Raw genomic sequence first — 108,543 nt, 5'->3', positions numbered from 1 at the left:
AGGACTTTGCTTATTGGTTTTTAACCTTTTTTTATTATTGATATTTTGATTCATATTCGTTGAATGTTTTTGAATTTCTTTATTGATACTAATTAAATTTAAAGGCTCAAAAATATATAATTACCACAAATTGCTAAACATTATTTCTCTCTGTGTGGTCTATGTTTGCGGTTTGAAAACACAGACACTTCTGAAGAGAATGCTGCGAAAGGCGGGTCGACATCCCCGGATGTTATTGTTTCCAATTGACAATATACATTACAAGGTCTGCAAGGTTGGGGTTGAAAGCTTGAACATATGTTGGCTGTGAGAGGGAAAGAAAGCTTTAGACTTCCAGGAAAAACTTATAGGAGTGTGGGTGGTTGAAAGGTAACCCCTGGAAGTCGCTGTTATCGATACCAACCACCCCATCAGCTGATAAGGAAAGCTCCAAGTTGCTAAGGGTGAAAAAGCTTAGAAAAGAAAGTTTCCAAATTTCCTGAACACTTTCCATTGGTTTATATTTCGCTAGCTATCCAGTTTGTCACATAAAATCAAAAAATATAGATATAATGCAAAATAATCACCAGAAATAATAAAAAACAGTGAAAAGTCATAAACTTATTATTATCGCGCCTTCAAGTGATAATCAAAGATACGTTTGCGGTTGCTATTTTGAGCAGTCCAAAGAAAAGACCAAAAATCAATAAGCGTGTAAAATTTGTAAACACGACAAGCCCTCGACCAGCCTCTCTTGGTTTCTCTCCGCGGAAACCACCCCAGCCACTCCCCCAGTGAACTGTGACCGCCAGCTGGCCAAAAAGAAAGGCCAAGCCGTGACCGTAAAACCGCAAATATAACCATTAGCCGCCGAAATGGCTACCAATATTGCGCTTTCTGTGCTGCTGATGATCGCGGGAGCAACAGCCACCGCGGAGCAGGTGGAGTACCTGGATCCACAGCTGTCTTCACCAGCAGATCATCGGCTAAACAAGCGGATGGATCTGGAGGTGTGCATAGGTGAGACTTCCTCGAATACCCGCGACTACATTATTGGATTCATTTGAAGTCAGATTCAAAATGATATATATTAGTTAACCGCAAGCGGTGACCTAAACGACCTCTTCTTACCATTATAATTATTTTCACTATGTCCACAGGTCACTTTGACGTGCATAAAAATACGATAATACGTACCGGGGAGTCCCAGGCGATTGGTGGCAAGTACCTTCAGGGTCTCGAGCTGGACACCATCGAGGAGTGCGAAAGGCTCTGTTGCGAGACGGAATCCTGCGACGTGTACATCTTCGAGCGAAAGGCAGGAGGCTATTGCTATCTTTTTGAGTGTGGCCCTCCGGAGGATTTCCGTTGCAAGTTCACGCGGCACGCCAACTATACGAGCGCCGTGTTAAACCCCCAACCCAAGCAGGCTAGCGAGTTGGTCAGCACTCCGCGACCGCAGTTGCCGCACATTCCCAGCAACAATGTTTCCCAGCAGGAATTGGAGCTGAGTAACCTAAAGCTAAAGCCGGAAGCGAGGGACAAGCCCACAGTTTCCACCGTCGCGCTGGTGGCTCCCACATCGGGAACGGGTGTGGGCCAGTCGGCCGTATACCAAGCTCAAAGTGGTGAGTTGTGGGCTTACTCTTAGAACACGAGGGTATATTCGACTTTAAAGTTTATGTGGAAATGTGAAAAAGTTTCTTTAAAATCTATCTTTGTTTTATTTAAGAATTTTTCAAAATGCTTGTTCGGCATTACAAAATTTCTATAATTACCTGGTACTTGTTATTCGATTCCATTTAATGAGAAATTATTTACCATATTTTAGTTCCCGCTGCGAATTGCGGACGCTTCCAGTTCACCTGCCACTCCGGAGAGTGTATAGCGGTTTACAATGCCTGCGATGGCATTCCCCAGTGCGAGGATGGGAGCGACGAGGGACCGGAAGTGAGTTGCCCTATCACCTCCATGCTTATCCCCTTTACAACCGTTAATTGCTAACACAATTTTTAGTGCATCACCGTATCGTCGACGGCCACAAAATCAGGCAGTAGCAGTATCAGCAGCAACATGGAGCCCGTGAAGCCCATTGTGCAGCAATATGTGCCAACTCAGAACGTGCAACAACAGTTGCAGGTCGTGGCCCAGCAACAACAGCAGCAGCAGCAACAGCAACCACCGCAACAGCCACAGCATGTCATTGTTTTGGGACCACCACCACCACCTCCGCCGCCACCGCCCATGGTGAACAATCGGGAAGATGCCGCCGCCTGGGCGAACCGCAAGATGATTGCCGAGGGACAGCAGCAGCAACAACCATTGCCACAACAGCAACTCCAACAGCAACAGCAACAATTGCAGCAGCAACAGTCGCCACAGCAAAAGGCAGAAATCACAAGTACAGGTAAATAGAAATAATTGGAAAATATATCTTTATAAGTGGGAAGGAAAGCCAAAGTCTTGAAAGCCAATTTATTTGCAAGTTGTTAGTTCATAAGGTGGCAATATCTTTGGAAAATCTCTTAAAATAAAAATTTCTTTCCCTCCTGTTTTAAATCTTAATTAAAGTCCCAGTACCAATTAGCTAGAGTCAGAAAGACCAGACAGTCTGACAAAACTAAAATAAAATATTTATAAGAAAAAAAAAGAAGGTCCCCGATGGGATCCCACTTCCATGACCATTTGCCTTTCTCCTCATCCCAAGGCTTTTCTTCTGGGAAAATCGCAAATTGCCCATCAGTTTTCATTGTGTGAAATGGGAGCTGCCCGACGCTCGAAATTGATTTACGGATGTTTGTGCAATGTGCGTGCTGAGCCTCTGTCTACCCGTAATTAATTCAATTAGCTGAGCGTTAACTGGGGGACACACTTCATACTTCCTTGTGACGCTTCCACTTTCTTGCAGATGAGCAGAGCCGCATCTTCAGCCACAAAGGCGGCCTCCAATTGCAGCCAGTGGTAAATGGACAGGGACAACTCCAGGTTCAGGGCCAGATCCAGGGATCAGCGCCGGTTCAGGTTCAGGGACAATCAACACCGCTCCAAATGACCAGCTACGACAACAATCAGGCTATATATGGCATGTCGCTGCCTCGCTCCGGAGTTTATCTGCCACAGCAGCAGCATCAGCAACAGCAGCAACTCCAGGTTGCCAATGGCCAGCAGCCAGTCCAATCGAATGTTGTGTGGCCACCACAGACTCCCTTGATCACGCAGCAACAGTCGCTGGTACAGCAGCAACAATCCTCGATACCGCAGCAGCAGCAGCCTGGTCATGGCTATGCAGCTCCTCCAGCCATACAGTCACCGTCAGTTCCGCAGCAAGCCATGTTGCCTGTCCTTAACTCAGCTCCCGCACTTGGAAAAAATCAGGGCCAATCGGTAGATGGGGACTACGATGATTATGATGAGGAAACATACACAGAGGCACCAAAAAAGGTGAGATCTGGAAAAAGTTAAGATCAAAATATTAGTCTTTAAATTCCAAATCCACAGAAGCAACACAAGCACAAGAAGGTGAAGGCGAAGACTGGCAAAGGATCCCATTGAACTAGCCCTGGAGCAAAATAAGCTACAACAGGAGGGAACACTTCCGGTCCTGCCTGTTCCCGTTTCTCCGGTGCACGAGCAGTACAAGATGATTCACGAGAATCTGGCGATGGAGTTCAGAGATCACGACGGTCACTCAGAACGTCCTGGTGGAGCAGTCCTCTCACTGACCCTGGGTCTATTGGTAACCGCAGCCTTGGCTATTCTTATAGGATGCAGGATGAGAACGGTAAGCCGGAGGGCACGACGACTGGGCGGCAAGACGCCCTATTCGCAGGAGGCGGACTTCCTGGTCAACGGCATGTACCTCTAAGCCAGATGCCAGCGGAGTAGGACGGGGGTTGCCAAGATTCTTTGTGTTGTTCCACGTGCGGGGGAACGTGCGTATATTTATGATTAATAATTAATAGTGTAATGAAAAACATATTTTATATAAACAAAGATATATCAAATAAAACTAAAACTTAAAGTAGCTAAATGGTATTTCTTTGGATGGATCATGATTACCATTAAACCGATCAAAAAGTCAAAATAATAATTTTGCAATATTTTTTATTTAAGTTCTTTTCCATCCTCGATTTCAGTTTTTGTTTTGGTTACGAAAAAAACTTACAATTATTTTGTTATGAAATCTTGTTTTCAGTTTTTTTCATTGATGTGACACTGTGACTGTGTTCAGTCATTAAAACTACAAAATAGTAGGAAGTTGGTTTTCTTAATTTTTTGTTTTTGTTTTGTTTTTCCTTTATATATCAGCTTTTTACTCGTAATTGCCTTTGTTCAATATAACAAATTTTGCTGTGGTGGAGCCTTTAAATTCTCAAGTCTAAAATCAATAATAATCAGTGATTACTAAAAAGTATTTGGCCAAAAAACAAATTTCAAACGCTTAAAAATATCACATTAAAAAATTAAACGTAATTTTATATATAAATAACACAAATTTATTTAATTTCGTTTTGGAATTTGGAATAGGTTGTCTTAAATTTTGTATACATAGATTTATTTCGCTTTTTTTTTATTATTTACCACTTTATATTTAGTCTTTTGTTGATGAGAATTTTCCTTGCTGTGGCCAGGATCTTTTGAATGAAAATCATCTTTTACGAAGTTTACTGCCCTGACATTGGTTGCATTAATATATATTACGCATTAAAATAGGCCTTTCTCTTTACTTGTTTAGCTCCATTTTCACTTAACACTGTACACATATAATGTAAACTAATTGTATTTATATTTATTTATGCAGTTTGAATAGTTTATACTTTAATATGTCAATGTGCAATTTATGCTGCAATTTTTCATCCCGTTTGACTCGTTCCAATGTTTTCGGTTGCTAAGCGATCTAAAAACAAAACTAGTTTCCGAAAAATACAACTCAAGAAATCTCCAAATGTTTTTACAACTTTCGTATTAACTCGATATAAATATAGGCTGAATTAATTGGATCGACTGGCTGTTGGCGGTTGCTGTTCATGTTATGGTAGTTTTTACTGTTAATTTATTAGTTATCGTACTTTAATGTATATTTATAAAATAGACTTTCTCCTTAGCAAGTTGCGAATTTTCGTTTCTGTTGTTGCAGTTTTCGGTTTGTGGTACATTTACGATGCCAACACTTACGCATCATGTTGCGTACCTAAATGAGTAATCGAAGGATGGGCATAATTATATGGCTTTTTGTTTTTTAAGACTTTGGTTACATACCTTTTTGTCCAAAGACGCGCAATTCGATCATGCTCCTCTCGATTCTGCAAATATTGCGTGGCAATGCTGCCCACCAGCGGGTCGGCTGTAAAGAGATTGTGTTTATATGAACGATTTAGTATTGACAAAGTGATTATTGACTCTGTGTGTATGTACAATCCATTACTAGGAATTAATCAAGTAAGGATATTCATTGCAAGCAATTCTCACCTGGATTACAGTCTGTGAGCAGGGAGCAAATTGACAGCAAGACCTTTGATATGGTCAGCGCCGGCGACCAGTTGTCCTTGAGTATATCCAGGCAGATGACACCCTGGCTGTTGATGTTGCAGTGATATATGCGCGTGCGGAACGTGACTTTGGGCGGCTTGAAAGGGTACTCCGGCGAGAAATGTATGTCGAGGAAGAAGACGCCTCCCTCGTATACGGATCCAGGTGGTCCCAGAATGGTCGAAACCCATTCGTACAGGTTGTCGCCCTTGGGCCCGGCACTGCAGTTGGGCGGTGGGTCCAGTGTGATTTCGGCAAGCTCCTTCTGGATGCGCTTAGCCGAGGTGCCCAAGGCCTTCGATATCCTGGGAGTGGGCTTTGTATCCTTGCGCGGCTCATCTCCGCCGGCTGCATTGCTGCCGGAAGCGCCTCCGTTGGCATTGCTGCCCCTGCCACCACGTGCCTGCGGCGTTCCGGCGGACGAGGGCTGGCTGGGGTTGCTTGCGTTACTGGTCGTGCTAGGCACGCTGGGGGCATTCGAGGTAGCGCTGGAGGTGGCCACCTCGGCGGCACTGCCCGCTGCTGGGGTTGAAGACATTTCTGGTCGGGGTTCTTCGAGCTGTAATGAGCAGGTGGAGAGTTTAGAGGTGACATATTTCCAAGTATTTTACGTGCTGAAATAGTATATCTAATGTAGGGGATAAGGCTAAGATTATGTTTCGAAGTATTATGACTAATTAGAATAATTTTTCTAAAAGCAGAATGATGTTAGTTTTAAAACGTTTAGTCTTTCTAGAGGCATTTATTACGGAAAACTTTAAATTTGAATTTCGTAGCAGGATATTTTTTGGGCACATTTTATCCTTGTGTAAGGATAAGCACATTTGGCAATGTGTAAGATAGGTGCCAGTGAAATCCGGCTATTAAACGCGGATTTTGGTCAGGGTTTCCCCAGGGTCCTTGACCTGGTTTTCCACCCAGTTTCTGCCTCTTTGTGATGGCAGGGGTTTGATTTTTTTTTGCACAAACGCACACAAGTCTATCGAGTATTGGCAGCGGCCATTTTGGCAAACCCTTGGATGAGAAAAGGGCGCTATTAAATGGTTTTAAGGACCCGCAATCGGGAATTTCTGCTCAGCGGATAAGGTGCTATATCCTCGTTATTTTGCAACCGACTTTCAACAGCATGTGCTGCACGCCGCAAAAAATCAATCAGCAGACATTTGCAAAATGCCGCCGCCGACTGAGCATGATGCTGCTGCTTCCGCTGCCTGCAGCTCGGTTGCACAATTTCGCGGAACTTAAACGCCGATAAAGAGGCTGCCTTCCTGAAGGCATGCCACTGATACACTATACACACCTCACTATCGCAGTTTCTTTCACTTTTTTCTATCACAACACTTGCGAAAATGATTCGCTCGCCTCTGCCTGTCGCCTGCTACCCTCTCACTCGCACTCGTGCGCTCACGGCCTTCTTAGTTGGTACAAGGCTGTTCTGTCGGCGTCCTCGGTGGGTGGGCAGTGTGGGCGATCGAACTCCTGCGGTTTTCACCTTTCCAGTCGCTTTTTTTTGGTAAAATTGCAGTTGCCAATTACGCGGAGACGCAGAGCCGTCTTTATCTTTGTTAGAAACTCGATAATTTGTATGTTTGTAGCTATTTATGGTATCGCTCCGGGTCCGTCTCTAGCTGCAGTCGAAACCGCTTATCCCATCCCTATGAATCCATCGATGGCCAGTTTCTGGCAGCACCTATTGCCCTTTATTGTCGTCTGGCAACTCTATTGTTACATTTAAATTTAATTTTTTTTTTTTCATTACAAAAGTAAAGTAAATTAAAAAATGTTGCTTGAGAAATGTTTTGAATATTGGCTGAAAACTGTAAATTAACCCGTGGATTTGATTAATTCAATAAATTGAATTGATAAATTAGATTCTGGTAGTGATATTTTGTTTCTCGTTACTAGATTTCAAAAAACTACTAAATAGTTCCATTCAATACATATATACTTTTAACTTTAAATCTATTTTGTATTTTTAAATTTACAAAATTTAGGATTATTTTGTCTCCATGTCTTCTGCTAACGCCTTGCGTGACTTGAAAACGCGTACCGTGTTGTCGGCACCTCCGGAGACAATATACTTGGGATTGGACCAGTCAATATCCAGAACCTTTTCGCCATGACCCAGAAGATCGTACAGTGGGGCCTTGGGACTCCTGCAGTCCCACAATTTGTTCTGATTATCGTATGCGCCGGAAACAAAGAGGAACTCCTCCGTGTTCGACCACATGACGCTCTGTACCCAAGCATTGTGTCCCAGATAAGTATTCCGCACAACAGATCCCTCTGAAAGAGAAAATTAATATTAATTAAGTGAAAGTTCGTTGATAACTTCGGAAAATGTGATCGTACGGTTTGTCCTGGCATCGTATAGCCTCAAATTCTTGTCCGCCGAGGCCGTCACTATCAGGCGGTTCAGCTTTGAGTAGCTGGCATCAAAGATAGACTTGTTGGTGGATATTTCGGTCTTGATGCCCTCAAGGCCCAGGTCCCAAACTTTAAGAGTGTGATCCCAACTGCCCGTAAGCAGAGTGGAGGCATCCATCCATTGCACGGCAGAGATACTTTCGCGATGTCCCTGCAGCGTCATTTTTGGGGTCTGTAGAGAAATCACAACTTAGTAAATATGTATTTTTTATTATATGAATTGCTACTTACCCTCACACCACTCTCCTTCATTCGCTTAGAGGCCCCTTCTGCCGCATCGTCCACCTCAGCAGACCACACCTTCAGCATGGTGTCCCAGGAGCCAGTGGCAAATCTCTGACCATCGGGACTTACGCTAACGCTATCAACGCCTCGCTCATGGCCCTTGCAAACGGAGACACACTCAACCGAATTGGAGGCCACGCTCCATTGCCACAGCATGGCGGTTTGATCCTGGGAGGTCGACACAAAACGACCGGTTTCCTCGTCCAGCGATATCCAGTCTACAGCCTTAATGGGCGCCGTGTGGCCGGGAATCGTGAGGATATGCTTGCCCTTGTTGGTCCACAGGTTCAGGGTGTTGTCATAGCAGCCGCTGAGGATCCACTTACCGCTGACCTTTACCGCCGACACCCAATCGTCGTGGAGCAGGCAATCCTGCGGTTCCGGCGCCGGAAACCGCTCCACATACTCGATCTCGATGGCATCCTCGAAACTAATGGCCTTTTCGCGTAAATGATCGCAAAGCCTGCCACGCAGATATTCATCGAACACCAAGAAATCAAAGTCGGTTTCAGATGAACCATCTTTTTGGCGGAGAAGAGCGTTTACGAATGTGTTTAACTCGGCGGTGGCGACTGTTCCATCGATGGCATAAGGCACATCTGGCACTGCATAGCTGAAGGTACGATTATATATTTATAAATTCAGAAGGTATTATCCATGGACCCTTACTGTTCCTGCTTGGTTTTAAGGTGCACTTGCACCTGTCCCTCGCCGTTTTCCACATCCATCTCCTGGCCCACGTGCGCTCTTCTAGGCACTTGTTTTTGCGTCAAATCGGGGTTTTCCCGCGGGTGTATATGGTGGTTATGAATGAACTCCTGTTGACTTGAGGAGCAGTTGAGCCCTCAATTAGTTAATCTATTCGCTGAAGTCCGTAGTATTTAATAATATAAAAAATAAGCGTGTTTTTAAAAGGTAAATGCAACAAATATTACAAAAAACGCTAAAAATGGCCAAAGCGCCAATCGGGGTGAGCACTTTTATCTTTGCTAGTAAATCGGTTTGTTATCGATAAATTACCGCGAAACTGTAAATTTAAAAAATTTGTTAAATATATTATTCGATCGAAGAAACTAAGTATGATTATTTTCTATGATTATCAACCTTTTTAAGTGCTTTTTAAATGTTATTATTAAAATGTTATATATAAATTCTTATTATGATGATTTTAAAGAAAATTAATGCAATGATATTTTTTGAGCGTCCCCTTCTGACATTGCCTCTGACTTTTATTTTTTATTTATTACATTAAGAAAAATTCGCAATGTTGATAATTAAATATTTTTGCAAGCAAATCAGGCGTTGATGATTGTCTGTAATGTAGCCTCTCAGTCTATCTCTCTCATTCACTCGTCTTACGCAAAACGGAAAAATAAGAAACGGCCAGCCGTTGAGGCAATTTGTAAATGACTCTTCAATCTTCAAAGACTGGTAATTGTTGATGTTTTTCGTACAGGCTATTAATATGAACTAGATAGCACCTGAAAACCACTTTGCGGCTGAGTGTGCACTGGAAGGTTAAATGCCTCTTGACATTTCTGAAGTGGCGCTTAACCTTCGCATTAAAATTGGACAAATGCCCAAGAAAATATTTCCAATAAAAAACTGTATTTACCTTAATGGGTCGATGGGGATATTAAGCTGGAAGTAATAACACTTTTTTTGTATTATTTTTACTGCAAAACTTTAGCTGCTAGTGGGGCTTCACGAAAACCAGAAACGAAGCGAAATGAAAGAGCTGAAGCTTTCCAGATTTTCGGGGCTTCCAGCGGGTGAGCTCAGCTTATAAAACGGGCTTGGCGCCTGCGCAGCCAAAACATTACAACAAACGTCGCGCGCAAGGTAAGACCACATCCAAATTCGATTTGTTTCGTTTAACGGGAGCATTACTGAATCCGGGAATCTTTTGCAGTTAAAAGCCACATCTCCACCAACTACAAAATGAAAGTGTTCGCGCTGTGCTCCATGCTCGCCCTTCTTCTGGCCGGCGCCCAATCCCTACCCCAGAATCGTGAGGGAGCTGCCTATACGAACGAGGCCATCCGACAGGCCCAGCAGACGCTCCTCATTCCCAAGGATGCCCAGATTCAGAATGTCCAGGAGGGCATCGAGTTGGGCGCCTACGAGCAGATCCCCGGCAACCAGCGCATCAACCTGTTCGAAATCCTGGGCGACCAAGGTTCCCTCTGAGGTGATAAATAACCTGCAGTCCCAGGTCGACCAGATTGGTCGCAACTAAGTCGTAGGACCAATCCCTTGGTTAGCTCATTGCATTTCGCCCTCATTTGTTAAGTTTCTCAGTAATAAAATGAAAACATTACCCATATTTAATCGAAGCGTTTCTGTTTTTTGCTCTTTTTCAAAAACCCATAAAAGCGAAAGTGATCCTCCCTCCGAAAACCTGTTGGTTCCTCTGCAAAACTCTTGATCGAAAAAAGTGATTTATTTGACTCTTTGTTGCTTTTTCCTAATGCTCTTCGGACACTTTCTCCTCGCTGATCCCGCTGCGCATACGAATTAACAATAAGAGTCGGCACATTACTATAAGCCATGGTATCCTCAACCTTGTTATGTAAGTCGGGGGATTGTGCATTACAGTTCAATATGATGGAGTCGGTGGTAACCCGAGTGGTTGCCCCGACGGCAACTTTTGTGTTGCCGTCGTGATGCAACAGTTGTCGTCGTGATTGTTTTCCTCAGACATTTTTGTTTTTTTTTTGCTGGGCTTCGGTTTGTTTATTTAATTTCTGGTAATTGCCGCCACATGCACTTGCATGTGTAATGAGGTATCCGAGTAAAGGCGTGGCATGCCCCTAGGGTGGCAGGCTTGCGTAACAATCTGGGTAGGAGCGATATCCGAAGGGCTTTCGGGCCTTATGTAAAGTCTATTATTATTATAAGTCGAACCTTAAGAATTGCCTAACTTATACCAATATCTGATCTACTTACCAGAATCTTTACCATTTAAAATCATGTGCTGTGTGTTTAGAATTACCTCATTTTTATTTCATAGTTCATACATTGTAAAATGAGCTTCAATCTAAATTTACACTAGTTAAAGTATTTTCATAATATAGTTTACTTTATCTCAAGAAATCTGTGTGGTTGTGTGTGATAGTGTGCACGATCATCGCCTAAATAAATTATGTTCATATGTTCATATAGGTAATTGTTTATATTATGGACTAACTAAAGAATGACTGCGTTTATATTTTGACACTTTTCTCATCTCGTTAGTTTTGCAATTCGGGCGAGTGTTCTTCACTTCGATGTCAAATTTAAATTAGTTTAATGTATATAAATTATGGTTAAAGTAGGAGTAATTGTAAATTGCTTTAAATTAAAACTTTGCCATATTCAGTCTAAACTTAAAAGCTTTTCAAATTAAAGAGGACTATATAGTTTGCCATTGCATTTTAAAATTAGCAACCGCTGGAGCGATAGGTTCACTTTTCACTTTTCACTTTTTCAAATCATTTCCATTCGTTATGAAATAAATTACAAATTAAATAAAATCATGATGAGATAAAACAAGTTAAAAATTTCTCCTTCTCGTATATGTTGCGACTTATTCGATGAATTCCGATTGTGGGCGTGGCAATGATTGGTTGAATGTTTTTCTTTTTATGTGCACTTAGGTCAATAGATATAAATAAGAAATATAACTAAGCAATAGGGATTGCCTTGGCTTGCGCAACGAGGGCGAACCGATAATGAAACATTTAGTTATTGCATTTGGGGAGCCCAGCTTTGCTAATCATAAGTTTATGATTACTTTCGTAAGATTGATAAATTCAAAAGGTCGTCGTATGCAGTCTATGGAAATGATACTCGTAAATCTTCTTCCCCTTTTTCTGGCTACTTAAACCTAACACTTTGCTCACTTGAATCGTTGGATTTTCATTGCTTTTCCAAGCTACTAGGCCTTACGGTGTATGTATATACAATAAAAGGTTTCATCTTCCAAGTAAACCAACTCCAGCCGGCGGTCTTCAGTAGATCCGCTGCAGGTATAGACGTCCCAGTGGTAGGGCTCTTTCCACAAAGCTCTTTTCAGCCCTCGCCGATGAGGAGGATTTGTCCAGTGAACTGGTCTTGGCCACAGTTTCTTGACTCTCGTCCAGTTTCAGGCTTTCGGCATCGGCTTTGGGATCAACACCACCGACCTGGCCCGCTCCCGATCCCAGCTCATCGATCTCCAAGGTAGACACTGAGTTGGTTTTGGGGGTGATGGGTTCCCTGACCTCCCCACTGCCCAGTTCCATTTCTTCGCCCTGATTGATCTTCTCCAGCTGCAAATCACTGCCATTTTGGATGCGGGTCTCCCCAGATATATCCTCGCCACTGTACATCAGCAGCGGTACCATTGCGCTCTTCTCCCGTATGGATGAGGCAGCCGCCATCATTCCTTCAGTGGTGGAGGACTTATCCTGGTAGAGATCTATGTCGCCACCACCACTTCCGCTGCCGCTGCCATCCAAGTTTGTTTCGGCAGTTCCTTTCACTCGCTTGTGGTTCACTTCAAAGGGACTGGGTATGCTTCTAGGCTCATCCTTCTCTGGTTCGAGTACATCCTCCAACTCGACGAGGGGAAAGTTAACATCTCGCAGACTAAAGTCGTCTTCTGGAAGGGAGGGATAGGCCGGATTGGACTCAACTTGGGGTACATCGTCATCCACTTCAATATTGTGGGTGGAGCTCGAAGGTGGCATTTCACTGCTTACTACAGGAGAATCTGTGCTGATTTCAATTGCAGTCTTGGTGGTGTTACGGTTGATGATGGATTGACTGGTGGTCGATACTTCTCGAAGTCTCAATGGATCAGCGGTGGTTACTTTGGCGTTGTTTCCAGGTCCCTCGGTTGTGGATATGATGTGGTAAATGTTGTCACTGCCCGCCGTATCAGGTTCCAGTTCCCCATCGGAAGACTCCACCAAGGAGGACTCCTTAAAACCATTCTGAAGGAATAAAGGCACAGAGTCCTCGTAGTTCTTGGTGCTCTGAGTAAGTCCCTTAGTAGTATACTCCCTCTTGATATTAACCTTGCTGGGATCGTTCTCCGCCAGCGGCTGCAGTCCATCGGAATGGTAGGTTATTAATGGTTTCACCTGTTGCTCCACGATGCTGCTCGGAGAATGCGGTCTTTCGATATAGCCCACCGAGGCGATGAGCTTTAAGCTTTCGCTGCTGCCTGGAAGTGCTTTCTGGTTGTTGTCTTGGCTGGGCGTTGGTGTTGCTGGCGTGTCCGTTGGTGTTGCTGCTGGCACTGGCGATGTTGCTGCTGCTGCAGGAGTGCTGCTGATGGATGGTGATGCTGTAGTGACTGCTGCTCCTGTTGCTCCAGCTGTGGTGCTATCTATCAAGCCTGTGGTCACTGATGGAGCAGGTCCCTCGGTTGTAGGCATCGAGGTGCTGGGCTTTCTTGTAGGAAACGATGGCTTAGCCTTGTTGTCATCGGTTATCCGGATCTCCGTCGGCTTTGTTATCTCCTTAATAGTGATGTTCCAGTTGAATCCAGCCGGCTGAGCTAAGGCCACCGGTTTCTGGGTTGGAGGTGGTGGAGCTGCTCACAGGTTCGCTGGCCAGCGGTGGATTGTTGTCGAGAACTGTGGATTGGTTCAATGAATTGGATTAGAGACCACCGGTCGATCAACTCGTTTAAACGAAGCACTCACTCGGACAGTTGTCGTACTCCGGACAGCAGCGGCCGGGCACATATTTGGGCATGCAATCGTCACGACGGAAACAGGTCACCGGGCTGCAAACAATCTCGCCGCCTGAAACAAATGGAGTGTGTTTAAGCAAAAGTGTTAGGCCAACAGTGAACAATTCAGCGGAAATATTTCCCAAGCGGGTGGAAAGTGGCATTCTAATATTTGCTTTTATCAAGCTTTCAGATATGTCGATGACATGACATTCAGAAGTATTAAAGAGAGTTCGTGGTTATAAACCTTATAGCTTAGTTTAAGTTTTATTTATTCCTCTTTTTATTTCTTTTGGATTTTAACAAACCTTAAAGAGAGTTTTAAAGATTGAGTTCTCTACTATATAGATTTATATACGTTTCCCCCAAACTTTACTATAGTTACCCCAATAATTACCCCTGTTTACAGCTAATTTGAGGCAAATGCATGCACTCACACTCACCTTTGCAGTAGCACACGGTGCACGGTGTGTCCGGGGCAACCAATTTATCACCATTGGCATAAGTCTTGCCATCCTTTTCGCAATCTAGAGAGGAAAGGAGGAGATTTGCATAAATGCATCCGAAAGTCGATTCCGATGGGGGTGTTCACTTACCGCATTTATAATCGGGACAGCAGTGGCCAGTTCGCTGGATGGCACGGCAGCTAGTCTGGTATTCGCATCGGGTCGCGGTTTCGGCCACCCAAAGTCCGTCCTGCAGGCATTGGCCTATAAACAATTTGAAGAGGCGGGCGGCATTGTTTGCCATTTAGTTTGGGAGTGGGTGGCTGGATTAGTTTTCGGGTCTTACCCTGGGGCTGCTGCTGTTCCGGGGAAGCCGAGGACTCCGTGGTGCTGCCTGCGAGGCCGTAGAATCCGGCACTTCCGCCGCTCGAGCTGCTGGCCGCGATGCTCGGCGTGACCGCGACCGTGACGACTGTGGAGGATGCGCTGCTGCTTTCTATGGCGGGCACTGCAAAAAGGAGAAAGCCCGAGTGTGAAATAAGAGAAAGCAGAAAGTCAACAAAGGCCATTGAACAGAATGTTGCACTGGAGGAAAAAAGAAGAAGCTAGAAAATCCCATGCCGCCCACTCCCATTTTCAAGGCTTCAAATTTTTTGCCATTTTCCTTTCAGCTTCCCAAATCTCTAAAGCCTGCAACTCCCCCATTTTTGATGGTTGAGAGAGTACAGTAGTACAGAGGTGTAAGGTTAATTTTACCTATTTACCTAAAATGTATTAAACTTGACCTTTTTTGAATACTTATTACTCTCTCAGGTGTCCCCAATTTGAAGTCTTGTGTCCCGATTATAGAGATTTTCTTGCTTAATGTATGGAATGGGAAACAGTCACTGGATATTTAAAATAAAATAATTTGACATTTGAAATGTTATTACTGACAGGCAATCAAAGTAAAGTTTAAAATGAGTTAAAGGCAATTAAATTTAAACCTTACGTAGTTGCTGACATCATTCCTTGAGATTATGAAATAACTAACTTAAATATTTATTATTATTAGTTTTTTAGTAATTTTCCTTCAGTTAAATTCTTTAAAATTCTTTTTTTTTTTTTAAATATTAAAGATAACAGTCTTCCTAGGCTAAGTGGCTTGAGCAAAGCTATCAGCAGCTTCCATTAATGAAATGAAAATGCAAATTGCCTTCATGTTTTAATTTACAAATGTAATTGGATTATGCTTTTTCGGATTTTTGCAGAGTGTATCCGGGGGCGAAAAGGAACGTGATGTAGCAAGGGAAGGGCAAATGCCCTTTGCCCCCTTGTCACTGGGTACATATTTGAATGAATGACATTTTGATAACAGTTGTTTGTTGTTCCTGTTGCTGGTAGTGCTAGTGCTGGTGATGCTTCTCTGCTTCTGCTGCTGTTGGCCAAGGTAAAATGCTATCAAAATACGGCAAAGTTAAATGAGTTTAGTTTTAGTTTGGCTTTTTTGTTTGCCCAGTTTGAGGCGACTCCCAATTGGGAAACCGAAACGAAGAGGAGCACAAGATGGAGTGGCAGCCGCTTTGTCTACGGTCGTTGATTGTCCAGTTGGCGTATAATTCCGATTGACAAGCCTTGTGCTCCCAGCACATTTTCCATTTCCCCTGAAATTGTCTCTTTTTCTTAAAGGTTTCCCCGGCAATACAATCTTTTGAGCTTGGGTCTTGTCATTTGCCATGAAAAATGATTAAATATGCTCGAGCATTAATCATGCGCCCAGTGCTTCAGTTTTATTGTGACTGAGTTGGCCATCCTTTATTTAGGGTTCCCCTTCATAAACTGAGACCTATCTATGTACATCCCACGCTGAAATGTTTTCCTTGCGCTCATTACGGGAACTGCATATGCTGCTCAGTTTCCCTTTTCCGTGCGGACAGAAAGGGGAAAATTGTTTAGATTTATTTTGGTGTCCAATTGGAAGGGGAAACTCTTAGAGTTGATTAAACTTAAACGGGACTTTAAGAGTATCTCAATTTAATACTTTTAGTAAGTAAACAATCCTTGTGTACTTTTTGCATTTTCAGCTATACTTCCAGCATTTTCTGCAAAAACGGAAAACCTAACCAGATGTGACCCATATCATCGCTTCTGCATCTTTCCTTGTGCATCGCACTTAGCTAAGTATTCTGAAATCATTTTTACCGTCTACGACTTTCATTTAGCCTTTTAAGCACTTTTGCTTGTTTCTCGTTTCGTTATGCAAGGCCCAGAAGCAGACACACATGGATGAAATCCGAAACGCTGCAATTAGTAGAACAGCTTCCCGTTTTGCGCTCTGTTTTCATTGTGGAACGCAGCGCTAATTCCGCGACTTTTCATTGTCTCACTGGGTACCCGAGTCTCCTCAGTGGCAGTGGATCCCAGTAATTTTTGGCTGGCCAACACGTTTCAAATGAGCAGAATTATTATTCACATTATGTGGAGAAGTCAGTTGGAGGGAAGGCTGACATTTGTCTGGTGCTCGAGTGACACGATTCGGTCAGATTACGTATACGCCACCGGGGAGATCTTATTTTAGATTTTCCCGTCAGCTTCTTCACTGTGTTTATCTCCCACTCTCTCGCCGTCTTTCGCTTTGGGTGCTTAAATTCTGTAAGTCGATGAATTTTTTTCGTTTGTCTCAGACGAGTGACAATAAATTGTTCGCTGCGAAATTGCATTGTAAATTAGCTTTTGATTGTTTTCCGCAAGGCAGAAAGTTATTATGCAAATGCCTGTAAATGTGACGCGATTTGCTGCTGCAATGGCTGCTGATTCATACCCATAAATGTCATTGATTCTAAATTAATGTTGGTTTTATTTTGTCGTGATAAATGATAAGCACAATTCCGGGCAATTGTTATAAACAAGCTGGCAAACAACCGAAATGCCGGGTGAGATGGAGTCTAGAATGGCTTTTAGCAGCGACAGGGGCGTAGAAGAAGTGACTTTCGTGGGGTATAGTAGGGTTACCCTACCCTTCAGGCTGAGTATTATCGGCTGGAATATCCATTAAAAACATTGCAAATTGAAGCGAATTTTTGACAGGGTACCCTGGGCAACCACACCACTGAACCACACTATTAATAATACTTAACACCATTGATAAATACGGCCGGCTATAAACGCCTAAGGCCGAAACCAACAGCAATAACAAATCATCCCAAAGTCGAGCCAAGGACCGTGGAAATTGCGGAAAATTGTCTGGCCCGCCGCCTACACTTCATAAACTACTCAACTTCAGCGCGGCCCAGAAAATGTTCTCCATCATTATTACATTTCCACCAAGTGGCTTTCCCGACGCTATCCTCGCTCCGCTCTTCCGGCGCATTTTGCTAAGCTGAATTTCCGCCGAGCGTTTAAGTCGTTAGGGGGGTTCATCTGGTCGCTCCTTCAGCTTTCTTAAGCAGTTTGCGGTTAGTTAGACAGAAAATGTGTTAGTTTGACATGACTTCTGCTCAGCCGAATGCAATAAAGAAATTCCTGGCCCATGGACTGTAAGTGTAATTGCAATTTTATAGGGGTAAAGTGTTTCAAGTCTGCGACCCATGAAATCGGGATATAATATCGGGGATGTAATAATAGGAATCATAAAATGGAAAAACCGATTTTGAGATACAAGTACCTCTTTGTGGGGTTTTAACCACAAATTGAATTGAATCTTGCATAACTTTTAAACTTGAATGACAAGTAATTTCTGTCTATTAAGTCTTGCAGTATTATTATATTGCCTCAAAATTCGGCTGACAATCCGATCTTTGCATGCATGTCAAGCTAAACTCAAAATTGGTAACAAGAATATGCCGTCATGCTTATAGACAGCATTATATACATGTGGCCCCATGATAATTTCATTGTTTCCATGGGGAATTTCAACGGAAACCGAGAAACCAGCGGCGCGTAAGTCAGGCAGTTGTGAATGCGATTTCAAATTGACGCTTAAATGGCATTCAAAACGAAAGCAAAAACAATGAAAAGCAATCAAAATACGGCGGACGAGTGACGGGGAGACCGACGGACGGACTGACAGACAGACGGACGGACAAATGAGCTTTTTGAGTGTTCTGAGCTCGTTGTTGCACTTGTCATCGTTCTGGACAAAGATGATAAATGAGGTGGGCCAAAAGGCGAAGACGAGACTTTTGTCTCAAAAGCCGCAGAAAACACAAACTCATCGCCCAACAACAAGAATAAAGAAAAAAAACCTGAGAAAACAAATTATACGGTTTAATGGCAGGTGATATGCGCGAAATATTTTGGTTGATAAAAAGAGGAGAGGAATTCACATGCCACATTGAACAAAGTTAAAATTGGAAGCAGTTGGTGTTACGGCGGAACCAATCAAAACTTTAACAAGCTTTAACAAGAAATATGTTTTGAATTTGTTAAGCAAATTGATTTGCCTTTAACTAACTCGCAAAAATACATTTGTTTTATTATTAAATTATCCATTACCTCTCATTGCAATGCAAAGGGCCCTACGGATTATCAAATTATCAGCGCAGACGTGTGAAATGCAACAGTAATTACCTGAGTGTTAACTAAACAATTTGGCCCACTCACAATATCAATTCAATTTTGCTTTCGGGTCCCGAATTTGCGTGTTTGCCATCTGTAACTGTGGCCCAATCCCCAATCCGCAAGTAATCCCCCATCCTGTCAGCCCAAACCGAGTTCGAGCTGGGCTATTTAAATTAATAATGCCATAGCCGAGCTCCACGACCCACTAGATGCCTTTTGTCGCATCATTCGGCCTGTCATTAGGCGCATTAGCCACTCCAACACATGGCCAAGATCCCCGAACTGTGGACCGATGGAGATATTCCCTGTCAGCCTCACGTGCCCAACTGGCCTAATTGTAGCAATTTGAGTAATCACATATGGGCTGGCTGTCCACTGGCCCCTGCCTATTGGCAGATACATTTCACAGTGCAATAATATGGCACCCAATGATTTATTTTAGTAATCAAATGCAATGTCAATAATTACATTATTCTACACGATATAATCTGAAATTAATGCCCACATGTGCAAGCTGAAACTGGTTTTTACCTGGTCATAATATTATAACTTTGCTTAAGGGCTTTATACATTTATTATACAATCACTAATTATCAAAAATAAATTTTTACATTCAAAAACTATAAATTCTTATCTAACCAACATATTTATTTATCAGTTGACCCAGTTTAGTATCAACGGCTGTTCAACGGTATGTAGTTAAAACATTTAAATGACAACAACATGAAAGATAATTTGATCTAGTTCTTAACAAGGGCAGTAGCAGATTTATTAACCATACGCCACGTTGACCATCCTGCACTCTATTCCAGCCACAAAGCCAAACCCAAGCTTAAGTCCTCGCTGGCTGCTGAGCTAACTGCGGGCTCTTTTCAGTTAGCCATTAGCACAGCTCCCCGCCTTTTCTATTTGCCTGGTGGAAGAGCGCTCTGCAGATCGGCGTTAAAGTGTAACACACCATAAAACAGATGCCTCGCCTGGACGTGACCACAATATAATTACCAGCAGCGAGACGAGCGCGCGCCACTTGTTGGCCAGCGTCTCTTGGCCGGCTCTTCAAAAGCTAATTTACATGCCGGCTTGGCCCTTCTGTCGTCTAGGCCAACCTAACAGAAAAAAAAACCTTAAAAAAAAGTCGAACAAACCAGCTCGCTAACGGGCTGGGGCTGGGGCATATCGAAAGTAAAAGTTTTTAACACTTTTCATTTTAGAAGTTGCTGCTCTCCGGAGCTCGGCACGTGTGAGTTTTGGCCTTTGTGTGTCTTTTGGTCTCTGTTTGCTTTTCGCATTAGGCCAAAAGAGGATGATGTTCGGGCACATTATCAAGTGGCAGCTGCTGTTACCAGCGAGTTGGCTTTTGGCTTTTGGCTTTGTAATTGGTCGATCGCAGTCGAGTTACAGCATAGGTATGTGTTACATGTTTGTCTTGTTTCTGGTTTTCTTGGCCACTTTTCAATTGGCTTATTTTGATAAGATCTTAGCGGTGTTATGTGAGACCTCTTTGGGTTTCACTTTCTGGGTCATATTTTGATAACAGATTTTCCCCGTTTTATTGGTTAAAGTATGCCAAATTCCGAAATGATAGCTATAAATGATAATTTTCCACTTACTTAACTCGAGAATTCCCTTTAATTAAACTACCTAAACATGACACCTAAGCCAATTCATTCAATGGATACATATGCCCAAACTAAAGGCAACTCCCCATTCAGAGGTAGGTAGTCCTTCTGATTTCCGGTATTTTCGGTCTAAACCCTATGAAAACAGCAACAGATTCGTTGTGCCCACTGGTCATGGGAAAGCAAACAACAGCAACGGCAAAACACCAGAACCCACAATTACACAAACATGGATTCCGCAAACTCATCCAACATCCACATTGCCAAGTCAGTTGGTTCTGTTCGGACCAGTCCGATTCGGTCCTGGCCAGATTTTGCTCACCGAGGCGTGCTCATGACCACTTAAAGCCGCTTTAAGCTCCCCTTTTTCGGTTTGGGGGACAAAAATATGTGCCATCGTCACCGCAGTTCATATTCGGGCTTTTCTTTCGATGAACTTCCTTGGGGACTAATTTTCCGATTTCACACACAATTTTACATTGGCAGCAAAGCGAGGGGGAAAACTTCGGTGGGAGTCGGTCGTAAGTTTTCCCAGATTTGCTGTTGTTAGCCATTTGACCTGGTCCGAAGTCAAACCGAAGTTGAAGCTCCTCCTGTTACTGTTTGTCCTGTTTGAGGATTGTTGTCCCTACAAAGCCCTCCTCCCCCTGTGTTATTATGCTTATTGCTGCATCTAGAGCACGTATTATGACAGTTAGTTAGGGGTAGCAGGCAAAGTTTATACATATTTGTGGCCAGTATGCTGATTGTTGGCCCTCACTGTTTGCACACTTTAAGAGGCAAAATAGAAACACAGACTTCGACATGATTTAATAAACTTAATATAGATCTGTTACTGTATGTCCTATCTTTAATTTTCCCCTTCATATCTGTTGCTCCTTAATAATCCTTTCATTTGAAACAATAAACTAAGAAACGACCCCTAATAAAATGGATTTTCCCTACAGAACTTTGGCAAAAGTCGGGAAAGAAAACAACTTCGCAACGATCTAGTTCGAATAATTTCCGAGAAAGTTATGGGCAAAACTTTATGGAATTACCTGGAACACTTGTAGGAAAATGCCAGGCACGCGTTGAACTAGAAGCAGTTCCTTTCCCGTTTGCATATGCCAAAAGTATACACTCATTTTTATTGCCAGACGTGACTACAGCGCTTTCGGCATAGTTACGGCTGGAACTTTAAATTACAAAAATATATATTTTTCGGCATCAAATCCCAGTGGTGTTTGTATTGAAAATCTATGAAAAATACACGAGTAAAAACATTTCCCATCGATTGTCGGACGCTGGGCGGTGGAGTGGGAAAAGTTTTTCTAGGACTAAGCCACGTAAATGCTTGAATAATGTGAACAGATTTAACTTTTGCCATTGTGGAAAAGTTTTGTGGGTGGTGATGGGGAAGTTAAGGAAGGTAGTTTTCAGACAGGTTAATAAAATGGCAAATTGAATGCGCTGCAGTCGGGCCGATAAGCTGATAACAGCTGGGGACCTGATAACGATGATAATAATGTATCCGTTTTACCTTTTCTTGTCTCTTTTTTTTCTGGCCTTTTCTGGTTTCTTTTGGTTCTTTGTTGGACTTCATTCCTTTGACCAAAGGCGACAATTTGTTGGCATTTTTTACGACTGCCAAGTGGCGTTAAATTAACGGGGGCGGGCAGAGAAAGTGGCTGTGGGCCGGAAAGGTGAAAGGCATCTGCTTTCGACCCGCATTTTATTTTATGCCGTTTTGATTTTTCCTTTTCCTTTACGCTTCGTTTTTTTTTTTTTTGTTCTGTTGTTGTAAGACTCCATTAAACAATTCAATTAAGCCGCGAGGGGCGGGCAGCTGTTGTCTTTAAAATGTCAAGCTGGACATAATGCGGGCAGGAAAAAGGGGGATGTCCACATCCTAGCCTTTCCTTTCGCCTGAATTAAAACATTTTATGCAAATTTTAACGCCACTTTCCAGTGAGTTTTTCTCGCATTTTATTTGCCGACCTCCGCTCTCGGATGGCTTTTGCTGTTTGCCAAACGCTTAAAGTATTTACTTTAATTTAATGCTTAAAACGAAAACAAGAAACTCCGCAATTAAAAACGGCAACGCCTAAAAGCTGGCAACAGTAAAAAAATTTACAAAAATAAAGAGGAGCAGAGACGGAAATTAAAATATTTCCGGTTTGCTGAAGAATTTTTTGTCGCTCACTGGTGGAAAAAAAGGGAAACGATGTAAATGGAAGGGATACAGCTGCCTGACTTAGGCCATTGTAATGCTAATTGAAGTTGAATCGTTTTTAGGGGCAAATTGGTGGAAGTTGAAGAGCCTCTGGTTGACCATAATAATTGATGTAGTGTGAAGGAAAGGTTACTTTAAATAAAACAAAGAAAGGGTTTTCTTATTTGCCAAAGTAAAATCTTTAAGTGGGCCTTTTATTAATTTCTTAGAGATCCTTCGACTCCCTTTCGAAGATGATTCCTAATCTACAATTTAGCAATATGGCTGATGGCTTTTCCAATGTCATTGCATATAAATGTCAGATAAATAGTTTCCCGGTCGGGGGCTTGGCCATAAGCCATAAAATTGCAGTTGCGCGGCCAACGTTGCGTATACGCAACGCCAAGAAGACAAACTCAAGGCGCAGTTGGGTGGTGGCAATGGATGATGGCGTAGAAGAGGCGAACTCAACTTGGCTAACAAAGTTATGACAAGGATTTATGAAGTATGCATTAAAAATGAGCAGCTATTTGCCGTTTTAGAATTTACTTTAAAGCTTTAAGTTAAAGTCCCGAAAAAATCCAAACAAATCTGAGTTTCGCCTTGAAGACGTTTGCCATTCCCACGCAGTTGAAACAAAAACATGGTCGTGTGCATCTGCTTGTAAGTCTGTCTGTTTGTTTGTTTGTTTGTTTGTTCGCCAGTTGCCGGGTGTTTTCTGTTTGTCCCGTTTGTTTGCATACAAATTCTTCAGACGACGAACGGAGACGCCGCCGCATTTGTTTGCCGAGGCAACAGGCAGCAGGCGGCAGGCAACTGACAACTGGCAAAAAGGAGTTGTCTCCAGGGCCGGGTCTTTCTCTGTGCCAGTCCCTCGGCTACGTGCCACCTTAACTGTGCATATAAAAATTCGCATATAAATCAGCGACACATACACTCACACACTGCCCCACATTCTCCTCCTTGCCCAGTGCCATCTGTAAACATATCGTTATTTATCCATTTACCCCGTTCCAAGTGACAGACGCCCAAGGAGGGACATGGTGTGGGGCTTTTAGTGTAACAATATGTTGGTTTCCTTCGGTGTTCAGGATGCAAGTTAATAGGAGAACATGATGTGGATGTGGTTGCGGTTCTCAGACTTCTTCTGTGCCGGCAATAAGCGAGGAGGTTGAACGAAAGTCAATCAATTTCAACAGAATTGTTTTAATTTAAGCATGCAATTTGTTAGGGGAAATGTTTTTAATAAAAATAAGCATCTTAATTTACTGAATGTAAGGGGATGTTCCATTTGGTTACTCGCTTATGGAAACGATGTTAAGATAGTACTTCCTAAAGCTCAAAGCAATCACTTTTTCCAATAAAATGCATTCCAGACTTTAAATCCAGTTCAATTTTCGTGCACTCAGTACATGTTCTTATTTATAGATTCCAATCTGTTTGCATCACCTACTTAACCCCGGAAACCTGCGCCCGGGTTAAGCTGTTCGCGGAATGCTTTTTATCCCCGTGCCGAAACTATTATCAAAGCTCGTTCTCCGTACTCAGTATGAATATAAATTCAGTACCCAGCTCGAATTTAGTCCTTATTTTTCTCATTTTAGCGCTCAGTGGTTCTCATTATCCTTGCAACCGAGGTAGAGAGTGGGAAATATGTATTTTTATATACACGTGATGAGCTCGATTTTCTTTTCATTTTCGTAATAGCGCTCTGACAATTTTCATGTGAACTGGCGACGATTTTTCACCGTCAGTCTGCGGTGAGCAGGAGCAGGATGCAGAGACCTTCTGCTTCTGGTTTTCGGAGAACTATCCTCGACGACTGTAAGGATTTCACACACAACAAGAGCTGGGCAGGAACTTAAGCAGGAAACAGGAAAAGAAACGTATCCCAGCCTCTCTTACTTTTCGCCATCCTCCTTTTCCTACGTGACGTCTTTCTCTCGAGACGTCACAAGATTTATTGTATGCAAGTTATGGAGGGTGTTGCTGTGTGTGCGGGTGTTATGGTGTGTTTGCCCAAGTGTGGGTGCTGTTTGCACTTGTGTAGGTGTAAATATGCAAATCGGTTTTTTGCCATACTGACGACTTTTCCACAGCAACTGAAATGTGCTTAAAATTTGCAAAATTGTAGTTCATTTTTATATTCCGTCGATTTGTGTCCTTTTTTCCCTTTTTCCTTCTTGTTTCCCCTTTTCACCTTGACAATTGTCCTGGGGCCAGGCTTGCTGTACACAGAATACAAAGAGGATTTTTTCTCCCTTCGACTAAGTTAGATTTGGCTTTTCCAGATTTTCCCAAATGCATCTATTTCTCATTGGTCCTCCTGTGTTTTGTTTATATGTCGGTTTTTTGTGCCACTTGACAAGAGTTTGAGTGCCATTTTTCGCTTTGGCTTTCGGTTTATGGTCGAGAATCGCTCTCAGACTCGTAAAAAGGCAGTTAAAAAGAATCAGGCATTTCTATGACCGTTTATCCTGCATACTCTTTTTTTTTTTTGGCAGTGGGCAACTTCAATCAACTATGTAAACCAGTTAGCTTTTAGGGGTTTTTATACAACAATATTGAGTTTTATTGCCTCTAAATATATTCTTTCGGCAAACATTTGTATGAAAAACATATTCATCCTAGAAAAAGGCATACAAATTATGCCTTGATCGGTATATTTATGTATTTATTACAAACTATAAAGTATTTAACATTTTAAATTATCTTACCCTTTAACTGCTTTAATCTTAATCCCCATCTCTTAAGCACCCTTTTTACAATTTTCTTACAGGTTTAACCTAAACTCCATTCCTTGCGAATCAAACCTTTGGGCCTACTCTTTGCTATGCCACTTAATTGAAAATTAAAAAGGTGCACATAAAAAATTAAAATTAATTTCGTGCCGTTTGACCAGAATCAATTCGACCCCTTTGTTAGGCAGAAGGGTTTCCGGATTCGCTGGCTTAAATTACATTTCATTTAATTGGATGAAGTGAGCAAATTCTGATATCCCCGACTAACATTTAAGCAGGCTCGTTTTAAAAATGCATTCTAGGCCACACCGCTGGTTTGCGGCGGATCTCTTAAACATTTTTTTTTTGCTAAAACAGCTCTGAACTTGAACATATTCACAGGGGGGAAGGGGAGGAGAGATAGAAGTCCGGGGAAGCAAGAGCCTGTAAAATGGCCAACGAAAATTGCAGCTGCCAAGCAAACACATGCAAAAACCGCATCCGCCACTTTCGCGAGTGGCAGTCCGGGGAAGACCAAGAACCCGCACTTCCCGCCTTCCTTCCCAGGATGCCTCATTTGGCGGCTCGTTGTGGTAAAGAGCTCCAAAAAACAATGAGGGATTAGATGGGTGGACTATATGGTACTCTGTTAAATAAACTATTACTTTATATTAAGAGAAAAATATTTATAACTATTTTTTTAAGTGGGTGTTGGCTTGCGTAACTCTCTTTAGATATTACCTATAATTTATGATTTTAACCACCGATTAAAGTAACTTTCTCCCACTTAAACCTTTAGATCCTGCATACCTTTAACCACTACAGGGTATTATAACAACGGCCGAGTTAGGAAAAATGTTTAAACAGCTGCTAAAATACAAAGGACGAAAAGAACGTAGGTAAATTTATGGGGCGGGGTGCAGACCTGTCGGAACACAAAATCTGACGCCTAAACGCAGCTTAGCGATTAAAGCGCTTTTCAAATTTGGCCTCAGGGGGATTTTTAAGCGACCAAAGCTGGGCTACATTTTGTTTTCCTTTTTCGCCGCTGCTTCGTGTTTGTTTTTTGGCCGTGGAGAACATGGCCCAAAGGGAGCTAATGCCGGGCCAGTGTTAATTTTCCTCCCAACTGCAGCGACAAGTTTATTTTGGTTCACTGTGTTTTCGCTACTACTGCATGCTTTGAGGCGTTTGCGGTTGTGGATTGGCATGTCCATGGGAGAGTGTGTTTTATTGGGCATTAGGAGATGCTAGTACGCAGAAAGTGTTGGTCCTTGAAATGGGTTTGGGTATCTCTCTAATTGATATTGAAATAGTGTTTTCCCTTTGCCAATTTAGTTCTTGCCACACTTCTTATTTAATTGGCAGCAAGTTTGTTCGTTTTTTTCGAAATCTCAACTCTACTTCTATTCGAATCAATTTGTAATTTTGACCGATTCAACTGAACAAAAACGAATTGCATAATTTCCAATATATTCCCTTTCAGCAGTGGACAAGAAAAAACACTCTCAGAATTCCAAACCCCCTAAAGTGAAGGACCAATGTAGAGCAAGTCACAGTCACAGCTTGCGACATTGCCAATGTTGTTGCTAAATTGTTAAATAAATCAAAATCCGAAAACCCAGGAACCAGACCCTCGAGCTAAACTGGCACGCCAAGTGCCAATTGCAGGGGAATCACCGGGCTGAGTGGGCGGTTGGGGGTGGATCGAGTGGGAGGCGACTGTTATTGATGTGCTTTTAATTGAGGCTTGTGTGTCTGCTGCATGTTGCTGTCAGCTTTCAGTGTCTGCTCCTCTCCTCTGCCTGGAATGCCAAGCCCTGACTGCCCCTTGTCGAATCATTTGACTCATAACGGAATTTTATTAGTTTTTCAGTTTTCAACACTTACCGGCAGTCGACGTGTGGGCCATGCAAATGGCCAACATGACAAAAGTCAGGCTGATGGACCCATGGATTCCAATGAAATTCTCCCAATCCGTCCGCCTCCGACGACCCCGCCGCTGCTGGTTATTATTGCATTTTTTCCTAGACATCTGCAGATCTGTTCCGGAATCCTCCTGATGAAATTCGAGGCCGAGTCTCAGCTGGGATGCCTCTGAATGCTTCTCTGTTCTGTGCATTTCTGTTACTGCAATGCAAAATGATGAAATTAATTTCACTTCGAGTTATCTTAGTTTTCTTAATTAGTAAATTTGTATTTTTGGTTTAAGCCTTTCGGGTAAATACCTCTCATCCTGAAAGTTTTATTGATTTTACTTAATTTCTGGAAAGTCTGCTGCCTCAGCCAAAAACTTTCAGAATTGAAAAAATGTCAGCAAAAATTGCTATAAGTTTCTGGTGAAAGTTTGTGGGGATGATGAGAGAGAGTTCAAGGGTCAAGGCAACTTATTAATTGAAAAAAAGTCAATTGGATGGTAAGAACGTGATAGACAAACTTGTCATCTGACCCTGAGTATTTAAGTTTAAAGAGAGGAAGCGCGAAAATAATTTATAATATGCTCAAATTTCATAATTTGGTGAGAGATTTTATTTTTGACATTTTTAAGTTTGGTTTCTTCTCTTTGAATTAATATTAAATCAACTTTATTAAAACAACACAAAGCCCCCATTATTTAAATCAAATTTAAACGATTTAAGCGTCAGGCAATCGAAACCAAATCATTTGCATTTATTAAGTTTTCGCATTCTTAACAGCGTTTGGCCAACACAATAAAGATGTTAAATATTTTATGATAAGTGATTTATGTCGAACATGCCATGAATATTTCATGTCAACATAATTCGGTTAACGGTTAACATTTATAGTAACGTAGTAACACGAGGTATGCGAGATGCTTAATTTGATAAAACACTTTGCTCCCAATCAGCCTAAACTCCTATCAAATTGGCCAAAAGTGAGACCTGGGCATTCCGATTTATGTAAATTTATGAAGAGCGCATCTGACAGATACAAAATTCGTATAAAAATATCTATTAGTGCACAACGGAAACTGTCTATCGGATTCCGGGAGCGGTTAGAACAATGCAAAATGTTTCACAATTTGAGGCAAATTAAATATTAATTAGTGTGGCGTGTGCATAAAAGTTAATTAATGTTTTTTACGCCCTAGGTGTTAATAATTAATGAGCGTGAGTTGCTTTTTTGCTCTCTGGCGCCCTGGGCGTTGGCAGTAGTTGTTGATTTACGGATAATTAAGCAGATTGCAAACTTATGCACAATAAATAAATATTTAATCAATCAGTTTGTGGTACTCGATTTATCAATCCAGAACTTTAAACTCCATTTAATAGCTTTTTATTAGCCTGACTTTGTTTTCTGCCCATCACTCATTCCGAGACTTTTGTGTGTCAGTAAAGTTGGGATTCGATTTTCTTCATTACTTATTTTAGCACCGCTTGGCAAACACATTTTTGTGTTGCTCCCAAAATTTGTACTTGTATACCAATATTTGATATTTTTGAAAAACGCATTTGTGATGTCTAAGAACATTGGTAACTAGCCATTACAAATTTTTGTAAAAAAACAAATCACTTTATTTTCGTTATATCATTCAAGGACCTGGACCTGGAGCTTACATGCTGCCGAGTTGCTTTGGCCAAAAAGGACCTCGGTACTCCTTCGGCCGTAGGATTGATAAAAGGCGATTCGAGAGGCCTGGACCTGGCCCAGCTGCCTATAAGGTGGATAAAGTCACTCGGTATGGAAATGCGGTTGGCCCCAAGTTCTCCATTCTGGTCAGAAATCACAAGACCAAGCCTCTTCCCATCAGGAGATGACAGATCTAACTAAATCTAAGTTGTGTTCAAGTCCCCTTATTAGTAGAATCTAATAAACCTATTTCGGTGATTTACCATGACTTAAAAAGGGCTTTTGTCTTAAAAGAAGGCATTGAAACAGATTTCATGAATCCATAAATATTAATACCCAGCTACTGTGTCGATTCATCAGGGGGTTATCCCCCAAAACCACTGAGTTGCACTTCCAATTTGCTTTAATTAATGCTCAAGACATTGACGAACAATTTACATTCACATCGATGCCATGGCAACAGGGATTACTAATCGTCGTTTCCCTTTAAGCCCGCAATTAATTCGATGACACATTCAAATCGCCCGGGAAGAGGGATGCACCAAATGCAAATCGTTAGCGGGAGGGGGAAACTGGAATAATGATAGCCTGTGGTGGCCGGTGAGTGAGTACGAGTATTGATACACAATGCGGCGACAACCACTTGTTGGGCCAGAAAAGCCTTTTGCCCAGGACACTCCACGTCGAGGGCTTAGAAGAGTGCTCTTCAGCTGTTCGGCTTTGTGAATGCCCGGGACTGGAGGACTGGAGGACTAGAGGACGTGGAACTGTAATGAAGCCGCCGTCCGAGCTCTTAAGTAACTCACTTTGCAGCCGCAGTCATCCACTGAGTGACCGAACTGGCCAAAGGACCAGCTTCTGGCATCTAAGCGAAAGCCTGTTATTTTCCCCGCTGCCTGTAATAATCACACAGTAAACAGGCAGCGGACAGAAGACATGACTCGAGTTTGGAATGGCATTGCTGCACAGAAAGATATTTCCACTTTGGTTAAGAATGGGTTGACGTTTATTAAGTACAATCAAGTACTTGCAGTTCTCAAAAAGTTTTAACCAGGAAAACAAGAACCAATCTTTTCTTTCTCTGTACTGGACTTCGTCGTGGGAATGGCCAACAGAAAGCCAAAGAAAGAAAAGGGCTTTGGACTAACTGAGCCAGGCCGAGGACCCCTCCCATCTGGCTGCCAGCCCAGTTGTAATTGCAACGTCAACGTAAATGCATGGCACAAGCACAAGCAGCAGCAGCAGAAGCGGCAGCGACTAAGGAATTTCACGGATGTGCGATGTGCGTGCATTTTGCAGATGCCCGAGCTGACCGCCAGTTGGACATCACGTACTCGCCCAGACACCCATACACTAAGGCACCGACGGTAGTCCGCATTTGATTGCATTTTCAATGCTTCAGGATGCGGATGATGATAAGAAGGGGCCAGGAGCTTGGGAGCTCTGCCCTCGTTCCACTCGTCGTACCAAAGATTTATCTGTGCGCGTTTATTTTAATGTTACGTTCTGGCATCTTTGCTCATTTTTGCCTGCCACAGCTTCTGCTCAGTTTTCTTTTTATACCCTTTATGTAAGGTATTACAGCTGATGGTCTGGATTTGGAAAATAATATAATCGTTTCATTTACATTTTTTAGAAAATTTCCATAGTCGGGGTGATCTTTTACATCTTGAAGGTGTTATTAGCAAAAAGGAAAGGAAAAGATAATTTGGCTTATGTATTAACATAAAAGTTGAAATTTTTCCTAACTTTGGTTTAATATACAATAGGATTCCTTCCCCAAAGAACTCGATAAGAAGACACATTTTGAAACTTGACATAGTAACCATTTTAACCGTCTTATACTACTAAAGTCGTCTCCTTCAATATTTATTTATGACAAGCAAAGCGATTCCTCTAAATCCAGACCGTATTAAAGCGATGACATTTTAATTAAATATGTCAATCTGCTTAAATTTCAAATAGTTCGAAGTATTGATTAAGAAGCATCTCATTTTTAGTGCATTTCATCTTCGCCTTAAAGACGTCACGTTTAGTTTTGGGTTTGTTTAAGCAGCCTCTTTCGATGCATTGCCCATTGGCTGGATGTCTTTGTCTTTATGAAGCCATGGCCGTGGGTTGCCATCTTCATCTGCTCATCAGTAGCAGCACCATCATCATCATCATCTGTAGCATCACCATCACCACCAGCATCAGCAGCAGAAGCAAAAGCAGAAGCTGCATCCTCGATGGCGTGCCATTCCTGAACGTGGTACGTTGACCGCTCGGAATGTTGATTCATCTTCTTGGGTATAACTGCTGCCAGTTTGCACGGACTACTCTCTGTTTTTTTTTTTAAGTTTTTCATTTTTTTTTTTTACCAACTCCACTTGCTCTTTTATGTCAATCAGCAGTTTGGCATCCAGCTCCGTGGCTGACTGCTCCGCGTTTATGGGCCATCATCGTCATCAGCCCGGTTGGAAAATGGTTGCGTCTATTTTTAGTGGAGCACATGCGTCGCTTTCGCCTGCTCTATTCTATTCCTGTGGCTAGTCGTTCAGTATGTTAGATCCCATGTCGGGTTGTCGGGTTTGTCGGGTTCGGTCTATTATTCGCATAATAAGCGAAGATTGCCCTTAAGTGGCTGACAGGGTCTCGGCTTGTAATGCATTCGTCTTTATTTTTAGCACGATCTCAGCCTGTCTGGGCTGTTGCATGAATAATTACCAGTTAGGTTTCCAGGTCCACATGATCGGAGTGGTTAATTGTAAATGGGCATAGAACTTAATTGCATTTAAATGCCCAGAGGTGTGGCTACTGCAGAAATGCACTTCGGGAGGCTTTAATTATTAACGATTTACCAGAAATTAATCAGATTGAAATTGATTCAAGCTAAGTTGTATAGAAGAAATCATTAAAGTAAGACCTTAAACCCAAGTAAAGGACTCTTTAAGGTACTAAGAATAATAATTTTGTGGTATTCCAAGAATATCCAAAAGGAGAAATCATGCACGAATTCCCAGGCTTTGCTTAGTATTCATCTGTCATTAGCAATTCGGTCAATCAACGAAACACTTTTGGCCAAACAAAACGTATTGGTAACAAAAGATAATGTTAATTTGACAGCCGGAGGCAATTGATTTCCCTCCATCTGACAAACACAGGCACGTTGATTGAAGGGTCATTACAGGGTTATAGGAAGTCGGAGCATCGGCCTGACCTCACACGCAGTTGGCTTTATTCATTCCATTTCCGATTTTAATTGATAATACGGAATTGAGTTGTTGCCTTTGGTCTAACCTCCCCTTGATTAACCATAATCGACCCTGTTCCACGCACGTGACTTGTTTAAGTGATTGCTAAAAAAAATAATTTTCGCTTTTTAATGTGCTTGCTAAAATTGGTGAAATTGGTGTCTCTATGACTAACTAATCTCAACAAATAAAACGATTAATATATTAAGTTGTTATGTGACCCAATTCTGTTTTTCGACTGGTTATGGATTTAATTTTCACCACGCTTTGTTTTTTTTTTTTAGGGGATTAACTTTGAGCGCTTTACCTTAACTTTATTCGGGCAAAGTGATCCCCAGAAAGCTGCAGTAAGTCATCGCCGGCCAGCTTAAACTAAGCCATCGCATTAAAAGTTTTCAAGAATTTAAGACCCATTTAATGTGAGTCAAAAAGTCAATAAACCCAAAGGTTCGCCTTCTTCCTGCTGGCCAGCGAAAAAATAAATGAAATGAACCAAAAACAAGGAAAGACGAACAAAAGTGGAGCAACAAAAACCTGTCACGTCCGACAAAAGTGCATTCGCATTTTGAAAGTCAAAGCGGTAGGGCGAAGTTTTAATGTATCTTCGACGAAGTAGCCACCCCTGGATTCAGATACATTTCTATCTTAAAGCCGCATCTCCACAACTTTCCTTGTGGGCCAAAGACAAATTCGGCCAATTACTTCATTATGCGTTGAGGTTTTTGGGTCTGGTCTTGGCTCGTCTGAGAACCCAAACTCGATTCCTTTGGGGGTCCCTTCTCGGCTGACTGCCGTCTGCCTGCTGTCGTCTGTCATCAGGTGAAAGGCAAATAAAACGTCAATTTGTATCGCCAGTTGTGTCCTTTTCTTATTATTCATATGCACATTACACATTCTGAATTTATTCATGCCTTCGGAGCAGCCTTTTTGTGTCAATAAACATTTACATGTTTATCTAATTTGGGCGGCATTTTTCCTTCGCCTTTTATGGCAGCTTCAACTTGAACTTGGGGTGAAATTGTAATTCGTGGGAATTCAATTATAGCCGGCAAATGTGGGCCACGGCACAGATACACAGATTCACGAATCCCAGATACTTTTGCATTGCGCTACTTTTTGGGCGCTGCTTCCTCTCACTCGCCGAACTTGTTGCCACGCCGAAAACGAGTTGATGACCAAGCCGCAGAAATGTGCACTGGAAGTTGTAAAGCGGCCAATAACTAAACAAAAAACTAAAAAAAAAACCCAAAATAAAAAACACAAAAATCAACCGACCCAATGCCAATGAAACGAACTGCGTTTTTGCTGCCCCTGTTGGCCTGTCATCGACGTCAGAGCAAGTGTTATGGCAGCAATTATTGTGGTTTCCGTATGCGAATTTTCATTTTGACAGCTCAAAAGGCAACTGCACATAGGATGTAGGATGTTTCCTGAATAATTCTTGGATAGTTGGGTGCAGAAAGGACTTGGAATCGATAAAGTTTATATAACAACAGCTAAGGGAGCACGGAAAAGGATAAAACTTTATGGGTCTTCTTAAAGAAACTAGATTTGATTATTTACTTATAATAAATAAATTCAAATTTTCAATTGAGATATCTCATTAACTTCTTGGAAGCATCCTTCCTTCAGTAGCTTCCTGTCACAACTTGACTATTTGACATAGCTAGCCATTATCTAAAGACAATGACTCCATCTCGGAGTGTGTCTATGTCAGCGCCACGTTTCATTCTTGACATTTTGTTTAAAATGTTTGCTCTGCATTTTGCGACTGGCCGCAACTTGGCTTTCCCGGGCCCTAATAGCCACGTCAAGTTGGCAAGAGGTGAGGCCAAGAAGGCAGCCCAATTTGGCTTACATGTGCCAGCGGATTCCGTGGGTCGTTCACTTCTGGCCCGCCTTACGGGGCTGGCTGTCTAAACGCCTTCGAATTTGCGCTGATTTGACACAAAAATGTGATGTAAAGTAGTCGCTGCCACAAAATGCAAATTGTGCATGAATATTTACCCCCTGCCCTGCCCCCGGAAAAGGTTTTTGTTTACGCTTGTTTTGCTATAACTACAACTTGGGAAGGGGCAGGGGCAGGGACTGGGGCAGGGGTGATAAAGTGAAGAATGGCGGGGTTTTTTTTGGGGCAGCTCGAAAGTTTTCCTGCTGCCTGTTATAAATTTTGTATCCAGCAGATACTTACAACAGCTTTGTGGCACTTTGCCTACATGTGGGCACTATGGCAACGAAAACAGAGCAAGAAACACCGAAAATCAACAACTTGTAATGCAGGGAATTTACTTGCCCCAAAGTTTCTCCCAAGGAAACTTTACTGCAAGTAATGATTGTCAAAAGAATGCCACAGTGTATTGGATACGAGACTGAAGGGACTTTTAACTTATAAGAACTGTAGTTATGCGAATTGTTAATCAACAATTTGTTTGTTACTCAAAAGTTCATTTTGGGTTAAACTAGTTCTCAGGTTAAGATACCTCTTCTGAATCTTTTTAAAAACTGTTTATTCATGTGGCTATCCCTTATCGCTTTGCATATATATTTTATGTCTTGAACTGACATTGATTAACCAAAATATCACGCCTTCACGCTAATTGAACATTTAGCTTAATGGGAATTCATAAATTGCCCGAATATGTTCGGACCCTCATAAAGTCAAGACGAAACAAGTCGGAAACCCAGACGAAAAGGTATTATTTGCGGCTTTATAGCGCAGGTGATTAATGCCAGCAATAAATAGTATTGACCAGAAAAACCCGAAACTAAATACGGATGAGTCAAAATGGGGCTGGACAAACACAGCCAACAGCCCACAGACCACTCCGATCGATATTCAATATCATTTCAAAACGAGGCCGCCACATGCGAAATATGTAATTTTTACACACGCTTCGGAATTGTTGAGGGCGCCAGGCTTGATTTTAAATATATTTGTGTTTCTGAAAGCAAATTAATTAAAACTACACGTACGAAGGTTGCTGCTGGTCCTTTTTATTGAATTATTTTTGTGGCATTTTCAATGCTAGCCAAATGGCCAAAACGGCGCTAAATGGCGCCACAGTCTCGTGTAATTAGATGCGCATTTTGGCCAGAATCACATATTGGCCAGGTCGAGATGTTCAATATCGAAGTGATCTAAGCTTACAAATTTCCAAAAATAATATGCATGCCGCCCATCTTCTTACCGATGAAATGTTGATGTTTTTGTTATGATTTCGACTTGGGCAGAAATATGGAAACAGGTTTCGCCCAAAAAAAATATATAAACAAACCCCGGCTCAAGCCACTTGTGAAATTTGTATCGTTGAGATCATGTGGACTTCATGCATTTGTGTATTCATGAGCCATGTTTCAACCGAAACTGAATAAATCTTGTAAAGGCTCTTCTGCAGAATTTTTGCATCTGTTTCGAAGGTTTTCCCTCCCGACTCTCTTGAAAAATATTCGAGATGAGTCAGCTAAAAAACTCATCAATTTGCGACCGGAAATTGGAAGATGCTGGTTAAGTCATCTTAAACAAACTTGGCAAAAACACTCACAGGTATTTCTACCTACTGTTTACCTTGCCGAGAGTCAGTGTGTTTCAAAATATCTTAACGACATTCAAGACAGTTCAACATTTAATAAGGTAAGTAAATACTTTTTCTGGAGATATTGATATTCCGTTGCTGTTGCTGTTTATTTATCTATCATTAAAAGTGTTTTATATATTTACTTTACTTTTGGACCAACAGTTGTCAAAGCGACTGCGAGTTGGTCAGTGAAACTGTGTTTGTGCTTTACTTTTATTGGCTTTAAGCAAATACATTTAATGATCCGGTGAATCAGGCAATTCAAAGCCAATTGAGACGTAGGCGAAAAAAAATGAAATATGAAATTCGTTTCCTGGTAACCAATGGGCAGCAAATTAATTGATTTAATATTTAGTGAGCGAGAAATGCCCGAGAGTAAATTCATTTTGCATTATTTATTTATACGGCTTAAATGCTTATAACGAATTTATGTTTTCACTTTTTGCGAGATGAGCAATTAAGCGAAAATCACATCTGAGGGTACTACCCCCCCGACTTGGTTAATCTAGCTAATTTTTTGCAGACTTTTTTTTATGGATATGCGGGCTTTGAAGCCAGCTTGAAGCCTTTCGTAAAGTTTCCTCGTAAGAGGTTTAATTTTTCAAAAATGTTCATTACTTAGCCATGCAAGCCATGTACCTCCTATGCCACGCAATGTGTGCAAAAATAAAATATAAAAAAACGGAAAAAAATGGAAAGACGAGCAATAGCAATTCAAATTCAACACATTTTGCGTTTCATTCATAAAAATTCACAAATATTTTTGTAGCTATATATTGAAGATATGTGCGAGTTTGTCGGCGCTGGATTTTGGTTTTTTATTGTCTGTCTGCACTACTTTAAATGGGTCCACGTGCCGGGTTTGTGGGCGAGGGGCGTTTTCTGTGGGCGAGGCCCAAGTGGCCCCCTCTTCGTCAAATCGGTAATGAGCGTTGTTAAAATGCGTTAAATGATTTTTTGCATTTTGCGGTCGTCGTCGTCGTCGCAGTCGTCGTCGCCTTGTCTTGGCCATTTTGCAAGCCATTTGTGCACTGTGTTTGATTTGTTTGGCATGCCTGCCTCTTGGTATTTGCCTATGAATGAAGTGGGCATATCTAAAGTGGCAACGACTATGTACTAGCCATATTTTTCATATTTATTTGATTAGCTTCTTGGGCAGGAAGTGGCAGATATATGCTTAGGATAAAGCATACAATAGTTATATTAAGAATTCATCACCTCTCTTAGGTCATCTTTAAGACTTACTTAAGCTGACCACTCGGCTAGGTGCTTTCGAGCACGTGAAAGATATATAGCAAAAAGGTAAGAAATAAACACATCGTTGAACTATCATCAACACGCGACATTGCCAGGGCAAATTGTTTAATCTCACGTAACAGAAATTATTCTATAATAATTCTCTTGACTCTACGCGGTCGGACAAAAGATTTCGCATACATTTAGATGTCTGATTTATATTTATTTTTATATTTATATTTATATTTATATTTATATTTAAACTTATATTTATTTGTACTGTTCAGTACGGGAAACAACAGCTCACAATTCATTTAAATGGCCATCCTTAACCTTGAACCTCGGCGCATTAGTGAGCCAAAGTTAATAATTTAAATCAACTAATTGCGGCTATAATAAACAAATTTATTTACGGCTGACTCTGGGGCGCCTGACCGACAACAAGCTGCGAAAATTTCTATAATCGGAAAGAAACGACGCTTAATTTGTAAGAAGAATCCCCAGAAGCCGACAAATGAATGTGCCAAAAATTGAGGAACAAGATTTCAATACAATGCTGAATCTGAATTAACACGCTATAGAAGCTGTCAAAAGCTAGAGAGAGAAAAAACGCCATAAGAAAAGTTCACAAGCCACGGCTAAAAGGCTGACACGCGTGGCTTGCCATTTGTTTATTGTTGATTTACTTGTCGATTTTGTTGTTGGTTTTGTTGTAGTCTTGTGTCTGGATAGCCCAGCGACAATGCCATTAAGCTTAATGTTTATTATCTATACAGCAAGCCTACATGAAACACACACGAAACAGTCAAAACGGCAGACAACGTCGACAACTAGTGACAAGTAGCAATGAACCTTGTAAGGTCTGGGCTGCTGCTGTTGCTGCTGTTGCTGCTGTTTCTGCCGCCGAATGGCTTCATTTCATCTGCCCCACACATCACAGCGGCTGTGGCAATAATAGTAACAGAGTCTCATAAATTACAAATACACTTCAAACACCTGTAATCGTAAAAATCAGCACTTAGTCACTGCCACTCAAAATTCAGACAAAAAGTACACAGAAGTAAAGAGCAAAACGTAATAATACAGAGTTGAAGAGTCGTTTCAATTGTTTGTCAGGGATATCGAACAGGTAACTGAACTATCTGCGTTTGTTTAGGCAACAAAACAATTCGTTAGACACCTCATCCTCCATTTATTGCGAATTAACAAGAAGTTTTGGTGGAGCAGCTTCGCAGATTTCAAAGGAAATGTGGGTAAACATACTTCGAGTCTTCCGTTGAAAGCCGATCTCACCTCAAAGTGTTCAGCACTTGAGCAAAACTATTGGGATAAACATAATTTGTTAACTGGAAGGAACTATGATTGAATAGTTAAATGATTTCATGAGGTTTTTTGCTTCAGTTTTTAGTTTTAACCTTATCTTAGCTACAATAATATTTCCCTTAGTAGGGAGCACTAATCCCCATAATTTTTCAGGATTTGGAATAATACTCATACGTAAAATGATACAACTTAAAATATATGAAAACTGTGATCTTCAGCAACCAAAATGTTTTTCATTTCCTTGGCTGTTGCACCAAAACTGTATATTTACGGCCTATAAATATTTTGGCGCATTTTCCCCCACTTCGCCGAACTGAAAATCACCAAGCTAACCCTCCTGAATGAAAACAAATTTCTTGTTCAATAATTTCACTCTTGGCAACCGACAATCAACAACTTTTGTATTAGTTTTGTTGCTATTGCAATTTATTACAAGTGTCCCCTAGTTTGTTGTGCCTAACACTTGGTTATATATATTTTTATATAGCTATATATAATATATAACTAAGGCATATATCGACTTGCACATGCAGACACTTACGTTTGGGGCCGAAATAAATATTTCGCGCTTTTTCGATTTGAGGCGCGCGATGGGCTTAAAGAAATATTTTCTGATTTAAGCCGAGTTGCTGTTGTTGTTGGTTTTTGCCTCGCTTTTGGCCTTACCCACGTTTCTTGCGTTTTCTTTTGCCTTTTTTTAACAAATATATTTTACATATATGTTATATTTTAGTGGTTTTCCAATTTCTTATTCACTTCATGTCTGCGCCCGCACACAGTCACACACTCACTGGCGGATCGTTCGGCTTAGGGAGTACGCACTGTATTGAAGCTTTTTAGCCGATTTTCGATTTTCAACCGCGACGTCAACGTTGAGCGCTCGAAATCTCGTTACTAACTAAAATAAACGAAGCGCGGTCGGACAAAAAAATCGACATCAGACTTGCGATGTTTGCCTTTTGTTGTTGCAGCCGTCGGCGGTAACCAAGCTCGCTCGCACACCTGCCCTGCCCCGCCCCAACTCTTTATGCACGCCCCGGCTTCGAACGGCGGCAAGTTCAAGTCGCAATGTTAGGCTTGAGCGGTGATGATGGATCGGCTATTTTCTGGCTAGTTTTGGGATTTATTTTAAATGATAGATTTTACACTGGAAAAGAAAAAGAAATATTTGGTAATACAAAATATAGAAATTTTGTGAGGTTTTACTCTTCTGAATACAACTATAAAGAAACTCAATTTCGTGTAATAAGTTTTTCAACTCAAAAATTTAAACTTAATAAAATTCTTAAAATAAATATTTTATTATAATTTTTTAAGAAAAGTAACTTTAAATAAATATAAAACATAAAAATAAACCTAAAAAACAAATAGCTATAAACTAGCTATTTCTTTTCCAAAGAAGACATCACTGCGCTTGAGCCGGCTACGTCGGCGCTGATTTAAGTTCGAAGCGAACTTTCCAGCCGAAGATCGAAGGCAAAACTTGCGAGCCGGCAAAAATGTAGTTTGTTGTTGCTGGATTATTCGCAACATGTTGCTTCCGCTGGGAAGTAATATTTTGTCCCCGTAGATATGGTATCTTGAATGACTAATCAAAAATTTGGTTTACTTAAATTTCCCCACATATTGTTTTTAAAATTAAATATTCTCGTTGTTAGCCAATTTGAATTCAGGCATTCGCTTTAGACATTCCTTGAATCGAGGCAAATCCTGAAAATATTAAAAAATTCCAATTTCCCCGCCGCTTACCTTCGACTTTGCACCTTGGTGGATTCTATAGACAGCGTTTTTGTGAGTCCCACCGTTTGTTGCCAGCGGCAACGGAGGCTGGGTGATGACGTCTAATTTTTCCCGAACTCGTTTGCTTACTCACACACGAAATTATGTCAGGAATGTTGGTGGGACTTGGACTTGGGGCATCTGAACGGTTGTTGTTGTGGCCGTCTGAGGTTGGCCGTTGAAAGTCGGTTGATTAATTTGGAATCGAGAGTGTATCCATATACTGGAGTGTTTGTGGAGCGATGGCAAGGGAGTCGCGTGCCAAAGCCTCTCTCGACACTGTCAAGAAAACTGCATTCCATTTGTTAATCAGGGCTTATCCCGAGCAATTAACCCGAGTCCCTTGACTGCTGACTCATGTTCTGGCTAAAAAAGATCAGGTGATTTCATTTACGGGTCGAAAAAACCCAATAAGCCATTGACATCAGTTTACGATTACCATTTCTGCAGAGTTTTACAATCGCATTTCAGTTGGTAAAAGCAAATTTAAGTCTCTTTATGGTGCGGTCAGCATGTCCACTTACCTTCCCAGCCATGTCATTCGTACCGATTTCAACAGAAACCGTCGAGAACAGCAGTAATATGCCCCTTAGCCACGCGACTTTATCAATTTCCACCGAATTTGCATAAGTCAAATCGGGCGACGATAATGCAAGAAAGCAAAAGGTCAGTGAATTGTGGAAATATTAACTCAGAACTGCAATTAATTAACGATAAAATCGCTTTTTAAATTACATTCAAAGTAAAGCCGCCCAGGTGTTTGACCTTTCCCGTGGCTAAATAGGGATAAACCGAGTCCCTTAAACCTTTTGATTTCAATTTCCTAGCAATATCTTTCAGTTTCCTGTGTTTCTGCCATTGACATATGTCAAAACCTGAAATATGAGAGGAAGCTGACTTGATTGAAAGAGATACGCGTGCTGTATCTTAAAAAAACGGGGAAAAAATGTCAATCAGAAGTCAAACCGCGACTATTCACTGCAGTAGAAATTTCCGTTAACAAAAACAAACACAAAAACGCTATTCTAAATGAAACGAGTAAAAACATTGCTTTCAAGTGGCTCGACTTGGTAGATACTAATTTTTTAGATATTTATTCGAAGATTTTTGATAATTTTCCTTAACATACTAATGTGATTGTGTGAAATGTAATTAAAGCCAAAACAAGGCTAACATATGATTGGGTTTAATTAAAAATTATACCCTTAAGTAACATCTAAAAGAGATATTTAGTAAACCCACCTAACAACTCATTGTACCCACAGATTTTCCACATTTTTTGGCATATCAACAAATATAACTTCCTTCCATATGGTTAGAAAAAAAAGAGCAAATAAACATGCAACGTGCAAACAGCCGGCATACCCTATATGCCACATACTATATATCAGCACACAAACAAGAACAAGTCAAACAGAAGCCAAGCAGAGCTCACAATTCAATTTCAGCATTGAAATCAGATACTCCCAGATACCTAGTCGCTTGGTGGGCTAGCGGTGAGCCCGTTTGGCCAGAGTTGGGATGTAGATGTTTAGAATTTCGCACAAGGTACAAATCTGTTAACGCTTTGAAACCGCAGACAGCCACCGGAATGTTGGCGCATCCACAGCGCTGTCGATGCACCGAGGCCTGAGATAAGGAAACACTCTAATTGATTAATATAGAAACGTGTCTCGTTGTATTTTTTATTATAATCTACTTTTCCTACTTGACTGACATGCTGGGCATTTACTTTGATATTTTTAACTACGTAACTAATAGAATTTTCATGAAATCAAGTAGTTAGAACCACTGTTGTGCTAGAAGGTAAAAATATATGATTCGCCTATTTTGAAGTCTGGCATTGCCAAGCTGGTGTTATTCCAACTTTTTCCAACCAGAACCAATCGCGGAAGGGAAAGTCTGGAAAATACATTGAAAGGGAAGTGGGTATTTATTTTATAAATTGCATTTTCTGCACAGTTTGCCAATCGTCAAATTTCCATTTCCCTTTAGCCAATTTAAGCCGTTTAGCCAATGGCCTTAGCTCCGGAGCTGAAATTGAAAATTGCATTTGACTAATCCAAACCACTCCCTTTTTTATTAACGACTCGATGGACTTATTTTTTGGATTCGTTTATTTGAAATATATTTTAACATTTAGATTTTGATTTCGGAATTAATTTGTACATTAGAATCAATAATAAAATGTAATTTATTTAAACGTTATTCGTACGAATAAGTAATGAACAAAGCGACAATATTTAATTGCATTTGAATATGGAAGAAATGAAAGATAAATGTTTGGTATTCTTGACTTATTCGGAATTCAAATCCCGCCTATTTTGATTAGTTTTGAGAATCCCACTAGGGCTGAGAGGCCATTCGAATCCTGGCCGTGGCCCTTGACTTTGTGTGTATCTCAGCCGTTCGCAGCGTGATGCCCAAAGATGTCCTCGTGGTAGCGACTCTCGTCCTAGGAAAAATCGAAAGAACAGTGCAACACAATGTATGTAGATTTTGCTGTCATCAAATGTTAGTTTACACTACATTGTGCAAAACTATTTTTATGCTAGTGCTACAAATATTGCTCATACGCAGGGTGTGGCAAAGGAGGAAACCCTTCAATGTCGGTATTTATAGCCAAAGCTTTGCCTTTTACCACTAAGGATACTTACCCGCAGTGTTAGCAAAAATGTCTCAACTTCCGCCTCGCTTTTCTGCTCTTTGCCGGCAATGCACTTCCTGCCAAAGAGAAAGGAATATACTAAAGTTGAAGTGTGTATAGAAAATACAGGAAAATTCTGAAAAAACTTTTTATTTATTCGCAAAGGGATATGTAAAGTAAGTTATAGGGACTGAGTGGCGAAAGGGCTTTTAGATTTGTGTACTGAAGAGTTAATAGAAATAATATACATTATTCTTAAATGTGAAACTGGCAAATAATCTCTTAATAACCTGCCTCATAATTACAAGAATTATATCAAGAAATGTACGAATTTTCCTGGAAGAACCTCTCCTAATTAGCAAACGCAACAGATGGGGCAGCTGCAGAGGCTCTGCCCTGGTTTCAATTAAACTAAACCGCTTAAGATTACGAGTAGGTAGGTCTCTTTATTGAAATCCCCAGCAAGGGCAGCGCCATTATGCAATATCCTGTGTGTATGGATAGAGACAGCCCGTATTTCACAATAAGGCACTTAATCAGAGGCTTTGAAAAAATGCGAGGCAGAGAAACGAAATATAAAAGCCAAGCAAGCGATGGCAAAATACCTGGCCGTTGGCCATTGGAAAACAGAAAACTCCCAGTGGTGTCGAGCCAGGGGAGTGGGTCTGGTCTGAAAGAGCAGTTTCGCCCACTCTTTGGCCCAAACACACAAAGGCAATCAAACTTAAGGCAAAGCAAAGCAAACCTTACCTGATGGTCTGGTACACATGCTCGGCCATTGTGACATCGCCGCAGACGTAGATGTGGCCCCTCTCCTGCACAATCAACTGGTACAACGAATCGAATTCCTGTTCAATCAGGTCCTGTACATATGTCTGCAAATCAAAAAACCAATCATTGTTTAAGCGTGCATTGCTCACATACAGTGGAAAAACATCACGAATGTTAATCAACAATTTACTTTTTGTTTAGTCATTGCATTTGTTGTATTAACTAATTGTTTTTAGTGTATAAATAGTTTATGTTTTCCCAATAAACTCAAAAGAGCACAGTTTTCATTGCAGACAATTACCTTTGGAATGGCCTGCTCTCTGGACAGAGCCAGGAAAACTCGGTCTAGGATCTGATCCTTCTCCAGCTGCGCCTTCTCCTCAGCGTACAGGTCCACATCCCGATTCCGGCAGCCAAAGAACAGCCACATCTTAGGCAACGCAGCCACAGGATCCAGATCACGGAGGACCTGAAACTCCTGCCAAAAGGAGCGAAAAGGAGCAATCCCTGTGCCAGGACCAATCAGAATGATTGGACTACTTCGGTCGCTGGGCAAATGGAAGCCCAGGGCGCTCCTCACAAACATGAAGAGTTCGTCATCTGCCCCCAAACCAGATAGATAGTTAGAGCACACTCCGTACCGCTCGTCACCCTGTCCATCCTCACAACGATACTTAACGATGGCCACCGTCAGATGAATTTCATCACTCACACGGCGAGGCGAGGAGGAGATGGAGTAGAAGCGGGGCTGCAGGGGCGTTAGCTGGGCGAGCAAAAGAGGGAGCTGGTGGGCGGCACGAGGGGAAACTCTTCGAGGACGTCGAGCAGATGGGGCAAACGCCAGTGCCTCCAATCTTCGTAGGCCGAAGAATCGTTGACCAACAACTCCAGCCGCTCTTTATCCGCAGCATCCTCACAGAATCCCGACAACAGGGTGAGCAGCTGTCGGGATGGCGGAGTGGTGAGGTCGAAAAATCGGGCCAGGAGATTCCTTAGAGTATCGGGAGGTATTTTATCGTGCGGCTCCCAGCACTTGAAGATCCCATTCGAGGTCTGCTTCTCCTTCAGCAATTGCAGCTGCAGCACTTCGTCGGGGTTATCTACGCCCACCAATCGATCTAAAAGACCAACGACCAGCTCCGTTCGATTGGCCGGGAAGATACCCACATGATCTCCTGGCTCGTATTCCAAGCCTGGCGCGCAGATCTCCAGCAGCATCGTGGTCTTGGCTCCCTCACTTAATCGGGTCAGATTATGGGGCTTCGACTTTGCTTTGCAGCAATGTACTTTTTTGTTGTGATACTTGGACAGACTACTGTCCAAGGAACCTTTGCTAACCGAAGGAACCAGTCGCACTGTGTTTACAGTCAGTGAATCATTCTGCAGAGCCAGCGAAGCATCCGAAAGACTCTCCTCGGGATCCAGACAGAAGGTTTCACAGGCGAGCTAAAGATTTTAAGGAAAAGTAACATTTTATCCTTGGATATAAAGTTAAAATGCAATCTTTTTAAAGATAAGCTAGTCTAGAAACAAAATATTGCTCTGAAGCCTCATTTCTCAGTGTGTCTTCCATCTGATATCCATTGCGTATACGCACTGTGTCTCCTAGGAACAAATTTCTTACGAAAACGTTGCATACTTTCACATGTGCCTGTCACAGATTCGCATAAAGATGTCACTTTAGCTCACACTCATTCACTCACTTACCTTAAAAACCTCGGGCGCCCATTTCCGGAATGACTGCTCCTGTCCACACATCTCGTCGCCGTAGGCGACCCTCAGCAGGCGTTCGCCACCCAGTTCGCCCAGAATGTTGTCCACATACTGACCGAAGGCGCAGAAATTCGGATAGGCCGAGGAGCCAAGGGCGAAGACCGCAAACCGGACATTGGAGAGGGGTCCAAAGGTCTCCTCGGTGAAGGTGTCCGAGGTGGATCCCCGCAGCGAGTCCCAGCGGTCGATTCTCTTCACCTGTTGCAGTGGCAGCTTCATGAACTCCTGCCGCGAGCTAGCCTTCATGAAGGACTTGGATGAGCCAATGCTGTTGTTGGGCAGAAGAATGAAGTTTTTTGGGTAAATCTCGGCCAGGACGGGGAAAATTCCTGTTTTCAAAGTGTGTCTCTTTCGGATACAGCCGAAAAGTATGCAGCACAGTTTTTGGAAACAGTCACACAGAACACTCAAATTAAAATGGGGCCTGTTGGGCGGGATTTCCCCTTCTTCAGATTCATATTTCACAAAAGTCGAGGGAACAAAAGGCAGGGGGCGTGGTCAAGGGCGGCCGTACGCTGTTGTTGTTGTGCAGGAACTAAACAATGAACAAAACACGCCAAAGGAGGCAACAATAAAAGAAGAAAAGCACAGGCTGACAGCAAAGCATTTATTACGCTTGTCATTGGATGTAGTAAAAATAAGTAAAAAAAAAAAGAGGACAAAAATGAGAAAGAAATGTGCAAAAACTGCCAAAATAAAATGAGCATAAAGTAGGGCTGTGTAGCCTGGAAGAAAAGACAAGACTTGGACTTGAATTCAGACGAGGACGTAAGCGTGGACATGGGCAATTCACTAAAAAAACGTAATCATCCGCTCGTCAGCTGCTCGTCAGCGGCAAGCTTTTTCCCAGCGTGTGAGTTTCCCACCCAAAGCCGACTGCAGTTTTGCCCCCGCTTGTTTCTCAGTTTCCAAGCCAAAAGGAAAACCAGCCAGTTGAGTGATGATTCAACAATGAACAGTGGCAGTTTTTAACAAAACCCAAAGAACCGACGAAAAATCCGCTTTTGGCCAGACGGCTCTGATGCCAACTGCATCTGGCCATGGCCCACTCAGTGACGGCTCCATGGCTCTATATCTGGCATAGTGCGTTTAAAACTATTTGAGCTCCTGCTGCTCAGCTTGGCTTTGGGTCAAAGTTTATGGCTTTGGTGGGGTCGTAAAAACCTGTTGCCCCGAGCAGAGGGCTCAGGACCCGTCACGACTGGCTGGCTGCCATAGAGCTTACAAGTTGTAGGAGCTTGTTAACAGCGACTGATGGAGCAGACCCTGGCGGGGATTTAAGGCAAAATAAAGCCACCAGCACTCCGCACAAGGCAATGGTCATGGAGAGGAATATTAAATTACGGCATTACAACTTAAGCGGCTGCCTAAGCAGATCTTCTATTTTAGTTTCAGTCTTCATTATATCTGCCAGAAGCAGCTTTTGGCTATTTGGAAAGAGTGATAATTAATACAGCAGGATAATAGTAGTTTGTAAACGAACGAAATTAGAAAATCAATACTGAAACAATATTATCTTCTACCAGATTCGAACATTATGTCAAAATATATTTCCTAATATATTTGTAATAATTAATACCTTAGGATAATTACAGTTGGTAAACAGTAATATTAAATTGGAAAATCAATATTTAAGACCTAACAAACAGTCATCATGTGTAACCTTATCTGAGGGTTAATGAATTATTTGCAAAGCAGATAAGCCTCATCCATCTCCATGAGCTCCTACCACCTTAAAACCATTGTAATTATAAGTAATCGGAATCCCACTCCAGCACTGTTTCCCCGAACATATGCAATTCATCACGGTGGCAAGAAGCACAACTCAACGCTTCGGTGCTTAGCCAAGTTTTAAGCTGAGTGACGTCTATCAACTTAATCACACGCTCCTTAAAGTAGCAACAACACGCAAACAAACAGACACACATCTCTTCCGTAATCCTCCCACACCAGCAGCCCAAAAGTGCAGCATTGCGTGAAAAGAGTGTTGTAATTTACAGCTGAACTTTCAAAGAGTGAGAAGGGTAAAAAAGAGAAAAAAGAGAGGGGAATAGAACAGAGCAGGTGGCAGAGCAAAACTATTGAAAGCCAAAAAAAAAAGACGAAGAGCCAGACTGGAAATCCTGGACTCGGCATAATTAAAACGCTGCCAAGCTGCGTTGAGAATTGCCTGTACCTTTACACTAAAACACTGTAAGAAACTACCTTTAAATAGTTTTATTACGAAAATATATATATATACTCTAGTTATTTTAAGTAATAAATTTGTCATAAAATTTGTAACAATAAAAACGCATTTTCTGCACTTCTAATCCCAAAAGGTTTTCTTACACTGCGTATACTTAATATTTCACTTGCAGTGCACCCTCGCAGCATCATAAATTTTGCCAAGTTGCCTAAAAGGCTGCAATGCCATTTCACCCCGTATTTATACAGTCTGCTCTTGAGTCAAGTGGCCCTATCCAAAAACTTGTACTTGTAATTATTTTTGTGCACTTGAAAACCTGCTGAGTGCGGGCATAAAAAGCGGGGCTAATGATTTTGACAACCATTTTATTCAAGTGTTTGGCTCCACTCATTATGCAAAGTGGAGTAATTGCGAGCTTATAGGTGGCATCATCAACGTGAAACAACTTTTATGGCAAATGCAACACCCCGAGCCAAGCCGTCCTTGGGTATGACGTCTAAGGCTGGATAAGTGCCCCATTCCGTGCAGTTGCAGTTTTACAGACAACAGGATACGGATGTCAGGTGCTCACACATAAAAACACAAACATCATCACACCCACACTGCTGGCACTTAAAAGGACACTCAGAGGCGTTGATGGCATAATAGACTGCAATTAAGTGAGCTCAAGCTGACGACAGTCACTTGACTCGAAACAGGACAAGGACAGAATTTTGAGATGAATTGTGCGTTTTATGGTTTTTAAGCGATTTCATCACCAAGCCACAGAAGAGCCAATTCCCCAAAAACCACAAAAATTTTAACAAAAATCGACGGTTCAACCATTTATTGGCTGCAAGAGACTTACTTCTCTTGGACTTGACTTCTGAGGCGAAACTATTCAGAAACTATTAGGCAACAACTTGAGTTTCAATTTCGGAAAGTTGCACCACCAAGTTGGCAAGTTCTAAGCTTTAAAATTAAATCAATTGAAGCAAACAATTAACAGCAAAGCAATTTCCGAAGCGACAAAATGCCTCGGGAAAATAAGAAAAGCAAATACACGAGGCGGGCTCAGTGGAGCGTTTAAGCAGCCAAAAAGAGGACCTTCGGCAGCCAAGCTCACATGATGTTGATAGCCTCCCCGAAGCGATTTCGGCATCGGGCTCGGCAGCTTGCTTGTTTTTAAATTGCTCACACGGAGCGTGGGCCAAAAGGCAGTCGCCCAAAGAAGCAGGACTCTCATTTCTCTAATGCTGGGCTAGCATAAATTGTAATCGATTAAAGGGAGTGCCTTAAATGTTTAAAAATAATTGAAACGATTAAACCTGAACACAATTCCGAAGTGCCTATGATGAATTTGCTGAATATAATTTCCCTTACAATTAATCATAACACAAATGAGAAGCGTGGGACGTGAGGGCTGCCAATTAACTCAGGCTTAGCACGGAATTCCAGCGAAAATTCTGCCTAAATTAGCTCCCCAGATATATACACAATAGGATCGTATGGAGGGCAATAATAAATCAAATTAATTGGTTTTAACAGCAGACAGAAAAAGAGTGAAACTGTAAACGAGGAAGGCCGCTCTTCATTATTCGGCCATTATGATAAATACAAATTAATAAACATGCCCAAGCTCAACAATAAACACGCACAATTATGCCAGATCAGAGATTTCCCCCATTATTTTCCAATTAAAGTATCTCCCTTATTGGAAATTCAGCCGCAGGACATTTTTTACAGCCTGACTTTCGTAATATGTATGTTATTGAATTGGCTTCCTTCCGTTGGGGAGTGTGGGTGTGTTTTTTTTTGTTTTGTCCTTCCGGGAGCTCCATATGAATTTTCAATTTCATTTTCAACAGGCAACTCCCAGCCCAGTTTAGGTATAAATTTAGCCACCAAAGAATGGCCATGTGTGTGAGTGTGCCCCAAGTTGTCAAAGTTGTCAAGCGGAAATCCCCTTTACATCATAAAAACCCTCCACAGACATACGTGAGGGAAAATATCGAAATAACAAAATTATTGTTATTGTTTTTTCTCGTCAGTTTGGGGGAAAAGGGAAATTGCGCGGATTTGTCTGCTCTCTCAAGCGGCACGCACTTAAGTGCGTGTCTTTATCCTCTGTGTGTGTGTGTGTGTCAGTATGAGTGTGCGTTTGTAATTTTAAAGCTCTCGGCACGCATACAGAGGCAGAATATGTGGGACATCAACTGAGGCCAATTAATAATACAAAAATGCCAAATATGTGTCAGCAATAATGGGGATGGCCAGGAAATTTAGAATTAAAAGAGGCTACAGTGAAGCAAACTTAAACAAAACCCTGGAAAATATTTATTTTTTTATTATTTATTACACTTTGAAGGGCATATCCACGAAAGTTTTTATTAAAGTTTTCTCTTTTTCATGCTTTTGCACTATATCGGACCCACAACACATCGAACCCAGCCAAATAATTAATTAATCCGGCCTTGTGTCCTCTAACCCACGACAAGGGATTAAAATCTCATTGCATGCCCCGCAAGGTATGCAATAAAAATTGATACGCAAAAAAAGCGATTTGCATAAGATTGAAATTCAAAATGAAAGAAAACTTGCTTGAAAAGCAATTCAGTTAGCGCCCCAACCATCCTTATTTATTATCCTTGCCCTTCTCCCACTTCAAGGCAGTAACCACAAAAAATTGATTTATACGAAATTTATGCAAAGACTGCGCCAACGTAAAGGCAAAAAGAGGAGAAGTGAAAAAAAGGAGGAATTTATTGACTCACCTGGAATCCTGCAATCCATGCTCGCCAGACTCCTGGACACGCATCGCATACAATTCCTGTGAGAATAGCTATTAGAGGAGAAGGTGAAAGGACGAGAAGTTAAAGTTCACATTTCGGGTCGTTAGGAGGCCGCTCGGCCTAATCCATTAATTAGTTTGATATGATCTGGGGATAATACTTACCTCGCCATTTTCGGGGGGATCTCCGTTGCCAAAGGTGGAGGCCACAACAATTAACAATGCCTCGTGCTCAATGGAGGATATATCGTAGTCGGACATGCAATATATCTAAATGAATAAACAATTTACCGCTGTAGCAGTGCGTATCTGTTTTTTTTTCAACGTTTTGCTGGTTCAAACACTTTTGTGGTCATTAGATGCCTGGACCAGCCCACAAAACACGCATCCCTGAATGGAGGACCTAATGAGTCTGGATTCTCGAATGTATCTTGTAGTTTGTCGCAGGTGTTTGCAGCTTATCTTATTTTGCCAGCCAGCCGGCAGATGCTTTTTACACTACACACACACACACACACACACACGTACACATGACAAGGGGTGGCCAGGCCAAGCTGAACTGTATCCTCTGGATTGGTCTGGAAACTGAACCGACCGGACACTAAGCTGGCACAAAAAATGTAAAAGTAAATTTCGGTTTTATGCTAATTTGTCTCATGTGGCGATGGCCTTTTCCGAGAGCCTAAGGTCGCAGGTTAAGTCCTGGGAACCCGAAATGAGTCTAATTTTAGAAGTAGGTTAAATCGTTTTATAATGTCAAATTAGGGATGTCATTTGGCAGTATGAAATATGCTTAATGCTTACAAGGGAGACCATTTTCAGGGCTTCTAATGAACAAATTTGTAAATAAATGTGTAAACTAGCAAGAAACACTCAGATTTTTGAGTGATAAACCTCTGTCCCGTATTATATATTTTCCTGACAAGTTTATTACATTTCTCACCTGTGCATTGAATGCGTGTCCTAGAAGTTCACAAAGTTGCTTTGCATATTGCTCCGATTTGCCAGTTTCGGTGGCATAAAGAACTGTTGCCTTTATCCGCTTCGACAAAGCGCGTCCAAATAGTTTCGATGTAAATTTCACAGCCCTGCAACGAAGTGAAAACGTATGTTTAGCTCTCCGTTTTTGGCCAAATACTGAAGCACTTAAAGCTGCGTCAGCGGCACTGGGAGCCCGACCATCATCATTAGACCCATAAGCCTTCATGTCGAGGGTAAGGCCATAACATAGAACATAACAGACGCCGGCTGATATAGCCGCTTTGATTGACATGCCATGTAATTGGAAAATTGTCTACAAGTAGAGCATATATTTTCTTGTAAGAGCCCACACACATGGTTAGCCAATAATCAAAAGGGCGCAAAAGTATTTTATTGCATAAAGTCGGACGATGGGACTTTCCTTCGCGCCTCTCATTTCGCCATTTAAAGTAGGATCGTATTAAATTTTATGCACAGTGGAAATCAGGGGAAAACAAAAAAAGAAAACAGTGGTGAAAAAGCCAAGATACTCGTATGAGAGAAAGCCTTCTGTTGCTTCTGTGCCAGACATCGTTGAGATTTTCCTTTCTCTTTAACTTTTGAGATTTCCATACCCTTTCATCGCTCAGGCAAGCAATTTAAACGAATTAAGATGGAAATTTTGGTAAATTGGTTGAGTATCTTTTCAAGCTAATGCTTATATATAGATCTTTGGATTAAACTGATAAAAACAGATAAATACTTTTTGGGCCGAGATTAAAAGAAGACATTCTGATGAACATTTAAGATTTCTCAGCAATATTCCGCAAAACCAAGGGTATACCAAAGTTCAAACTCCCTTCTTCTTCAGCATTCGTATTTATTTTTCTTTTGGCCATTGTTTTCTCGACTCTGGGCCTGCTGCCTCCTGCCTGCTTCTGACATGAAACTACTTTTCGGGATAAGAGGGCGAATGGATGCTTATAGGCAGTTTAAATGTAATTCAATATGTCTGGCACTTCCCACTTTGCAGCACCTCGTGAAGGACCGCGCACTTCCCCACCAGCTCCTCCTGCACTCCGCTTCCACACGCATTACGCTGCACACTTTTGTGCTAGCATGAATATAATTTCATTTTCATAAAGTTGTCGATGTCAGCACTGATTTAATTCCATTTCATCTCATCAGAGCTAAGAGGCGCGGCGCGTGCTGAAACAATTAAACTTAATTATGTCTACAGCCAGCCTGTCATCCCTGCCGGGATATATGTGAGAACGACTTTATATATATATATATCCTCATAAATACGTAAATACGAATGATTTTGCAGTGGCAACATCACTTAAACATTGACAAAAAGCGGGCTCGATTTAATGGAAACTCGTACATGTGCAATTGCAACAATTTTTAATTGATAACTTTTTAATGAATTTCAGTCAGCCATTTGGCCATGGCTTCGATGGACTGATTGCAGTAAATTAAAATTAATTAGCATGAAAAATACGCCGCGCGTTGACAACGCTATTAATATGCAACGATTTAAAGTGCGGTCGTTAAATAATCATTATAATTTCTCACGCTTTATTTAACAGCAGTTTCCCGGATTGCATTTTTTTTTTATTCCACCTGCTTAATTGTGTAATTGATTTTATTTGTTAGGGCTCACCACAGTTGTTTGTTTGAGCATTCGATTAATGGATTGTTGCCTGAATAGGTGTAAGGATTAAAGGCAATTCAGCCAGTACTAGGCGGGTAATTGCCATACATTTGCATGGGCTTATGGAAACTGATAGTTTTTGCTTCGTTAACGCATTTGTTCTCAGCTCGAATGGTGAATTAATTAAGCGAACTGGAGTACAAAAAAGCTGATGTTTTATGGCTTCTGGGAGAAATAAAGAAAAATAAATATTTATATTTGTTAAGCACAAAAAGTTAAAATAGTCAAATATTTCAATCAATAACATAAATTAAGGCAAGAGCAAGCTTAAGACTTTAAACTTCCGCAAACTAAATAGCTCTCTCTTTTGAAAAGCTCTGTCCGTGCAACCGGAAACTAACTTATCAATGTCTCAAATTTCACTTCGAATAAAATAGGGACGTGAAATTTGCATAACAATCAACTTCAACGGCACATATGTTCCCCAATCCTCCACCTAAATCTAGGGGAGATTCCAGATAGCAGCGTGGCAGTATCCCGGCAAATAGCATTTAAAATAACAATAACGGGGACAACAGACATGATGCAATGTACAAAATTTTCCGGGCGACTTGATAACAGTGGAGCAGATGGAGCAGCAGAGGAACAGCAGAGGAGCAGCCCCCGTGGCAATAAACCACAATCCATGTAATCTACTTAAAAGCTAATCCCTGCTGATGCTGTCGTGTGACACGCTCGCAAAACGACCGAACACCAAGCCGCCGCACACGGGTACAATTACACCGGCAAGGATGCGAGTATCAACATCATCATCATCCGAAAGGGGCGGGAAGAAGGGTAAGAAGGATGGGATGTTGGGTTGTTTGGGGCATGCCGCCAAAGGTCGCCACGTTAACGGTAAGCGCTGCTGTAAGTACTTACCTAGCGATTTGTTTAAAATTGAATTTACGTCTTGGCTTCTTGCCCTTGCTCTCGCCACGCCCCTTCTTCCAGACGTGAGTGCGCCAGGCGGGATCCTGGTATTCGAACGATGGCTTCAGGTAGTACAGGGCCATCTCCTGGTGGAACACCGGCGTGATGGAGCCCGACAGAGGCGGCACGATCCAAATCCAATCAGCGGGGCAGCCATTCCTGCAGAGAAACACAGGCGAATTCCCCCAACAATAAGTAATTGCCTATAATTGACGAGTGGGTGGTGGTGGTGGTGGAGTCCTTTGGATTCCAGTTGCCCGGCATTTGAAATATGGCTACTGTATTTTTAGTGCCCCAAACGGGAGATTACCATTAACTGACTTAATTGTGGCTGCCCTGTCCTGATGTTGCCATAAAAATAGATACCTGGCTTATGGTTTTGATTTAGTATTTTATAGTTTAAGGTGGTTTGGGTTTTAAAAATAAACAATTTGAAGTATTTCGAGGAAAAGTAGGTTAAGGTTAAGGTTTAGGAGAGTTTATATTTTAACAGAGTTTGCGGGTTTTTGGAATTTTAAACTTAAATTTCATTCACAAATACTTATGAACTTGGTAAACATAAACTTGACATTCAAACAAACTATTTGCGCTTTTGTTGTCAGAAATAATGAAGTTAAACTTAACTAGTATTCATTTCATGTTCTTTCTAATTGGACAGTGATTACATAATTGCATTGAGTAATAAAATACTTTACCTATTGTTTGATTTAAAGTCAACAGAATTAACACGAGTTTACATTCTATCTGCATGCTTTTTATAATTGGACATCGGATTACTAACAAAAACATAAATTTGCAATAAAGAGATCAAATTCGTAATAGTTCAACCTACAAATCTCTTTAACCCACCCAAAGCAAACAGCTCGTGCCACCATTTTGCAAATAAAATAAGAAAAATGGTTTATTTATTTTGGACTCCTCCGACAAAAGTAACTTCCACAGTTTCCCCCTTGGAGGGAGGTGGAACAGTTTGACATATTGTGCGGCATTTATGTGTCTCGCGTGCACTTTACATAAACGCTGGCGACAGCAAATTGGAAACAATAAATTTACTTTCGCACCTGCAAAGAGTTTTCCGCACGCTTTTCCCCACGTTTGCCAAGTCAAATAAAACACGTTAAGCCATAAACATGCGGCTGGGAAATGTCATAAATGCAAACTCAACCCGGCCATAAACAAACACAGAGGATATAATCGCCGATCTGGGCTTGGGCTCTCTCACCTGAGTTTGGACTCGTTCTCGAAATGCTTCATGAAACTCTCACTGGCCGTATGGTGATCCACAATGGTCACGTTGCGACTCTGGTACGAGTGCAGCACGGCGATGTTCATCTCCACGACGGCCTTATCCTTCCACAGGGACGTGGGTGTACGGGTGTCCAAATTCATTTTCAGTGCCACCGTCTGTGTCGAGTTAAAAATCAATTTTGTTAGTGCCTAATCGGTAATGGATGAGTGGGTGATTCGTTCTAATCGAATAACGTTGTCGATTTTCGATTACAGTTTTCGGTTTTGCGGCCAGAATTTAATAATTACTAACAACTGCGGTGGCAGCTCTCGGCCAAGGCCCAACAAGTGGCCGGAGGCCCCGTACCAGTTTCCACTTTCCTCTTACCAGTCAGAAGCCACCACCACCGTATGTCAATTATGAATTTAGCCACAGGCCATCGGATGTCATGAGTGGAGCCAAAACAGTGGCTAACTCTGGCCAACGACTGACTTTGATGATGACAAATACCACAAATATAATGGGAAGTGGTTGCCATTGCACTCGTATCTCACACCATAAGCTATGCACTGAGCTAGCTACGACTATTAACTCTTTAACTTTGAACAAAACGCTTATTAACATTACTCGTATCAAGTACTCCCCTAAAATAAATTTAACTTAAAACTACTGTGAGTGCACATAGGCTCTACTTTTAAAGGATGCATTTACCTGTCATAAAATAAAGTCTGATTTCCGGAGAAGAGCTAATGGCATTTCCGTGCTGCTGAAAACTAATTAGCCTGGGGGATCGATCATATTTTTACTACACTATACTGCTATATTTAGTTGCAAATATCACGTGAGAAAGTACTTTAACTGCAAGTCTTTAAAAATTCCCCTTGGCAAGTTAAAGAGCCGCCGTTCTTAAGTGCTGTTAACCAGTTTACACCCCCCACCCTTTGGCACATTGCTGCTGGGTAAAAAGAATGCTGGGCCAGAAAAAAAAGGAGCTTTATGCAAGGACACGAGGAATGATAAAGGCGAGAGTCCCCGGTCTCTGCTCTGCACATTATGCGGCCTTATAATGAAATAAGCGCCACATCGCGATACAGCGACAAAGACATCAAGGACATCATGCAAGGACAATGACGGTATGGGTCGGATATCAATACTGAAATTACTATACATATATATCTCTTTTTATTCGAACTTACCTCCAACATATTGCGGCGATTTGTGTCGCATAAATTCCGGCTACCAATCTCCGTCGACATGTACCAACCGCTGAATGTGGTGGCCGTAAACTGGATTCCGCCCACATCGAACAGCATGCTGGAAACGGCTGGCAGGGCATACCAACGCAGACCCAGTTCCGAGAACCATTCGAATCTGCAACGGGAGCGGAAAAGTGGGTGCTTTTTTATTTGGCCAGTTCGATTGATATTGGTCCCCCAATAGTGGCCACAGGCCGCGATTGTGGATGCAAATCCGTTGGCTATACATGCCATCACCCAGCCAGCTGATGTCTGTCAGACATAAGCTTGACATTGTTTCGACGATAAGAGCATTGGAAGGCTTACTGTTTCTAAATTCCCTTGGACTCTTAAATAATAGAATTTTAACATATTTTAAATATAAAATTTTTAAGATTTTTATAAAGCTCTGTAAAAGCGTTTACGAAGTCGAGAATTAACATGTATTCTAAGCCGATTGTTGCCTTGTAATATGAATGGGAAGCATAAGTAAACAATTATAACTTCGAAAGCATAGGTCAATATAACCGATTTCATTCAAAAGTCACGATGTCACGTAAAATAGTTCTTAGCCATATAGTATTTTTTGTTGTTGATACTTCTGTTCATCTACTGTTTCCAAAACCGTCGTAATGGGGTAGAAAAGATCATATAACTGCTGGCTAGTTACGAAACTCTATCAAAAGTTGCCAACGAAAAGAGTATTTAAGCTACTTCCTTCCACAAAAAGTCACAGTTCAACCCGCAACCATGAAAGAGACACTACCAATTATTCTTTCTCTACTTTTCCTAATGGCCATTGAAAATTCAATGGGCCAACTTAAGAGGACTCCCATCGTTCGGCAGATAAATCAGAACAAGACCCATGCCAATGTGAAGGCAGAAAAGATCATTTTGGCTGCCAAGTACTCGCTGACAGACAAATAATCATCGCAAACCACGCAGATACTGGCCAACGGATTCAATCTGGAGTACACCATTCGGCTCTGTATCGGAACTCCGCCGCAGTGCTTCAACCTTCTATTCGATACTGGATCCTCCGATCTGTGGGTACCTAGTGTAAAGTGCGCGGCATCCAACGAAGCCTGTCAGGTTCACAATAAGTACAATTCAAGTGCCTCTAGTTCCTACGTGGCGGATGGAAGAGGTTTTTCTCTTCAGTACGGCACAGGCAGCTTCTCAGGATTCCTATCCACGGACACTGTGGACATAGTCGGTATGGTGATTAAAAACCAGACTTTTGTAGAGGCCGTCGAAGAGCCGGGTACAACCTTTGTGGATACTATTTTTGACGGCGTTATTGGAATGGCCTTTGCATCTCTCTCTGGTGGACTGACTACGCCGTTTGACAATATCATCCAGCAAAGATTAATCCAACGGCCAGTGTTCTCCGTCTATCTCAGACGTGAAGGCACCTCAGAGTTTGGCGGTGAAGTCATCTGGGGAGGAGTCGATCGGAGTATCTACAGGGGATGCATCAACTATGTTCCCGTCTCAATGCCTGCCTATTGGCAGTTTACGGTTAACTCGGTGAAAGTCAACGACAACCTGCTCTGCAATGGATGCCAGGCCATAGCAGATACTGGCACCTCACTAATCGTGGTCCCTCTTAAGGCCTACAATTCCATCAATAGACTTCTCAATGCCTCGGATAATGGAGAAGGAGAGGCCTTTGTGGACTGCCAAAGACTCTGCAACCTGCCAAAGGTTCTCCTGAATATTGGAGGCACAACCTACTCTCTGAATCCAAAGGATTACATCTACCAAGTCCAGGACAATAACAATAAAACCCTCTGCTTATCCGGCTTTACGTATTTACAGGGAAACCTACTATGGATTCTCGGAGATATTTTCCTAGGAAAGGTATACACGGTGTTCGATGTGGGCAATGAGAAAATTGGATTTGCTAAGCTAAGGAAAAACTCTACTGATAGTAGGGTTAAGACCAGCTATGTTAAGCTACCCTCTAGCTATGGTTTTGATTACTATAGCTACGGCGCTGAATACTCTGGATTTTTTACATAAGTATATTGAAAAAATAAGATAGAAACAGATAGAATGAAAGATAGACCCACGTTCTTTTCTGGTCAAACACCTCATGTCAAAACAGCTGAATAAAATTAAATAAAATCAAATATTTGGTTAATCACTAAAGTTAGTATCGGTTCGGAGCTTGTGTCTACCAAACTGTGCCAAATAAACTGGTGGACGTCAACGATTTCCAGAAATGGAAACTTCCAGCGATATTTATGAACTTAAGGTAGGCAGTTAAATATGGTTAGGCAGCCAGATGTTATTTAAATTCCAGACCGATTGAGTTCTAGTCACAGTCGAGTTCCAACCGTAGACATGAGGCAGTTCTTAGTTTCTTTGGTGCTAATCGGGATCATTGGTCTTTCCGCTGCCAAGTTAAATCGCGTGCAGTTTCAGTGGAATAAAAACTTCACCAAGACCCACGGAAATGTAAAGGCAGAGAAGACCCTGCTGGCGGCCAAGTACTCCTTCTTGACCACCTCCACCAGTTCCAGCTCATCGGGCAACACCGAGATCTTGCATAACTCCCTGAATGCTGAGTACTATGGCGTGATCGCAATCGGAACCCCCAAGCAGAGGTTCAACATTCTATTCGACACAGGATCGTCCAATTTGTGGGTGCCAAGTTCCAGTTGCCCCAAATCGAACACGGCTTGCCAGAGGCATAACAAATACAACTCGGCAGAGTCCAGCACCTATGTGGCAAATGGGGAATCGTTCGCCATCACATATGGAACTGGCAGTCTGTCGGGAAAGCTCTCGACCGATACTGTGACTGTTGCCGGCATTAGCATCGAGAATCAGACATTCGGCGAGGCCCTCAAGGAGCCGGGAACAACCTTTGATGAAGCTCCGTTTGCGGGTATCATGGGACTGGCCTATGAGGCCATCGCAGTAGATGGAGTGACTCCGCCATTTGACAACATGATCTCCCAGGGTCTGCTCGATGAGCCCGTAATCTCTTTCTACCTCAAGCGTCAGGGTACCGCCGTTCGCGGTGGAGAACTGATCTTGGGCGGTATTGACTCCAGCCTCTACACAGGAAGCCTCACATACGTTCCCGTATCGGTCCAGGCTTACTGGCAATTCAAGGTGAATACGATCAAGACCAACGGTATTGTCCTTTGCAATGGATGCCAGGCCATTGCTGATACCGGAACCTCCCTGATCGTAGTTCCTGAGGCAGCCTACAGAAAGATCAACCGCCAAATAGGCGCCACTGATAATGGCAGTGGCGAGGCGTTCGTTAGGTGCGGCCGTATTTCAACCCTGCCCAACGTAAACCTCAATATTGGTGGCAAAGTCTTCACCCTGAGACCCAGGGACTACATCGTCAAGGTAACCGAGAATGGTGTAACCTACTGCATGTCCGGCTTTACCACTGTTGAGGAAATCTCTTTCTGGATTCTGGGAGATATCTTCATTGGCAAGTTCTACACGGTGTTCGACAAGGGCAACAATAGGGTTGGATTTGCCAGGGTGGCGGACTATTAATGAAGTGTCTTTGAAAATAAAAAACAATGGAAAAGAAACTGAAGGATTAAATATATTCTTCTTTGAAGCAACATGTTCTTATCACTGAGTTATTGGTAATAAAAGAATTGAAAACGCTTTATAGTTTTACTGATATTAATATAAGAAGTGCACAAATTGGGTTTTTATTAGATTAATATCACATGACTTATAAAATAGTAGTATACATAGATATCTACTCACTTGGGATGGGTCAGCGGCACTTCCAATATCAATTCGGGCGGGTAATCAAAGTAGTCCGGATCGTGGCCATTGGCCGAGACCACCAAGGGTAGTATGTCCCACTCGGTGCCCTTGCTCTTCCAGCCCAGCTTGGTGCAGACCTGATGGATGGAGATGGGATTGGACATTAAACAAATGTGAATCGGAATCGAAAATCAGCATAAGGCCAGCAGGCCAGTTGGCTAGTAGGCAGGCAGCCAGTGGTGAACATAAAAGTGACATGTGTAAAAATAAATGGGGATACTTTGGGGCTTGGTTTTATATGCAAATACATCATTGGGGGTATGGTAACTTTGGCTGAACTGAACTGAATATGAAACCCATGCCCACACCACATGCTCCATCCACCCACTCACTGGCAGCAGCAACATCTGCTACCGTATTTGTGTTCGTATTTATTGACAGCTTTGTTGTTTGTTCGGTTTTTGCGTATTTAAAAAGAGATTTATTACAACGAGTTATAGAGCGAACTTGCCACCGTTGCCATTGTCGTTGATTTCGTCTGGGCTCTGGGTGGTTTTTCCAACTTGTTGGTTCGACAAAAAGGTCGCCACATGGGATTTCGGGGAAGGCAGGTCAAAGGGCGGGGCAGAGCGATTTAAAGGCAAAAGCAATTGATGCGTGTAAATATTGTGATGGCTGAGGAAAAAGCATACATATATTTATGCATGTATGATATGTAAATTGATAGCTGGATTACGCATAACCACGTGAATAAATGGAGTCTGTTCGATCGCGGTGTGAATATTTTCGAGACTATTTCATTTTTTATTCAAATAAACAGCCAATATACATTGAAAGGTACAAATTGGATAGGATTTATGGTTTTCACTATTACTCACCTCGGTGAACTCCACATTCATGGGATCGCCAATGATTTTTCCATCAGCCTGCTTGTAGCCGGCATAAGATATTAATTGATTATTCCAAATGCGATAATCATGCTTGGCATCTGTGCGTTGGGGAAATATCGTAATGGCCGATCTGCAATGATGAAAATCAATTGATTTTCCAGGGAAAAGCCAAAACAATTTGTGTGTACAAAACATTGAAGTTCGATAAAGTTCAACGAAACTTTGGCAAACCGCCAAAAGCGTTTTACGTCCTAATGTGCGTACAAAGTCAAAAGTGCAACACCAACCGAATCAATTTTGGGGAGTTGAAAAGGCTGGCGCTTGAAATATTCATAGAATCAAATTGGCAGCAGCCCTCTTTGCATTCACCCCTTTCAATTCGGCCAATTAGCAGGGCAAAAACATAATTTGCCAATCACTTTCCACAAACATTCTACTGACGCCTGCCACGTAGCCAGTAGATTATTGCAAATTTTCAAATTTTCAAATTTTGTGTGCCAAAGAGCATAGGAAAATATTAAAAATTAGGTAGGGCTTCGATTTTAGAGCTTAAAACGATTAGCAGTCCATTGCAGTCCTAATTACCATAAGCTGAAAATTAAGCTCTACAGAAAAACCTGAAATTACATTCTGGCAAGAGTGTGTTAATGGTTCTAGCGAAATTGGATGTGTATTTATTATGATTATTATGCAAAATCTGTGTTGATATTTACATATTTTTTCAAAGAAAAACAATTCCTTAATATTTATTTTCCCCAACACTGAACAGACAAATTCAATTACCTCAGGTTGCCTTTATTTGTTGCATATTTAATGTGGTTGCAAATTGCTTCGAACATGCCACTTGTAGTTGTCACATACCGACAGTCAAAGACCTGCAAGATACAACATATAAATTATAGAGATATCAGCTTGTCAACCAAAAATCACATTTCACTTTAGGAGAACATGTTCGGATGTATAAAATGCATGCCAGCGGGGGAAAACGCGACTTCCGCAGAGGGAAAATTACCTAAAATATTCAAATGCTGGCAGAGAAAAGAAGAAAAAAACCCAACAGCACTTGCAGACAGAAAACTAAAAGTGTAAACAATTGTTTTTTTCATGAATTTTAGCTGCCAGCCCCCAAGCCCTAAAGCTGTTCAACAGTTTTTGTTGCGTCGTGCAACGGGGCGTATGATAAATGTGACATAAATTTCTATGTAACTTCTATATTTGTTTTGTTTGTGGCATGAGGTCGCATAAGAGAGTTGTTCCCAACTTGTTCATATACACCGAAACCCTTTTTCAGTTATTTCGCTTGAATGAATTTTTTGCAATATTTCTGTTTAACTGTCGCCTCTCTGCTATCTGGGCCCTTACAATTGTCTTTTTTCACACCTGTTTTTGTGGCTTTGCCTGTTTTTGGGTCTAGGCCAGGATGAAGTCCTTACATTTTGGCTTTATGGGATTTCTATGTCTAAGCCACTCGAAACTGAAATTCATTTCTGGCTAAGCAAAGCCCTTCTCATTCGATTTTCTGCTATGTTGGGTTTTGTTATGTTTTTCCGCAAAACGAGTTTCCTAATTAAGTTTGTAAAAGCGATCCTGAACCCTTTTTAAGTGCTTATGCCACACATACTTCATTTAATTTAAAGCAAAGTTTTCCACTTTTTTATCTTGCCTGAGTGGTGCCGGATAGCTTTGAAAAACTTTTTAAAATTTAATGAAAAGTCAGAGTTGAAAATTAAATTATAATGGGAAATATTTATAGGGAAAGCATACAAGAGAGGGCAATATGTTTACATATGTTGGCCCAGATTTAATGAAATCTGTTTGTAAAAGCTGAGAAAGTTAAGCTTTGTGCTAATACGCTGTTGTTTTTGATCTGAAATTCAATCTCAGGCATCGTATTTCATATTAAAGAAATTCCCTGAGAAGATGTGCTACTGAAAATGACAGTCAGATGCAAATGCATTTATATATACATCTGATATATAATTTGAGACTTGGCTTGAGACATATTGAAGGTGACTTTGGTGTCACTTGTTTTGGAAATCAGCTTGCCTTCTCAAGCCCTCGACGTACACACAGGCAAATCATTCAGGCGGAAATGCAAATCAGTTCACACATTACTAAGCACACACACACACACACACGCACAAAGAGAGACACACAGCCAACTACTGATCATTATAATTTGTATATGAGTGTATATATTTTTGGGTGCATGTGAATAAATCTCCGCCTTGGGCGAAATTTCTTTTTCGGTTAAATTAAAATTTACTAGGATTTGCATTTCAAATTTCAGCTTTTTAGCTTTGTCTTTGCTTATTCTCTTTTCCATTTTCTCTTTTCATTTGCTCGGAACACGCATAAATCTAGAGTAATGTGCCCCAGACAGAGGCACATATATATCTGTCTGTGATTTGTGCTCTGACAAATATGGCTGACAACTCCAGCGCTTGTTTCACCCATATCATTTTTGGGAATTGCTCACATTTAAGCCTAATGTGCCTTGATGAATTGTTATCATATTTTGTGGATGATGAAAGCTGATTTCGAGATTAGCATGCGAAAGGTCATGAATCATTGCAATCCTGGTAAATTACAGATGTGTAAATTTGGCTAATAAAAGTTAAAGATTAAAGATTTTTTTCTGGAATATTTTAATCAAATATTTCATAAATCAGTTTTCTTATCACTTACCTGCAACTTGGACCACTGTATACGGCCAATGCAACGTGAAGAATTGCGCCAGGCCAATTTGGCTCCATAAATTAGCTCGGTTTCGGTTAGCTGATAATGTCCAGAAGTCTCAATGCTCTGGCGCACCTGTTTCCACCGTGTTTCGTGGGCGGTAGATGATGTTCTACAATAGAGATGGAAGATATAATAAGTCACCTGATGGGAATTCCACGTAAAACACAGATAAATTTTAAATATAAAAGCTAACTAAACAGAATAGTATAAACTCAAATAAATAAAGAAATTTATAAACCCACCGCTTTATCGAGGTGAAATACTGCTCCAGGAAGTCCTTGGCGTGTTCCAAAATCAGATCAGGTTTTCGAGCCTCCACCGCCGCATTGCCAATGTTCATAATGCTGCTCGTACAGGTGGCCTTCGAGCAGGAAAGTATCTGAAAAACAAGGAACAGGCGAAAAAATAAGTCATCAAGCCAGAACAGTTTGTCGTCCTCATGTTTTGACAGCTTTAATTAAAGAAATGTAATTGCTCATTTTGGTAATTAAATTTTTATTGGCAATTGCCTTGCAGCAACAAATGAGAATGAATGGCAGTTAGAAAAAAAAGGAAAATGAGTGAAGAACTGGTGACAGATGAGGGGCAGATAGAGAGCAACAATGCTGCGAAAATTAAATTGATAAAAAAATGAGGAAAAGCAAAGGTCCTTGGTGAAGAGTCTTTGCCTTGGAATCAGGGAAAACGTTTAAAAAGCATTTCACTGTCAATTGCGGATGCCGCTTTTCCTCCCCGGTGCGTTTTCCTGTGCTCGCTTTTCCCCGACTTAAGCCCGCTTCTGGGTTTGTTTTTTATGATGCGTGTCGTTGTAATTTTCATTTGCACTGCCTCAGCTCACCTCAGAGTCTTGCCTGCAGACTATTTTCTTTACCTTTTCTCTCTCGGTTCATTTTCCCGACGGTTTAATTTACTCAACGCCCCGCGACTTTGGTCTGTCTATGGCACCTCCTCCAGGACCAAGACACCCGCGGCCATAATTAGTTTGTTTTTCCAGGCAGTTGAGCTCTTGGATTGGCTTGGCAAAGTGCGGCATAAAAACTGCTCAAGTGTCGCAAGTGTCTAACTAAAAAATTTCATGCGGCTATGCTCGCTACAATTATGTCACTCATACGCCCTGTGTGCCGCGCTGAGAGCAGCTTGTTAAATCTGATGAGCGAGTTTAGTGGGTAAGAATGGTAAAAGGGGAAAATTAACTGTTGAAATAAACCAGCGATTCGGGGTATTAAATTGTGTTATGGCCACTTTGGCTGAACTAAACGGATTAGGGATGTAAGCACTGACTTTCCTGTTGAAAAGTCAAATTAAAAAGAAAACCATTTCAGATAGTGCTCTTTAAAGTAAATGATACTAGCTCATATACTTTCATTTGGTTGTTAAATCTTTATTAAATTTATTTTTATAGTGAGTGTAGGGTTACACCTTTATCCCAGATAAATTAGAAACTAATTAAGTAAGAAAGTAAGTTGAAAATCGGATTCCGTAGGTAAAATGTAATACTTTTCAAATGCCTGGCCAGTCGTTGAGGTAATAAAAGTAGTAAGGCTAGTAAAAGTGCTAAAGGCAATAAAAGTTGGAAAAGCAATACCCGTCAAAGTATCACATTGGGCAAAAGGCTGTTGGGGAAACTCAAAAGATTAGTTTGTAGACGAACGCATAGGTCACATTTTAATGTGGAGCTGCGATTTCCGGAAAGAAACATTAATTTTGAAACGTTCACTCCTGCCACCGCCGCAGCCGCAATAAACTGCCGTTGCAACTTAAAGCCAAGCCACATACTTTGCTTTGTATGCACATAACAAAAATGCAATTCCTCCTGCTTTTCCTGGTCTCCGGCCGCATAAACTTTGCCAATTTTCACTCAGCTGCACAAGACAAATTTATGCAGTATGCAAACAGCAACCGAGCCGGGGAAGACCAGGGAGACCAAGGAAAACAACCCAGCAGCCCAAGCACACGAGTGACACATGACGAAAATTCGTTAGTTAGCAACAGGGAGGAGTTATTATTCTAATAAGCCGGAATCAGACGCGGAATGCGTCTGGCTTAGTAGGGAAAATGATTATTTTCTGTGAGCTAGAAGCTCATGAGGCAGCGCAAAAGCTCAAAAGTTCTGGCTTTTCATTTTCATTCGCAGCGTAGCTAATGAATTTTTTGCTGCTAGGGTAGGAATGCAAATAATTGCCAGCGCGAGGGACTGGTTAGCACTCAAAGTTGTCCAAAATTGTTTTATGTAAATATAAACAGGAGGGCGGAGGAGCAATCGCAGCGGAACCGGAAATTGTTGCAGCTGCCGAAATAAATACGAAAGGAAACGGTCGGGTGGGGGCGTCTTTCCGCCCACCCGCACATATTTATTTACAAGGCAAGGAGCTTAAAGTTTGGCGTGTAAGTTTGGTTTTCCTCAGGCAAAGTGGCAGCCCCTCGAGCAGCTGCACTTCCACCTCCCCCAGCGGACTTTGCCCGCCAAAATTGCTCTTTTTCCGGCTTCTCCCAGTGTTTGCAGCAGAATTATGCCCTTCTGCCGGGGAAAGTGAAAGAAGTGCTGCCGGAATAGCCCTGGGATATGTTTTCACAGGCAGCAACGAACTGAAGATGCTCTTGCTGAGATTGCATTGAAAGGTTTGGCAAAAAAAAATAATCAAATTTAATAACTTAAGTAGAAGCCTCTTTAAGATGGTGAGGTGGCTATTTGTACTCCTTTTGTACAGTGAATGCTCACCAAACACAAACTTATTTTAAAACTTCAACTAAAAACTTCCCGTAGCACTTAATCGCTTATGTGAAATGTCAGTAAAAAGTTAACCAAAAGCCAACCAATAAAAAAGTTATTGGCGACATGACAAGTCAGCTTCCACCGAAACATTCTTATGAAAACATTTTCCAGCCAATTGAATTTCCGGGCAAGCCATTGGCATAAGTTTCCCAAGACGCTGGCTTTCTTCCGGAGCCAAGGCGAGCGGCACTACCATGGAGGAATTCAAATATTAACTGCATTCTGCGGCAGTTAAGTTTGTTTTGCCACTTCTGCCTCACCTTTTCGGCAACGAAATTGCTATTGCGAGGCAACTGACACACAAATTAAATGAAAATGCTGGCTGTGGTAATGAAAAATTCAACAGAAATATTTTCTCACAGTTTTTGGTAGTCAAGTGCATGGCCTTAACACTGCTAGCCAAATAATAAAGTTACTCAAGGGCAACGAAAGGTACTGTAAACCACAGTAAGTAGAAGCCAACGAAGCCATCAACAGGATACGGATTAACTGAAATCCTCGCAAGGAGCCAGCAACTTTGCGGTAGTAAAGTTTTATTAACTCTGATGGAGTGGAGACCCTTTCTCCACATGCTTAACTCACTAAATCCCGAGTGTTAAATGCCCCCAATGTAAACTTAATGTTTGCAACTTAAATTGCCGGTCCATCGTTTAAGCAAGCATTCATTATAATTACCTGAAAGTCGGAAAAGAGAGTCGTTGGTAGCAATTTGCATGTTGTTGGAGTGCTTAAATAAAATTGCCAACTGGCTCATATACATTTTTGCATTGCATAATTTTGCGAACATTAAAAGGCAGCTTGGTGCGAGGGCGGCGGCAAAAGGGAAATGAAATTTGATTGTGAAAAAGGATTCGTAGCGCCATTTCCGTTGTTGGCGTTGATGCTGACTTAATTAGCATAGAAAGTGTAGAGCTGAACTGCAGCGGCAACTGCAATCCACTCTGGACTTTTTGGGGGGTCCCAGGCTAATTGGGGTTAGGTGTCTCAACTTTAAAACGACTGACTTCTGACACCGCCGACTTGCCACTTCGCTTATGCAATTTGCACTTTGCACTTGCCACTTGGCACTTGCTACACCCCAGTCGGCTTAATGAGGTTCGAACCAGCGGAGGAACAGTTGCTGAATCAGTTTTGGCCGCGCTAGATGAGGTGGCCAAATTAAATTATGCAGATTGTGAGGCCACCATTCGCTGGAAGCCATCCAAAGACATTTGCTTAATGAGCATAGAGAATTTCGAATACGGAAATATCACACAACTTAAACGTAAGTTAAAGCATCCTTTCGATGCTCAGTTCTCTCTTTATAAAAACTCTTTTAGCTAAGATAAAGCAAAAGAATAAATATACTCCTTCCTCATTAATTATTTAAAACTGGAAGAACAAAAAAAACTTTTCCATCTAAATTTTGTCGCACGTAATAGCTCAGCATTTCCCCTCCCAAAAAAGGAACCCCATTCACCACATTAGCCCAAAAATAGTATATAATTTTACACCCACAAAGCAGAAAAAAAATGTAGAAAAATGAGCCAACTTCAGGCCACTTTATTACGATGGGAAAAGTTTTGTGGGCTGGGCAAAAAAAGAGAGCAACCGGGTCCTTTATTTAATCCGCCATCCAGCCTGGGCACGCACTCGGCTAACTTTTGCATAACAAAACTGCTGTAAAACGCTCCAATTGCAGACTAGCAAACAAACAAAATGGCAGGAGTCACACATGCATCCTGCAAACACACACATACACACTCCGACACAGCCACAGAAAAGGGAACAGGAACAAGCAGTCACACAAACAATTACATGGAAGGCTAACAGCGTCATGAGTATTAAATAACTCCTGCAAGTATGCAATGTTTCTTGCGCTCGTTTTTTTACGCATTCCCAGCTGAAAGTTTCTGCACTTAGTCCTTAGGAGAAAGAGAGGGAGTCTGGGAATTGTTTTACTGCCCTTTTATGGCACACTCGCTCGTGCATGGCCCAGTAGCTTTTTCTTGGCCACGTGCAGTGGCTAATTATGGCCAAGACACCCATTCCCCTTACAGCAATCCCGAACGTGACTCACCTCACGACCCTTGCAGTGCAGCGTGTCGTAGACCTCCGGCCTGCCCTCGATGTTCTTTAGTCTCATCGGCTTGCGCATCAGCAGACTGCGTCCCTCGTCGTCCAGGTGCATAAAGCTGCAATTTAGATATAGTCAGGATAAAGTGGGTGGAAAGTGCGGAAAAGCAAGTGCTAAGCTAGCATATCTGAGGGCACTTAAGCTATAAACTTCTCACATTACTTGCTCGATTTGTCTAGCCATTGCGAAATCTTACATCTCCTTAAACTGCTGTTTAAATATTAAAGTACACCGATTTTTGTAGGTATCAAGCATAGCTATTCCCTAGAAACCTTTTTAAACTGAATATTAAAATATATATTATTTATTACTAAAAAATTAAATTGATTCTTGGAAACAAATATTCTAAGAAACGTTATTATAAAATTCCTTAATTTAAAAACTCTTTAAAACATCAAAAATGTGCTCCACCCAAATGCTCTTTGGACATCTGTTCACGAGTAGAATAAAAATGCTTTGGTTATGTTTGGAACTGAATTTCCCCTCGGCAAATGCTATTTGCCAAAAGAAAAACCTATCTAGTTCCTAAACACAACTACCAGTGCTTAGTCCTGCCGTTATCCTTTCGCTCCCACAACAATTTATCAGTCATGCTAGCAGCAGCACTCGTGTCTCCTATATCCGTGATAAATGCAATCCTTACCTGCCGGCACGCGACCGATAATCCTGTGACATTTTTCTGGGCTGTTGTTGGTTTTTGGGCGACGGCGAGAGTTCTCGCGAACTTTTTCCCGATGCGGTGCCACTGCCCGAGGCAGCACATCCCGCCCCCTGACCACTCCCGCTGCCATCCAGTTCTACCACAATACTTGTGTTGGTGCCACGCCGTTCGCGAATTGGAGGAGATGCTGTGCAGATACTGGCGCGTTTGGGGTGCCTCAATGGCGTGCCACTTGAAGAGGAGACTCCTGCTCCTTGCGGTAAGCCTCCTGCTCCCCCAGGGTGGTCTACTTCATGGCTGGGCGAGGAGTCGCCGCCGCCTTCTGGATTGCCGCTTAAGAGCCCATTGCCGTTCACCGTTGGCGTTGTTTGAGCTTTGATTTTTCTGCTATTTTGTTGCTGTGTGGCACATGTAGCCTTCTGTTGCTGAAGTTGCTGCTGTTGCTGTTGCAGTTGCTGCTGCTGTTGTTGCTGTTGTTGTTGCGCATTTGGCGTACGTTTGATGGTCACGAAACGCAGGTTCTCAAATATCGATGCGAAATGCTGCGACATCTTGTCCTGGGACTTGTAGCCCTTGTGCTATACGCTGATTGCTTGCCTCGTTGATTTAAAATGCAGCCAACAGGTGAACCACTTGGACAATTTAGCCTCCAAGTTTTTGATTAAATTCGGTTGAGCAACTTTCTGCGGCTCTCTTTTTCGGGCCACACTCAATTGGTTCACTGAGGATTGAAAAGTTTACAGAAAGTTGTATTACTTGGCGTAGTCGAAACAGATTGAGGAACTTAAAAATAAAAAGGTGAAATGAGTACTTTAAGTAGAGAAAGTTTACATTTTTTTGAGACTATACTTCACATATTAATGTTTAAGAAAACATCTGGGGATTGTTCCTAAAAGTAAACTCTAGAAAGTATAGTAGATTAAAATCCATTGATTAAACATTTTTAAAGGAGAACTCCCTTCCGAACAGGGACTTATACTTGCAAATAAAAAACCCCTAAAAGGTTTTTGCTTACATTATCTTCTACTTAGTTTTTCTCACATTATGATGAGCCAAGGTCCGAACATCACCTTCGGCTTAAGGCCTTGCCATTGAATGTCATCAGACATCGGTTTATTCTGCAGCTTTGCTGCTACTTCAGTTCCACTCAAAATGCCTGAGAGCAACAGAAAGCAAAACAATAGAACGACAAAGACTAGCTTTTAGCTACAAAAATAGACTTATGCACTCAAAGCCAACCGGGCGGCTAATTGATTGATTGATTAGCCAAGGCAAAAAGGCATAAAAGCACGTATGTACACACACCCACAAAGAAATAACACCAAATGAAACAAAATAAACCGAAATTTGCGGTCATTATTTTGATTTGCCTAAGCAATTTTCCAAAGCCGCCATTAAACAAACAGCAAAAAACAAGAGCAAACAAACAATGAGCGAGTAATTAGAAAACGATAGTCATTCATTGGACATTCCGTGTGACTGAGTGTGGGGATGCCATCAAAGCGAATGATTCGGCATTTGATTCCGAATTTTAATGTGCGTGGGTGCCCATTGAACTCGAATGGAATGGCATCCACCAGGTCAGTTACGGGCATGCTCCCATGTCAAATGCAGCCGGAATCGGAGCTCAATAGATGGCACTGGCTCGTCAGTTTCGGATTTTGGATGGGAGCCCATTTGTTTGTAAATAAACAAGCATTTAAAAACAAAAGCACCTGGCTATAGCCCAAGCTCAAAAAGGTAATTCCCACAGGGCTCTGACTGCGTTTAATGTTAAATTATTTAAGTTAAAATGTAAATTCAACTGAATTCTTATGAAGTAGAATTTAAAGTAGATTAAATTAATAATTTTTATGGTATTTCAATGTTGCCTTAAAAGTCTAACTTAAGTGATGCGTCATCTTAGAAATTTGCACATTTTTTCGGGCGGTTAGAGGCCAAACAACTGCTGCCTAACAAATGAGCGAGCCGCGAATGGAAATGGTTTTCTAAGGAAAGAAAAAGGAAGCAGCATCTGGTGAGGAAAAACGGAAAAACAGCGTGAAAATTGGCTGCAGAATGAATGATTAAACCCTTTTTGAAGGCAAAGCCAAGGGCTAAGCAGATGTTGCCTGCAACTTTTCCAACTCTAATCAGTTGACTCTCCTCATCTCGCCTCGTTTAAGGGGAGTGTACAAATAGCCCTGCTCCCGGCTTTAACCACCGAAATTAAAGGTAAACTAATTGAATTTTCATAGAGCGGCAAGGACTTCCTCACTTTTTGATTAAGAAAATTTATTATGAAGCGTTGCGACTGGAGGCGTCTGGTTTTGTGGTTTGCAGCGGCAAATTGCCATAAAGATGCTTTTAATTGCTACAAATGTTCACCATTGCCAGGAAAGCTTGGAGTCTGCTTTTCATTTCCGCTCGCTTTTCCTCGTTCCCTGCTTAATCAGCCCGGAGGAAAATAAAACTGCTGGAAATGCTCTGGAGTATTCGAGACACTGCCTCGAGTTATAGTTGCGGCGATTTGTTGTTCATCATTTTCCCTGTTGATTTGAAATCTAATGAGCTGAGTGGAATTTAAAAGGCAACAAAACAATAAGCCTGAGAAAGGGAAAGCTTATAACAACTGATTGAATGGTAAAGTCTCATTTGGGAAATTACAGAAAATGGAAGAGGAAAAGATTTTTATTTTGTATCTTTTAATTTGGATATTTGGCTACTAAGCAGTCATGACCTTTGATTTCTTTTATATTTTCGGCATCCTTTCAGAAGAAGAATTAAGAATTTGTAAAAACCTAAATTCCTTTTCTAGTTTCTATCTCATATGTTACTTTAAACATTTGACTTATTTATGGAGCGAAAAAAGGAAAAAATAATAAAAGTTCACGACATGGAAGTACCCGAAGGCTTTATGCAAAAGATCCCTTGGAGAGGCGCAACTCAATCGTTTTCCCCTGGAAAATCTCGGCTTTCCTACGCTCTCAACACTTCAACTCCTCCGCCCTGTTTTAAATCCAATCAATTGCTTTAAAATAAACCCTTGAACAAAATCAAAAGCAAACCCGTAACAACGACGGGCGCCGAATGCTTTCCGTATTATCTCAAATGACAACACAGCCGCGTGAAGAAATGAAATCCAAGGGAAATCGCACAATTGGGGGACAAAGGCAAGTACTGGGGGAAAAAAACGAAAAAAATGTGCTGCCAAGCACAATGCAAAACAGTAAAAAACACAAAAAGAGGAAACTGAAAACTGAAAACCAGCAAATCTGTTAAGAAAAACCATTTAAATGGGCGACACAACACAGACAGAACAATGCGAATGTGGTTTCCCACCCACACAGGTGCTAAGGCGGTTTCAGCCAAGGCCTAGACTTGTGGTCAAGTGCGAATCATGACCAGAATGAGAGTAGGATTTGGTGGGATAGTTGGAGGCACTTAAAGGTCTCAGGACAATAATGGCAACGTGAGGGCAATAATTAGACTATTTCTGCTAAACTGCCAGTAAACTTGGGCGAAGCAAAAGTAATTTGTATAACAATAGAGCAATTCCAAATATGGTGCAGAATTTAAAATGGTGATTATCGCCGAGGTTAATTAGGCAAAAAATCATATTGGTTCTTGTAATGCAAACACAACTTTAGTTTAAATTTCACTTAGATTAAATTTTGTATTTTAAGCATCCGAAAAAATGTATTCTTTGCTTTTTGTAAAAGAATTGACTACCAATATTTCGTCGTATTTATGAATAAATTTATTGTTAAGGCCTGTGCTCACCAGTTCTTAACTTTTCGTGTCAACACAAATTTCTGGATTCTATTTCTAGAGGCTTATCCTTTCCAGTTGAGCTCCATAAATTGATCCGTTCCTTCAAAAAACTTCAGCTCATTGGTCAAAATTTATTTTATGCTAATGCAAATTGTAAAATATCCCAAAGTCAGCTGAGCATCTGATACCGTGTTACATTTATGAAATGAATGAAAGGCCCCTCCTGTAAATAACACATCATTTTTGAAGATTCCCGTAAAGTGAAGAAAATCCTTTGGCCATCAGAGGGTTTGCCCGAGAAAAAAAAAAAGGTAAACAAGTTTTATTCCCCCTGAAATGCTGACTAACCGACTCTGGATTTACATATGAAAGGGATAGTCATGTGGAGGATTTTATGCCTTTGAAAAGGATTGCCCACGTCCTTAAGCAAGTGTGCAAGTGTATTAAATATTCACACATAATGTTGCAAAATTTATACTCCTGTCGTTCTTTGTAATGTCAGCCTCAGCTGCGGTTCGCATTTTGATAGTCAATATTGGATATTTATTTATTGTTATTTGAAAACATGCCGAACACTGCAAAATATGTATATTTTAATGGTGCAGAGGTGTGAGGAATGGAAGTTCAATTGAAAGGCTGGTTTGTTTGTAAATTTACTTAGGTATGTCTTAGACATGTGAGGCTGAAAAGTCGATGAATAATAAATAAAATCCTCAAAGGAGAGATCTTTCAAAATGAAAAACTGAAAGGTACAAAAAATGGGATACAATTTCTGTAACACACAAGGCACTTTACTTTACAAATAAAGGTCAGCATTAACTCATATAATTTTAGTAAGTTATCTGCATTATTTCTAGTATTCATCTCGTTGACTTTCAATGGCAGAACCTATGCAACTAGGCAAGGTTCATACAATGGCCCGACAAACATCAGCAATATTATAATTTTCCTAATAACGAAATGGAGGAAACTGGCGAAGCGTGGATGGGACAGAAAAGACGGGACTTGTCAGCCTTTTGACATCGGCAGCTGGGACAGCGTCGCAGCAGGAAGTTGGCCTTCTGCCTTCCTAAAAAGTTTCCTTGGCACTTAATTTGATGTTATTTTTTACTGCTAATTGTTTTTCAATTTATGTTGGAAATTTTGTTATGAACGTATTTTGATGATTACATCCTAAAGAGTTAATTTGCCTATCTTTGACAACCTTAATTACATAATGGGGTATCGAGTTTCTGAGTTCATTCTAAAGTCGTTCGGCCTTTGGGGTATTTATTAAAGATTAATTTCCGTTAATTATTTTCAATTTTGGGTAAACGCACTCGCTTGCTTGCCGCTCTTTCTCACGCTCAACTGGATTATTTAATTGCAAGTTTACTTCGTTTGAAAATCTACGAGACATTAATCAAATGCCTCGCCTGCTCCTTGGGCTTGACTGATTATTGTGGTACAGCAATTAGTCAATCAATTCAATGGTTGACATTGTTTTCATCTTAAAGTTATGCCTTCTCTTATCAACAGGATTCATTGTGGCACATTTATGAGAATTAATCAATTTATTTAATAATTCAAATTCCTGACTAGATAAGTTTCATTCTAATAAGTAATGACATTTTTTTTAAATACTACATGTTCTGCATTATTGTTTTCTCTGTTGTAGATTTTAAAACTGCCAGAACTATTTTAATTAAAAAAAATAACAATTCAATTTATTTAGAAAAATATTAACGATAAACGAGATGTTAAAAATCAAGAAAACAGTAAAATAAAACTATGTGAAAGGCTTAAAAACTAGATAAAAGGCACCATTTTAATTACTTTAAGGCATACCTCTATTATAATATAAACATAAACCGTTTATTTAAATGGCTTATCTTTGAAAGAAGAAATTCTTTAATAAATATAATGTACGAATGCTAACTATCAACTTATGCTTTTCACACGCCCTAATAAAGTTAACAAACAATTATTTCAACTACTTTTCGATGGGTCACTTCACACACAAAAGGGTTTTAGAACCTTTTTGATTTTCTAGCTTCTTTTGATTATCTCCGTTTGGTCCTTTGAATTTGAGTTTTAAGCGCGATCCAAAGAACTCGAACGCCGCGCGTTGACTGAAGCTAAGGCCGCAACGCAGCATCCTTAAATAGCGGCTGAATCTCCGACAGCATCCTTTGCGCGTTGTTGAAAAGCTCGGCTCCCACACTCCAACAAGCTCTAAATGGCTGGTGTCCTGGCTAAAGCTTCCGAGTTTAGGGTACAACTGAACGAGGATTGTTTTGGCGATGACCTTCTGTTGAAAGGGAAACTTCACCAAGGAAAAAACACCAGTTGCTTGATTTTTATTTTGTTTATTTTTTGAAAAGCGGGATAATAACTCTCCCTTTTCATGGCTACGGGCTCCCGTAAATTGCATGAATATTAGGAGATGTATTTGAAATCTTGAATTCTTTTCCATCATTTTCAAACATTCAAGAAAATTAAAAATAAATTTAACAGTTAACCTTAACCTAAGATACCTATAATCCTAGCCTATAGTTACTGTATAATATATAGAAGAGTTATGTTTTTCGTCAAACTCTCTCTCTCTAAAAAAAACCACTGAATAAAGGTTTTGTATCCAATTGCTTATGTACTACCCAGAGACTTTATACAGTTTGCTTAGTAAGACGAATTAAAATTGGAAGAGCTTACAAATGTCGCGAATATTTGATGACTTTTTGTTTGCGTTCGCACGGATGACGAGTGGCGACGAGGAAGACCAGGTTGACTGCCATAATCCGAAACGATGACATTGAACTTCCATAGAATTTTCATGCAGGCTGGTTCGTTCTTGTTGTAGTTCTTGGTGGTGGTGGATTTGATGGTTGTATATATACAGGTATACAATAGAGAGACAGATCATTAGTATTATCCTTTTGAATCATTTAAATAAGACAACAATCATTAAGCTTAAATCTTAAAACTAGTTTAAAAATGAAGTGATCAAAGGGCGTTAAAATGAGTAAAATAATCACAACGAAACAAAAATCAATTCTCAGCCCAATGCTTTACGCCTCTCGGAGTTCGTTGATCGCATCTGTTTTTGTTTGTCTTCATGTGTATTATTTCATGTTAGTTTTGTATGTGTTCAGGTTTAGTGGAGTTGTTATTTAAAGGGATCGTGACCTAATTTAGAATCAAAGTCTTTAGTTATATAAGTCCATGGATAGGTCACGCATATAAGGATTCGGGTTAAGTATTTGTTGAACTCGTTCGAGGATAATTCTTGCAGAATTCGATAAAGTTGGTTTTTCTAACCAAGAAAACCAACGTTTTCAAGGTAAGAATGTTTCGTAATTTCTGCAATCTGGACCAATGACGGATTGATTTTGGTAAAACTTTAAATTCCTGAATATCCACTAAGCGCACTAGATGTTTTCCACTTTTGTTGATCCTGGAATATATAATCCATAGATGAACCCATGACGTATCCGATGACCGTGAATTGCCCATGTTCCGAGGGATACGCCATTCGAGCGATTGATACATCGAAGAATCCAGCTACTCCTGTACTAGCACATATTGAAATCCTGGTGGGGCATAATAGTTGACATAGTCGATGTATTTTTAAATCGTTGTTGACTCATCCAAAAATGCCAGTGTTCATTTAAGCAGAAGAATTTGTTTTAAGTTGTTGTAAAGTTGATGTTTCTTGTGATGTTTTCATCCATTTTTCAAAGAACTCCTTTCCTTTTAAAAATAATATTCCCAACGATGAATACTTTCGTGGTCCTAAGAAGACGTAGAATTCACAATTTCACTATTTCAAAGAAAATCGATAGGGGAAAGGGAATAAAGAAAGCCCTAACTATAAAACGAAAGAGGAATCGCGACCTATTATAATATATACAAACTATTATAAATACGGACAAGGGAGTTGAATTCTAAGTCCGACAAAGGACACCAATATCCGAAAAGTTCGGAAATCAGGTACAAAATCAAAGTGTTTCCTAGCAGCAAATCTGCTATTTGTGAAAGTCGCCTTAAATAGCGATGGCAGCAGCGTTTTTACAATCGACTTGGGAGCCATCGGCGACATAGGGTAAACTAAAGGTGTCTAGCCATTCTTTGCATTTTTCAGAGCTTTCGAAGGCCAAGATATTGGTTATGTAGTCAACGCTAATATTGGGACGATAACTGAAAAAAATTGTGGTTATATAAAGATTTCGAAAAAATGAATGTATCGGACTTACGATTTAATAATAACTCGCAATGCAGCCTTGCGCTCTCTCTCCAGGAACCACTCAATCATGTGGCCGGACATAAGAGGCGCCGTTTTGTAGAGGGAAAATAGTTTGCAGTAGTTCCCCAGCGACCACGCAGATCGGAACTGAAGGGCGTGTGCAATGACAGGATTCTCGCGTTGATCAGCCGTAATCGAACGCAGGACAGTGGTTATGTCTGCAAGTCAAAATAAGTGTTACTTTGACATATAACTACTTAAGATATATTAAACCTACCCAAGGTATTCTTTGTGAATATGTAGTAGAGTATGCGGTAGGCCGTGAACTCCAAGGCGTTGGCGCTCTTTCCGCCGATTTCCATATACAGCATTTTTAGTTGTGTCTGGCATTGGTTGAATTCCTCGTGGTCACCCTTCTCCATAGCAATGCGAGCATGCGTCTCATACACCTCAACCGTAAACTGATCTCGTATACCTTGGACCTAAAGAGGAAATGTGTCACCATCATTTATAACCTATAAAAAGTGCTACTTACAGTCAGATCCTGCCTGATGGACTTAAGCTGATCACACGCGTAATGGTAATCCTGATTGGAACGCCATTTTCCCTTTACATTAACCAGGGAGTGGGTGAGCACCTCGACAGGCCGTACCTCCGACGGGGACGGCGCCTTGGTAAGACGCAAAAACGATTTTTCTAAGTCCCTACATGTGCCTACAATATGCAAATCTAGAAGATCTAAGCCGCCAGCCGCCTCTGTGTCCTCGAAGAAGGCGGAACGTGAGTGGTGCTGTTGTTGTTGCATCATTTTCTTCTTGTTCTTGGCCGTGGTGAGACCAAACGGTGAGCTTGCAATGGCGACGACAGATTTCTTTGCCGAGCTGGAGCTCTGCTGTGAGAATCTTGCCGCACGCTGTTGCAAGCGCGCTGTGTCATCATCAACGGCTCCGCCAACGGACGACTGGGAGTAGAAGTGAGGCTTCTTTTTCGCCTGGCCTCCGGACCCCGCGGCGGCTGCCGCAGCCGCTGCTGCGCGCTTGCCCTTCTTCATCAGCATTTTCTGTTGCTTGCGAGATAAGTTCGCGGAGAGTGGTATGAAATTCAGGGATTCGATAGAGCCCGATTTGCGGATAACCTTACGCGCCGGGGGACTGCTGGCATCGCTACTGCGAGAGCACGATCGGGAACGGGGGGATCGCGAGCGTGAACGCGAATGGGAGCGCGAGCGCGAATACCGTTTCTTGCTCGAGTACTTTAACGAGTTTGTAGATGACGGCGAACTGAAAAGGTTAAATGAACTGGTTTATATTTGAAGTACGGCAATAAAAAAAACACTAAAACTCACCGCGAACGACTCCTAGAGTACCTCGACGACGAGGAGTGCCGATGGGAACCATATCCAGACGAGGATTTGCTGAACTGATTGATCTTTTGCTTGAACTGATTCCCTATACCAGAAGAGCCTTTGGCTGGCACCTTCTCGGCCTCGCGGTCCTTCTCTTGTTCCCTCTCTTGCTCTTGCTTTTTTTGGAAGTAGTTGCTTCGCTGCGGTTGCGGAGGCGTCGCGTTGTTTAACACAACATCAATGCCATCCCGCTCACTGTGCACTGTGGGCATGGGCTCGTTATCCCAGTCCCGCGTCCACAACTCATTTCGATTGGCTGCCGCTATAATCTTGCCCTTTAGGCATATGTCAATCTGATCCTTGTCGAGATCCGTGTTGCACTTTGAGTAGCAACGGGCCACATATTGATTAAGGGCATCCGGCCAGGAGTCATTGGAGGCCATTTGAAAACTGTTGGGCCGCTTAAAGTTAGATGTTTGAGGTGCAGCGGTAGAAGCTGTCTGCTGCTGCTGTTGCTGGTGTTGATGCTGCGGATTTTCTGTGGGAGCCACCAAGGATAGTGGTAATGGTGGTGGTGGCTTACTCAAATCTGGAGTTATTGGCACGCCCACATCGCTGGCGGTAATAATGGGCGGTGGTGGTGCTACAGGCGTTGTTTGAGCTTGATTTGTAAACGGATTGCTATATGCTGTTTGCTCGAAGTTTTTGTTTTTATTGTTACGCTTGCGTTTCTTCTTGTTGCTGCTGCTGTTATTGTTATTGTACATTTGCATGACCTGTTGTTGTTGTTGAAGCTGCTGCTGTTGAAGTGTTTGTTGTTGTTGTTGCTGCTGTTGTTGTTGTTGCAGTGGATTGGGGGCACCGGCCAAACGCTTTTGGTTTAAATTTAAATTAAAACGTATTCCCCCGAAATTCTTTTGCTGCTGCTGTTGTTGCTGCTTGTTTTGACCCGTTAGCGGGCCGCCTTTGGGAGGCGGCGGTGGTGGCGGACCCGAGGGGAGGGGCGGTGGTGCAGCCAGCGCATTGCTGAAGCCCGGTGGCGCATTCGACGCACTAACCGTCGAAGTTACCTGCTGTTGTTGTTGTTGCTGATAACGCATGTAGTATTGATAGTACTGCTGATACTGCTGCTGGTAGGCGGCATTTTGATTTGCATACCAGGCGTAGTTGTTCCACTGCTGGGCAAGCTGGGCAGGATTACCGCCCTGCTGCTGCTGTTGTTGCTGCTGCTGCATCTCCTGCAGCTGCGGAATTAAGGGCGGAGGGGCACTCATGGCCTCCGACATGGTACTCCCACTCTTGCTTTTCGCTAATATGGCCTTGGTTTTTTTTACCTGAACTTACCTTTGGGTTTTTGCTATTTCAGCCCCTGATTTCGAAACAAAGGGTAAGAAAATGTGAAAAATGTGTTCATTAGTGTGTGTACTCATGGGCATGTGTGTGCTGGCATGTGACGCCATTTTTATTTCTTACCTACTTTAGTCTCCGAGAACTTGCACTTTCGACTTCAATTTTGCCCCTTTAAAACGCCGTTTTCGCTGCAATAACAAAATAAAACGGATGGGCAATGCAAATATCTATTTTCATTTGCACGAAAACACTTGGATTATGCCTTTATTGCCTAATTTCTTCACGATAGAAAAACACGCCTGAACAGATGAACTATTTTTACGTATAAAGAAAAAAGACGAATAATCGATGAATAGAGCTGTCAGAGATTTCAGTATGACCGTCGCCTGCTGCGGCCAAAATCATATTTACAAACGACCATATTTCATTCGATATTAGGGGTATTTCTTACAGAGCTAACCGTTAAATTTTGAAATCAAAGAAATATTTTAAAAATCTGTAACATTAGAAGCATGTTTGTAAGAATCAACCAGGCAAATATCAACCCCATCACCAAATGAATGAAATTGCAAACAATAACATTGTCGTACAAAAGTAAACACTACTACTGTTTTATTTTAAGAGTGAAAGTACCAGGAAACTCCAATCCTTTTGTTCCCTTTAACAGGAGAATTTGCATCAAAGGCCAAATGATACATGACATCGACATTTTCGCCTATTTTCGATTGAAAGACGAACCCAGTTCTCGTGTCCTCCCGGAACTTGACCTTCACCAACGTTCCATTGTTAAAGTCGTACTGAACACCAACCGCGAACTGTTTTACATTTGCGGAACTATAGAGATTTGATTTCAAAGCAAAGCCCCAGGCATCGCCAATTCTTTGGAAGATCGATCCTCTGAGGTCCTCAAAATTCTCTCTGCAGGTAAAATATTAATAGTTTACTAACAACCTTATGAAAGTAGAGCCTACAGTTTCAAGCCCACTTCAGTCCTATCATTATAATAGCCCAAGCAGAAAGCATGCTTATCGAATCCCTTGGCATCAAAGTCGTAAATAGTCCGATATCCCAGTATCCAATTTTCCATTGGAGTAACAACGACATAGCCCAAGAAAAGTGGTTCCTTGTAGAGCGGCACCACTAGTTCCATTTTTACTGGTTTACGTTCAAAACCACATTTTATCTTGGTTTTAAATGTCACTCTATAAAGACAGTAAAATCTATTTAGTAGTGTAATATAATTAATAAGGCTTAATAACTAACTCGTCTTTCGTGCCAATTACAGACTTCAGTTGGGCATAAAGCTTACTACCAAAACTTATCCCACGCCCTTCAATTTCTGATAGAAAATCATTGTTAGTAAGCCAACTAAGAGACATACTATAGTTGCCAAAATCCTTGAACACCTCCAGGCCCCCAAAGATTGACTCCATAGTAGGATAGCCCTCTCCAAAGGTGCTTATATTGAAATCTGTGTTCGTCCTTGTGGTGCATTGCAGCTGCCAGGCGCCGATCTTGAATCCGTTGCTGAGGCACTCCTTTGCCAAGGCGCCCACATGGAAGTAGGTGGGCATTTCATCTTCTGCCAGAGGTAAAGGTATTATTTCTATTTCTACCACCTCCTTAGCAGATGCATCATTAGCTTCTGGCTTTTCATCTGCAGCGTGCTCTTCTTTTTGTTCAGTTGTTGGTGCCGTGGTTGGACGGAAGCGCCTTTTGTTTCGGCGAAACAAATGGCGCATCCGTTGCCTCATATTTTCCATTGTAAATTTTTTTTAATAAAATACTGTACACTGTTTTAATTTTGTCGGAATGAAACTAGACACTTTATTCGAGGTAAAAACGATTCTGTTAAATTTTATTTACTCTTTGTATAACCAGAATGTTGTAGATTTACAATATTGTTTACAAAGGATCAAAAAAGTAAAAGCGAAACTCGATCAGTAACCTAGTGTCTAAACATTAAAATACCAAGACATGCCGACCTTATGCTTTCCATTAATAGGATCTTTTCCTTGAAAGCCAAAGTGAAACAGAAATTCAATATCTTCACGTAGCTTGCGTTGAAAAATAAATCCAAGTCGAGTATCTCCCCGCAGTTTTGCCTTCAGCAATGTTCCGGGTTCCCACTCGTACTGACCGCCAATGGTGATAAGCTTCGCATTTACGTTTCCATAAAGGTTTGCCTTCAAAGCCAAGGCCCACTTCGATCCAATGCGCTGAAATATCGATCCTCGAACAGTCTCGAAATTCTCTCTAAAATATCGATATGTTACATAGATCAGTTTAAAAAATAAAAAGGTAGTTTACAGTTTCATTCCCACTTCTATCGAGTCTTTGATACAGCCCACGCAAAGGGAGTGCATGTCAAACTTCTTATCCTCCACATTGAACACTGTGCGGTAACCCAAAACATAACTTTTGGCAGGTTCAACTAGAATGTAGCCCATAAATAGGGGTTCCTTGTAAATGGGAATATAGAACTCCATTTTCACGGGGCTGCGTTCGAAACCACACTTCACTTTGCATTGGTATTTAAAACTGCATAAAAGCATGAATATTATTATTATTATTATTATTATTATTCATTATATTGTTATTATCATTTCCAAAATATTGCGAAAGGTCAACCTTATAAATCAAAAATCCGACTCACCCATCACTAGTGGTGATCATAGACTTAAGGACGGAAGACCACATCCCTCCTAGATTTTTACCATTGGCTCCAACATCCGACAGGAAGAATCCGTCGGTCAACCAAGCCAAAGAACCGTGAAAGTTTCCCTGCTCTTTGTAGATCTCAAGTCCTCCGTAGACAGAATTCCATGTAGGATATCCCTCGCCGAAGGTGCTCATAAAGAAGTTATCCTCCGTTTTAGAGGTGCACTGTAGTTTCCACGGCCCATTTGTGTAGCCGTGAACAAGGCACATCTTCGCCAAAAGTCCCACATGAAAGAAAGTGGGTAACTCGGACTCCTTCAACGGCTCTGGCAAGATTTCCACATTGCTTTCCTTCTTAGCCTCCTCCTGTTCATTGCCCTTTTCTTGTGCATTTCCACCATCATCACCACTGTTGTCCACGCTATCTTGACGTTTCCTTTTGTTACTTCTGAACAAGCTACGGATCCTTTGCCTCAAAGACATTTTGGAATTTAAACAATCAATTTTGAATTTTTTTCCCAAATAATGATTTAATTCTGATACGAAGCTCTAAGCTGTTCTGATTTGGAAAAGTATGCGTCATTTCTTGATATTTGGATATACAACTATTTTATAATTATAATCTCAACCACTCTAATTTTTTTATAATAAAAATTTAATTTAACTAAATATATTTGTCATTTGAATAAAGTTAAACCAATTTTGAATATGGAAATCGTTGAATGGCTGCTATAAGAGTTGTATTAGCACTGTAGGGCCACGCCGACGCCGAATCGGTGGTTACCGTCCTTGATGTTGTTGCAGTCCAGGACTGCGGAAATGGAGGCAGTGATGCCCTCTCGCAACTTTTGCTCATATCCTAGACCGAGCTCAATCACATTGTTAATCTTGGCGCGTATGAGGGCATCTTCCTCCAGATGATAGATCATGCCCAAGCTGACAATAACATTGTTACCACCTTGTTCTTGTTCATCGGGGTTCTCGCCTCCTCCTCCACCACCAGAAGCTTTGACGACCTCAATGCCGGCATCAATCTTCTCGTTAGCCTTGTAGAAAAGTGATGCTAACCAAGAATCTCCGTTCTTCCTGCAAAGTGACTAAAAATTAAAAGAAAGTCCTTTGATATTTCAAAAGATCTTTGACACTTACAACTCGCCATGGAGAGTGGCTGTCTCGTTTGTATACCCAAGGGCAACTTTCCAGGATTTCAATTCTGTGTTGCCAATATCAAACTCTGTGCCGACGCCGCCAAGGAACTCGTTGTGGGCCAAAACCAGCGAGCAGTTCAATATCGGTTCTGAATTTAGTCCAATGTCGGCCAGGAAGTTAAAATTTTCCTGGGCATAGCCCAATTTAAACTTTCCATCCGCCTCGCTGTTGGAGTTTTGAATTAAAGATTAAATATTTAACCCATAATAATAAATTATGAACAGTTTAAAGATTCCTCTTACGTACTTTGATCCCGGCTGAAATTTTGCTTCGACGGCTAGCATCAGGCCTTCGGCCAACTTGTCCTTCTGCATTATCTCGCCAAAGAGCCAGTTCTCCGTATTCCATTTCTCTGTCAAAGTCAGGCCATAGTCCTCGATTTTGTATTTGCTCTGCAGAGAGCCGGTCACCTTGCTATTATCCTGGCTAGCAAAGCCTGTGGTAAAGAACTCAATGCCCGAACTGGTAAGAGTCTTGCAGTCGATTTGCCAAATTCCTGGGTGGTAGCCCTTCTTGAAGAGATCGCGGGCGAGTTTGCCCAGGTCGGGATACACTGGCGCTGGAGCCATTATAGGAGTAATAAAGAGGTGGTATGGTTTATAAGGCCCGAGTGATTTCGAAATTTTTTCTCTACGCTTAGCAGACTTGATTAGCCGAAAATTTGTATCTAATGCTGCCGGATCAGTATAGAGTTTTATACAGACTACAGACCTTTGAACCGAAATCCATGGTGTCCTGTGCTAGGCCTAAAAGCAAGATATAAGGAAAAACATATTTGATTTTGATTCTACAATTCCCGTCACAGTTTAACTATTTGAATAGTCTTAGTTACTCCCTCAATCATAACATTGGTTTCTTCTCGATTTATTTCTTAAGTAAATGCACAACGAAAAGATTAAGATTGTTAATGAGTATATGGGTTGGGATTGTGTGCCTATTTTCGCCAAAAGTTGTAATGGGACAACCTCTAAATCCTTGACAAAATGCAAATGCCTTTTGAGCCATATTATTTTTAATTTTTTTTTAATAGGTAAATGTATTTTTACTGTACTTTGCCAACAACAAATTTGCTAATCTTTAATGCACTAATCAAAGCTACATCCAACGACGACGGACTGACCAGCCAAGCGATTGATCCACCCACCCCTTGCATCGTTTGTTGGCAGTGTCTCTTCTGCAGATTCGGGTGGCTTGGGCAGGGAGTGGGCGGATGTGGTAATGGCCGGGTGACAACTGATCCGATCTAATCGCTAAGATGTGCAGATGCTCTTTATATTTGACTGTGTGTTGTTATTTTTGAGAATATCTTTTCTTTTATTTTTTTTTTTTGTTGTTCTTGTTGTTACTGCACTGTCTGGATGTTGTTATTCTTGTTGTTGGGCGTGTGGGGATGTTAGACAACGTTCAAGGATTCCTCGACTGGCGGGAAATCATCGACTTAGGCCTCCAGCTCCAGACCAACACCGATCTTGTGGCCGCCGGCATTGAAGTTCTTGCCATCGACCAACGTGGACAGGGTCAGGGTGACACCGTCGCGCAGCTTCTGCTGGTAGCCCAGACCGACCTGGCTAGCGTTGTTCACCTTGGCGCGCACGCTGGCATCGTCATCCAGCTGATATTTGGCGCCGATGGCGAACTTGGTGTTGCTAGTGCCGCTGGCCCACGACAGCTGCACACCCAACGTCCAGCTTGTCCGAAGTGCGTTGGAAGATGGAGCCGCTGAACTCCTGGCCATCGTTGCTAATCCGGAAAAAGAAACCATTACTTTTGGATTCATTTCAAATTAATATCTTTAGTACTTACACAGCTGTGTGCAAGACAAAGTCCTTGGTGGTGTAGCCAAGGGCAAAGTTGTTGGTGGTCAGCTTAGACTGTTGTGTGTCAAATGCGGTCTGGTAGCCAGCCAACCATCCCTGGTAGCCGAGCACGGCAGAAGCATTGATCAAGGGGCCCTTCAGATCAATGTTCACATCCGAATCGGCCTTGACGTTCTCATGGCCGTAAGCCACCTTGAACTTGCCGTTCTTGTTGCTGTTGATGGTAAGAAAATAATAAAAGAATTTAGTGATATTTTAAAAAAAGAAAAACTATGAATGTATAAATTTAAAAATAATATTTCCTACTTGGATTAATTTAATTTGAATTCTTACCCAGACTGGGGGGCGAAGTTGCCCTCCAGGGACAGCTTCAGACCCTCGAGGAGCTGATCCTGGACAGCGACCTCAGTGAACAGGGTGTTGTCTGTGTTCCACTTCTCAGTCAGGGTGAGGCCATAGTCCTTCACCTTGTACTTGGTCTCCAGGGAGCCGAAGACCTTGCCAGACTCCTGGTTGGAGTGTCCGGCTGTGTTGAACTCAATGCCCGACGAGGTCTTAGTCTTCAGATCGAGCTTCCACAGGCCGAAGTTGTAGCCTTTGCTGAAGATATCGCGAGCCTGTTTGCCCAAATCGCTGTATGATGGAGGAGCCATCTAGAATATAATAGAAACAATTTAAACACGGGCCAAAAAGCGGATGAATAATCGATATTCGTGACGACGGATCTATTTATTGCGAAATCATTTCACTCGCCAGGTCAAATATTGCGCGTTTCGAATGATAAGTTAATACGTTTTGTGGAATGGGGCTGGTTTAATCTTATCAGCAATTTGATGATAATTACTTTTTGTTTGACTCGAAATCAGTATGTTCTATCGAACCCTAAAGAAAAGTGAAAACTATAACTAAGATGAGCTAAAGAAAACAGCATCAACATGGGAAAAGAATTTTTCGGACCATTTCCTTCTTTCACTTTGGCTAAATGTCAATTTTTTGCGGCGAAAATAAATAAATCAATTTAAATTAGTGTTCAAGGCGGCTAGACTAGAAATGAGCAACTGAGGCAGAAAAAACTACGAGTGACTGAGAGAGGGGGTCAATGCACGTCTTTGGCAAAAGAAAGTGACAAGTAAAAGTGGGAAAATAGATACGGTGTAAAAGTGTGAGCAATCCACTCTATCATTTTTAAGTAACTTACTTTTGAAAGATGAATACAGATTACTGTAAGTACAAGTATTACTAAAATTTAACGCCTACAAACTCTCAAAGGCGTGAAGGATTTCTTTTGTCTATTTCTTGTTTACTCTATTTATTAGCAACTATGGTTATTATACTTTCATACTAAAAATATTGATAATAGTCGGATGATTTTATTCACATGATGTTATTATTCAGCGTTCAGATTGCTTCCATATAACAAGTCAGTTTTAAATCGTAATGCAAATACTTTTTCAGTGCTGTGATCTTTCGTAGATAAAGATTAAAACATGGATTGATTTTTTAAAGAATTGCCCTATTAAGTTGGCCACGGTTGTTGGCTTCTATGTTTACGTTCCGTACTTGTTTGCAGTAATTGCTGGTCAGTTCATTCCGCTAGGCAAGCGATCATTGACACAGAAGCTAACTGCACATTTGCAGTCTCTGCTTTGGTCTCTTTTTCGCTGTTTCTATTTGCGTGACGACAAGAATGCGACATACAGTCGCGGTGAGAATATTGGGAACATTGGTTTACACAGAAACAAAACAAATTTTAATTCGTATCTTAAAATGTCTTGTAAGGTATTTACTATTTATATTTTTTTATATAATTTAAAATTTAACAATACTTATTTCAAATGATTTGTAAATTAGTTCTATTATTATACAAAATTTTATTTCTGTGTAGACCAAAAGGCACCGTGCTGGGAAATATCAAGGCAATCTAGGCGGAAAATTATGAAAGGCGGCGAACAAAACGGCAAACAAAAGTCGTTATGGCCAGCAGCCAAAACGGGAAATGGAATGAACTTCTATTTTTCGGATATCAGGTGATATAACCTGGTCACCAGATAAAGGAAAACTACTGGTCGATGGATTCCCCGGGGAAAATGAATCAGCATCTCGATGGCGATGACCTTGACGAGGAGGTTATAAAGTGGGAGGGTGCATACACCCTATTTTCGCCAGTTGCATAACACCAGGGAAATCGATGGGCGAAAGGAAAACTAAAAACGAACAGCACGAAAAGGTGTTACAGCAAGAAGGGCTATTGATTTTCCAGGTGACGTCACAGCGGAAAATATCACCCACAATCGAAAAGTGCACCACCTCACATGACCACAAACAAATAGTGATAAAGAACATTAAAGAGAGCCAAATGAAACGTTTATTGAGCGAGGCGTAATGGTGAATGACAACATGGCGATAACGAACGGAATTGATCAAAACAATTTAAACGAGAGCGCTAGCACATTGGATGCGACTGTTACGTAACAGAAATTTGCCAGGCCTTTTTCCATCGTTTTTCTCTTTCTTTTTTTTTTTTGTTCGCCGGCAGCTGCTGCCAATGAACTGAGCCTGCATTGGTGTGCGCTCGTGTGTGCGGGCTGACCGGCAGAATTCCTCATTCCACTTTTAATTTATCAATTAGTTATTTGGCATTTACTGATAACAAAATCGCTGTTCGCCATCAAAAAATTAGATGTGTTTAGCCCTTTTTTGCTTTTAGTTCATGCGCGTGTCTACTTGCAATTTTTTCGTTTCGAGGTTATGAAATCACTTGCACCGAAAATCCGTATTTTCCGATTCCCTACAACTTTTTATTATGTCTCCCTGTTTTTATTAAGGAGTCCTAAACAGTGTGTACTTACTTTTTATGAGTTTTAGTTTGTTAAGAGTGTAATGCGAAACGCAGAGGAACGGAGACAACCACGACAAACGTACACCACAAAATTTTTAAATCTTGTAATTCTCTGCTTCAGTGTTACCAGACGGAGGTGCACTCAATCACATAAAAAATCTTGTAAAAATTACCTGGTAACACTAACCCGCGGACGAAACGTTAAAATAAGTCAGAGTGTAATAGGTATAATATGTAAGTGTTATGAGTTTAATTTTTAAAAAGGATAGTAGTCCATAGTGTAATTAAATAGTTAAAGATTGATATACATTGCTCACCAATTGTGGTTAACATAGGCACGATAAAATACCACACGACGAACCGGTATCGATAATACTATCGAAACTGCCATGTACCGATAATTGATCCCAATTTCTAGGGGTCACACTTTTTGTTATGGACGATGCACGTAACGGTTTTTTGAAATGAATTTGTAATATTTGATTTTCTTATTATTTAATTACATATGTATGTTTGTTCAATACCTGCTTTGATATTATTTTGTAAATTATATTTTGTATGTTGATATGCACAGGTAACATTAGTTTAATCATACTGTTTTAAATTGAAATACTCGTTAACTCGGTTTTAAGCGTGGAAACCTCCATAATATTACTTATAATGCTAAACAAATCATACACATTAATTAATAAAAATATTTATTACTTGCCTCATAATGAGGCCCTCATTAACGACTATCGGTGTTTGTGATGCACTTTATTTTTAGAAGTTTCTGTGTGCACTCGTGCAGGGCAGCCAATCGACCGAATAATCCCAATCAGATGGACTTAAATCGGGACCAGTGCATTTCGGGTGCGGCGATAGCATGTTGAAGGCCCAACTGAAGGAGGACGCTGTTCTGGGACGCTGTTTGGCCACTGCGTCGTCCGTGGAGCGTGGTGACCTGGTGCTGGAGGAGTTGCCCTTTGCCCGCGGACCAAAGCGGGACAGTGGGATCGCCTGCCTTGGATGTTATCAGTTTTTGCAATTCGGCGAGGACGGTGATTCGCTGGATCGCTGCGAACTCTGTGATTGGCCGCTATGCGGATCGTGTGCCGACGACGATGACGCCACTGATCACCGCGGAGAGTGCCAGGTCTTCTCCGCCGCACGTGTCACTTTCGCTGGGAATGTGAGCGATGATGGCGTCTGCACGCAGTTGGATTGCATAACACCATTGAGGTTAGTTCGACGGGGCTCCAGCGGGGGGAAAATGGTACTACGACATCTAGGGGAGTGATCAGGGGGCCCGAGGAAGCCTGTCAGAATATTAGTTTTGGCAGCAGCCGGCCCATTTCTCGGGGATCGCAGGCGAGCCGGCAGATGCCGAGAACTCATTGCGACGACGGCAAAGAAGGCGGCAGATCAACAACAAGGTTTTGTGGCACAGTAGAGCATGCGTATATATATATATATATATATATATATATGTTTATATATGTTATGGTTTGTTAGGTCCTTTTAAATTAATGTTTACTTAATGTAAACATTCAGTTAATCCATCGCATATTTGAAAATATACATAGGTTCTTAGTAAATAGAAATAGAACCAGCAGGCCTCAGCAAACAAAGAGATGTATATTAGGGTGGGCCATTATAGGGGAAAACTAAAATGACTTGAGCTTTTAGATTTAATAAAGCCCAACATCCTAAGATATACATAAGATAAGGAATCGTAGTCAATTCATTGTAACTGATTCCTTCAAAGTTAAATTTTATTCATACAATCTACCTTTCTGACCACTGTGCTCTGCAAATATGATGCTTTATATGCGAGCAGCCCAAAATGTTGCTATGTGTTGGGGGAGATGGCATCATCTGTGAGGTTTGCCCATGATCTAAGTTTTGCTAGCCGGCATCAGTCAGCGAAATGACATCGCCAACGTTGTCGGTGAATCGGACGTCAGTTCAATGGAGTCCGGTCTGCGGACGGTATCTGGTGGCCAAGGAAGCGACTCTCGGGCATAACTTACTCATCGAGGAGCTACCCTTTGCCGTGGGACCCAAATGTAATGGGACAGTCGTATGCCTGGGATGCTATGAACCCGATCTGGATTCAGAGGAGGAACATTGCAGCGAATGTGGTTGGCCACTGTGCGACGAATGTGCCCAAAAAGAGGAAAATTCTCATTTCCAACTGGAGTGCAGGGAGCTAAGGGATTCCCGGGCACGGTTCTTCCCCCTGCCGCTTGGAAGTAGCCACTGTCCGCAATTGGACTGTATTATGCCGCTCAGGTGAATCCCAGCGGGTGGAACAAAAATAGACCCAGGCACCAAACAAACTGAAACGTCCACTATTCCCAGTAAATAGCGCACTGGGAAAAAGAAAATGATATGACGGTCAATGTGATGATTTCGCGTTTCATTTTCGAGAAGATAAACATTTCATTTTAAAATGGGGAAAATGTTAGAACGTTATTTTCAACACAAAAATGTTTAATTTATTTTTATATTAAATATATATTTTATGGGTACTGAGGATCATATTCGTATATTACCTTTCTACCTTCCAGGGTGCTGCTGGCCAAGGAGGCCAATCCTGAGCGTTGGGATAGCGAGGTTGCACCAATGGAGCATCACGAGGAGGAGCGGAAGAAGGACTCTGATGTGTGGCATGCAGATCGCGTTAACATTGCTCAGTATTTGCGGGGTCCCTGCAAACTGGCCTCCCGGTTCAGTGAGGAGCTGATCATGCAAGTAGTGGGTGTGCTGGAAGTGAATGCTTTTGAAGCAAGGAGCTCCAAGGGTTATCCCTTGAGGTGTCTCTTTCCCTACACTGGAATTCTGGCCCACAACTGCGTCCCGAACACATCTAGGAGCATCTATCCCAGCGAGGGATACAAGTAAGTTTAGAAAGATATTTAGATGAAGGCGAAATGAACAAGTTAAAAAAAACGTACATAGATCTTTTCTTAAATTCTATGTAACTTTGCCCTAAATATAGAAAGTTTAGAATTACATTTGAGTTTTCTCAAATGGTTTCTGTTATTTACGCCCCACAGAATCCGCCTCCGTGCCATGGTCGACTTGGAGGAGGGCCAGCCACTGCATCACAGCTACACGTACACCCTGGATGGCACTGACCAGAGACAGAAGCATTTGAAGCAGGGCAAGTTCTTTAGCTGCAAATGTGATCGCTGCTTGGATCCCACCGAATTGGGGACGCACTTTTCCAGTTTGAAGTGTGGTCAGTGCGCAGAGGGATACCAAGTACCCACGCAACCAACAGGTAAGCACATAAGATCTCAAGGAACGTCCATTAACATTCATAAACATTCATCTCTTGATAGAATCAGACACCAGTTGGAACTGTGGTAGCTGTGGATCCCTCACTAGTAACACGGAGGCGCTGGCAATGCTGAAAACGCTTCATTCCGAGGTAAATTCTGTGCAAGCACTGGAAATGGGAGCCAAAAGGTTGGAAGAGGTCGAACGATTGCTGCGCAAGTACAAATCCCTGCTTCATCCGCTGCACTTCATCGCCACGGGACTAAGGCAGCTGCTCATCGAAATGTACGGGCGGGTGCAGGGCTACGAGATGGTCCAGCTACCAGATCACCAACTTCAGCGGAAAGCAGAGCTCTGCCGGCAGGTGTTACGAGTTCTGAACACCTTTGAACCAGGCCTGAGTCGAACCCGAGCGATGAATCTGTACGAACTGCACGTTCCACTGGTACTTCTAGCCAAAAGTGGCTTTATTGCTGGAAAACTGAGCGGTGGAGAATTGCGTGCACGCCTGGTGGATGCCATAGATTTGCTGAAGGAGTGCGTGGAGATCCTGGAATTCGAGGACAAGAGCTCCCAGGAGGGGGTCCTCTGCCAAGTGGCTACGCAGGCACTAAAACAACTAACTCTTAGCGTCGAGGGCCTAGGAAGCGAACTCGATTGATTACTTATGCATATCGGATAGCTTTATTGGAAACTATTCAAGGGTCACAAACTGCGGATAATGGTGTTACATTCAAATTCTTGTTAGTGCTGCTCGAAGGTCGTAAATGTCAAAAGAACAATAAACTACAACTAAGACGTGATTACAAATATTACAAACTATTGCTGCTCACTATTTTAAATGAGTTTTGATCTCTCTGTTTATGTTTTTGGTATATGCGTCTATCTCGGGCGTATCGTAAATGCTTTTACAAGGACTTATACTCTAGCTCGGTATATGTTTATATCTATGTAGTATTGTATACAATTGAGATTTTTAAACGTCTCAGATTAGAATGTACTGCTTAGTCGGATACTGGTAAAAATACCCCGGGTGGCCGAAGATTCATATCGGTGTACAAATGATCTACGTATGCATTATCAAACAAGCAATTGCAAAAAGTTCCTTATAAAATATCCATGTCTCGACGCTGCTTTCATTATATTTATAATTTCAAAACATTATAAACTAAAGCATAAATTAAGTTGGAATCTGCATATAATACATAATACGACATACACATCAATTTAACTGGCTGCGGGTGGGGGAGGCTGATTAAAAAATCACACAGTAATTTAAAACTAAAAACATTCTTGGGCTCTCTTAGCCGCACAGTAAACACAAGGACAAAATATAAAGAATATTTCCTGACCCTAGACCTCGTGGCTCAGAAGAGGCGTATCGTGGTAGCGGGAGGCGTGGTTCAGACTGGTGCACGGCAGCAGCCAAAGCACCGGATGTCCGCGTCCGAAGACGTCCGCCAGGAGTTGATACTTGCGCCGGTTGGGTCGGTAGGTGCCCTTTTGCTGTATCGCCTCTACGGCCGTCTCATCATACAGAATCGCGTGCAACTGGTCCACCATGATGGCCGTAACAAACAGACCAAACAGGGCCGATACCAGCATTAGGATAACCGAGTGAATCCTGAAAAGAAAATTAAATGTCAGGTGTTTAAATATTTTACATTTTTAAGATATAAATTTTACTCTTCAAACTTAATTTATCCTTATTTTGGTTTTTAAAACCCCATGGGCTCTATGAAAGCTAAAGCTAGTCGCCGATCAGGATCATGATGTCATCATTCCAACCTTTTTTTCAGTATTATAATCTTTATAATGCGTATTTTACTCTTTACCGAGTAGTAAACTTTTAAAGGCTAATCCTATCAAGCATTCACCTATACTTTTAACTCAACTTTGTATGCATTAATACCCTATTTGGCATTGTAATTCAAATCCCGCTTAGCATTTACGTCAGGGGACTCCAAATAAGTCTACAGGTTTCCCATAATTACAGCACCTTTAACTTACATTCGCAACTGGGTTTCAATCACGTTCTGGCTGCACTCCTCGCAAGGCCACACCCAGGAGCCGACTATGAGGGCAATGGAGTAGAGAGAAAGCAGTGCCACGTAGATGAGGAATTGTAGGAAGTACTTTTGATTGCGCTCTCCCACGCAGTTGTTGATCCAGGGGCAATGGTGATCCATCCTTCGGATGCACCGCTTGCAAATCCGACAATGGTGGGCCCGCGGTGGCCGGTAGGTTTCACACCGAGTACACACAGTCCACTCGCTACTATGTCCATTTCCGGGCGGAGGATTGTTCTTGTTAGTAGTGTGCAGGTCGGAGAAGTCTAGACGGTTGGCTGGCAGGGGCACGGTGCCGGGATCGGAAAACACTGCCTTGGAATGGGACATGGCCAACAGGAAGACGACCGTATTAAAGAGCACCACATGGAAAGACATCCAGAGGCTGTCGTTGGGTAGAAAGTGTGATGTAGATACCATTTATCGACATGCTCTATAAATTACTCACCTGCCCGGCATTGTGGTCAAGATAATCCAGCGTATGACAACATAGTCCGCGTAGAGAACTGCCCCGTAGGTCACTACTAGGCAGGCGATGCCACAGGGATCACGGATGAAGACCATTGCTTAGCTGCCTGGGTTTTATTGGACTGACCTGGGTATTATTGCCTCTCCCCCTTCTTTTTTTAATTCAATTAGAAACCGAAGGGGCTGATGTCCGTAGCCCCCTCCCCCTGAAAATCGACGGGCGAAAAATAACAATTGTTGCTGTACTGCCTCGGCTCGTCTAGCGACCCTTCATCCGCTCCTTGGCGGGATTAAGGGCTCCTGGGGACGGTCTCCTCGACTATCGCACTTTACCCACTCACTGTTGGGTGCACAATTTACAAATCGAGCGATTCATTGACTTTTTAGGGTTTATTTTCCGCTTGAAATTGTCATTTATTTATTTAGGGTGACCGTTTGGCGGAAGCGCGAAAATATTTTACTCCCCGCAAAGTGGAAATACCCATTGCTCATGAGCGTTTCACAAAATATTAAAGAGGGTTTACAAAAAAATAACATTTATTTTATGTAAAATAGTAAATAGTTTAGAAATAAAAGTAGCGAAATCATTCATTAAATTTCTTAAACCGTTTATTTAACATAATTGTAAAATTGTATAAAAGTCGTTAAAAATCCATACTCTAAACCGATCAATTCTTGGCTGTATTCTCCTTGCCGCGCTCCTTCAGCTGAAGCTGTCGTTCCCTTTCGGCCATTCCCTCCTTGACCCAAAAATGCGTCATCACTTCCACCAGGGTAATCCGTCCCTTGCTCTCCTTGCGAAGAAGCTTCAACGAGGGAAACCAATTTTATATAAACTAATAAATAATTAGAAAAACAAAGTATCTTACCCCGCCAATTAGCTCTTTGCAGCCCTTGGACAAATGCGGTGGATAAAAAATCTCCATGCGCCTGATTTTGCTGTAGGTACTCTCCGTGCTGTTCGACTCGAAAGGTGGACAACCGACGACGAATTCGTAGCACAGGATTCCCAGGCACCATTGGTCCACCGAATCGTCATAGGAGTTTCCGTCCACCATCTCTGGTGGAAGGTAGTCTAATGTACCGCACAGTGTCCTCCTCTTGTTGTTGGGCGTGTGCGCCGACCAACCGAAGTCGGCCAGCTTCAGATCGTCTGTGCTGGTCAGTAAGATGTTCTCTGGCTTTAGATCTCGATGGATCACGTTGTTCAAATGACAGTAGTTAAGTGCATTTGCCACCTGATACGTGTATTTCGCTGATCTTGGTTCATCGAATCGGTGATTGGGTGCTCCGCGCAGGTGCTTGAACAACTCGCCTTCCGATGCGATCTCCAAAGCCAGATAGATGCGGCTTTCGTCGTGGAACCAGGTGAGTAGCCGAAGAATATGAGGGTGCTTGAGACGCGATTGGATCTCGATCTCGCGAAGAACTTGTCGCTGCACGCAGCCCTTGCGCAGTTCTTCCTTGAACATGACTTTCATAGCCACCAGGTAATGGGAATGGCGCTCCCTCGCCAGGTAAACACGTCCGAACTTTCCGCGACCCAAGTGAGCGCCCATGTCAAAGTCGCGGGCACTCCATTCGTATCTAGGGAAACCCATTTAAGAACTGAAATAGGTGATTTTATGAGCTATACATACGGCTTCCCGTAGGCGTCGTGGGACATCATCTTTGAGACACATATTCTTTATGGGCTCCTGTTGCTCCTCAGGCACCTTGGCCAGAAGGTGCGGCAGGTGATTGCGGTTGGCGTGTTTTGTGCGAGATAGCGTCATGGCACTGGAGTATCGAATAAAATGCGATAAAATCTAATAAAATATTGATTTTAAATTGTATTTTATTTTGGCGTCCCTTCTATTTGCGCGTTTTTTTCGAATGCTGAGATAAATGTGACCGCATAATACAAACGGGTAATATTGTGACTTTTCACTGGAACGCTCCTGGAAGTGTAAGTCATTTTATATATTTTGTAAAAGTTATTATATTATATTTTGAAACTCAAATATTCGGGTTTCTTGGCAACAATTTAAAATTAAATTGAAATGAAAATTAAATTTTTCATATAAAGGTGATTCTACCTTTTCAAAGATCAAAGAGTTACATGTAATTCCAAGTCGCGAATATCCTTAACACAACAAAGATATTGGTATTTTATATTTACTGATAATCTGGTCACACTTGTCATTAGTCATTTTTTACACAATAAACGTAAATTAAGCGAATTACAAAAGCTGTTTGAGAGCTTCAAGCAGAATAAAAAAGGATTCAGCCGCCCAAAAGACATTTGAAGAAAAGCTCAAAAGGCTTCTGCAGGGGATAGAAACTAAAAAGCTCGCCTTTAAATCACCGTGACGCACCAAAAATCGATTGCTCAGACAAAACAATAGGCAAAAAACCAGACAAAGATTGGATTGGTTTGGATTTTATTGACCCCGGGGCAACACAGATTGTTGGCAGATAGCAGAGCGAACTTTTGGTCATAAAGATGGGAATCTTTGGGCAGTCGTCGCCATTCGACGCCGACGTGGGTAAGTCTATCGATAACCGGGATTGGTGGGCTGATTGGAGGAATCCCATTTCCATTTGGACTGTCCGACTGACCAATGTATTTCAAAGTTTTCAATTCTTATCTGGACTTTTAACCCTTTAACATAACCCCTTTTCCAATGAACCCGATTACCAATTAACCAGACAACAAAGAAAGTCATGTGAGATGCTGTGCGCAGATCTGCGTCGTTCGTTGAACTTCTTATTGGAGTTTTCTGTTAGCAGTCGCTGACCTTGAGTGACGTAGCACTCATTCCACCTGCCTCCACCTACAGACACCCTCCCTTTTAATGCAATTTAGCAAGTTCCCATGTTGTATTGATTTTCTTTTATTATTACAATCAGTTTTCGGACTGCCTTATCTTTGTTTGGCCTATGAGTCAGGATTTCTATTCGACTGATAAGCTAATTCGATTCTTTTCTTTCTAATTTAATAGAAAAAGCCACCAGCGAGACTAACACCAACGACGATTGGTCTTTGATTTTGGATGTCTGCGACAAGGTTTCTACTAATCCTCGTCAGGCTAAGGATTGCTTGAAAGCAGTGATGCGGCGCATGGGCCACACCGATCCTCATGTGGTGATGCAAGCGATTACCTTGCTGGATGCCCTATCCAATAACTGCGGAAAACCCCTTCATTTGGAGGTGGCTTCACGAGATTTTGAGACCGAATTCCGCCGGCTACTTGCAAAGGCTCAGCCAAAGGTTTCATTGGTAAGTATATCAAATCCATACTTATCGCCATTCTTAAACCACTTTTACAACCCCTAGAAAATGCGACAAGTGCTGAAGAACTGGGCTGATAACGACTACAAAAATGATCGGGAGCTGGACTTGATACCCGCGCTCTATACCAAGCTGCGCCTAGAGGGCTACGATTTCAAGAATCTGGGTGATAAGGGCAGCAAGACAGCTGCCGAAAAGGCCGCCGCTCTGCCCAAGGATCCGAATGTCGTTAGCAGTCAGCAGGAGGAGGACGACATCGCCAAAGCCATCGAATTGTCGCTGAAGGAGAACAAGGGAAGTCCCAAGACTGGTGGCGGATCAAATGCCACCACCACCACTGCCTATCCCTCGTTGTATCCCTCTTTCGGTGGAGCATCCTCAAGTGCACCAAGCGAGGCGAACACCGCACCTGCTCCGGAACCGAGAAAGGTCCGCGCCTTGTACGATTTCGAGGCGGCTGAGGAGAATGAGCTTACCTTCTTCGCGGGTGAGATTATTCATGTGCTAGATGACAGCGATCCCAACTGGTGGAAAGGTTACAATCAGCGGGGAGAAGGCCTTTTCCCTTCAAACTTTGTTACTGCTGATTTGTCCGTTGATCCTGAACGTTTGGACATTAATCAGCAGCATAAGTCTGCTGCCGCCGCTGGGCAACGAGAGTTAGACTCAGCTGCGGCACTGCAGCAAAAGACTGAAGCGGCAGCAGCTGCCGCCGCAGCTCAGCCTGTGGAGATCGACGAGTCAAAGATCGACCGCCTGCTGCATCTACTGCACGAAGCCAATCCCGAGGATCCCTCGCAGGACAGCGACGAGATGTTGCAGCTTGAACAGGAAGTTCATCAGATGGGTCCCCTGATCGATGCGGAACTGGAACGCGTGGACCGCAAGCACGCCCAGCTTACGCAGCTGTCTAGTGACCTCGTGGACGCCATCAATTTGTACCATACCCTGATGCGGGATGATCGGGTTGCCGCAGGACAATTCGCAGCTGCTGCTGGTGGTTATATGCCTGGACTGGCTGGCTTTCCAGGTGCCGCATTGTATGGAGCTCCAGGTTATCCTGCAGCTGGTGGATTCCCTCCGGCCCAGAACTATCCGGGCATGCACTCGGTGCCTTATGGCCCTGTACCAAATCCGCCCACTGGTGCTCCATCGCAGGCCCCTGGAGTTCCTGGTGGCTATTTAGGGCAACCGCAGGGACAGGTGCCTTTACCCTATCACAATGGTCACGCCGCACAGATGAATTGTGAGTATAGAGAATAAATATAGTATTATACCGTTTATAATTAATTACTAATAACCTATTCTAATTATCATTTCAGCGCTGCCAACCCATCTGACTCAACAAGCTAGCACGGCACCCTTGGCCCAGCCCATCTATACTCAGCCCTCTCCAGTGACCACCCAGCAACAGCAGCCACTTCCCCAACACCCTCAGCAGCCACCACAGCATTCCCAGCAACCACCACAGCATCCCCAGAACAGCTACCACATCGACCCCCAGTCGCAGTACGCCCAAGTTCCGCCCGCAGTCACACAAATCCAGCAGCCGCAGCAGCCTCCAGCTCCCCACGCCTATATGTCGCCGCAACATCAGCAGCCGCCGCCTCCACAGGGATACCAGCCAGGACCAAATCTGTATGCACCAAACGGATCACCAGCCGTCAACCCACAAAGCTATATGCCACCTCAGCAGCATCAACAACAACAGCAGGCGCCACAGCAGCACCCACCACACGATCAGTTCAGTCAGCTGCACCAGCAGATGGCCGCCATGTCAATGACTGGAGGTCCACCAGTTGGGGCACCCGGCTATCACATGCAGAACGATGCTGTCAAGAACAACATTCCTATCTACCAGCAGCAGCGGTAAAGCCGCTGGAATACAAAGGAGCCCTTTACTTGGTTTGCTTAAGTTTAGTCAAAAACGAACTTTTCCTCCAGTCTGTCAAAAGGATGCAAGTATGGTAATTTCGGATACTTTGAAGATGAACGAAACTTGTCAAATCTCTACTATGTATATTTTGTGAGGGCCGAAAAAAGCAATTGTCATTAAACCAAAAATTTCGACGTTCCTTAAAAATATTGAGAGAAGCCAAATTAATTTAAAAAGTGTTTTATCACATTTTGCGTTTTCTTTTTTTACATCTTATTTTGGCCAAAATGTTGTGCATCCAAATAATATATTTTTATGGAAAAACGGTAAACGAGTCGAAAATATATATACCATATAAATATTCTATATTCAACACCATGTATAACTTTGTATTTAGTGCAGGAGAGATAACTATTATGTATTATGTTTATTGTACGGATTATATGATAACATTAACGAAACGAATCACATTCATTAAAATCATTAAAATATACTAAGAAAACGATGTCTTTAATAATTTAATAATGATGACGGATCTATGGATTGCTCATATGTGGATGTGTGCTGAGAAAGCGCCAAAATAACTAGTCACTGCGACTGCGATTGCTGAGTTTAGTTTGAGCATTATATTCTGATGCGTACATATATTTGTTTCTTAATTATACCTTAAATTTATAACTTCCGACGCAGCTTTTAAATTTAAGCATAAGCGTGATTAAAATGCAGTCATAACCATTTAATATATTTATAAACCAGTTAAGAAACATTGATTTGGCTTTTTTTTAAGAATGTAGACTGTTATTTATTAAAGCATTGCCATAAAAGTATTTATTAGGCTATCAAGAGCATTTCAAACCTCCCATGGGGTTCATTTCATTTCCACTGCAGCATGGATTCATCTTAGTTAACTCAAATCAAGAGCGCTTATCGTCTTTATGCTGAAAGCATCTTTCGTCCGTGTCAGTGCACTTTTCAGATGGGATTCCAATATATTTCGAACAATCTTTTCCACATGCCAATGTCTCGCATGCCAACTAACATGCAACAATTCAGCAAATTATGAAATAAACTGTCAAAATGGCAGACAGTCTCTGAGCCTGGTAAATAGAAAATGTCAATAAATGCGGAATGTCATAGTCACAGCAGCAAAACAAGGCAGAAGGCACAGGCGAGCAGGTTATGCAAATATTTGTTGATTTCTACGGGCTGGTAGTCGGTTGTCTAACTGCAAAAATGTCAACAAATGCATGGATATTTTTTAAATTAATTGATTTTGCTGGCCTTGTTCCCCCTTAAATCGAAAGGAGGCTGTTGAGAAGGTGGCGTGGGAAAGCCTGGCCATCTGAACACCTGAACCTTGTTCGTCCTTTGCCCTTGGGCTGTGCAGTTGTGTGTTGTTTGTTGCCTTTGTGGAGGAGCTTCCGTTCGTCGTCAACTTTGATGCCCCGTTTTGCTCAGTTTCGTTCTCGATTTGATTATTCCGCCGGGTGATTTGCATTTTGTGCCGTGCTCCGCTGCATCTGCATCCTTCAAGTCGGATGGCATTAATCAGAAACAACTGGCTCAAGGACGGCCCTTCAACCCATCGCATTCGCGTGCCACGGATCTGTCTGCTCCTGCTCCTGTTTTCAGTTTTCTGTCTTTTTTTTTTAACACTTGGCAATAAAATCAAATGATGCGGGCATCGTAAAGCTTCGCTCCTTTCGCGTTTTCTATGTCGTAAAAGTCTACACGTTACCATTATTGCGTTATGTATCGTATAGCCATTTTTGTCCCCGGCTGCAAATCCCCAGACCACCCATGGAAACCATGGACCACGCACCATGGCATTCTGGCTTTCTGGTGTTCTGGCCTGCGGATTGTGGGCTTTTAAAGCGGCATAAATGATTCCCTTTTTTCCAGCTCTTCATTCGTTGCTGCCAAATGCCTCAAAATATTTTCCCGCCATGTGGAAAAGCGGTGAAAATGGTATAAAAAAAAATTGCTTGAAAAACCGGGCAGAAATGGGGTAAAGAAAAAATATTTATGGCTATTTGCTTTTGATATTTATTCAATGGTCTATTGTTTGCCGATAAGCTGTGAATAGTTTTTGTTTCCTTTGGTTTTTTTAGTCGTTGTTTAGTCAACAGTTAGTTTGTATGGGAAAAATGTGGGTTATTCAACAGAATCAGGAAAAAATGAAAGATGGCTGTCAAGCGTGAGTCTAAATTGCTGAAATGTTGAGTTTGACCGAAAGTTAAATCAAAAATGGTTTTGTAAGAGTTAGCTTTTTATCAGTTTAACAAAAATAAAGTTTTTATTTTTTTAATTAGGTATACTGTCTTACCTTCAAATGGTTAATATTCCAAAGTATTTCTCAAACGTCAACTTTTTTTTTGACATTTGAAAAATTGTGCAGAGCATTAAAAAAACTATTCCCCAATGACCACCCACCAAAGCAATTTTCTGAGCATATGCAAGTGGCATGCGGACTGAGGAAAACTATTTATTATTCTCACATTTTCCACAAGGTCACCATGCATTTCCTCTTAGCTCTTGTGAGCGTCTCGTTTTTCTTAAAATTGTTCATGGCAGCTTAGCTTTAAATCTAACAGTCATGAGCTTGAAAAGTTTTTCAAAGAGAAAACTATGAAAAGTGGCTAAGAAAATAAATATTTATTCAAAAATGTACTGTTATTTTAATTTCCCTAATAGCACCTATCTTTTATTTATTTGTATATGCTTAAAGTTATTTATTCAGTTCATTTTTCGATCATTCTTAAACTTAACGCAAGTCTGCATGTGTTAAGAAAATCCAAGGAAATGGGAAAGCAAAAGCGCTAGGAAAATGCCTAAATGAAGGCGTGTATAAATTTGCATACTCTTTGTTTCTGAATTCCCTTGTCTTGTTTTATTTTGCCTTTTCTTTTATTCGGTAGAACACAACACACATTGGGCTTGCATTCCATGTGCTTACCTGGCTCTCCAGTTTATCATGCATTAATTAACGATTCAATCCAACTTCCATGGCAGCTCTCTTGAGCCGTGCGAACAGCGAACACACAAACTTGAGCGGACGGCTTGCACTGCATTTGGATAAGTTGTTCTTGAGCACACTACAAATATCCTGAAGTGGTTGTAGTGGCTGGGTGGTAGTGATGGCATCGGTACTACCCAAAGCTAGCTGGGCTATGCTTAGTCAGTGGGATCAATGGTACTAGGAACTAGGAAATGTCATTAATTTGACAATTATTTATGCACTTTTCAGTTTTCTAGCTGGTATTCAATTTGTTATTAATTTAAAATTAGAAAACGAAGAACTCTTAGTAACTTTTGTACTCCTAGGTATCAAGAAAGTGGGACCCACATTACTCATCACTACGGTTGGGCGGTAACACAGGGGGTGGGCTGTAGGTTGTGTTGTTTCTAAATCACAAACACTGGCACACACTCGTTCACGCAGCTGCATATTGACTTCCGTTGAAGTTGAGCGCGTGATTGAGCCAATGAGTGATTGGAGAGCTGTGAATGATTGAAAGCCTTTGTCTGAGTGTAATTTAATTAAACAAATCAAAGTTGTGCCGGCGCAGTTGGGAGGGGGGCGGTACCGTGCCATCCGAGTGTTTTTCTGTTAATTGAAAATACGTTCAACGGACGCGAACAAATATGCCGACAGCTGGGGTAGGTGGTTGTTGTTGGCTGGTTGCTTTTCACGGCCTTAAATAATTAACGGGGAAAATCGCACACTCGCTCGACTGCCTCATTTCCCCACAATTGCCGCCTGCATTGCCGCCTTTTAGGCGCTTTATTATTTCACTTTTTGCAGGAATTTGTGTTTTGTAATTGTGTTTGTTATCGCGTTCTATTTGTGTTTAATTATTTGCACCATCACCTCGACCAAATGTTATAAATATAAAATCAAATACTTATGCATGAGCTGTTTTTCTTTGCTTCCGGTCGGCAGAGTGAGTGTGCTGTGAAAATGCCCAAAAATTAAATATGTGGCCACTTAAAAATCTACCCATTTGCTGTGTAAGCATTTGGCTTTTATTTGAATTACCGAAAATTCATGTAAATTGTTTTTGCTTTAAAATATTAAATTGAAAAAAAAGCATAGAAAAAACCAATTTTTATTGATTAACTGGTAGCAAGGTGTAATTACTTATAACTTTAATATACCTACAGAGAAAAATATTAATTAATTATGTCCTAACTAAGCAATCAATCAAACTTATAAAATACATAAAAAAAGTATATAATTAGGTAACCATTTCTAAATAGTTTTAGTCTTTTATAAAGTATACTTATTTTCCTACCAAAGTTTTAGGAGTTAATAATGTAAAGGACGAGTCCTAAATGTATAGGAATGACTAATCATATAATGCTAATATTAAAGTGATTTATCTTAAGTACTGTCAATTTCCTAAACTTTAAAATATTTTAATTTTGTATGCCGTTTATGTTCATGGAAAACTTTTGTATTGTTTTCCACCATCCTGTTATCCTGCCGGCGCTTAACACATTTACCGAACACGATAACTTGGCTTTGATGCATCCAGCCACTTGCAGCTGCCGTTGACACATTTTCCGCACATCCAAATACACACAGGCACACACTCACCCACACACACACACACACACATTAGGAAAGTGATGAAACAAAAGAATTTGTTGAGCCCGGCATGGGTCCATGCTCGAGCCGCTTTATTGAAAACTTATTCGCCAGCAGGGCTGCAATTAACAACAAGAGAAAAGCAACAGCAACAGCAACTGCAACAGCAACTCAGTTTGATGTACGAGTGCGAGTAGATGGCGACAAAGTGGATTTAATGCCGAAAGGGTCCAAGGCAAGTAAGTTTTATGCAAATTGCATGTAGCATATACCAGTGGACGGGGCGCAAAAAAGATAAATTACTTTTAAAGTGCGCAGAGGCAGAATGGTCTATCCTTAGTTCTCCGTTCTACGTTCTACGTTCTCAGTTTTCACTTCACAGTTCTCAGTTTTCCGGTAGAAGTACTTCTTCAACGGCCCGAAATGCAAATGGGGCTTCCCTCTGCCTTTCCTACTGATGATGACTTTCTGATTTGCTTTGGCGAAACAAGTTTCTCATGTGCAAGTTTTTAGATAGTTTTGCCTTTTGGGCTTTTCTGTTTGGCAGCTTGTATATTATTTGTTAATTGATATGTCGCAAAAAGTTTACGCCCAGTGTGTGGATGTGGATGTGGGTGTGGGGTTGGCACTGCATTTGTTATAAAACTTTGTAATGCCCAAATCATTGGAAAGCTCTTAAATATTGGTTTGAGTTTCTTTCGACAGAATAAAGTTTCGTTTTACAGCCTTCGATTGGCAAATTCTTAGTTCGTTTTATCAAAGCCACTTTAGTTTTGGCCATAAAAGCCATCTGAAATCCTGTTAAAGTAATCACTTTATAATTCCACATATGGCTCAGAGCAAGAATAATGAAATTGTGAGAAACCTGAGGAACACCATTTGGCCACAAAAGTTATTGGACAAGGGAGCTTCTGGTTGACTTCAGCAAAAACCAAAACTAGCGCCCGGACCGCAGGTGCAACACCTGGCAGAAGTTTAGGGCATGCTCTGCATTCGGGTTTGTTTAACTATTTTCTATTCATTTATGCATTTTGCTAATAAAAATTTGGTTTTTGCTTAACTAAGTGAAACGAAAAGGTTAAAAGCAGAGAAAAGGAACTCTGGGCGAACAATGAGGGCTTTTATCTTGGCCGACTGTTGTTTGGTCAAGCCTTTGCCGCCACTACAGTGGTCTCTGGCTACATTCGCTCAACCTCTAACTTGGCAGTTTCTTGCCCTGCTTTTCGGTTATGATAAAAAGAAATCACTTGGCATATAATTTCATTTTTCCCATCGGCCACACAATTATTTGGCCAAGAGTCCTTGCACTGTACATCCGCTTTTGTGCCCGTTGTCTTGTTGCCTAGATAACATTTCCGTCATTCCCTTTTTGTTGCTCCCTTTTTTGCCTTTTTTCTGGTTCCTGTTTGTTTGCAAACATTTTTTAAATTGTTTGCTGTAATTTGTTTCCGGACCCAGACAACAAAAAATAGCCAAATGGCCCTTGCGCCATTTTTCGGGCAGTGGTAGGAGTGGGCGTTTGCTGGTGCCACGCCCAGAAACGTACTAGCAATATTTGCAGCAGTTTCTGTGTATGTTTTATGATTAAAAAATTATAATTTCAATATTTGTCTGCCGCCTGGCTCAGCACGTTTGCTACTTTTTTTTATGTTTTTATTTTTGTCCTGCGTCGTGTGTGGCGGCGACAGCTGTCCGCTGTGTCCCCTTGGCTCCTCTGCCAATTAATCGGGGAAAACCCCAGATACATATGTAGCTCCACTATCGCAACTTCAACGGCACCAATCAACCTCTGCACGTCCCCATGACTTTTATTAGTTTGACATTTTTTTTGGCCAGGATTTATGGCCGAATTTTGTCAATCTATGTAAATGTTTTACAGCGTGTTTTCAGTTTGGTATGCAAATATTGTTTGTTTGCTTGCCTTGTTGCTGCTCAATTATTAACAATTACCCGGTTTTCAAATGTTCCATCAAAAGGGGCGAAAGATCAAATTCAGAGCACTTTCAGATATTTATTTTAATTACATTGTGTCAATGAAATATCAATTACAATGTTTTTCGGACTATAATTTTATTGCTAACAAATTCACTTTCGTATTATTTTGTATTTTTATGCTGAGAGTAATGCCTAGATTTGTATGCGTCAACTGGCTTAATTGGCTTAACTATTTGTCAGCAAGCACTGACGTCATTTCTGGTCTAATTCTGAATAAAAATAAAAAAAGTAATCGCATACAAAATAAAGTCTGCCACGTGCTGCATTCGAATGCAAGCGGAAGTCACGTAGCAAGCTGACTCAAAGTTTATAATAAAAATGCAATAACAAAAAAATTTCAAAGTTTGCCACGCAAATAGTGAAAGTTGCAGGAAAATCTAAAATTAAATTAAGCTCGTAATTTGACAAAGCTAATAATAAGATAAGTTCCTGTGGCACGTTTCAAACATTTTATTCTACGTCTTACTAGTAGCAATCAGAAAAGCTTGAAACTGTCACTGGCCACATATCACGTAGAAATGTTTGAACGTTTGAACGCGTTTCAGTTCAAAATCAAATTAGCCAGAGGGCAGACGCGAAATATCTGGGGGAACTCCACGTTATATTCATAAAAATGAAACAGCTGCTCCTTCTGTTGAGTTGTTTTATCCACCTCTCCTGCCTGGAACTGGTTCCCTTTGCTGATAACCAGCATTTGACGGAGAATGATGTTTATTTTCCCCTGTTGGAGGACGACTTGGACTGGAGTCGGGCCAACTGGCAGCTGGTGATCCGCTGGCTGATGGAACGCCAGCAGCTGCGTTTTTGCATTTCTCTGGCCAGATTCGATGAGCGTTTGGTGCCCGGAACAGAGTGCCAATCGCTATTAGCCAACGGGCCGCTTATGGCCAACTGCGACATTGGGAACATAGAGGATCTGACCATGACCATGCGCTACGCCTTCGGGGAAATACTGCTCGATACGAGTCGGAAGTGTCGAGCGGGCCTGGAGCTCTTTGGAGTCCGTTGCAGGCGAAGGGCGTAACAGGAAGCAAGCCCTTAGTACGGAATTTTATTATTTTTCAAAAATTGGATTGGATCGCTGACAAAGTTATTGAAAGTTCGTATTTTCCAAAACTTAATATGATGATGGAGGTAAATCCCTCAATTTAAAGCGTCATTTATAGTACATATATTAAAATTTGTTCCCTTAAATATGCAGATGAGTAAATAAATTTCAGGCATATCCCCAATCTTATTACATTCGGATGTCACTGATAATGGGAATTTGCAATATTTTTGCTAGCTGCTGAATGTACTAATTGTTCCCATTTCATCTCCTAAGTGCATTGCTAATTCACTTTATTGAGTAATTTTTCATCGTCTGCCCTGCTCTGCCTGCCCTGCTCCCCTGTCATTTCAATATGTCAATAAAAATCAGAAAGGGACACTCTGCCACCCCCATCGACTTGTGTCTAAAACTGGGTGAAGGCCTGAGTCCGAGTGGCGAGTCCTTGCCGAGTGCAGTGCCTCCATGACAAATGACGATTATAATTTGTAAAATGCGCCCATCTTGTTATCCCCTCAGATCCGAGCCCCTCCCCGCCCGATATGTTCGACTTGTGGCCTAAATGCTGCTGTCCGGCTTTTTCCCCATTTCTATGGCTGCTCTCGGATTCAGTTTAGTCCGTTGCAATTGTTGTTGCAATTAGCAGAAGCGACAGGGGATCTAGAGGGGGGGAAACATAAGCACAACTGATGGCTTAAAATGGGAAAAATAGCACAGCGCAAATAGCTGATGATGATGGGGGGGTAGTGGAAAAGCCGCATTGTTGCATTTGGCAATTACCGGGCAATGTTTAAGAGAGTTTTCCAATTCCAATCGGAGCGGTGATATCTTCTGCTTGGAGATCCAATCGATTTGTGGAACACCTCCAAACAGAGCAAAGTGCTACGCACTCTCTCCCAAACGGGCCTGTCAACAAAATAAACGCTTTCCAAATAAGTTTCCGGACTGAAATTGATGGCATTTTCGCCTGGAATGTGCAGCAATGCATCATGCATTTGGGCTATCATTACGAACAAGAAAGTGTGTATGTTTAACTTAATAAATCGATTAAGTTTAAGAAAGAATTTTACTCTTAATTTAACATTTTAAAAGTGTTTTCTGAACCAAATATCTTCGCAGTAAAGTTGCTTTCCATTAAACGTTTATCTGCCACTTCCGAGGACTCTTCAAGCAGCTCCCAGAATTATGGACAACGTTTCTACAACATGGCCAAAGCTATATGTAAATTAATGAATTGTTTAAAGTACTTAAAATATTTACGCTCAAAGCAAGTGGATGAACACTGTTACGCCTCCAGCCCCCCGCGGACTAGCTTGAATCCGGGATGCTGAGAGCGCGGGCTGCTGACCAATGAATATGCAAACGATTCCTCCACCCACGCCCACGCCCACTCCCAGTTCCAAGTTCGTTAAAACGCAGCATAAGGTCAAGGAGATTATGCTGG

The 108,543-nt window shown here is 41.7% G+C and overlaps 19 protein-coding genes across 21 annotated transcripts; 8 read left to right on the top strand and 11 right to left on the bottom strand.

The window, feature by feature from the left end:
* The first annotated feature begins 472 nt into the window (after window positions 1-472).
* On the top strand, window positions 473-4,005 carry LOC108110872 (zinc finger protein 853). The gene is given in 7 exon segments (XM_017220118.2): window positions 473-999; window positions 1,140-1,607; window positions 1,811-1,929; window positions 1,996-2,386; window positions 2,888-3,420; window positions 3,478-3,513; window positions 3,515-4,005. Coding segments are annotated over 7 exon segments (2,022 nt in total). The 5' UTR covers window positions 473-854; the 3' UTR covers window positions 3,845-4,005.
* Window positions 4,006-5,015: 1,010 nt separating this feature from the next.
* Window positions 5,016-7,113, bottom strand: LOC108110874 (ubiquitin-conjugating enzyme E2-24 kDa). Its single transcript, XM_017220121.2, has 4 exons — window positions 6,809-7,113; window positions 5,449-6,067; window positions 5,239-5,323; window positions 5,016-5,170 (listed from the first exon to the last, which is right to left on the bottom strand). Exons 2-4 carry the CDS (start codon window positions 6,044-6,046, stop codon window positions 5,158-5,160), a joined length of 696 nt encoding a protein of 231 aa, XP_017075610.1. The 5' UTR covers window positions 6,047-6,067; window positions 6,809-7,113; the 3' UTR covers window positions 5,016-5,157.
* Window positions 7,114-7,453: 340 nt separating this feature from the next.
* LOC108110873 (ribosome biogenesis protein WDR12 homolog) lies at window positions 7,454-9,188 on the bottom strand. Its single transcript, XM_017220120.2, has 4 exons — window positions 8,890-9,188; window positions 8,167-8,833; window positions 7,861-8,107; window positions 7,454-7,794 (listed from the first exon to the last, which is right to left on the bottom strand). The coding sequence occupies exons 1-4, from the start codon at window positions 8,946-8,948 to the stop codon at window positions 7,505-7,507; spliced, it is 1,263 nt and encodes a 420-aa protein (XP_017075609.1). The 5' UTR covers window positions 8,949-9,188; the 3' UTR covers window positions 7,454-7,504.
* An 809-nt stretch (window positions 9,189-9,997) lies between these two features.
* On the top strand, window positions 9,998-10,551 carry LOC108110583. Its single transcript, XM_017219680.2, is given in 3 exon segments — window positions 9,998-10,062; window positions 10,133-10,398; window positions 10,400-10,551. Coding segments are annotated over 2 exon segments (297 nt in total). The 5' UTR covers window positions 9,998-10,062; window positions 10,133-10,161; the 3' UTR covers window positions 10,460-10,551.
* Window positions 10,552-11,200: 649 nt separating this feature from the next.
* LOC108111016 (mucin-5AC) lies at window positions 11,201-39,305 on the bottom strand. Its single transcript, XM_017220329.2, is given in 8 exon segments — window positions 11,201-13,769; window positions 13,771-13,826; window positions 13,896-13,997; window positions 14,368-14,451; window positions 14,521-14,634; window positions 14,717-14,878; window positions 27,333-27,572; window positions 38,942-39,305. Coding segments are annotated over 7 exon segments (2,307 nt in total). The 5' UTR covers window positions 27,565-27,572; window positions 38,942-39,305; the 3' UTR covers window positions 11,201-12,212.
* Window positions 28,812-29,301, top strand: LOC108111017 (outer dense fiber protein 3-like protein 2). Its single transcript, XM_017220330.2, has 2 exons — window positions 28,812-28,936; window positions 29,001-29,301. Exons 1-2 carry the CDS (start codon window positions 28,921-28,923, stop codon window positions 29,219-29,221), a joined length of 237 nt encoding a protein of 78 aa, XP_017075819.1. The 5' UTR covers window positions 28,812-28,920; the 3' UTR covers window positions 29,222-29,301.
* Window positions 39,306-42,299: 2,994 nt separating the features above from the next.
* LOC108111047 (nitric oxide synthase) lies at window positions 42,300-75,165 on the bottom strand. Its single transcript, XM_017220376.2, is given in 21 exon segments — window positions 42,300-42,603; window positions 42,605-42,634; window positions 42,837-42,903; window positions 43,577-43,701; window positions 43,899-44,369; window positions 44,372-45,043; window positions 45,305-45,638; window positions 50,312-50,379; window positions 50,494-50,598; window positions 51,272-51,416; window positions 53,867-54,076; window positions 55,140-55,321; window positions 56,342-56,516; window positions 60,131-60,270; window positions 61,012-61,153; window positions 61,807-61,898; window positions 63,712-63,874; window positions 64,008-64,144; window positions 68,598-68,712; window positions 69,298-70,036; window positions 74,896-75,165. Coding segments are annotated over 20 exon segments (4,020 nt in total). The 5' UTR covers window positions 69,867-70,036; window positions 74,896-75,165; the 3' UTR covers window positions 42,300-42,525.
* On the top strand, window positions 57,131-58,526 carry LOC108110412 (lysosomal aspartic protease). The gene is given in 1 exon segment (XM_017219482.2): window positions 57,131-58,526. A coding segment is annotated over 1 exon segment (1,275 nt). The 3' UTR covers window positions 58,406-58,526.
* On the top strand, window positions 58,702-60,043 carry LOC108111048 (lysosomal aspartic protease). Its single transcript, XM_017220377.2, has one exon. It carries the CDS (start codon window positions 58,730-58,732, stop codon window positions 59,906-59,908), a length of 1,179 nt encoding a protein of 392 aa, XP_017075866.2. The 5' UTR covers window positions 58,702-58,729; the 3' UTR covers window positions 59,909-60,043.
* A 235-nt stretch (window positions 75,166-75,400) lies between the features above and the next one.
* On the bottom strand, window positions 75,401-80,349 carry LOC108111020 (leukocyte receptor cluster member 8 homolog). Of its 2 annotated transcripts, none has more exons than XM_017220334.2 (6): window positions 80,109-80,349; window positions 78,636-80,004; window positions 77,826-78,570; window positions 77,568-77,772; window positions 77,301-77,508; window positions 75,401-77,244 (listed from the first exon to the last, which is right to left on the bottom strand). In XM_017220334.2, exons 2-6 carry the CDS (start codon window positions 79,919-79,921, stop codon window positions 77,091-77,093), a joined length of 2,598 nt encoding a protein of 865 aa, XP_017075823.2. In that variant the 5' UTR covers window positions 79,922-80,004; window positions 80,109-80,349; the 3' UTR covers window positions 75,401-77,090. The 2 variants fall into 2 exon arrangements, with proteins under 2 accessions (XP_017075823.2, XP_017075824.2); XM_017220335.2 differs by having other exon boundaries at window positions 80,113-80,349.
* Window positions 80,350-80,566: 217 nt separating this feature from the next.
* On the bottom strand, window positions 80,567-81,820 carry LOC108110860 (voltage-dependent anion-selective channel). Its single transcript, XM_017220106.2, has 3 exons — window positions 81,249-81,820; window positions 80,957-81,187; window positions 80,567-80,903 (listed from the first exon to the last, which is right to left on the bottom strand). Exons 1-3 carry the CDS (start codon window positions 81,746-81,748, stop codon window positions 80,603-80,605), a joined length of 1,032 nt encoding a protein of 343 aa, XP_017075595.1. The 5' UTR covers window positions 81,749-81,820; the 3' UTR covers window positions 80,567-80,602.
* A 79-nt stretch (window positions 81,821-81,899) lies between these two features.
* On the bottom strand, window positions 81,900-83,166 carry LOC108110859 (voltage-dependent anion-selective channel). Its single transcript, XM_017220105.2, has 3 exons — window positions 82,642-83,166; window positions 82,296-82,526; window positions 81,900-82,241 (listed from the first exon to the last, which is right to left on the bottom strand). Exons 1-3 carry the CDS (start codon window positions 83,127-83,129, stop codon window positions 81,941-81,943), a joined length of 1,020 nt encoding a protein of 339 aa, XP_017075594.2. The 5' UTR covers window positions 83,130-83,166; the 3' UTR covers window positions 81,900-81,940.
* Window positions 83,167-83,289: 123 nt separating this feature from the next.
* Window positions 83,290-84,615, bottom strand: LOC108110861 (voltage-dependent anion-selective channel). Its single transcript, XM_017220107.2, has 3 exons — window positions 84,102-84,615; window positions 83,796-84,020; window positions 83,290-83,732 (listed from the first exon to the last, which is right to left on the bottom strand). Exons 1-3 carry the CDS (start codon window positions 84,422-84,424, stop codon window positions 83,390-83,392), a joined length of 891 nt encoding a protein of 296 aa, XP_017075596.1. The 5' UTR covers window positions 84,425-84,615; the 3' UTR covers window positions 83,290-83,389.
* A 246-nt stretch (window positions 84,616-84,861) lies between these two features.
* LOC108110862 (voltage-dependent anion-selective channel) lies at window positions 84,862-88,652 on the bottom strand. Its single transcript, XM_017220109.2, is given in 5 exon segments — window positions 84,862-85,533; window positions 85,535-85,595; window positions 85,659-85,886; window positions 86,006-86,325; window positions 88,522-88,652. Coding segments are annotated over 4 exon segments (849 nt in total). The 5' UTR covers window positions 88,522-88,652; the 3' UTR covers window positions 84,862-85,293.
* Window positions 88,653-89,317: 665 nt separating this feature from the next.
* Window positions 89,318-92,590, top strand: LOC108111067 (SET domain-containing protein SmydA-8). 2 transcript variants are annotated; one of them, XM_017220396.2, is made up of 4 exons: window positions 89,318-89,732; window positions 91,064-91,393; window positions 91,553-91,779; window positions 91,841-92,590. In XM_017220396.2, exons 1-4 carry the CDS (start codon window positions 89,377-89,379, stop codon window positions 92,437-92,439), a joined length of 1,512 nt encoding a protein of 503 aa, XP_017075885.2. In that variant the 5' UTR covers window positions 89,318-89,376; the 3' UTR covers window positions 92,440-92,590. The 2 variants fall into 2 exon arrangements, with proteins under 2 accessions (XP_017075885.2, XP_017075884.2); XM_017220395.2 differs by lacking the exon at window positions 89,318-89,732 and adding an exon at window positions 90,420-90,785.
* LOC108111068 (palmitoyltransferase ZDHHC3) lies at window positions 92,440-94,750 on the bottom strand. The gene is made up of 3 exons (XM_017220397.2): window positions 94,296-94,750; window positions 93,789-94,232; window positions 92,440-93,402 (listed from the first exon to the last, which is right to left on the bottom strand). The coding sequence occupies exons 1-3, from the start codon at window positions 94,409-94,411 to the stop codon at window positions 93,132-93,134; spliced, it is 831 nt and encodes a 276-aa protein (XP_017075886.1). The 5' UTR covers window positions 94,412-94,750; the 3' UTR covers window positions 92,440-93,131.
* Window positions 94,751-94,906: 156 nt separating this feature from the next.
* On the bottom strand, window positions 94,907-96,222 carry LOC108110505 (aurora kinase B). The gene is given in 4 exon segments (XM_017219584.2): window positions 94,907-95,121; window positions 95,185-95,902; window positions 95,956-95,987; window positions 95,989-96,222. Coding segments are annotated over 4 exon segments (990 nt in total). The 5' UTR covers window positions 96,091-96,222; the 3' UTR covers window positions 94,907-94,983.
* Window positions 96,223-96,488: 266 nt separating this feature from the next.
* Window positions 96,489-99,967, top strand: LOC108111115 (signal transducing adapter molecule 1). The gene is made up of 4 exons (XM_017220465.2): window positions 96,489-96,843; window positions 97,300-97,577; window positions 97,635-98,835; window positions 98,912-99,967. The coding sequence occupies exons 1-4, from the start codon at window positions 96,801-96,803 to the stop codon at window positions 99,460-99,462; spliced, it is 2,073 nt and encodes a 690-aa protein (XP_017075954.1). The 5' UTR covers window positions 96,489-96,800; the 3' UTR covers window positions 99,463-99,967.
* A 6,460-nt stretch (window positions 99,968-106,427) lies between these two features.
* Window positions 106,428-107,276, top strand: LOC108110608. The gene has a single exon (XM_017219706.2). It carries the CDS (start codon window positions 106,665-106,667, stop codon window positions 107,073-107,075), a length of 411 nt encoding a protein of 136 aa, XP_017075195.2. The 5' UTR covers window positions 106,428-106,664; the 3' UTR covers window positions 107,076-107,276.
* The last annotated feature ends 1,267 nt before the right edge of the window (window positions 107,277-108,543 follow it).

The sequence above is a fragment of the Drosophila eugracilis genome, unplaced genomic scaffold (genome assembly GCF_018153835.1).
Source record: "Drosophila eugracilis isolate 14026-0451.02 unplaced genomic scaffold, ASM1815383v1 contig_2152, whole genome shotgun sequence".
Classification (NCBI taxonomy): Eukaryota; Metazoa; Arthropoda; class Insecta; order Diptera; family Drosophilidae; genus Drosophila; species Drosophila eugracilis.
This window is presented reverse-complemented; position numbering and strand designations above follow the sequence as displayed.

Coding starts and splice junctions, on each gene's coding strand:
- LOC108111067 (XM_017220395.2), top strand. CDS start 90,421: ATGACATCGCCAACGTTGTCGGTGAATCGGACGTCAGTTCAATGGAGT. Junction 91,394..91,552: donor TATCCCAGCGAGGGATACAA/GTAAGTTTAGAA, acceptor TACGCCCCACAG/AATCCGCCTCCGTGCCATGG. Junction 91,780..91,840: donor AGTACCCACGCAACCAACAG/GTAAGCACATAA, acceptor ATCTCTTGATAG/AATCAGACACCAGTTGGAAC.
- LOC108111068 (XM_017220397.2), bottom strand. CDS start 94,411: ATGGTCTTCATCCGTGATCCCTGTGGCATCGCCTGCCTAGTAGTGACC. Junction 94,233..94,295: donor TTGACCACAATGCCGGGCAG/GTGAGTAATTTA, acceptor ACCCAACGACAG/CCTCTGGATGTCTTTCCATG. Junction 93,403..93,788: donor ATTGAAACCCAGTTGCGAAT/GTAAGTTAAAGG, acceptor TTTTCTTTTCAG/GATTCACTCGGTTATCCTAA.
- LOC108110873 (XM_017220120.2), bottom strand. CDS start 8,948: ATGGATGTGGAAAACGGCGAGGGACAGGTGCAAGTGCACCTTAAAACC. Junction 8,834..8,889: donor CTTAAAACCAAGCAGGAACA/GTAAGGGTCCAT, acceptor TCGTACCTTCAG/CTATGCAGTGCCAGATGTGC. Junction 7,795..7,860: donor ATACGATGCCAGGACAAACC/GTACGATCACAT, acceptor TTTCTCTTTCAG/AGGGATCTGTTGTGCGGAAT.
- LOC108110859 (XM_017220105.2), bottom strand. CDS start 83,129: ATGTCTTTGAGGCAAAGGATCCGTAGCTTGTTCAGAAGTAACAAAAGG. Junction 82,527..82,641: donor ATGATCACCACTAGTGATGG/GTGAGTCGGATT, acceptor GCTTTTATGCAG/TTTTAAATACCAATGCAAAG. Junction 82,242..82,295: donor ATAGAAGTGGGAATGAAACT/GTAAACTACCTT, acceptor TCGATATTTTAG/AGAGAATTTCGAGACTGTTC.
- LOC108110608 (XM_017219706.2), top strand. CDS start 106,665: ATGAAACAGCTGCTCCTTCTGTTGAGTTGTTTTATCCACCTCTCCTGC.
- LOC108111020 (XM_017220334.2), bottom strand. CDS start 79,921: ATGTCGGAGGCCATGAGTGCCCCTCCGCCCTTAATTCCGCAGCTGCAG. Junction 78,571..78,635: donor TACTCTAGGAGTCGTTCGCG/GTGAGTTTTAGT, acceptor TAACCTTTTCAG/TTCGCCGTCATCTACAAACT. Junction 77,245..77,300: donor TTGCGAGTTATTATTAAATC/GTAAGTCCGATA, acceptor AATTTTTTTCAG/TTATCGTCCCAATATTAGCG.
- LOC108110874 (XM_017220121.2), bottom strand. CDS start 6,046: ATGTCTTCAACCCCAGCAGCGGGCAGTGCCGCCGAGGTGGCCACCTCC. Junction 5,324..5,448: donor GCTCACAGACTGTAATCCAG/GTGAGAATTGCT, acceptor ATCTCTTTACAG/CCGACCCGCTGGTGGGCAGC.
- LOC108111115 (XM_017220465.2), top strand. CDS start 96,801: ATGGGAATCTTTGGGCAGTCGTCGCCATTCGACGCCGACGTGG. Junction 97,578..97,634: donor CTCAGCCAAAGGTTTCATTG/GTAAGTATATCA, acceptor TACAACCCCTAG/AAAATGCGACAAGTGCTGAA. Junction 98,836..98,911: donor TCACGCCGCACAGATGAATT/GTGAGTATAGAG, acceptor TTATCATTTCAG/CGCTGCCAACCCATCTGACT.
- LOC108111048 (XM_017220377.2), top strand. CDS start 58,730: ATGAGGCAGTTCTTAGTTTCTTTGGTGCTAATCGGGATCATTGGTCTT.
- LOC108110860 (XM_017220106.2), bottom strand. CDS start 81,748: ATGGAAAATATGAGGCAACGGATGCGCCATTTGTTTCGCCGAAACAAA. Junction 81,188..81,248: donor GTAATTGGCACGAAAGACGA/GTTAGTTATTAA, acceptor CTGTCTTTATAG/AGTGACATTTAAAACCAAGA. Junction 80,904..80,956: donor ACTGAAGTGGGCTTGAAACT/GTAGGCTCTACT, acceptor TTTTACCTGCAG/AGAGAATTTTGAGGACCTCA.
- LOC108110861 (XM_017220107.2), bottom strand. CDS start 84,424: ATGGCTCCAGCGCCAGTGTATCCCGACCTGGGCAAACTCGCCCGCGAT. Junction 84,021..84,101: donor AAATTTCAGCCGGGATCAAA/GTACGTAAGAGG, acceptor AAACTCCAACAG/CGAGGCGGATGGAAAGTTTA. Junction 83,733..83,795: donor GCCACTCTCCATGGCGAGTT/GTAAGTGTCAAA, acceptor GTCACTTTGCAG/GAAGAACGGAGATTCTTGGT.